The 121,346-nt window shown below is 39.3% G+C and overlaps 1 protein-coding gene across 4 annotated transcripts; it reads left to right on the top strand.

The window, feature by feature from the left end:
• Nucleotides 1–22,392: 22,392 nt before the first annotated feature.
• On the top strand, nt 22,393–109,443 carry EPSTI1 (epithelial stromal interaction 1). 4 transcript variants are annotated; one of them, XM_078070319.1, is made up of 11 exons: nt 22,397–22,695; nt 40,286–40,344; nt 42,154–42,237; nt 45,487–45,560; nt 46,219–46,302; nt 56,832–56,905; nt 74,025–74,118; nt 84,367–84,450; nt 98,403–98,476; nt 102,634–102,733; nt 108,909–109,443. In XM_078070319.1, exons 1-10 carry the CDS (start codon nt 22,517–22,519, stop codon nt 102,707–102,709), a joined length of 882 nt encoding a protein of 293 aa, XP_077926445.1. In that variant the 5' UTR covers nt 22,397–22,516; the 3' UTR covers nt 102,710–102,733; nt 108,909–109,443. The 4 variants fall into 4 exon arrangements, with proteins under 4 accessions (XP_077926446.1, XP_077926445.1, XP_077926447.1 ...); XM_078070321.1 differs by lacking the exon at nt 22,397–22,695 and adding an exon at nt 38,520–38,658; XM_078070320.1 differs by lacking the exon at nt 84,367–84,450 and having other exon boundaries at nt 22,393–22,695.
• The last annotated feature ends 11,903 nt before the right edge of the window (nt 109,444–121,346 follow it).

Genomic DNA, 121,346 nt, shown 5'->3' with positions numbered 1-121,346 from the left:
GAACTTCTTCGTTATGAATTAAAAATTCCCTTTGTTTTAATTTCTCTTTAAGTATTTAAAAAGTATAAAGATGGTATAATGAACCCTCACATTCCAAAATCCAGATTTAACCATTGTCAAGATTCTGCCACAATTCTTCATCTATTTTCCTCTTTTGATGAAGTATTTTCAAGCAAATCAAGATATCATATCATTTCACTCTGATTATTACAGCATGTGTTTCAGTATGGGCATTTTCTATCACACCATTGTGAACCTAACAAAGATTATTGATAAGCTTTTGTGTTGTCAGGGAGGAAGGCCATCCTCTGCCTTTCAAGGTCCTTCTAGCTGGACTTAGAATCAAATTGACATGAGACAGATTAACAGGAGAAAATCAAATTTAATAGGCCTAGATATGGGAAGTCCACACAGACATAAAATTCCAAAGACAATGAGGAAACAGAAAGCTTATATGAGCTAATAAGAGGGATAGAGTCTGAGGATACAAAGGGGAAGAAGGCCATTAGCAGGAAGATGAAAGGAGATGTTTTGAAGCACAAAGTTTGCCCTATCATGCAGGTAAGTATCTTAGGCAAAGGGAAGTCTCTGTTAATAGCTCTCTTCCTGGTATAGGCTCTCCTTTCCAATATAAATTTAGGCAATTGAGGACCAAGAAGAGAGCTTTTCCTGCATTTGCTGGGTTTTGATTACTTTTAACTCAAAATAATGTTCATGCCAATGTGGTCCATCTTGGGGCACTCTGCCCTTGTCTCCTACAGTGTCATCTAATATCCAGTTCTTACCCAAATTTCTGTTACAAAAAAAACTTTTTTCTCTTTTTTTAATTTAAATTGAGTTAATTAACATATAATGTATTATTAGTTTTAGAGGAAGGGTTCAGTGACTCATCAGTCTCATATAATACCCAGTGCTCATTACATTGATGTGGTTTTGGAATATTGGTGAGGTTTGGTGGGGTGAGGTCCAGACCAAGAAAGAATTCTTGAGACATCTTTGGTGCAAAATGGTGGTTTATTAAAGTACGGGGACAGGACCCCGGGGCAGAAAGAGCTGCTGCCCCAGGGTCTTGAGGAGTGGCTGATTATATACTCCAGAGTTGGAGAAGTAAGGAAAAGGGAGGTTTCAAAAGAACTTTCATATGATAAAGAGGACCAACCTACAAGATACCTACAAGATAACCTACAAGATACCCGAGGCCTTGCCATCGTCAAGTTAAGGTTGTTTTCCCCTCTAGCAAGGTATTAACATTAAGACAGTTGGGAGATTCCTGGAAGAATCACACATGTCCCACCCAGGAGTGGGGGGTAAAGGGAGGTTACAGGGTGTCAGCTTATGCTTTGTCTTCTGCTCACTCATCAACATCATGAGCCCTCCTTAATGTCCATCACCCAGTGACTTGTTGGAGAGACTGTCACCCTATTTTTAAACCAGGTTTAGTGGGATTTTCTGTATTTGCCACCAAAGTAGTCTTACTAATCCAAGAGGAGAAATCTAAGGGATGAAGAGATAGTGTCAAGAAGACATGGGGTTAAGCAGATAGAAGGGATAAGGAAAAGGGAAGAATCCAAGAAATCTTAGATTTCTGCCATTGGCAACTACAGAACTAGGAAAAAACATATAGAACAAACAAACAAACAAAAAGATTAGACTCTGTGCACACTGAGACTCAAGAAGTGGATGGAAGAAAGGGGGAAGAAAAGGGAACTACAAATAAGAAGCCAGAGAAGTAAAAGAGGTAGAAGTCAGGAGAGAGTGGGGTCATGGAAAACAGTGAAATTTCAAAAAGGATGAAATAGTGAAAAATGCCAGATACCTGCAGGTAAACCAAGTAAGATGAGGATAAAATGTGCCCATTGAATTTGACAAGTAGGTATGACATATGCAGGCCAGATTTGAGGACCCAGAAGCAGTCCCGCAGGGCCAGCCAAGAGGGTTCTTGGCTTCACACAGGATAGAAACAAATATGAGCCAGAAGGAAGTGAGAGCAGAGTTTACTGAAGATACAAGGAGTGCAGATTCAGATCGAGCGTCTGGAAGACTCTGAGGGGAGGGTGAATCTCTCCTTTGCTTGGGATCTGGGTTTTATTGAGGATTGTGGTCTAGTGTACACGTCCTCTCAGGCATCCAGGAACTGGTTTAAACAAAGACAAGTGTCCAGGTGTCCTCCATAAGTCATTTATGCCCTGGAGCTAGGGGTCTGTCTTGGTGTCAAGGTGTCTGGAGTCAGTGATCCGGAAAACATACATGATAATCTCATATGGTCACTCCTTAGAAGTTACCTACTGTGCTTGAAGATTCCAAAGAAATCATTAACTCCTTGATTCTTACAAAGAGGATATATTATAAGGCATGTGTAGGGCAGGGGCACAGGTCCTAGCAAAAATAGAATCAGGAAAAGGAGCAAGAAAGCAATTCTTCATGGAGTCCCTTTAGTTTCCCTGTCTCAGGTACTCACTGGTGACCTGAGCAATGTAGTTTCATCCATACTGGGAGAAGGGATCACCAACCATCACACATTCTAGAATATTCTAAAAAATATTCTTTTTAAAAAAAGTATAAGGAGAGCAATGTGGAATCCTATTCCCTTGTGCATTGATATCAGATAGTTTACATAGCACAAAGAGAAGGAAAACTAGCTAATTTGGATTCTATCATCCATCAGATGATTAGTTTTTTAAAATGACTGTCATTCTGATGAGGGAGCAGAAGGCTAGCTGAAGACAGAGCATAAACTGACACCCTGTAAACTCCCCCTACCCCCCACTCCTGGGTGGGACACGTGTGACATTCTTCCAGGAATCTCCCAACTGTCTTAATGTTAATACCTTGCTAGAGGGGAAAACAGCCTTAACTTGACAATGGCAAGGCCTCCCGTATCTTGTAGGTTATCTTGTACGTTGGTCCTCTTTAGCATATGAGAGTTCTTTTGAAACCTCCCTTTTCCTTACTTCCCCCAACTCTGTCGGGAGTATATAATCACCACTCCTCAAGACCCTGCAGCAGCTCTTTCTGCCCGGGGGTCCTGTCCCCGTACTTTAATAAACCACCATTTTGCACCAAAGACGTCTCAAGAATTCTTTCTTGGCCGGCGGCTCCGGACCTCACCCCACTGAACCTCACCTATATTCCAAAACCACATCAATTCCATGATTGGATAATTGCTAAAATGTTCATCCCTTGGAACTCAAGTAGGAAAAGAGTGAAATGTTCTGCCTTCTTCCCCTTCCTAATATTCACTGAACTATATACAGCAAAGAAATACAGCTGAGGAGTGGTGTCAGGACTGTATTTCTAATCTTACAGGAGATTTTAAAAACAAAGAAATAAGCCTAAAGGAAGTCACTAGGGGATAAGCCACACAAAAATGCATTTTCATTTTTTAACTTCAACATGTATTTTCAGTTGACTGGCTGCCAATGGCTGGAAAGCTGGTTTTGGCCTATGTCAGAGGCAGTAAAACAAGTGCCCTTCAGGGAGGTGTCCACTCGTGGAAAATGGGGATCTACATGGTGTGGGTTTGTCTCCTGGTCACCCAGAGCGGCGTCTGCTGTGCGGCTGCCTGCTCGAGATAATCCCATGAAACAAAACCTGGCGCCAGCACACATATGTTATTTTCTGGAGCCAATTTACATTTTGTGCTTTTGTCTTTCTGAGCCAGAACAGCATAAACAATGCCAAACCCGGTTTTCTGATTATTTTCAGGCTGATTGAATCTGGCACATGACATGGTTTTATCTAATTAACCCACATGTGGTACAAAACAAAACAAATTTGAAATGGAAAGCTCTTTCTGCCTTTATTGAAAGACTGAGGTGAATATATAATTATTTTGACCTTGTCTCTCAGCCAGATTTCGAGTTGAGAGAGGAGGGCTTTTTCTACCGGATAGCAAAACAAGTTCTTTGTATTACCTGCCTATTATAATTAAAATTTATGGTGTTGTACATTTTCCCAAATCTAGCCCATCCCTTTTCTCTCTCTGTTCCAAAAGAGAAGAAATGTGTGGAAGATGTCTTCCTAATTGTGGTATAATAAGAAATATAGTTGATCTTTGTCCCTGGTTACTGACACAAATCTCCTAAAAACCTCGGAATTTCTTGATTAATAGGAGTGTGTCTTATTATTCATACGGAGCTTTTTTGGAGCAGCCTGAGTTTATGCTAATGAGTGGCTTAGGGTGGGGTCCCTAGATAGCCTCAGGATGGGGCCCATCACAAAAACCAAGTGATTAGAAAGTTGGAACTTTCAACCCCACCCACCAACTTCTGGAAAGGAGAAAGGGGCTGGGGGCTGCGCATTAAACTCCATAAAATAAACTCTGAAACTATGAGATTTGATGAGCTTCCAGGTTGGTGAACTCGGGAGGGCGGTGCACCCCAGTTCTAAGGGGATAGAAACTCCTGTGCTTGGCACTCTTCTGGACTCCATGCTATGTATCTTTTTAGGTAGAGGTTCATCTGTATCCTCTATAATATCCTTTATAGTCAAGTGGTAAACAAATGTAGATGTTTCTTGGGGTGCCTGGGTGGCTCAGTAGTTAAGCGTCTGCCTTCAGCTCAGGTCATGATCCCAGGGTCCTGGGATCGAGCCCCGCGTCGGGCTCCCTGCTCAGCGGAAAGACTGCTTCTCCCTCTCCCACTCCCCCTGCTTGTGTTCCCTCTCTCACTGTGTCTCTCTCTGCCAAATAAATAAATTTTAAAAATCTTTAAAAAAATAAATAAAAAAGTAGATGTTTCTTTGAGTTCTGTAAGTTGTTCTAGTAAATTAATCAAACCTAAGGAGGCAGTCTTGGAAACCCCCCATTTCTAGCCAGTCAGAAGGACGGGTAACAACCTGGACTTGCAATTGGCATCTGAGGTGAGACTGAGGTTGTAGTCCTGTGGGTCTGAGCCCTTAACCTCTGAGATCTAATGCTATCTCCAACCCATGTCAAAATTGAATTATAGAACACCCAGCTGGTGTTGCAGAATTGCCTGGTGTAGGGAAAGAACCCCGCCCCCCCCACACACACACATATACATTTGGTGACCAGGAGTGTCTGAAGTGTTTAGTGTGAGTAGTAAAGGAGAAACACAGGTGTGTTTTTTCCTTTATACTAATAAACACATGGACTGTTTGTTAAAAAAAAATCTCAAAATTGGATGACAGAGTCTATCTTTTGGGATAAAAATGTTAGGCAAAGTAAAAGTTCAGCTATCAATTCAGGGTTGTAATTCTTCCATACTTATATTATAAAATGGTAGTCTGAAAGCAGGCATCATATTCCTCGTTTAGAAGTGCTTCAGAACATCTAACACAGCAGTGAGTACTATGGTACTCAGTCAAGGCTGTTTATGTTGATGGCAGCAATAAAGTTGTTAGAATAGGAAGTGGTACATAACCACCATTTTTTTTTAAAGATTTTTATCTATTTATTTGAGAGAGAGAGAAAGAGAATGCACAAGTGAGGGGAGGGGCAGAGGGACAAGAAGACTTCCCACTGAGCGGGGAACTCTCTGTGGGGCTCGATCCCAGGACCCTGAGATCATGACCTGAGCCAAAGTCAGACTCTTAATCCACTGAACCACCCAGGTGCACCATAACCACCATTTTTTAAAAGAGAAGAACTGTCTCTAAAATGATGCTAAAAAAAATAAAATATACTTAAACAGAAATCCTCTAGAGTGGAGGAGCAGAGCATAGGCCAAGTGTCGTAACTTGGCTGGCATGGCCCCCATGGATGGTAAGGTCTGGGTTTAGTGTGTATAATGGGGTCACGGGTGGTGAGAATTCAACCAGTACAACTCCTATGCTGTGGGGTCAAGGCTGAGTAGATGACCCACAGGTGAAGTGGCTGGTCCACGGGTGAAGCAATTGGTTATATGTAAGGTTATTAAGCAAATAAGTAAATATCTTGAAGATAAGGGGAATTGGTTATTAATTTTTAAAGGTTCAGATATGAAAAAGGGAAAATTAGAAAAAAACTGTGCAGTATTCAGTTAGAATCAGTGTAAATTCAGTTTTATCTTTATAACATTGCCTATCTGTATAAGTTTTCTATTGCTACTATAAAGTTACCACAAATTTAGTGGCTTTATTTTTTTATTTAAATTTTTTATATCTTTATTTTTTATTTTTATTTATTTGACACAGAGAGAGAGAGACAGAGAGACAGCGAGAGAGGGACAACAAGAGAGGGAACACAAGCAGGGGGAGTGGGAGAGAGAGAAGCAGGCTTCCCGCTGATCAGGGAACCGGATGTGGGGCTCGATCCCAGGACCCTGGGATCATGACCTGAGCCGAAGGCAGACGCTTAACAGACTGAGCCACCCAGGCGCCCCAACTTAGTGGCTTTAAACAATATCATTTATTAGCTCAGAGTTCTGTAGGTCAGAAATCCAAGGGGGCTCAGTTGGGTTCTATGCTCAAGGTCTCACAAAACCAAAATCAAGGTGGGGGTTAGGCTAGGTTTTTATCTGGAGGCTCTGGGAAAGAATCTGTTTCAGTCAGGTTGTTGATAGTTATGTTCCTTGCAGTTGTAAGACTGAGGTCCCTGTTTCCTTCTGACTGTCAGACAGGGCCATCCTCAGCTACTTGAGGCCACCTGCATTCTTCAACATATTGTCCCTTCATCTTCAAGCCAGCAACAGCAAGTCAGACCTTCTCGTGCTTCCCATCTCTGACTTCCCTTCTGCTTCCAGCTGGAGAAAACTCTCTGCTTTTAAAGGACTCACCTACCTGAACCATCTTATTTCTAGGTCCAGTGATTTGGAACTTAAATTATTATCTGCAAAATCCCTTCACAGCAGTACCCATGTTAGTGTTTGATTGAATAAATGAGAGAAAAGAATCTTAGGGAAGCTATCTTTAGAATTCTTTTCCCCATATTATCAATGGATTAACAAATATCTGTATGGAAAGATATAGAAATATTTGCGTGTGTGTGTGTTTCCTATACATGTCTTTGGAAAGAGCCTAGAAATAATGATACCCCAGTAAAAATGAGTACACCTTGCACTCAAATGGTTTCTAAATACCATTCCCCACTAAATGGAAATAGGGTTTCTTGGATAATCCTATGGTTGAAGCAGGGAAAGTATGAAAGCCCTTCTTGTAACAGAAAGTAAGGAGTGCTCAAAAAATGATAGGCCATATCAAAAGGATCAGGGGCCAGCATGAAGGGATTCTCATTGGCCAAATGTGACAATTTAAATAATTATAGTAAGGATTATAACCTATCAAATCAAATAGTTATCCATGAGTCCTTATTTGTATAAATGGATACATAAGGGAAAAGAGGAAAGCTCTGCCTTAAAGCAGAATGTCATCTAATAAAGGTTGAAGAGATGATGGAGTTAGAAATTACTGTCTTGCAATCACAAATGATTCAGGCAAAAAATATCAGTGGGTGCTAAAGCCAGTGTGTAAAAGTCTGATGAGGAATGGGATATTTACATAGCCTCAAAATATCTTCCCACAAATTACATACCAATTGCTTACTAATTATGCATTAACTATACAGTGGAGAAATCGAGCATGTACTATCTTCACCAAGTGATAATAGCATGAGCAATAATGGGACAAACTGCCATTGTATGTTGCCCAATATGATGTACTGAGGAAAACGGACTATCCCTATGGTGGTATTTCTGCTGAAATGCATAGCTTTATTTGAATCTTGAGGAAACATCAGACAAACCTCTGCAAAGAATACTGAAGAATTACTAGGCTGTACTCTTCAAAAAATGTCAAGGTCACTAGAGACGAGGAAAAATTGGGAACAGTTCCAGCTTGAAAGAGATCAGAGGTATGACAACTAAGCGGGTCTAGATTGGATCCTGGATCAAGAAGAAAGGGAGGAAAGGGAAGAAGTTTGCTCTTTGTTTGTTTTTGTTATGAAGGATTTTTTGACACAAGTGGCAAAATGTGAATGGAATTTGTGGCCTAGATGGCAGCATGGATCGATGTTAATTTCTTGATTTTTATGTGGATTCTATGGTTATGTAGAAGAGTGTCTCCATTTTTAGGAAATGCACGCCTTAGTATTTAGGAGTAACGGGGCTATGTGTCTATAACTTACGCTCAAATATTTCAGCAAAAATAAGTTTTAAAAACTCTGTCGAAGGTTGAATTGTGCCCCCCAAAAAGATAATGTTGAAGATTTAACCTCATCCCTGTGAATGTGTCCTCATTTGGAAGTGGGATTTTCGCAGATGGAATCAAGGTTAAAATAAGGGTATACCGGATTAGGGTAGGCCCTAAATACAATGACTGATGACCTTATAAGGAGAGAGAGATTGGGAGGCACAGGGATACAAGGAAAAAGGCCATGTGATGGTAGAGGCAGAGGTCGGAGTGATGCAGCTATAAACTAAGGATTTCAAACAAACACCAGAAGCTAGGAGACAAGCGTGGAACAGATTCTCCCTCAGAGCATCCAGAAGGAACCAACTCTGGTCGACACCTTGATTTTGAGCTACCAGCCTCCAGAAGTGTAAGACATTAATTTTCTGTTGCTTCAAGCCACCCAGTTTGTGGTACTTTGTTATGACCCCCCTAGGAAACTAAGACAAACCAAATTGCTTGCTTGTTATTAACACCAGCATCTTATGCATATGATTTTCTGAATATTTTAAAAGAGCAACTGAAAGAGCAATATAGTAATGTACTTCTATGTACACATAAAAAATATTTGTTATTTTTCTATGCGCATAGCTTTTATCCACATACCTATGGGAGTCTTGCATATGATGTCACTGTGTCTGCTATGGTCAGAATATATGTGTTAGGGTCGAAACCATCACCCAAACGTGATGGTATTATTAGGTAGGGGCCTTTGGCAGGCTGTTAGGTCATGTAGGTGTAACCCTCATGAATGGGATTAGTGCTTTTATAAAAGAGGTAGATAGAATTTCCTTAGCTCCTTTTGCCACGTGAGGATACAAAACAAGAAGTCTGTCATCCCCAAGAGGGTCCTCACTTCACCATGCTGGCACCCTGATCTTGGACTTCCAGCCTCTAGAACTGTGAGCAGTACATTTCTGTTTATAAGCCACCCAGTCTGTGGTGTTTTGTTATAGCAGCCCAAATGGACTATGATACCATCTTTTAATTTTTATTTCCTTATTGGATAGTATCTCTTTTAAAATGGCCAATATGATAAAGCAGAGTGAGGCAGTGGAGAGAGTGGTAGAGAATTAGATGAATTAGATCTGAAGCCTGCTTTTGGAACTGACCTGACACAGGTAAAAATGCCTAACAATGTCTGACACACAGTAGCATACATCCAGTAAATGTATATGTAAATGTGTGTGTGTGTGCGTGAGAATTATTATGCAATAATTCTGAGTAGCTTGCTTTAAATTTAAGATCGAGAAACTAACATTCTTCATAGGTTATGTCAGGATAAATAATGAGATAATAAATGTAAAATTTCTTTTTAACCTCTAAACCCTCCTGCAGAGAACATTTACATTATCTATAAAAATGTTACTATCACACTAATACATGCTTACAATTACTATTGCAGATCCAGATGATCGGGTTTGCCATTGTTAACTTCTTAAATAACAACTAGGAAAAAAAAAAAAAAACCTTTATAATTTCCAGTGTGGCATGATCACATTTGGCCCTGACATCATATAAAGCCAATGGGTAGGAGAGGGAAACAGGTTCAGATGAGTCGTGTAATTCATTCAAGGTTATGTAGCTTTTAAGAAGAGACAACATGGGTAACTTCCTTATTTAAAATTCCTAAAATACCGCTGTCAGTCATCTCTTTAGAACACAGCTTAGCCAGAAGTAAACATCTGGTTTGAAGCATAGATTGTTGATGGTACCTGAGAACTAATCCACCTATTACTATTTATAACAGAATACATTTGATTGCTCTTCATTTATTTTCCCAGTGGGTTGAAAATTTGTCTTGGCATTCCATAGTCCAGGAGCATGTTTTTTCTTGGATTTTAAATACACCCTACAAGGGAATAACAGCATGATGATCCAAGGTCATCTGTGTCAGAAAAAGCATTGCTGACAAACACAACAAGGAAATAGAAAACACTGGGGTTTTTTTGTTGTTGTTTGTTTGGGTCTCAACTTTGTTTTTGTGGCAGATTCTGCGTGAATATGTGAGGTTTTGAGACAATGTCTATTGGATTGTTTTAACCTACACCAAGTAGCAAAGAACCTCTATCTAATACTGACAGAGTACAAACTGTACTATTTTGCTTGCATTTTACTTGTTCTTCCTACGTTATAGCTATGAAAATTTATTGAAAGCAAAAGGGACTAAGAGTGATGTGGGCTTACTCTTCAAAATACTTTTATTTTTCACAACACTGTGCCACAAAACTCGTCTCATTGAGGTGATGTCCCCGTACTCCAGCCCCAAGAGCAGGGTGACCTCTTCAGGGTCAGCTGCATGGGGTCCAAGTAGAACCATACTCTGACAAACAGACTTACCAGATGTGTGTTCAGAAGGAGTTTTGAAAGCACTGTCTATACATTTAGAAATTTCTTACATCAATAAACAATTTTTATATCCTTACTTTTTCCTCATTCTCCTAAAAAGTGTCAGGTATTGCATTCACTGCCACAGCCTCTGTTTCAGTACATCTGTGTACATATTTCATTATCCTGTCCAACTGATGATTCTGCTCTACACTTAACAACACCTACTCTATCACAAACTACCAAAAAAAAAAAAAAAAAAAGCCCAAATTAATGTTCTGCTTGCAGCCAACATTTATTTGGTCTAGACCTAATGTTCTGAGAAATGACCTACTAGAAGCAATGTAAAATTTAAGTTCAAGACTTCTCCCTGTACTTTGTCTATTTTTCAGCCTTCTAAGCTGTCATTTTGTTACAGTTTAGTATCTTTGCTCTAATGTCTGTCTGCACAGAAAGGAAACTAAGAGCTGCTCCTAAAAGAGCTGATAATGCTGACTTATTAACTGTAGTGCTTCATCTACAGTGCTGATTCTCAACCTTGGCTGTACACTGGAATCTCCGGCAAGCATGTGAACTCCCTGTGTCCATGTTGTACCCCAGATTGATTAAATCAGATTTCTGGGCTGGGACCCAAGCCTCAGTGATTCTAAAGCTGCCCCAGTGGTTCCAAAGATAGCCAACATTGAGAACCACTGAGCTAGAATATAAAGAGCTGGTTCACCAGCTGCTAGTCAGTCAATAGCTATTCTACCTTGCCGGTGACTGTGTTCCTGATTTGAGTTTTGTTTGTTTGTTCTTATACTCTCAGTGTTGACCCCACACCACCAGAGCATTGGCCTGGCTCACTAATGTCCATCCCTGGATACCTATGCATTCTAAATAACTGGCCAGCTTGAACCTGGAGTGAGAAGGGAGAGAATTCTACTTCTTCTTCAATATGGTTGCTTCTCTTCTTCTGTAGTGATAAAATTGCTTCTATCATTTAAAGCTAGGGAAAAGGACACCCAAATTCTCTTTTCTGTTTAAACTCCCTTCTTGGGTAATCTCATCCAACCACTTGGTTTTAAATACACTCTATAAGTCAATGAGTTCCAAATGTATATCTTCAGTTTGGACATCATCCTTGAACCCACAGTTCTACTTTAATAACTTACTCTACTTGGATGTCTAGTAGGCTCTTAAAACTCAACATGTCCAAAAGTGAGCTCATGACAATACCCTTCCTCACCACCAATACCAGAAACAGCCCCCTCGCAGCCTTCCCCAACTTAGTTGATGGTAACTCCATCTTCCAGCAACTAAAGATGAAAACCTTCAAATCATCCCTGACTCTTTCTCTACAAGTCACATTCAATTTGTTTCTGTTCATCCTTCAGTTAAAATTCTGTTCATTATACTTTTAAAATATATCGAGAATCTGGGCATTTCTCACCACCTCTACTGTGTGTGTGTGTGTGTGTGTGTGTGTGTGTGTGTGTGTGTGTGGTTCAAGCTACTACCATTTCTCATCTGGATTATTCCAACTGCCTCTCAACTTGTCTCCTTGCTTCTATCCTTGCTTTTCTTCAGTCTATTCTCAAAATACCAGCCACAGTGATCTTGTTAAAACATGTTATATCACGTTACTCCCCTGCACCAAATCCTCCAAATGCTTTCCATTTCATGCAGAGTAAAAGCCAAAAGCTTTACTATGACTTAAAGGACCCTATATGGTCTGGCCCCCATGTTATGATTCTGTCCTCGTTTCCTACTACTCTCTTCTTCTGCTCACATCAACCTTTTTGGTGTTTATCCAACAGACATTTTCTTACCTCAGGGCATTTGACTCTATTCCGATTGCTCAAGGCTGAAATTCAGCTGGGTTTCAAAATGAGGCCCTAGGGAATGTTTGTGACTTACATTAGTTTTTATTGGTTTGAGCATATGCTGTGACTGGTCAGGGCCTGTGTCATACTGGTTGTTAAATATTTTGAGTATCAACATGCTTCTACTTGAAATGCTCTTCCTGTGCCCTCTTATCCCTGAGATCCCTAATCAGAGGTCACAAGAAGACATTCTCTGGCTGCCCTAATCTAAAATATCATACAAATTTTACTTCCCATTCTCTTTCCACTTTAATTTTTCTCCTCATACTTGTATGAGTTATCCATTGCTGCATCACATATTACCCCAACATACAGTGGCTTAAAACAATATTAAATATTTATTTTCTCCAGCAGTTTCTGTGAGGCAGGAATTCAGGAGCAGCTTAGCTTCGTGGTTCTTGCTCAGGTTGCAGCAAGATGTCAGCTAGAGTTATAGTCCTCTTGACAGGGGTTGGAGGTTACATCACACAGTCCTATTCAGAGGTGGAGGAAACTACTTAAGGGCAAGAATAGCAGAACACAAGAATCACTGGAGGCCGCCCTGGAGGGCAGCTACCACAGTATGCCCGCTTGTCCCCACAGGCTCACATGCAAACTACACTCAGCTCCTCCCAAACCTCATCCCATTACAGCATCAGCTCAAAATCTAGAATCTTGTTATCTAAATCAAGTCTGGTGCAGGTGAGACTCCACACATGTAGTTACTTAGGTATAGCTCCTCCAGTATGGTTTCTCTTGACCCGAAGACTTACAAAGTAAAGGGTCAAGTTATTGGCCACCAATATAGCCCACATAAAATGGTGGGATATGCATAGGAAAACCAGTATAGGTTTGTTCAAAGGGGGAAATGGGAGGAACATGGGTGTCACTGGGCTATAGTGATTCTGAAATTCAATAAGGTATAGGTTGGCACTTCCTTGGTTAGGACTCAAGGCATGGGAATAATTGTTTGTGGCATTAGATTACATACTGTGGGCTTTCAATTCTGCCCTTTGAGTTATCTTCCCTTTTCCATGAAAGGTAGCCCATGTGTGCAGTTGGTAGTTTTCCCAGCCTGATCCCTGTCAGTACGAGCCTTCATTTCATCATGTGTCTGTCCCTTTCAGTCCAAACTGGTGGCATTTATGAAAATAAAATTCTCTTCAAAAGTCTGAAGCAGGAGGGTGCCTGGCTGGCTCAGTCAGTAGAGCATGCGACTCTTGATCTCGGGGTTGTAAGTTCAAGCCCCACATTGGGTGCAGAGATTATTTCTAAATAAATAAATAAATAAATAAATAAATAAATAAGTCTGAGTGTTTTTTACAAATTTCATTTTGGTTTATCCCATTGGACAAAAATCACACCTTGGCTTTTGTCTACTTTGGGCTTCTGCTAGACTGTTTAAGGACAATATTCTTAAGTTTCTGAAAGTTTTATTATTTGATTGAATGGTTCCTAGAGATATTTATTTCTTAGATCATTCTGATGTCTTAACAAAGGAATTAATAGCCACTTTCTCATGTTCCACTTTAGATCAGACTTTCATGATGGTGCTCTGATTTGAACTCTTCCTGGAGCCATTTCTTAGGAAGCCAAACTAAGCCAAATGTTAGCATAGTTTGTTATTTAGAGAGGTTGGGAACTTCCAAAACCAGCAATTCCTAGCTCCTTTTAGGTTAATAACCCTCTGTTTAGGTTCTCTCTCTCTCTTCCCACACTTTACTATAAGCAGCAAGAATGAAAGAGGCAGGATCTTCCACATTCTGCCTGGATATCTCCTCAGCTGGTTCACTCACTTCATTAGGTACATTTTCTAGTTCCTGCATTATCACAGGTCACAGTGTTGCTATCTACCTTCACACAGTAAAGATCCCTTACAGTGCTCCTCAACTTGGGCTGACATTCTCCCCAGAGTCCTTCCTGCTTCTGCCTTCTGACCAGTTTTGAAGCCAAGCCCATATTTTCAGTTTTTGTTAGACTGCGCCACACTTCCAGGTATTATCATCTATATTAGTTGTTAACTTCTGCATTACAGTTTATCCCAAACTTGGGGTAGGAAGCAAGAATCACTGGAGGCCATCTTGAAATCTGACTACCTCCGTATTTAACAATATCTAACACACTACATATCTTACTTATTTGCTTTGTTAGTTGTCCATCTAGAATGAAAGCATGTGGCAGAGGGATTTTTGATGGGTTTATTCACTACTATATCCCCAGTGCCTGGTTTACAGTAGGTACTCAATATATATATGTGTTAAATGACTGAAGTAAGACCACATTTCTTGGCTTCTCTTGTAACTAGGTGTGGCTATGCAACTAAATTTGACCAGCAAAATGTGAGCAGAAGTAATGAGTGCAATCTCTAGGTTGTGCACTTAAAGGTAAACTTGCCCTGCAGTTTCTTTTACTCCCTCCTTACTGGCTGGATTATTTATGCATTCGATGTGGATAAGAGAAACATCCTAGGGAAGGCAGGGCAACACAGTAGAAGCCTGGACCCCTGACACTGTAATAGATAACACCATCACTGTACTAGCCCTGGCCTGCATATACGGCGATTAGTACCTAAGAGCAAATTTCTAAGCTGTTTAAACCGCAGTTATTTTGAGTCTCTACTATTGCAGCTGAGCCTGTAGTTTAACTAATACGTTACATGAGTGAGAGGGGCTAGATAGAAATACAGTCATGCCTGAAAATAGCCTGAGGAAGTAAAATAAATGGCCATCTAGCACTTAGAGAATGACAAATACAAAACTCCTCATATGTAGGATTACATCGTAGGAATATTCCACCATCTATTATTATTTCTTTTTTTTTTTTAAGACTTTATTTATTTTACACAGAGAGACACAGCGAGAGAGGAAACACAAGCAGGGGAAGTGGGAGTGGGAGAAGCAGGCTTCCCACCGGGCAGGGAGCCTGATGCAGGGCTCGATCCCAGGACCCTGGGATCATGACCTGAGCTGAAGGCAGATGCTTAATGACTGAGCCACCCAGGCACCCCTTTCTATTATTATTTCTTTTCCTTATTTTATTTTTTCCCTAGTTTTAAGATATAATTGATATACATCACTATATAAGTTTAAAGTATACAGCATGATGGTTTGATTTACAATCCATCCATTATTGATAGGTATATAAGTCATTTCTAGTTTTATACTCTTATGAATCATGCTCATTTGAAATTCTTGCACAGGACTTGGTGAACACACGTACAGTGGAATGGCTAGATAAGAAAATATTCAGCCTTGGTGGCGCCTGGGTGGCTCGGTCGTTAAGCGTCTGCCTTCGGCTCAGGTCATGATCCCAGGGTCCTGGGATCGAGCCCCGCATCAGGCTCCCTGCTCCTCGGGAAGCCTGCTTCTCCCTCTCCCACTCCCCCTGCTTGTGTTCCCTCTCTCGCTGTGTCTCTCTCTGTCAAATAAATAAACAAAATTTAAAAAAAGAAGAAGAAAAAGAAAATATTCAGCCTTAGAAGATTCTGCCAATTTTCCAAAAAGGTACTAATTTACAAGCCCACTGGTGGGGCATGAGAATTTTGGTTTCACATCCTTACTCATGGTACTTTTTTCCTTTCATTTTAGTAATTCTGTTGAGCGTATGGAGGTATCTTACTATAATTTTAATTTGCATTTCCCCCATGACAGATGAAGTGGAGCTCCTTTCCATATATTTACTAGCCATTTGGATATCTTTTTTATGTAAAGTGCTTGTTCAAGTATTTTGCCCAGCTCACTTTATTTTTTGAGAATTTGGATAGTATTGATCACTATATTTATTGAGTATACTCTGTTGGATACATGGTACTAAGCACTTTATGCTTACCTTATGTATACAACAATGTTCAGTAGGTCTATAACTCATTTCCGTTTTATGGTTGAAGAAACTGAAGCCCTGAGATGTTCAGTAGTTCACCCAATGTCTTTCAGTTATAAGTGGTAGAGTCAAGATCTAAATACAGGTCGATCTAACAAAGCCTGAAGCTTGCATGACAAACCCATGGTGGATAACATGGGAAACCCTCCCTTTCTTCAGACTGCATGTAACTTCATTATTGTAATCATTTTCATCACCCTCCCTTTGTCAGAGATTGTTTTACTGGAACCCCAGGGAGAAGAGCCATATAGTTGACTGGCTCCTGAGGACTATTCAGGAGAGTCTTGAACTCTAACCTCTATGGTATGCCTGTGGGGAGTCCCACCCCCAAATCACCCTCCTGGAAGGATACAAGGCCAAGGGAATTTTTAATATGACTCCGTTTTACAAGTCAAGTCAAATAGGAGAATCTTAGGTTTTATCCACAGAAATGGAACTCTTGTTGGCTTCCAGAAGGTATTAGGGATGGAACAGTGTCATGAAATGTCTAGGGAGTACTCAGTGCCTTCCAGTTATGCCAACCAAGTTCCACTTCACTGGGGACTGTACTCTTATGCCAGGCATTTATATATTGGTAGGTAAAACTACATACTGCTTTATTTCTATTCTGAAAGGGATTTCAAGATAAAACACACTGAGGATACAGCTCTGTAATGTTTAGCAATTGAGAGCCAAGAGCTGCTGCAACTGAAGTTAAGAACTCTTTGAGGACAAATTTAAGTATTATTAGAAAACATATATAAAGCCCTTGTGCTGACAGCTCAAAAAAAACCCACAACACAACCTTCCATTTATATGGCATCAAGGTGCAATTTAGGAACCACTTTCACATATGTTATCTCATTTGGCCATCACAAACCCCTGAAGGTAGATTGGACAGCTGGTCTTATTATGATTAATATTTCCATTTTACAAACGAAGCAACCAAAACTCAGAGAGTTTCAGTATTTGCCTGAGGTCACAAAATTCTTAAATGGCTCTGCCAAGTCTCAAGTTTGGGTCTTCTGCCCCTACACTACATTTTCTCTTACATATACCTGGCCATATTGACAAAGGATGTGAATACTCAAGGGAGTTGGCTTAGAGTTCAAACATCAGGACAATTAGGAATTCCCTAAGAGAGGGCATTTTTGGAAAAGACATAGAGGTGGGGTTTAAAATGAGCAGTGCTGTGCAAAGTTTCTGTTTGATTCATTCATCACAGCTAAAGAAACCCTTCAGGGGAATTTCTCTCCCATGCCATAGACAGAGTCTTCAGAACTTTCCCCAGTGAAGGGAAATTCCTTTCATCCTTGCAGCCCCAGAGGTCTTGTGACAGCTACTATGCAGTGTTAGAACCCAGAGACAGAAGCCACTACCCTTTCCTCAGATAGGAGTTTACAAACAAAGAAATGCAGCCACCTTCTAGAAGATAGCAAATATTATTGAAAGCTTATTTCTCCTCATTTCCCCAAGTGACAGTTCTCATTGTCATCAGAAAAATAGAGCGAACAAATTTGCCTCTTTCCGTTGCTAAGTAGAATTCTTTATGCTACACTATAAAGCTCACTATTTTAATGCTGTTAAAGAAAAAGGAATTCTAACCCAAATTTAGCATGTTTGCTATTCATGAAAATTTGACAAGTTGTGTAAAGCACTGTCACTATAAAGACTATTTGACCATGTAATTATAGGGATGAATGTTGGAGCGCAATGGTTTTTATTAATGTTGATTCTAATAGGTTTAGAGACTTTGACATAACTGTTTTTGGAAAAAAATACACAGCTGCTCATGGGGAAAATTATAACAAATGAAAAGCATTCCAAATTCTGAATTTTGTCAAAAGATATATATTGTCACAATCATCTTCCAAAATGTGGAAAGCTAGACATGAACGCAGAAGACCTAAATTTAAGTTCTGGTTCTGTGCTAAGTTGTCACACAACACTAGCAAGTCACTTGACTTCTCTGAGTTTCTGTTTCCTCCCATCTAAAATGAGGTGGCTAGATGATCTCAAACATGGAGTTAGCATAACAAGGTTCAGTCTGTTCCCCACTGTAGCTCCTGGGTTTGACAAAGTGAGAAGTTTATGCTTATCATTCAATAAACATCTATTACATGAACTTAAGGTGACTTATAATTGTAGCATTCCATGATTTTATGGCATAAATTTAAAGAATTTCTAAAGAATATGAAATTGCCACAACACAAATCAGCTTATACACACACACACACACACACACACATACACACACTCATGCTTAAAATGAGGAGATGCCTAGTAGTAGGTGAGGTTTACATAGTTCCTTTGTTGAAGAGAGAAATCAAAGCTTTAAAATAACTGCTGTCCTCAATCTATTGGATTAATCTAACTTTTTACTGCAGAATCATATTTAAGGAAGTATGACTTTTTAGAATTTTCAGAAACTAAGATTTTCATTGAGACACTTTCTGACAGGAACCAGCTGAGAATCTCTGTCTCTCTATGTATTTATTCACAATAATGAAAGAGTAATGGAAGGCAACTAATTTTAAAATCAGATATATGTTTTCATTTATTTCCTTGGAAGACAAAGGACATACTTGGACATGTTAGCATTAGCCCAAATTGGTGAAGTTCCTTTTTGATTTCATCTTTTTTTTTTTAATTTGACAGAGAGAGACACAGAGAGAGAGGGAACAAAAGCAGGGGGAGTGGGAGAGGGAGAAGCAGGCTTCCTGCCAGGCAGGGAGCCCGACTCAGGGCTTGATCCCAGGACTCTGGGATCATGACCTGAGCTGAAGGCAGACGCTTAACGACTGAGCTACCCAGGTGCCCCTTATCTTTAATCTTATCCTAGTGCATTGGACTAAAACTGCTCCTTGCTGTCCCGAATTGCCATTTCCTACCAATGTCTCATTTTACAACATTTTCCTATGTACATCCTTTTGAATCCTCCTTTTCTTTCCACTCAGGTTCCCTCTTCCCCAACCAAAATGTCTTTTGCTTAGATTAAACTCCTTTACCTAAAGGAAGGAATAAATGATTATTTCCTGGAGGCTGTTACATTTTAAAAGAAATCCATTTCCTAAAGGAATCTCTAATTGGCCAAATTTCAGGCAATTTAACAATCTCACTGGATTTCAGGGATTCCCCCATAGCCCTTAAAACATACGGGTAATTGTCTAGTACAATGGTTTGTCGAACTTTTAAAGCCATGGAACCCTTGTACAAACAAAATCAGGCAGCAATCTGGTACATGGAAGAAATAAGGGCTCAAATACTCTGGCTGAGGCAGTGGTAGGGATCTCCACTCACCATGCTTCTCTCCACCAGCCATTGCTCAGAGGCACACAACTCTGAGCAACCCTAGTAAAAGGCCAGCCTACATTCTCACACAAATACACATAATGTAAGAGCATACGTGATACACAAGTAGATGACCCACTCTCAAGTATCCTGAAGGAGCCTGTAGATGTCTGTTGCAGTAATAAATCATAGTCACATTTTTTAATACTTTGAGAATGTAGCAAAATGAGAAATGAACAGATTAAGCAATTTAGATTTGGCCTATTATCCTCTATTTCTATCTCATGTTTTTTTTTTTTTTTTTTTTTTTTAAGATTTTATTTATTTATTTGTCAGAGAGAGAGAGCACAAGCAGGGGCAGCAACAGGCAGAGGGAGAAGCAGGTTCCCTGCTGAGCAAGGAGCCTGATACGGGGCTCGATCCCAGGACCCTGGGATCATGATCTGAGATGAAGGCAGACGCTTAACCGACAGAGCCACCCAAGCGTCCCATCTATCTCATGTTTGAAACTTCGGTGTGCTACATGGTTGGGTTATAAAATAAATAACGGTCAACTAAGTGTATTCTTGAAGTCAGCATTACTATTACTAGCTGCTTTAGAAGAACTGGTTTTCCCTTATTCAATCTTTCATTTGAATCCAATCACCAAAACAATTGCTTTCTTCTCTGAAACAAAAGTTCCAGTGGTATTTTTCCTAGCAGATGACATTCTGAAGAAGATGGCCTCAGAAAGACCACCCAGATCCACTTTTTGGTGGGCTCCTGAACTGCCTTTCTCACCCTGCAGGCACCTGCAACCCAGCAGTTTCCAAATCAAAGTCTTTCACCTTTGCCAAAAACCTGTCCCTCCTCCTGGTTAATGATCAATGATTCTGCCTTCTACCCACACACAAAACTAAAACCTTATAGTAACCATCAATCAGCAACCATTAAATCACTGGGACTCTAAGCTAGGCAAATTACGTAGATCAGGATTTTTCAACCTCAGTGCTATTGACTTTTTGGGCAGGGTGATTCTCTGTTCTGGGAGGCTGTCCTGTCCATTACAGGATATTTAGCAGCATCCCTGGCCTCCACCCTCTAGATGCCAGGAGACACACCTCAGTCCTCTTCTAGGCTTCACAATAAAAAGTGTCTCCAGGCATCGCCAAATGTCTGCTGGAGGCAAAATCAACTCCAACTCTATTTGAGAAGCACTGATGTGGATCATCTCTTTATTCCTTGCAGTACCCCACAAGGTAAGTATTGTAACTTCATTCCACATAGTGTAGATCAGGAAACTGGGCCTCTGGGGAAATCAGTGACTTGTCCTTGGTCATGGGGCTGGTATGTGGCAGAGCTGAGTTTCAGAGTACTATAAAAACTGTCTCCCCATCTGTCTTTGCTACCTCTGGAGCTCAGTTCCCTTTTGCATCTAGTTGTGTTTAAGTTTTTTTTTTTTTAATTTTATTTTTTTTAAAGTAATCTCTACACCCAATGTGAGGCTCAAACTCACAACCCCAAGATCAAGAGTCGCATGCTCTTTCCACTGAGCCAGCCAGGCGCCCTGCATCTAGTTTTTTATCTAACCATGTTAACCTTTCATTCAGAATGCCTTGATTTTGCTCCCTGCTTCCTGTTTCACTTGCTATTGCCTTAGTTCAGTCTGTATTTCCTGCCTAGATTATAACAACCAGGCTCTTAATTTATCTCTCAGATTTCAGTCTCTTCATTTTTCAGTCTCCTTTTCACATTGCTGGTAGAACATTCTCAAACATGTTATTACATAACTGCCCTATTGAAAACCCTTCTGTGCCTTCCACATTGCCCACAGCGGCCTTCTCAAAGTCTCAAAGGGTGGTCCAAAGACCAGCAGCATTGGTATCTCCAGGAAACTTGTTAGAAATGCAAATCCTGGGGCATCTGGGTGGCTCAGTCGGTTAAGCATCTGCCTTTGGCACAGGTCATGATCCCAGGGTCCTGAGGATGGAGCCCCGCATTGGGCTCCCTGCTCAGCGGGAAGCCTGCTTCTCTCTCTCCCAACCCTTGCTTGTGCTCCCTCTCTCGCTGTCTTTCTCTCGCTGTCAAATTAATAAATAAAAATCTTAAAAAAAAAAAAAAATGCCAATCCTTGGGCAAGCTGAGCAGTAGGCAGAAATGATTCTCCAGGCAGCCTTGCTAAGTAATTGATCAGACATTCAAGAAATATTGATTACATAGCTGGTCTGTGCAAGACATTCAACTATGGTATAGGGACTTTCTCATATATGGATTTGCAAGACTCTGTATCTGTAGGTCTGGGAGTAAGTCTCAGCATCCATATTTTCAAAAAGCTCCCGTATGATTCTGATGTGCATTGGGTTGATCATGACTGTCATAATGCCGGCTATACAAAAATGAGAGAGGTCTCTCGCCTCCCCAGACCTGCATTGTAGGAGACATGTAAGCAAATGCTAATGCCGCCATGGTAACAGGCGAAATAACAAGGGCTTGCTTCTCCTCTTGTGGGTTTCCTTTGGCTTTTGATTTCACTTTAGTTTCCTTAACTTGAAAGTATTTGCACAACAACCAAACAGCAATCATTACTGATAAAGGCAACATTTGGTTTGGATGATTTTATTTATTCACCTGATCTCTGGCGTCCGAAGGTTAATATATGGTTCACGGTCTCAGATATCCAGCAGTAACCACAAATTAGGGTTACCTGTTCAACAGTCCCTAAAGTATCTTTCAGGATTCTAGGTCCCTTGCGGCTGCTGCTCGCTCACAAGGTGTCGGCGGCTGATGACAGTTCTCTTTACTATGCTCTAAGGTGGTTGTGGGACCTTAAACCGACTCACTGAGAGCGGCCGTGCCAGCTCCACTCCGCACCCGGGGCCGGGGCGGCGCAGCGGGAGCTGTTACCGGGGATAAGGTCAGAGGGCGCCTGAAGAGAGCGTCGATGGGGAAGTCCTTTGGGGCGGGCGCAGCTGCAGCTGGTAGCGGGAAATCGAAACTCAAGCTGTTAAAACCGCTGCCCCTGCCCTTCGGAATCGCATCTCGAGACTCGCTAAGCGTCCCAGCCCGCAACCCTCCCGCAGTGGGCGCCCGGGACCCGTGGACTCAGAGCTATGTTCACCCGCACTCGGGTGGTGGGCTCCGGGCTCGGCGCCTCTCCCGCCCCCCGCCCGGCCCGGGACCCCCCTGAGCGGCGCCCGGAGCCAGGCAGGCTGCAAGGTCCCAGACACGGGGTGGACGCGGCGCCCCAGAGCGCCGCGCAGGAGAGCCCGGGGCTCGCGGGCCAGCGGCTGTAAGTACTTAACAACCTGTTTCGGGGGCGGGAGCCCAGACCTCAAACATACTCACAAGCACTCTCTTGATCACTGGAGTTTGAAACCACAGGGGCCTAGTAAGAGGGTTTTTGAGAGACTGCAGCCTTATTTGCCTACACAAAAAGCCTTCAGGAATTATTACCTTATAAATTGAGCGTGCCAGTCTGCGGGTCTTTACTAAATGTCTGAGCTCCAGTTCCTTGCAAGAACACTGCTTTCTTGATTCTTGTGACTGGCTACAGGATTGAAAAGATGTATGTAGAAATCGCTAAGCTTCTTACTAACTTTCCAGGTATCTCCAGAACTCACACTCTTTAACTAGTATGAAAATTTTTTTTTTCCTTCCTGTTTTAAAAAATCCGGGCCCTAAATGATGCCAGGGTAGGGGCGGAGAGGAATGTGTTAGGGGGTAGAGGATCCAAATGCTGCCTCTGGGAGCACGCTTGCATCTCAACAAAGTTCCCAGATAAACCACCTCTTAGGACCAGAGCCCTGAGGCTGGGTGAGGTCGAGAGTGGCTGCAGGGTTTCCTGTCCTGGCGTGGGTAGGTGCTCTATGCAAGAACCGTTACAGGTAACTTTTATCTTGGTCTTCGGTTCAGGGTCTCCAGTTGGTACCCCGAAACATTTTGCTATGCCTTGTCAGTGATCCTCTTTCTTCCCAACGGAAGGAAATTCTTTAACACAATAGTATGGGGTACACAGTGCTTTGGAAGCCCTGCCTCTGTGAACTGGAATTGTCCTGGTGGTTTCATTTTCATTTCCCCCCTTTCCATCAACTGCTAGTCACACGAAAGACATGCTGGTTGCTAAGGAACCGTATATGACCTTAGGACCGGTAAACAGTAGATTTTCTTTCATCCTTTACTTTTGAAAGAATTCATAAGTACTGGGCTTTTAATATTATCCAGCTTAGGGTTACCTTAGATGGGGTGGGTGACCTGGGTGATTTCAGTTGGAGATTGCTTCATTTCTCTCCTTTGCAGAATGAGAGGTGTCCTGCTACAATAGACATTCATTAATTTCAAGTAATCTACATCTCAGTAAGCTGTAGCATTTAATGTAGTAGAGATCATGGGCATACAGTCTCATGTTGATGATGAACACTCTTTATATGTCTTTTTCTTCTATTAAAGAGCATCTACTTAGATATAACCATTTAGTTGCAAGCTCTTACCAACTCATAAATATTAGTGGTTGCATCTATCTGTTTTTATATGATTGTAAATTACCCCAGAATCTTGCTGGATGAAATTGCTCAGAAAGGGGCAGTTTTCTAATTAATTGTCCAGGCCTCAATACCTGAAGACCTCACTGCATACTATTTTGTGATTTTTAAGATTTGCTAATAGACCATTAGAGAGCACATGGAAGAGTTCAGTTAGTTTTCCTGGAACTGACTTACTTATTTATAAAAGATTTATTTGAGAGAGAGAGAGAGAGAGAGCGAGAAGGGCAGGGAGAGGGAGAGAAAGTCTCAAGCAGATTCCACACTGAGTGTGGAGCCAGATGGGGACTTGATCCCAGAACCCTGAGATCATGAACTGAGCTGAAACTAAAAGTCAAACGCTTAACCAACTAAGCCACCCAGGTGCCCCTATTTATTTATTTTTAAAATTGAACCAGTTGCAATAAGTAGAGCATTATAAGAGACATTCCCTTTTAGGTGTTTATTTTTATTTTTTAAAGATTTTATTTACTGGGCGCCTGGGTGGCTCAGTTGGTTAAGCAACAGCCTTCGGCTCAGGTCATGATCCTGGAGTCCCGGAATCGAGTCCCGCATCGGGCTCCCTGCTCGGCAGGGAGTCTGCTTCTCCCTCTGACCCTCCTCCCTCTCATGCTCTCTGTCTCTCATTCTCTCTCTCTCAAATAAATAAATAAAATCTTTATAAAAAAAAAGATTTTATTTACTTATTTGACAGAGAGAGAGACACCGAGAGAGAGAACACAAACGGGGAGTGGGAGAGGGAGAAGCAGGCTTCCCGCTGAGCAGGGAGCCCGATGCGGGGCTTGATCCCAGGACCCTGGGATCATGACCTGAGCTGAAGGCAGACGCTTGACTGACGCCACCCAGGCGCCCCATCCCTTTTAGGTGTTTAATATATAAGATCCTGTTTGGACCACTCTGAATTCTTACATCTCCATCAATCACTTCTATTTACTGTTTATTCCCACTTGTCTCCTTTAATGGAACTGGAAAACCAAGGAAAATGGTTGCCTGGTAAATAACATCTTAGTAAAATTCACACATACACTAAAGCCATTAAGAAGGGGGTTTAATTTGGGGCACCTGGGTGGCTCAGTTGGTTAAGCATCTGCTTTTGGCTCAGGTCATGATCCCAAGGTCCTGGGAGAGCCCCACGTTGGGCTCCCTGCCCAGCAGGGAGCCTGCTTCTCCCTCTCCTCCCTGCTCATGCTCTTTCTCACTATCTCTGTCTTTCTCTCTCTCAAATAAATAAATAACATCTTAAAAAAAGGGGGGGAATTTAATTTATTCATTTTTTTAATTTTTGGAGCGGAATTACAGCCTTTTCTGATGGGAAATAAAAAGGACGTATTAAGTGCTTAATAAGCTTCATTTGTTCACTTTCAATATGAGCTCATTTATATGATAAAGGATTGAGATTTAACCTTGTATTGTGTGCATTCTTCCATTAATTCATTAGGGAAGCGCCAGTGTAGGCATGGGAGCATGGGCTTTGAGGACAGACGCACTTGGGTCCACATTCTAATTCTGCCATTAATTGCTCTCTGAACGTCAACACGGTGCTTAACTACTTTATGCCCTAGTTTCCTCATTGCTTAAAATGAGATAATACCAACCTCTGAGGGTTTCTTTGTTTTTGCATGTGTGTATGCATAAAATGTAACGTCATGCCTAGCGGAAAGGAAATGTCCAGTAAGTGTTGGGTGCTGAGAGCCTTGAATTCATTTAACAAATGTTTATTGATCAAGTGCCATGCTGTCACCCTGAGGTGGAGTGTTTGTACCTTGTAAAAATACACTGATTTAAAACACCTGCTTACATATAAATATAAATAGAGATTTTAAGGCAATCTTTTACAATTTTAAATGACTTCTGAGAATCTCTAATGGACTCTAAGGCAAGGCTGTGTTCTGACTGTATTTGGATTTAAGTAATTATAAGTGCTAATTCATATCGGCTTTCCCAATTATTTTTAGTTGGTGATTTTTCTCTTCTCCCTAAATATCATAAGCCATCTACACAGATTTAAAGAGAAAAAAGCTCATATATACTTCAAATCCAAAGTAACACTTTCCCTTTCAATATTTTGATTTTTTTTGGTAAATATCTCATACTCACTTCTATAATATCTAGATAAGTATAAGAATAAAGCGTGGGTTTTTCTGGAAGGGGTTTTCACCTGACTTTACCCACTTCTGGGCAATAGGCTCTTATCTGTGATAGCAACACAGGGTTCACTTCATTCAGAGGCTAGCCTATAATCATACCTGGAAGTGGTCCTTTAGCTTGATGCCGTTTAAAGGAAATAAAAAGATATTCTAAAAATGAACCTGTAATGTGGAATTTTGCTATACAGTTTACATCAGATGAACTGAATTTGTATATAAATTAACATATTTGCAGCCTACTGTACACTAAGAACTGAAGAGACGTAAAGATGGGCAATAATAATAGCAAACACATGAAATGCTTAGTATGTGAAAGTGCATTGTATATATTATCTCTTTCAGGCCTCACAAGAACCATATAAGAGGATCTCCAGCTTTGGATATTTAATTAAAAATTTAGGAACAAATAACTACTCAACAGAAGATAAGCCCTTAGGTAGCTTATAGTCTAATTGAAGGGGCAGACAGTGATTAGATAATTACAGGAATGACTCTTCATATACACTATAAAGGAAAACCAGAGTCTGAGCTAGTCTTGGGAGCCTGAGAAGTGTTCCCAAGAAGGGATGTTCGAGCTGCAATCTACAGGATAATTGGGAGTTGTGTGTTTTTTTGCTGACATCATACATTATTCCAACACCAACCAACTTCAATTCAGTTCGGACACTACCCCGAGTTAGCACAGACCCCATGGATTAGGGCCCAGTCTCACAAGACTGCCCCTGTTTCAGACACCAGCCACAAATGGGGTCCCCAAACTACCCACACTTCTGCCTGGCTGACTACAAATGTGGGTGTTTCCATGACCTCTCCTCCCCCAGTTTGATAATTCATTAGAACAAATCACAGAAATCATGGAAACTCCTATATTTACGATTACTGTTTTATTATAAAGGGTACAACTTAGGAATAGCCAAATAGAAGAGAGGCATAGGGCAAGATATGGGGGTGGGGTGTTGCCCAGAACTGCCATACCCTGTCTGGATGGGCCACCCTCTCAGCACTTTGATGTGCTCACCAATCTAGAAGGTCCTCAGTCCTTATTCAAGAATATTTATTCCAGCTTCATTACACAGGCGTAACTGATTAAAGCATTGGCCACTGAGCTCATCACTGAACTCAATCTCTAGCTCCTCTCCCCTCCCCAGAGCTGTCAGAGGGGCAGACCTGAACGTTGTAACCCTCTAAGCATATGGTTGGTTTTCCTGGCAAATAGCTTCCATCCTAAAGCATTCTGGGGTCATCTCATTAGCATACAATCAACACTCTTATCACTTGGAATCCCAAGGATTTTTGGAGTTCTGTGCCAGGAACCAGGGACAAAGACTAAGTTTTTACATTCTGTGATGCCACAGGAGTTTATATAGCCTCTGTGGCAGCCAGGGAAACTTGCTATCCAGATCTCCTTCAAAAGAACTTACTGTGGGAAGCATAGTCCTCTGACAGCCACAGCTGCAACCCCTTTGTCCATTACACCCTTTGTCCTGGGAGCACACTGATTCTGCATTCTTCCAGCCAGTGTCTGAACATTCCAGGGTGCTAGTGTCAGCCTAGTCCTGGCCCAGGTGGGACTCCTCTATTGGGCAACTTCTGCCAGAAGATTCCCGTAGATACACCACACCCCTGATTACAATAGCTTAGACACTACGTCTGTTGAAGTGCTATGTAATTGTACTGGGGAAACCCACTCCTTTTTCTTATTTCCTCCCTTTGGGGCTCCAGTTTCCTTCTTTCCCTACTCAAACTTCAAAACTTTTCCCAGTTTGCTGTGCTCCAGGGAAGGGAATAACCCTGGTAACTGATACTTTTCTTTCCCTTCATCCTCGAAGTCTCAAGGGACAGTGAAGGGAGAATAAAGATGGCTTGGTAAGACCACTTATTAATGGCCAATTCCCAATTTCTCTCTTTTCCTCTTCAAGAACACTGTGTTACATTAGTATTAAGTATTTTATACATAGAAGGTGGGATATAAAGTGGAATATATGATAACATCAGTAAGTTATAGTGTTCAATTTCCGTGAACATCACCATCTAATAATCGTTGAGTATATTCTGAGTCCTGAAGTATAATATCTTATGTCCAAGACAGATCATCAAAAACTTCTTAGGTCATTCTTGATTCACCTCATGTCAATCTGAACTAGCCACATAAAATAGTCTTAAATTAAGTGCAAGTTTTTACAAACTTATGAGAGCCTGTAAGAACTGCTTTCACTATTTCTTTTTCACTGCAATGCCCCAGAGTTCTCTTCTGAATCCTCATATGAGTGTGAGAAAATAAGCTTTTGCCTATAGATGTTAAATGGCATGAAAGCATCGGGCTATCACTCCTCCCTGGGGCTAGTGAGCTGAATAATGACGAATTTCCTTTTAGTGCTATAAAATAATAGTACATAGGAAGAGAAAAATCTATGATTGATTCTGATGAGTAATCTTCTTGACAGCTTAATATAGATGGCTATTCATTAGAGGACTATAACTCAATCTTCAGACAAGGCTCATAAGCATTCAGAAAGTCTGTAGAACAACAGATAGTGTTTAACTCTTAATGATAATTATATGGCTCGATGAGCTTGTTAGGTGTCTCAGTGATTACTATATTCTACTAGCAACCTAATCAGTAGAACTCTGCCTATTTGACTTATTTTTGAAATGAAAAATGTGGCAAAGCATGCCAATACTGTAGTAGCTTAAAGTCAATTACTTGTGACCTAGAATAGTCAAACTGGGTACCCCGAGAGAATAAAACCAAAATAACAATCAATAGCTGGAACTCTTACATCTTGGACTCTTAACCATGTGCTAGACCTTGTACTACACATGTCATATAATTCCTTTTTCTCATCACAATAAACACTTGGCCACTTTACAGTTGAAGGAACTGAATCTTGAGAGATTAAATGATTTCCCAAGGTCTCACGGCTTTTTTTAAATGATAGAACCAGCACTCCAACCTAAGTCTATCTATCAAAGTCTAGATCCTGAAATGAGATGGAGCTGGAGGGAGGAAGTGGCAGTATAGCTGGCTAAGTTCCCATCAATCGTCATTATTTTCACATCAAGAAAATAGAAATTCTATAGGCTAAAGGGAGTGATGCTATAGAAACAGTGATGTGACATTTACAGCTTTAAAATTCTTTGGATAGAGAAGTAGTTTACAAGAGTCTAGTTTCTGTGGGGATTCTCTTGTCTCTGCTGCTTTTCTTAAATGACAGTTTGGCGGGCTTGAACAATTCTCTCACCATCCCCTCACCATCCCTGTTTATGAGCAACCTAAACAACACCCCGCCTCCCGGTGATCTTTCAGACTTCTGACCACAGGCCAGAGTAAGCAATTCATTTGACATTCATGATATTGGACATGTGTGGGTATATATGAGTTTATATATAGCAGAAAAAAAATTCACAACTCTCACCCTTACTGTGTGTGATGCACTCTGACATTTTCTACTCTCATTCATTAAAAATAAACCCATTAAATTGGTTTTATGACCCATTAGTGGGTTACATGTATGGTGTGAAAAAACATAGCTCTGTGCATGGCAGAAGAGATTGCTGGAGTGGATGGAAAGAAAAGACATTTTGGTTTGCTTAGGTCCAATTTATCTTCCTGTTTATACAGGAGGGTAGAAATTATGGTTCTGTTTAGAACGAATTTCCAACTTTTCTGTACTAGATTTCACTCCTCTGTATGGAATGCATTTGCAGTCTGCCAAGTCTTAGGGAGCAATCATTTTTGCTCAAATACAATATCAAAAATGAGTGGGCATTTCTCAAAAAGTCTTTGACAGCTGAAACAGTGAAACAATAAATCAACAGGATGATGAAAGCATGAAAAAACATAATACCTATAATAATCAGTAGAAGCATAGCAGAAATGAGAAAAAAGAAACTTAGTTCAATTACCCAGTAAGGTTATTTAATTCAAAGTCAGTAGAGTGCTGTAAGGTTTTACATATTGTTAAGGTTAATTGCATCTATTCTGAATCTATTTGAATCTGAAACAAAAGCTTAACAGGAAAAAAATCATTAAAGGGAGAAGACTGCATTTGAAGGGTCTGTTCTATATCAGAGAATCAGCTAATGATGATCTTCCTTTGTTCTGTAATGTTTGTAATTCCCCCCCCCAAATATGAACACTTAAAAGGCAATCCATTAAAGTCCTATAGAAAAACTAAAGACATTGATCATCATTAAAACTCAAGGGCTAGTATGGCCCAGTGTTTGTTTTACTGTGGCACCAGAGAGAGTGGAAATCCTGTGCTACCTAATCTTGTAAGAAAATCTGAGCCCCTGCTTGAAGTCTTTATTTTAAATATTTCCTCATTAAAAATCTTCAGAATATTTTCCCCGATTGTAAAAGTAAAGTTATATCTGCTTGTTATAAAAACCCAAACATTACAAAAATAATATAGAAAGTAAAAGTCCCCTGCAATTCTAATCCTTAGAAATAAACACTTCAAATAGTTTGATATGAAGACATCTTTATTTTTAAAGTGTAAATGTGCTCATTGATTCTTTATGCCAAGTAGAAAGTCTTAGAGCCATTACACTTTTTGATTTCTATTGCCAATAGAAGGTGACAGGCAGCAGAAGATATGTTCTTTTTCTAATCTTTATTTTAAAGTGTGATTGCTCGCTACCCTATAGGCAGATACTGTTTTCACATTGGTTTATTATTTAACTGTGCAAGGAAACAACTCTTGTTCTAACAGTGGACTCTTAGATAATATCTTTTATGTAGTACTCTTCCCCAAAATATTTGACCTGAACATCTAATCATGAATAAATCATATTCTCAAATCCAGATTGTGAGGTGTTCTATAAATTCTATAAGACAATTTACCTGGTGGGGCTCCTGGGTGGCTCAGTTGTTAGGCGTCTGCCTTCGGCTCAGGTCATGGTCCCAGGGTCCTGGGATCGAGCCCCGCGTTGGGCTTCCTGCTCCGTGGGAAGCCTGCTTCTCCCTCTCCACTCCCCCTGCTTGTGTTCCCTCTCTCGCTGTCTCTCTCTGTCAAATAAATAAATTCTTTAAAAAAAAAAAAAAAGACAATTTACCTGGTGTATTGGTCAGGGTTCTCCAGAGAAACAGAACTAAGAGATTATATATTTGTATACAGATACAAATATATACAATATATATTTGTATATATATAATCTAATATATAATATATATGCATATATAAAAGTACATATTATAAAGAGATTATTATAATAAATATTATATATAATATTTTAAAATATATATTATAAATCATTTTAGAATTATATAAATATATAATATATAACATATTTTTATATATAAAGAGATTATTATTTCATATATATATATATAAAGAAATTTATTATAAGGCTATAAGGTATTGGCTCACATAATTATGAAGGCTGGGAAGTCCCATGATCTGTCATCTGCAAGCTAGAGACCTAGGAAAGCCAGTGTGTAGCTCCAAAACCTAAAAGCAGGAGAGCCCATGGTGTACATTCCCTTCTAAGTGTGGAGGCCCGAGAACCAGGAGCACCAAGGGCAGAAGATTGATGTGTCAGGTCAGCCAATCAGGTCAACATTGGTTTCAACCTTTCTCTGCCTCCTTTGTTCTGCTGAGGCCGTCATTGGATTGGATGATGCCCACCCACAATGGGAAGGGCCACCTGCTTTACTCAGACCATGGATTCAAATGCTTACATTTTTCAGAAACATCCTCACAGATGCACCCAGAAATCACGTTTAGCCAGGGTACCCTGTTGCCTAGTCAAGCTGACACAGAAATTAACCATCACACCTGGACTCTCCAGAAATGTTAGTTATGAAAGGTAGGAAAAAGTCAAGGAAATGGTCCTGGATCACTGAAGTCTATAGAGACGTGTCAAACAACAGGCATGTGTAATCTGTGATTGGATCCAGGATGCGGTCAGGGTAGGGAAGAATATTCTAAACATTGGAACCATTTAGAAATTTGAATATAGAATAAATATATATTAATATTAATTCCCTTGGGTGTGATAGTTGTTTTTTTTTTAACCTGTAAGTAGGGGAATGTCTTTGTTCTTTTTTTTTTTTTTTAAGATTTTATTTATTTACTTGACAGAGAGAGACACAGCGAGAGAGGGAACAAAAGCAGGGGGAGTGGGAGACGGAGAAGCAGGCTTCCTGCTGAGCAGGGAGCCCAATACAGGGCTCCATCCCAGAACCCTGGGATCATGACCTGAGCCGAAGGCAGACACTTAATGACTGAGCCACCCAGGCGTCCCGGGAATGTCTTTGTTCTTAAGAGATACATGCTGATGTGTTCAGGGTTATGTTACTGACTCTGCAGCTTACTTTCATATGATTCAGAAAAAACAAAGATGAGGAAAGTGAAAGAAGTGTGGCCAACCATTTACCAATTGGTAAATATAGGTAAATAGTATATGGGTTTTCATTTTACTAATATTTTAATTTTGCTTGTAGGCTTAAATTTTAAGATAAAAAATTGGGGAAAAAGTAATTTCAGATCATATTCTAAAGTTCATTGTGCCTCTCTTTTCCTTTATTCTTTTGGAATCTGGAGAATTTAAAAGGAAGTTTGTCATGGAGTTGTATGCTTAAGATTTGTACAGTTTGTCCTAAGTATATTATAGCTCAATAAATAATTTAGGGAAAAAACCTGGGCTCAGAACCATGTTATCTTTTACAGAAGACTATTTGCGAATCTTTAATGAACTATTTATCAACACCACTTTGTTTCATGCAGTGGTTCTTATTACTCCTAAGACACAAATTGAAGAAAAGAATCAGGAACTAGGATATAGATGTTAGAGAACAATGCCAGAACCAGGGTTGTAAAAAGACAATTAGAAAAACTAAATCGCATACATTGTGGAAGAAGATGGAGCAAAGAAATTCAGTCACAGCAGGAAAAAGGAGATGTACTGTGATTTGGGGCTAGGTTTTATTACATATGGTGAAAGAGGTGGCATATATATGTTATACATAATTCTCAAATTACAATTACCTGTAATAGATATCTGCAAATAGGTATCTTAAGCATAGATGGCTTTATTTGTTTCTCACCTATGAAATAAGTCTGAAGGTAGTTAGTCTAGGGATGATGTAGTACAAATAGCAGGCAACCATAACAGAACATTTATTTTCTAGCATTGTTCTAAGGACTTTGTATCTGTACTCTAAGATGTAGATAGCTGTTATCCCCATTTCACAGGTGAAAAAATAGAAAAACTTAGTAAGTTGCTCAAAATTGTAGTTAAAAAATAACAGAATTAAGGTTTAAAACCAGGCAACTTGACAATAGATTACCACTAATGTGGTGGTTTTATAGTCACAGGGCACCAGACGGCTTTTGTCCTTCTGTTCTGCCATTTCTGACACATGTCTTCTGTATTCAAGTTGCCTCATTGACCAAGATAGCTGCTTGAGCACCAGCTACCACTTCAGTCTTCCACGAAGACTGGAAAGCAACAGAAAAGCCTTTCCTCTCTGTCTCCATCTAAAGGAGCTTTCCTAGAAATCCTTCTATATAGCTTCCACCTACATTTCAATTTCCCAAACTTAGTAACACGGTCATACCTAGCTATGGAAAAGGTCATGGACTGTAGTCTTTTTTTTTTTTTTTTTTAAAGATTTTATTTATTTATTTGACAGAGAGATAGACAGAAGAGCACAAGCAGAGGGAGTGGCAGAGGGAGAGGGAGAAGCAGGCTCTGCACTGAGCAGGGAACCCAATGCGGGACTCGATCCCAGGACCCTGAGATCATGACCTGAGCCGAAGGCAGACGCTTAACCATCTGAGCCACCCAGGCGCCCGACTGTAGTCTTTTAATTGGGTACATTGTCAACCTGAATAATATAAAGGTGCCATTAGAAGGAGAAGGTGAAAATGAATGGTTGGGTAGAGTCAGCATCTTTCCTAGTTTCAGAATTGAGGAGAGTCAAACATAAGAGCAGACATTAATCATTCAAACTGTTTCTGGGATTTCAGAAATGCAAATGGGATATCTAAGGAAGAAAAATTTAAATGTAGTCCACACTCCTGTTCAGAGTATTGATTTTAGAGGACTATTAGAGTTATCTTCTGGATAATATTCTACGCAAAGCTTTATTTTTTTGCTTTGTACATCCTGCAGGTTTGTTTATAATAGTGAACAATTGAAACAACTGAAATAGTTAAGTGAGAGGTTATATTATGCTGCATCCATGTTCTGAAGTATTATGTAGCCATTTAATATTAAGCTTGTTACATGAATAGTTGGGAAAACCACTTATAACTGAAGACATAAAATTGGACTTAAGATACAATTGCAGCTGTGTAATAATAGGTACAGAATATAGATTGGACGGAAATTCACTCAAATAAAAGTAATCGTGGGGGTGCCTGGGTGGCTCAGTCGGTGAAGCATCTGCCTTTGGCGCAGGGTCTTGGGATCCAGCCCCGCATCAGGGTCCCTGCTCCGTGGGGAGCCTGCTTCTCCCTCTCCCTCTGCCTGCTGCTTCCCCTGCTTCTGCTCTCTATCAAATAAATAAATAAAATCCTAAAAAAAAAAAAAGTAATTGTGATCTCCGAGGGGTGGGATTATGAGCGACTTTTCAATATTTAAAAAATATATTTTTGTGCATTTTCATCTATAAGCATGTTTCTTTCAAAATCAAAATCAGAAATAAAAGATGAATTTTGCTTTTAAATGTTCTATGCAGAGACTTAGATATAAATCCCTCATGCCTTATATTTCTGGTTTTGTCCTTTAAGTTATAGATAATCTTGAGGAGCAATGCTTAAGACATGTGGACATAATCAGATCTTAGTCTATTAATAATAATAATAGAAAATGGGGACACCTGGATGGCTCAGTCAGTTAAGCATCTGCCTTTGGCTCAGGTCATGATCTCAGGGTCCTGGGATCGAGCCCCACATAGGGCTTCTTGCTCAGTGGGGAGCCTGCTTCTCTCTCTCCCTCTTCCCCTCCCTGCCACTTGTGTATGCTCTCTCTCTCTCTCACAAATAAATAAATAAATAAAATATATATATATATATATACACACACATATATATAAAGAAAATGTACAACCATTGGTAAATATGTGGTTTTTATGCAAATGCAAATTTCCTTGTCACTAAGCTATTCTTAAAAGAATGTTTATCCTGAATATTCTCTTGTTGGAAAAGACAGTCCTGCTTGGGCCTCTGCCAACTTGTATGTCTTGCTGGGTGTGCCAAGACAGCACACCAGACCAATTTTTCATCTGGACTATTCCTCAAGGTTGTGATGTAGCTGGAAACCTTGAGAGATGAGGTAAGCTTTCCCCAGAATGAAGACCAGGCTTGCTTACTACCTGCTGTAATAATAGTGGATTCCTCAGCTGTGTTCCTCACCTGCCATGCAAACATGCTGTGTGTGCAGCATCTATCATGTTACCTCCAAAAGACATGGGGCCAGAGAGAACAGACATAAATATACTGATGCTCATGCTATGTGCTATGCCATGAGTAATAAAGTCTTAGTTTCTGACCCAGGAGTCTCATGGCTTTTGCCAGTATCTATGAAACAGTAACAGGCTCACTATTAGGCTAAGGGTAGCTTGTTAGGTTAAGGTTAGTTTGCAAGTGATAATTTGGAGCTGAAATACATGCCAAACCGTGTGGCCTAGTGTAGGGTGACCTCCACCCGAAAGAAGGGGCACATTTTTCTAATTTGCATAAATTTACCACATCTCACTAAGTCATGAGCCTACATAGGGGTGCTGGGATGGATGGATGTGTTTGTATATACCTCTTTAGACTTTCCATGAAGTTATCCTATGAACAAAGGTACTGATGACCTGTGATCCCTTGTTTATCTTTTCCCCCTGGGTGTCTGTTCAGCCCTCTGGGGATCTATTCAACTGTCCAACAGAAGCTGTGAATTAAAGAACTGACCTGCTTCACATCAGCCTCTTGGATGTGTAGACAATGTTTTGGACTCTGCAGGTTCTGCGACCAAAGAGAATCCATGAGCCCTTCCACACTGGAGTTGTGAAATGCTGGGTCAGAGTTGGTGTAATAGGTTTAGTGCTTAAGGATGATTTGCTCAGCCTGATCTTGTCATTTTTTGTTTTTCTTGGGAATATGGTCTGTTTATAAAAGAACTTTTGGCAACCTGAATGCCTCAAAAGTTTTCACTCATTTTGGCTAAAAGCAGTAGGCTTCAGATGCCCATATTAAGGTCATAAAGCAAAAACCAATATGGAAAGCCATAGCTAGAAAATAAATTTCTATCCAGTGCTTTTGATTAACCCAAAAATCCTTGTTTTTCAAATTCATGCAAGGTTAAGATTTTCTTGAACTATGAAAATCTCAAACTAATTTTTTTTTTTTTTTTTGTAGGATGGTAGACTACATGTCTACTATTCTGCTTGGAAAGATCTATTTGTTACTTAATCTTCTACCTCTTTCTGAATTTTTGCTCTTGACTACATTTCTTTTTCAGTCAAACCACTGTTGTTCCTAATTAGAAATTTAAATTACATCTGCTGCAGTTTGTACACACCAGGGGATATATTTATGTAATACTTTTAGCCAGCCAAGATATTTTTCATAACTTTAGCATAACATTTTTTCATAAAGTGCTTATTGATGAGACGTTGTAAAAATTGTGCAAGAATGGACACGAGAGAAGCAGTTGTGTAGCTCAGGAGAGACCTCACAGGAAAAACATTCCTTAAATATATTTTTCTTTTATATATATATTTATTTTTTATGGTGCAGGAACACATTTTCTTGCGCTATTCTTTATATATTCTCCCTTAGTATGTCTCATGGATGTGTGCTGTTGGAAAATGAAAATAATCTTACAAGTTGTGATATTTCATTAAATTTCAATGAGACAATTAAGGAAACTCATTTTCAAAGATAATACATTTATTTCAGTGACTTGAATGTTGCTTAATCAGGAAATGCCCAGAATACTAAATATAGGTAGGTTGGGCTTGTCTAGATCAGCATCTTTGAGAGTCAGATTGTTGAAAGGGAAGACATGCAGGTTAAAACAGCAGAGGCCCTTGCTGTGGGTGGGAACTAATTGGCTGAAAACATGAATAAATTATACTTGTTATTCATGTCAAGAGCAAGAGAGGAGAGGAGGGACGAATATTTGCATCTACCAACGCCTTATTTCTGCCACATGATTAAAAAAAAAAAAGATCCTTAGATGTAGGCTCCTCTTCCTATGTAGCAAGTCAGAGGAATAGAAGCTCAATTTCTTGCCATGCTTTCTTCTGAATATTATGTTTCAGATTTGGCATGTTCAGCCAAGAAAATGTTACTAAGAAGGTTGCTAAGGAATTCTGTAACATGAAACATTTATTCCTGGGACCTCTGTCCTTGAGCCTGGGGTTATGTTAAAATGCTTTCAATTAAAAGGCTCTGAATTTAGGGTTGGATAGTTCTTTCCCTCTTTTCATGGTCCTGCACTGTGTCTGGGTACTTGTAGGCTACACATATTACAATAGATTGACTGCAGTTCTAGTCCTAAAACTAAAGATTGTGGTATGATGTTATCAGACTTAAACGTCTCCAGATTAGATATTGTAGAGTAAGATCTTTTACAAACGGATTGATGTTTCTTTCCAAATCTTTCACAAAATTTGCATACGGGAGGCCTATGGAACTTGGAAAATTTTCTTTGAAGCAGCTGTTAGTAAAGTCCTACCAAAAAAACACTTCTTGTGCCATTTGGGATCCTGTCTTTTAAACTTCAGCTTGCTATACCTCTCTAAAGATTTCTACGCCCCTGGGGCCTCTGTGACGCTCCCCCACCTTGGATCTCTACTTAACATCATCCTACTTTGACACTTGTTTGGGTATTCTTTTTTTTTTTTTTTAAGGTTTTATTTATTTATTTGACGAGAGAGAGAGCGAGAGAGGGAACACGAGCAGGGGGAGAGTGAGAGGGAGGAGCAGGCTTCCCGCGAGCAGGGAGCCCGATGCGGGGCTCAATCCCAGGACCCTGGGATCATGACCTGAGCTGAAGGCAGATGCTTAACAACTGAGCCACCCAGGCGCCCCTTGTTTGGGTATTCTTGTGGGGTGCTCCTTTGGCTTCATAAATTGTTCCAAACTAAAGCCTAAGCTCCGTTAAAGTGGTTGGGGTCTGTTTTTTCGTATTTCCCCTCACTCTTCAAAAGCCCCTTAACACAAGCCCATAAATAGGTGCTCTAGTTAAGTAGATTACTCTGGAAGTCTATCAAGAGGGCGCGATAAATGACAATCATACCGTATGCTTTCTGTATTGAGCCGAAGAGTTAGCCGCAGATGCGCAATAAGTCTAAGACAAAAGTCCCGGGTTTGAGTCTAAGCACCATCACTTAATTAACCTCGTGACCTTTGGCAGATGATTTAATGTCTATGTCTTTATCAGTGATTTAATCCCTAAATTCCCTTAAGTCCAAGGGTTCGAGGATAACTTGATTGATCCAGAGCAACGGTTCTCACAGTGTGAGAACAGGGACACTCCCCGGGAACAGTTAAAAATGCAAGTTCTCCAACCCCACCTCAGACCTCCTGAATCAGGAACTCTGCGCTTCAATAGACCCTCCAGGTGATTGAGGCATGCTGAAGTTTGAGAACTACTGATCTTTGTAGAGTCAAATCCCTGGTATGGCGAGAAGCTCTGTATCATAATGTTAGCGGACATTGAGGATTATGCAGTCATGTCACGGCTGGCATTTAAGTCCAGTGCCTGTGTTTCATCTTTAAGGCTCTGTACAATGGCTCACCACTGCATCATAGTCAAGTGTGCAGCTATTACCCACAGAATTGCAGCTCCCAAGCTCCTATGAACTGCTGGCAATTGAGGAGTGAAAAATCTTTCTAAGGTGAACAAAGAATATGCAATGGACAAGGGATTAATTTCCAGTAGCAGCCTCCTAATTTTGTATTCATAACGTCGTATGCATGGTGAGGCTACAAATGCAACGTCTGTGTATCAATACATTAGGTAATTGGACATCTTGCAGCCCCATTTGCATGCAAAGGTGGTTGTACACTTCCCATTTACAAGTCTAAAATTAAAGCCCAGTTTGAAGCAGGCTGAAGTCTTGCTGCTAGGAAAATAATGAGATAAGGAAGAAATGACTTCTGTTAATCAGCACTTTGACCTCTACTGTTCAATCTTTGCTAATTTGTCCTTTGAAATTGTACATTCTGTGTTGAAGAGACGGAATTCTAAGAGTATCTGGGTTGTTTTTTTTTTTAAACCCTACATTATAAGCTGATAGTGTTTATCCATAGCATTTCCCCTAAAACTGGACCCACACATATGCTGCAATCTGTTGCTGCCCTAGATTTCTGCTCTGTGAAGTATTTGTACTCTTGTGGGACTACATGCATCACCTCAAAGAAGAGCAACCCTCCCACACACACACAGATTTACAGACTGGGTCTGTGGCATCATTTCATTTTAGTTCAGCCCACATTCATCAAGCAGCTACTTTGTGCTAGGTATCATGCCAGAGGCTGGGTGTGTACAGATCAGTCAAGTTTCTGGGTCCTCAAAAGCTCACAATATTTTCACAGCTTCCTGGTATCTCAGTGTTGCGTATTTTTGCTTAAACGAAGTCTTCCCAGATCCCCACCCCATGAATTAAAATGTTTCAAGGATCCTTCTCTGATTATGTTCTACCTGTGTCCTCAGGAGACAAGGGGACCTAGTGGACCCATGCCTGGAAGAGTCAAAGCCCCAAAGCATAAGATTATGGCCAGAGGGCCACTCAGATGGGTCATGAAGAGAAGGTGGCTGCTTTGCAAATGGCCTATATTTCCAGGTGGCAGGAACAAAGAATGCAGGAGTGTTTTCTGTACCCCCAGTGTGGGTCACAATGGCAGAGAATGCCCATCTAAAGCCCTTTCAAAGGGGCTTGCCCACGAATGCCACCTGGAGGAACAATGGATCCCTACAAAGACAGTTTACCAAGAGCCAACTGTGAGGCAGTCACTGTCCGTCTTCACCAGCTGCTTTATATTTCCATATTTGGCCATGTGCGTTTGTTTTACTTTGTCAACTAGATTGTAAGCTCTCAGAGAACAGAGCTGGGTCTTAAGAAGATTATCTTCCATGGTACCTATTTGGTGGTGACGATCATAAATGTATAAGCAGGAAGACTGTCTGGAGGTTTATATGCATTAGTAGTTTCTCGTGGTAATCAATGTTTTTCTCTTCATTCCAGCCCAGGTGCATACACCGTGATAGCACCAAATGAAAACCGAAGAAATCAGATACAAAGGAGTACGTATATTTATTCAATCAACATTCAGAACTCTTCTCATCTTCTTATAGAGTAGGATTGGTTTACTTAGGTTTGTAGTATTTTTATTTTCTCATTTGTATAGACTAACCAGATCTTATCAAGTTTTTTTTTTCTTTTTTAACTTTAGCTGCTTTAATTATACCTTTTAAAATTATTCTATTGTTGGTGCTTCTAAATTTGTTTCTCTATGTTAATAGCAGAACTCATAGTGCAATTGTAAATCTCAGATTTCCATTGGCCTAAACTTTTTCACATCTATTGTCAATAAATCTATCTAATTCCCAGGAAATTGGGCTGAGTGCAGATATTTTTACAGGACTATGAACACTTGTGGAGCAGATGAATTATATATGAAATAGATCATGACCTAATTTGTCCCTTTCTTGATCTGTCCTGCCCCATCCCTTCTTAATAGAATTTTTCTTTAACTTCTGTGCTCCCGTAATTTTGTAAGTATCAGAGTCTACCCTAAGCTGTTTTTATTTGTGTACCTCAGTTTCCTTGTAAGATTACAAGCTGTTTGAGGGCAGGGACTACACCTTACTCATTTTTGTGTTCCTTGTACCTAGTGGGTGTGTAACATATTTGGCTGAAATTATATGGTAAAATAAATGCTGGCATTTAAAGTTACAGCATTATACCTTAGAGGTGGATGGAGAACTGAAGTTCCACTAGTTCACAAAGAAGTTATGAGGCTTGTTCAAGTCAAACTGTGGGGCTAGCCCTGACGTTCTGTGCTCTCCTTTATTAGATCTTGGTAGGAAGTTTAATATTGTGGCTGAGAATGGACCTACAGCCACAACAGGAAAGCAGGTCTCTAAATTAGAGACTTGGGTCTCCAGCAGACAGGTAGCCCCCTGGGTGGTACACCTCCATCAGTGCTGAATACAATAATCACAACTATGCAGAGTGATTGTGGGTACTGCCGCAGGTGACCAGCGGAATCCTTAAAAGATTTTAAGGATTTTAAGCATTTTACAAGCTTTTGATTTAAATACTTTCCAGGAATTTAAGACTTGGTGTGGTCTGGAATTTTAGACTTGGTGTGGTCTGGAATTTTGGGATGTTTCAGAAGTTTTGTTTTTTTTTTCTAATAGTTAAAAACTGCCATATATGGACATTTGAAACAATCAGGTCTAAGGGGTAGATTCAGACGTGCCCTGGAAGAACGGTATTAGTATTTTTTGGCGCCCCCTGCTGTCACACAGAGGGTATATTTGGGGAAATAGCACCGCTCCACCAAGAGGAGGCTTTCTGCCTGGTGGTATCCAGCGCAAGGAACCCACGAACCCTCACGCCTCCTAGTTGCAGTAAGCTTGGGGGACATTTAAAATACAGTTAATATGGGCATCAGAATTCTCTGGGGATATGTTTACTGTGTGTGAAGAGTTCTTACCGACATAAGAATATTCTCGTTTTGCACACATTCTCTAGAGGAAATTAAAAAAATTAATTTGATGTAGGGTTTTAAAAATGCCAGAATGAGAGGAAAAACTAAACTCCTTTATTTTAGTAGGAGTTCAGGTTTGTTTTTGTTTTTGTTTTTTTTCTCAAATCTGAACCTTCAGTTCATACTCTTGGAGAGAAAGTGCCTCGGGGTGGGGTGGGGGGGCGGCGTGGCGGGCCCAGGGTGACTCCAAGGGGCGGCTTCCTTTCCTGGATATTTTGTCCACTCGTGCTTGCATGTAGTTAATTGCCCTCTGATGTTTGTTCCTTAGGCTTTCAAGGGACCTGTTTCCTTTTCACATTCTAATAATTGATGATTTGACATTTCTCACCTGGCTTAGTTGCTGAGCAAGAGCTACAGAGTCTTGAGAAGTGGAAGGAGCAACATGGAGCGAAGCCCATTAACCTGGCGCCAAGGCGGTTAGGTAACCCAGCGAGTGCCTGAATTGGGGAGCACGGGGCCACCCAGGGAACCTGTTAGTGCCTTGCCTGTACTTGTCTTTGGACGCAAGTAATAGGTTTTTGGGTCACTGTGCTGCTTGGAATGGAATGCATTTAAAACTGAAACTCTTAGGTAGGCAGGTATGTTATTGTTTCTGATCTTCTGCAAGAAGCAAACGTATGATGCCACAGTTATGTGGGAATAAAGTGATGGCTTAATTGCTGAATAATTTAGAGCCTCTTAGATGATCAGCTCTGAAGAAAGCTTACCTGGGGCGCGGCATATGCCTTGTCAGAGCACCAGGCAAGAGGGCAGTAAACGCTAGTACAAGCATATTAATCCTGGCAGTATTAAATGCTAATGGGGAAAAAAAAAATGAATGGCGATTCAATTCTAAAACTAAGATGAGAATGAGCTGGGGACCCGGTGGTGGGTATAAAGAGAACACCACCTGTGTTTTCATTCTACAGACAGAGAGACCTTTGGGCCTCTGGAGTGCATGCTACTGTGATGAATTGTGTGGGCTGCCTTTGCCTGGTGTTTGAATCATTCAACAGGGATGCCACCTAATGGGAATCATTCACGTCCTTTCTTCTCTTTTCTCTTCCAGCAGCATCTGAGAACTGAAAGGTCTGGATACACTGTTCCCACAGATTCAGTTAATACAAATGCCTTAGAGTCAGGGGCTACTTATTGTCGCAATGGTTTTAGAAAAGTAGTTTTTCCAGGATATAGGTTAAAATAAGCTAATTTGGAAATCATTTAATGGGTGAAAGTAATGGTATTATCACCATCATTCCACTGTATTTCATGAAAGGGGTTAATCTCAAGTGTCACCCTTATGCTGAATAAGCCACATTTGAGGGGTATGACCAAGAAATAGCTTTGTCCTTCCTAATGGGCCCCTTCAAACCGGCTACATGGGACTAGTTTTTCCCATGCTCTTTGGATGAAATTAGATCTTTTTGGTCTTTCTCAAATGAAAGCTGTCCAGCTAATTCTAGGTATTAAACAGTGTCATTTAGTAATTAATGTTCAGTCCCAGGTACTAATAAAAACTCTGTTACTAATGGAGACTAAAGCTTCTTCCCTGCTCCAGCCCAGGCCTATTCTGGGTAGAAAACCAGCAAAGGAATTGGGACATGGCTGAATTTTTCTCTATTGACTCCTCTGTTCCCAGATTCTGACCCCTGCTGGGTCAAAGGAGGAGAGAGAGAGAGAAGAGAGGTAGGATCTGTACTGCACAGATCCTGGTTTCTGAAAGTCTTGTTGAATCCTTACTGTGCATTCTCACCCCTGGGGTTCTTGGAGTTGTTCAGAGTCCCCTTGCCTACCATTCATCCCTCACTGGATTTCCCTGACATACTTTCCTGCTGGTGTGCTTGGCTTCACCACTGGCTCTTAACCAGGTAGACATCTTTGTAGGGCTCCATTATTCCTCCAGGTGGCCCACATGGGCAACTCCTTTAAGATGGCTTTAGATTGGTGTTCTCTTTCATGACATCCCAGATTGGGAGCATAGGAGACACTTATGCATCCTTTCTTCCCCCAAACTCTGGGAGTACAGACTCTTTGCCATGCAGCCACCTCTTCTTGATGACCTGAGTAGCCACCTAATAGCAGCCAGGTGCGTGTAGGCTTTGACTTTTCTAGGTACAGGTCCACTAGGTACTTCAGTCTCTTGGGGACGAAGATTGCGTTCTCCAAGTGATTTTCATTAAACCTCTTTTGCTCATCTTGACGTGACTATTCCTCCTTCCCCAAATACACAGAGAAAATGGAATCCACAAAGACCTCTTCCCTCTGATTTCTACCTTCCTTTGACCTATCCAACCTCTTTTATAGGCTGAAGGCGGTTGCTAGTTAAGGTTCCCCAAACTGTTTTTCAGTTCCCCCTCGCAGATCCTGCTGAGGGAGCCGGGCCCCTCACTTTAGAATTTTCAGCAGTTGGTGCCTATTATCTTGGGACCTTAGCCAATATGAGCACGAGTCTCATTGTAGCTTTCTGTTAATGATGTATCTAGGAATGGTCAAGGTTCTATGCATGGGAAGAGGCTGGGGGTAAAAAAGAAAAGTCTAGAATGCATTAAACTTTGAGAAGAGTTTTGAACAAAACCTTCAAATTCGTAGGCATCTGACTTTCTTTATTTCTATTAATTCTCAACTCCTCCCCTATTCCTCTACCCTTTAGAATATTGGAATAGTTCCCGGAGATGCCGACGGTGGCTGTAACAGTAGATAAAAGCTTCAGTAGCCCTCAGTGTTTCTTTCCCATTCCCCAATTCCCCACAACAGAGACTGAAGAGCCCGAACCAAATAGGTCTTACATATCTTTTGGGACTCAGAAATGTCTCTATGGTATTTTTATCAGTTCAATTACAAAAACTACAGTGAATGCAAATTGTTTTAATGCTTCTTCTGTGAGAATGAATCTTGCAGAGAACTGACACTTTTAGTGACCAAAGCACCAGAGAATTATTTCAAAGGAATTTTTATAATACACATACCAAGCTTACATAAACACTGAGAAATCCCTAAGCAGCAATTCTTAGATGATGGTCAAGCTGCAAGGATTTCTGTCCCCAAATTATTAGAGGTTTAGGAGAGAACATGCAGATAATCTAACATCCGTATTTTTCTCTTGAATACCTAAAGAAAGGATAATAAATAGTATGGATTGACAATCAGTTACTAACTAAAATAGACCCATTGTAATTTTAAAAAACTGGGTTATAAAGGCTATGTATTTGTCCGGTGGCAAGACTCCTGAGGATTTCCTGCACTTTGCTACTGGAATATGAGGCAGTAGAGTCCAAAGAAGAAAAACAAAGCATCACTGATCATCATCCTTAGTAGGTTAAGGGATGGTTGTACTCAAGTAGGAGGAATGTTCTAGAATTTCTAAGACAGGCAGTATTATTATTTAGCATGGACCTTCAGGTGTAATTTCAGTCTAAGTAAAGACTTGAATACCTACATAACTGAAAACCTTAGTGGGATTGTCCTCTTCTTTCAGGAATATGGCACCATATTCTGTCCAGCTCTGTTTCTCTTTTAAGAAATTACCATTCTCTAGTGTCTTAGCAAGAAAACTGGTTATATCCTTATTTCCAGGGATATGAAAATGTTAAAGAAATTCACAGTGTAGACTTATCATGTATTAATTAGTCTTTGAAGGCTGACATTTCAGCTTAATATTCATGTTTCACATTTGTGACTTTTTTTTCCATAGGTGGAAGCCAATCAGAGGCTGAAGTCAGGCAGAAACAACAACTCCAACTGATGCAATCTAAATACCAGCAAAAGGTCAGATTCCATCTTTTTTAGTTTAATTTTGGCAAGGAATTTGAGTACCAGCACTTTCAATAACCATGGAATAATACAGTAACTTTACCAAAAACATAAAACCTTTAAATCGATTGCAAAAGGAGACTCTCACAATCAAAGAAATTAGGAAGTGAGAAGTGAAGAGACAGATATCTAGAATTCTTATCCAAGGCGTATGTATCAATCAGGAGGACCCTTGATAAAGGGATTTATTGTTTATAGCTTAACTCTACCATGTTTTGAATGTTTTATTCCAAGAACATGGATTTGTTCACCTAATGCCTGTCATGAAAGTAGTAGAGGAAGATTTAAGATGCCAGTGACTTTTTTTTTAAATAATGAACTCTATGAATTTTATAATAAGGAAATATTATCTGTTCTTTCTCTCCCTGCAACCTGGGCAGGGGGTGGGAAGACAGAGACCAAGGAAAAAACACAAGAGATTAATTTCACGGGCAGGGGATGCAGCCTGACCATCCTCTGTGATCTAAGTAGCTGGAAGTGCCAACCTATAATCATGGTGAGGTGTAGCACAAACAATACTGTAATTTGCCTTTCATCATAATTTTGTGTTCCAGAAGTTCAGACTGAAAAATAGTAACTGTGTTTTGTCCTCTGTAATTTCAATACAATTCAGCTAAAAAGAGAAGAATCTGTAAGAATCAGGAAGGAAGCGGAAGAAGCCAAAATGCAAAAAATGAAGGCAATTCAGAGAGAGAAGGTAAGACGGCAGAAAGGATGATGAGCTGCCGTTTACGGAAGGCTTACTGCGTGCCAGGTTCTCTTCTCCACACTGCCCATGCACAAATTCATTTAATTCTCACAATAACCTCACGAGTATATGTTATTCTTATTACCTAAGTTTACAAATGAGGAAACTGGCAGAGAGGATAGATAACTTGCCCAAGGGCTCATGGCCAGTAAACAGAAGAAGTAGGATTCAAATCCAGGCAGACTGGCCTCCAAGCTAGAGTTCTGAGTGACCACACCGTCTCACCTCCCAGGCAAGCGATCCAAGTGGGGGCTATGTATTTAACCAGAAGGCAAAGTAGTTAGTAACGATAACATTCGGGGCACTGCCGTGTTTATATCCAAATATTGAATTTTCTGGGATGAGTGTACAATAGGTGAACATACCTCTCTTCCTGGTAAAAGAAAAAGTGTGCATTTGCATTTCAGTATTACTGATAGGATCTATGCAAAATCTCAAAGCGAAAGTGATGTTTTTCATTTTGATAACTCTTTCTGGGGCTTGGCCAAAAAAATCTCTTAAAAATGCTTTTCTGCTACAGAAGAAGGAAGAATGTAGTGTTGTTCTATTCCCACCTCTCCTTCCTCCTCCCATTCTCCACAAAGTCCTAAGCTGTAGTAGGTTTTAAGTACTGGAGGTATGGGGGGGCGCCTGGGTGGCTCAGTCGTTAAGCGTCTGCCTTCGGCTCAGGTCATGATCTCAGGGTCCTGGGATCGAGCCCCGCATCAGGCTCCCTGCTCAGTGGGAAGCCTGCTTCTCCCTCTCCCACTCCCCCTGCTGTGTTCCCTCTCTCACTGTCTCTCTCTGTCAAATAAATAAATAAAATCTTTTTTTTAAAGATTTTTTTTTTATTTATTTATTTGAGAGAGAGAATGAGATACAGAGAGCATGGGAGGGGGGAGGGTCAGAAGGAGAAGCAGACTCCCCGCTGAGCAGGGAGCCCGATGCGGGACTCGATCCCGGGACTCCAGGATCATGACCTGAGCCGAAGGCAGTCGCTTAACCAACTGAGCCACCCAGGCGCCCTAAATAAATAAAATCTTTAAAGAAGAAAAAAAAGTACTGGAGGTATGGGGACGTTGGCTCATGATCCTCACCACTGAGCATGGCACTTGCTGCAAGTATAAGTCATGGAAACACCGTTCCTATTCTTGCTGTCTGCCTGCCTGTCTGTTTGCCTCTTTCTCTCTCCCTCCTTCCCTTTCTTTCTTTTTTTCTTTTAAAGACTGAGTATTGGTCAAAATTTAAGCCTGGTTACCGAGCAATAGATTTTTTTTTTTTAATTTTTTTATTGTTATGTTAATCCCCATACATTACATCATTAGTTTTTGATGTAGTGTTCCATGATTCATTGTTTGTGCATAACACCCAGTGCTCCATGCAGAACGTGCCCTCTTTAATACCCATCACCAGGCTAACCCATCCTCCCACCCCCTCCCCTCTAGAACCCTCAGTTTGTTTTTCAGAGTCCATCGTCTCTCACGGTTCTTCTCCCCCTCCGATTTCCCCCCCTTCATTCTTCCCCTCCTGCTACCGAGCAATAGATATTTTTACCAGTTGGAGTTAATGAAGCCAAAATGTGATGGCTTATAAAACACATGCGAGTATATGAGTCTTTTCTGCTGTCCACCTGGCTGGTGAGCAGACCGTCTTTCTTATAAGGTATTTGGTTATGTTGTATGATCTTGGGCAGCTCCCCACCATGCCCCTAAACTAAGCCCCACCTCCTCCTCTTCTCTCGTGGCTGGGAGCATTTGTAGATGGAGATGTGGGCTCTGGCGTGGAGATAAGACTGGACTTCTACATGAGGAACTCTAATGAAATGCTGAAGGTGTAAGACAGAAGAGTATAAGAACTTTTGCTTGCAAAATTTGATTTGGCAGTCTGTTTCCAATTGATCAGCTACTACACCTTCACTGAAGAGATTTTTATTACAATAATTCATTTTTAACCTTTAAAACATTTTTTGTTTGTTTGTTTTTCTACTTCTCTATTCCCTATCCTTTTTCACCCAACTCCCCCCTTTCATTTCTTTTTCTTCAAAGGAATGCTCACACTTTGGTCTTGTGATTGTAGAGAAGGTGTCCCATTTACATAGTCAGTCTGCATTTCAGGGGGAATTAAGAAGATCATCCAGCCATCACCAGGAATTGAATTAAGAGGCTTGCAGATCCTGAAGAATTACTGTGTTGCAACTTCTCCTTCTAAAAGCCATGCATTAGTGGTCATTTAATACCCATAATTGGCTGGCTTATGGGTTATTTATAGCTCATTTCTTCCCCGGGGTCAAATAATGTACACTATTCAGAAATGCTGGTGGCTGAAGTGGCTTTCTTTCACGTTGAGTAAAAGCAACATTTTTCTCCTTCCAAGTTGTACCGTAGCACTAGATGTATCGCAATCATTAACTACAGAAATCTTAATTGGGTTGGCTTTTCTAATGTGATAACTGTAATGATTATTGGTATAATTTTGTCCCAAAGTGAAAGATGGGGAGAGAACGTTGATATGTTGATCCTTCCCATTCAAAATGTGTTCCTTGAAGCAGCAACATTGGCATCACTTGTTAGAAATGCAGAATCTTGGGGCGCCTGGGTGGCTCAGTCGTTAAGTGTCTGCCTTCAGCTCAGGTCATGATCCCAGGGTCCTGGGATCAAGCCCTGCTTCAGGCTCCCTGCTCAGCGGAAAGCCTGCTTCTCTTTCTCCCTCTGCTGCTCCCCCCTTGCTTGTGTGCTTGCTCTCTCTCTCTGTCAGATAAATAAATAAAATCTTTAAAAAAAAAAAGAAAGAAATGCAGAATCTTGAGACCCCACCTGAGACCTTTTGAACCAGGACCTGCATTTTAATAAGCTCCCCAGTTGATTCTTAGTGCATAGAAAAGTTGAGGAGCATTAATGTAAGCTACTGAACAAAATAAGGAGCAGCCTGCCCCTGGTCCTTCCATAGACTTGATTTCTCTGGTTAATTGCCCTGTGCTGCCACCAGGACCTAGCTCTTCCTGTTGGATACACATCTGTGGCTTTTCCTACTAAATGTGAGCCTATTTAGTAGCTTGTGTCAGATAAAAGAAAAATGGATGTTAGCCATCTAGAAATGGCATACTTCACATTGCCAGTGTGGAAATGGCCAAGGGAAGCAATAATGGCGATGCTTATGGAGCATTTATTCTTTAAAATGCACAGCAAACACCCATATGGACAGCAGCCTGCAAAATACCATCCTCCTCTCCAGGCAAATGGCTACTGTCCAGGAACTCTGGGTCAAGTAGAAACCAAGCAGCCTATTGCCACCTGAGAGTCCCTAGCTTGGCCTCTGGTCTTAACCCCCCCTGCCCTTCAGTTCTCCCTCTCCCAGGCGGGGTCACCATGGAACACGGGGTCTCTAATTGGTCACCACCTGTGTGTGAGTGAGGGGAGAGTAAACTATATTCCCTGCTAGCACATGTGAGTGGTCTTTGATTTTTAATAAGCACAAGGGTGTGAAAGGTAGCCAGCTCTTTAGCATCTGGTCATGTCAATGGGTTCAGGGAGAGTTAGTCCTATAGGTGAAGGGGAAATTTGTAAAGGGCACTTGGATACTCCAATCAAACTTTTATTTCTAGGGTATGTTGATGTTATGTGTTCTTCCCCTGGTGTGTACTAGAGCTCCTGGACTTCATCTTGGTAACTTGAAACTGACCATTGTGGGAATATTTTCACCACAGAAATCAGTAAATGCTACAAGTCAACCTTCCCCTCCTCCTCTTTGTTAGAGCTGGTTGCTAAGTTTATCAGCACACCACTGCTTTAGCCCTAAGTGAAAGAGGGCCTCCCTCACCTTCCCCTACCACACACATTCCAAAGCCAAGCCTCTGAGGGCTAAGAAGGGCAAAGATTTCGTGAAGTATCTGGCATATTATATGTCTGATGCTTATTGATATAAAACTAGATTATAACCCATGTAGTAGGCAGAATAATGCCCCATTCCCTGCCCCTCCACATTCTAATCCCTGGAACCTAGGAATATATTATGTTACCTGGCAAAGGGTTGGGGGGGGATTACATTTGCAGGTGGAATTAAGGTTGCTAATCAGCTTACCTTCAAATAGAGAACCTGCATTATCCAGGTGGCTCCAATGTAATCAAACTGAAAGAGGGAGGCGGGAGATTGAGAGCTGAAGAGGTGGCAGCAGGAGAAAGATCCACCTGCCAGTGTTGGCTTTAAGATGGAGGAAGGGGCCATGAGCCTAGGAATGGAGGTGGCCTCTAGAAGCTGGAAAAGGCAAGGAAAGATTCTCCCCTGGAGCCTCCAGAAGAAAAGTAGTCCTTCTGACACCTTGATTTTAACCCAATGACCCCGTCTTGGACTTCCGACCTCCAGAGCTGTAAGATTATTAGAGTAAACTTGCATTGTTTGAAGCCACTAAGTTTTGGCGATTTGTTACAGCAACAATAGGAAATTAATACAACTCATGTGGTTTTATGATAATGTATTCGCTTCTCTTTCTGGAAATCTATAAGACAGAGAAAATATCCCTAAACTATTAGAACATCAGAGTGAAAGAAAATCGTTAAACAAAGGCAGCGTACCAGGTGTAAGTACTTTCTTTGCCAACTGGAACTTGCAGGATAAGTACACAGGTTTTCATAAATCCTCACAACAAGGCCTTTGCCTGAATTTTGTGCTGTGGGAGTAAACCTCCACCATGATTTTCCCTCATAATTACATTGATGGATTAGGTAATAATTTGATTTTTTTCTCCCCCAGGCTTTCATAATACCCACACACTTGAAACATGAAAATCTTCCAATTCCATGTTAAAAACCCTCCCTACCTCCTGGATTCCTCTTCTTCTGCCTTTGATCTACTTATGTTTGAAATGATATTACACAGTGGTATATAGTTTATAAATAATTTCATTTAATACTCAGAACATTTGTGGTCTTATAACCTCAGAAAGGGCAGGAAACCAGCCAGAGATCTGGGTGGTATCTGATGACTCTCCTTCTTCTTTCTAGTAAACTATAAAGTCATAAAGCTGAGAGTTATTTGGAGCACTGGAGGTCACCATTTTTTATGCAGATGCTGAGAAGCATTGTTAGTTTTAAAGTTTTTTTTTAAGATTTTATTTATTTGAGAGAGAGAGAACGAGCAGGGGGAGAAGGAGAAGCAGGTTCCCTGCTGAGCAGGGAGCCCGATGCGGGGCTCAATCCCAGGACCCTGGGATCATGACCTGAGCTGAAGGCAGACGCTTAACCGACTGAGCCACCCCGGTGACCCTGTTAGTTTTAATGCTATAAAGTGAAGTAGGAACTAACCAGTAGAAAATAAGGTATGCATATTAGATGCAGAGATGCTAACGTATACATATTTTTTTAAGGAATCACATTTGTTACTTATTTCTAGGAAGCAAGTAGTAGCAAAGGCTAACAGTTTAAGACAGATTACAGAGTAAAACCACATTGAGGTACTTACTGCAATATTGTTTTTATAAACTAGGAGAAATGTCCATTTCCTTATCTGTAAAATGGGTATAATAAGAATATAATGGAACGGAAGGCTTAAAGGATACAATATGTGGAAAGCCCTTAGTACAATGCCTAGCATATAGTAATCACTGACTTGGGGTGCCCTAACCTAATTAATTATAGATGTAGAGAAGTGCTTTAACACTATCTCATTTGACTTTGTTGTTTCAAGATGGTGCGTGGAAGGCAAAGAATTATTTTACATGTGAATTAGTTCAATTATTTCATTTTTACTAAACCAACATGAATGAGGTTGCTCGAGAAAGCAAACACACATGCTTTTCTGGGTTTTCTTTTTTTGCTCCACCAGATTTGTGGGCTTCCCTCTCAGCTGGGTCTCTAACAATGCCTACCCTGTGGCGCTCCACTCTGTAGGCTTGGCCCACCTCTAATTACCAAGATCTTCCTCCTCTCACTTTCTTCTTCTCCTCTTCTTTCACTTTCAGCTTATGATCTCCTCTCTCACCTTCTGGGAAATAAAGTCCATCAGGCCATAGGGACCTTTATTTTTCTGTTTCTGTACTCTTCCTTTGCTGTTTCTACCCCCACCCCATCTCAGAAGGAATAAAGTGCTTTTCTTTGTTGCTACGATGGATTCTTCTACTTGTGTTTATTATCTCCTCTTCCCTCCCATCTCCTCAGGAACCTTGCTGCTCCATCAGTTAAGCCCCCTTTTTTCTTGTTACTTTCCTGTCCCCCAACCCCCAACCCCTCTGTTTCTTGGGACATAATCCTACTCAGTTCTCTTAAAAACAAAGGGTCTCTCTCTGTTCTGGTTTGCTTTCAACTCCTCCCTGCCAAGTGTCATGGCCCAACTGCTTGAAAGCCTTTCCACCACATTTGGTTCCCAAATGCCAGTCTGTGGACCGACTTCTAGCAATCACCTAAACCAAAGGATCTCTTGCTTTTAAAAATGTCCCTTAGGTGATGCTGAGTACAGCTGGCTTAGGGACCTGCCTTCTTTGAGTTCTCATCTCTATTTGTTCCTTGGTGGGCTGAGTTTGATTTCTGTCTCTAGTACCCCACTGGTACTGATCTAGCTAAGAGCACCAAAGGTGCTCTTAATTTAAAAAACCTAATGGAGACTCTAATTTCTAATTTATTTAAACTCTTTGTAATATTGTAACTATTAAGTACTCTGTCCTTCAAATTCCACCTCTCTGGATTTCCAGATCCTCCCCTCACCCCACATGTTTTTCTATTATTGATGTTCTATCTAGGTCCTATCTGTTGGTCTCTCATCCCTGTACCTATCCAACCACAGTCTTGGGTGAAAGTCCTCACATTTCCACATTTAAGGGTTAGTTATTGCTTGTGCTGGTGATTTCTGAAATCTGTATCTCTAGCCCATATTCCTGAATCCCAGAACCACGCATTCTACTGTATGCTTGATATTTCTCTCTAGATGTGCCACAAGTAGATCTCAAATCCAGTAGGTTCAAAACCAAACTTCTGTTCATTCTGATGCTCTTAATGGCCATCCTCTTGTACTATTCCCCCTTGCCTCACTCATCCTTCATTGATATAGTCTACCTCCTATTATTTCTTTTTTCCCCTCTATTATTTCTGTTCCCTGCATTTTTCTAGAGTTTGCCCATCCTTCTCTGTCCCCGTTGCCTTAATTTAGGACTCATAATTTATGGCCTGGATTATTGTGAGAATCACTCCATTGGTTTTTATATTTGTGGCCCTTCCTGCAGTTTATTCTCCACATTGCTTTCAGAGTGAGCTGCTTACTGTCCTGCTTAAAATAACATAATGGCTCATCATTGCCTTTAATGAAGTCCAAACTCCTTTACTTGGCATATAAATTCCTCTCTAACCACCGTTTCCCATTTCTTCAACCTTATCTTCACTACAAACACATTTCAATTTATCCATGAGCTTCTCAGAGTTCCCTAAACAGGCTTATTCTCTCATGTCTTTGTTTACTGAAAATATTGTAAGTTATGGGAATATCCCTTTCCTATAGGTCCCAACTATAGCCCATCATTGCCTTTGTGCAAATTAGAAGCAGATTCTTCATGCAGGCAGTCAGTTCTGTGGGTGCTCAGGTTGGTGACTGATAGTACTTTTGTGGGACATAGAAAAAGATACCTGTGCTGTGCTGAGACACCCCGTGCTGGGATATAGGGCTTGGTGAGCTGAATGCCAGCCCTCTTTTAGCCTCCCCAACCCCTTTCCTGGCCCCCCTGAGTAGTGAGCAACCTGTGTAATGGAGTGAAGTAGCCCTGCTCCCATCAGCTCCTCCTCCTGGAAAACTTGCTAAGATTGATCTCTGTCTCGAATTTAGACCACGGTTCTTATCCTTTAATTTGGTCATCAGCCCCTTGGTGCATCTGAAGAAAGCTATGGATGAACCCACTCTCTGTAAAAATGAGCATCCTCTTAACATAGAGTTTACTCACGAACCCAAGGTTAGAAACCACATTCTGAATGTTAATCAACTTGGCTCCTGTGCCCAGGATGGGGTCTGCCACTTAGTGGACACTAGATTAATGTTTGTGGAACTGTTGAAAGCACTACTTTATGCTTTTTCTCTGGTCATATTGTTTGCAAACCTCTATCCCCCCACATATTTTATACACTGCCATCATTTCTTTCTTGTCTGTGTTCCCAGCTAGCCTCTGAAATTTTCCAGAGGAGGCACTGCTCTGTTCATATCTGTATTCTCAGCATCTAACATAGTACCAAGCTTATAATAGGCATTTGATAAATGTTTGAACAAATGAGATTCAGTAATATTAAATGATTTGCTTAAGGTTACTCAGTGGTGGTGGATCTGGAGCTGGTTACATAATTTTTTCTTTTAGAACCCATGCTCTTAGATATTTTAATTAATTAATTAATTAGAGTGTGTGTGCATGTGCAAGCAGGGTGGGGACAGGCAGAGGGAGAGAGAGAATCTTAAGCAAATTCGACACCCAGCACGGTGCCCCACGCTCAGTCTCGTGACCCTGAGATCATGACCTAAGCCGAAACCAAGAGTTGAACACCAACAAACTGAGCCACCCAGGTGCTCCTAGACATTTTACATTTATATATATATATATATATATATATATATGTAAAGTATGGTTGGATGACTCCTTAATTCTCTGTTATATGGAAAGAAATAAATAGTATGACTAAATGTAAGTATTCAGATTAGCATAATAAACAGCTTCTACATTGATAGGTATTGAATATAATTTCTTAAATACTCTGGTATTTTGCAAAATACTTCTCCATCGACTTCTGAGGGATAAACAGATCTTTTTGTACAGAATTTAGCTACTGAGTAACTGTTTTCATGAGTTGAATTCAATGATAATCTATTAGTGAAGATATCAAAACTGGGTTTCCAATTTTTGACCTTGCTAAAGGAACCCAGCCCTGGTCTCCAGATGCTTGTGTGGTTTTCTCGCTATTTTCAAAGTAGCATTCCTTACAGTGGTTTAATGAATCCCTACTGCTTGCTTGCTGTCTTTTACTGCCCCCTACTTTTTTCCAGAGATGTAGGGCCTCATCACAATTGATCATGTTGGCCTCATGAATCAGGATTTTGTTTTTCTAGGTTGAGAGCCTGTTGATTTGGTTTCACAATTCTCTATTAGTTTACTTCCTAGAACTTATTTCATGAATAATCCAATTGCTTTGTATTATAATTGATTCCTTTTGTAATAAACCTCCTTTGTTTTTTTCTGAAACTGAAACCTCCATTTTACTTTACTTTTTTTTTTTTTTTAAAGATTTTATTTACTTATTTGACAGAGAGAGAGAGAGAGAGTGAGTGCACTCGTGCACACACAAGCAGGGGGAAGCGGCAGGCAGAGGGAGAAGCAGGCTCCCCGCTGAGCAGAGAGCCTGATGCGGGGCTCGATCCCAACTCTGGGATCATGACCTGAGCCGAAGGCAGACGCCCACCTGACCGAGCCACCCAGGCGCCCCTCCATTTTACTTTTCAAAACGGGACTAGTAAGTGGTTCTGTGTGAATGAAGACTTCCATGGAAATGAACAACATGAACAGTTTTTCCCCTTCTTCAAAAGATGAAGCCAAACTTATGTCAGGGTTTAGAAGTAATGATTTCCATTATTCCCTTTTCACAGGTCTTCCTGCTAGGCAAATCCAGTTCTTTCATTAAAGCAAACCCAGCTGCTTGCTGTCTCCCTTGGATTCATTTAAAACTTCAAGTCTCCCCTGTGTTGTAGCACTTGTTTTAACTCCACATTAAATTTGTTTTCTAGGAACTTCACTTGTTTTTCATAGGCAAGTTTAAAAAAAAAAATGTTATGTCATAGTGAACAAAAAGCTCCAGGGTTATTTAAGTTGGATTAAAATATGCCAGAGCCTTGGTGACAGTAATATCAAATATGAAGTCCTTTGTTTCTAGGTTCGCCAAACAACTAATTAAAAAAACTTTTCCATTCCATTTTTTATGACATCTGCTGTTCAGTCTCTCAACAGCTTTAAGTATCTGATTCTAAATCAGGAGGGAGTTGAGTCGGCTTATTGAAAATCTTTTTCTGAATGCTTTAATGGAATGTGGGTGGGATATCTATCTATCTATCTATATATATAGATATATATATGTATATACAAACACACACACATATATATAATTTTTTATGAACTACTTAACCATTTCTTATAATTTTCATTCAACATACTTGGTGTGGAAATTTCATATTTCCCTTAAACCATCTTGAAAACACTTCTTAAAATATAAATGTTGCCATCATTTGAACTACAGAATAAAAATGTGAATACTGATTCTGTGATTATACCAATCAAGTTGGGAGAGGGGAGCCACGGCAGGAATCTGGGGCTCCTGGCTTTCAGTAAACAGTACCCATGGGTTGAGAGGGCACATCTTGGAAGCCCTGCTAGGTACCATCTTGGACTACTGGGGCCACTTGAACTTAAGGATTTTGGACCTTGGTTAACTTTAACACCATGATTCTGCTTAAAGCTTCCCTAATAGGTGGCATTTTGATATTTGCAATTTCAGAGCAATAAACTAGAGGAGAAAAAAAAACTTCAAGAAAGCCTCAGAAGAGAAGCATTTAGAGAGCACCGGCAATAGTAAGTTTGTATCTTCAGAACTTTGTACCTTTATAGGCATATTGTTCATCTGCTTTTAAGTTCTAGGTGCTGGTAACTGTTTAAGACCTCTGGTATTGGATTATTGGCTGTTACATTAATTATGTAATTAAACTCTGTCATTATGTAAGTGAGGTTCTGAGGTTCACAGAGTATTCTTTAGTAGTTAATCGATTTGAAATAATACTGCTAAATTTGAGAAATTCCCCATTCTAAATAACTAGGAGGGCTGATTCTTTGGTGATCCAAGGTACTTCTGATAATGTCGACTTTCAAAACACTGATATAAAGAAGATGATATTTGAAAAGAAGTACCCAAGCAGAACTGACTAGGGGTTTATCTAATGCACTGGGGACTAGTCACACTTGTATTTTTGTAGACAAAAATTGAGGAATAATTTAGCAATTACTGGCAAAATTCCCAGTTGGTGGTCATCCACCAAGGTACTTTTTCTAGTAGGACTTGTGAATATCAGCAGCTAATATGTATAGGGCAACTACTATGTGCTATATTGTAGGTAATCTACTCTGTTATACAGGCTTTAAAGATAAGCTCCTGTCCTAACTCTAAGTAGCTAGATTACCTGCAAGCTGCTTAAAAGAATAGAAAAAGCCCAAAACCATATTTTTAATTATAACTTAGGAATATATATATATAAAATACATAACCTAGAAATTAACCTAGGTTAATTCCAAATGTGGTAGAATTAAAACCAAGCATATCTGGATTCAAAGTCCTAGCTCCATTTCCCAACTGTGACCTTGGACAGAGTATGAAACCTCATTTTTTTTTTTTTTAAATAGGGATGACAGTATCTCTCCCATAGGCCATTTGTAAGGATTAAATAAAATATTTCACATAAATGGCATGTAAGTGCCTGAATTTTATGGAAATGGAACTGTGTACAGGTGTCTTTGTTGAGTGGATCAGACAACTTCTGTTTTGTAGTGACTATGATGTAGAGATTATTCTGGTCCCACCCAGAACTGGCAATTGGCCTCCACTTTCGGGTGGATTGTTATCTGACTCCCTCCTCTTCTCTCTTCCCGTCGTTATACCTCATTTTCAGAATTTAAGATCATTCTCTTATTGGGGTGAGCATATGTGACACCCTAAAGTATCTTGCGTCCTCTGGTTTTCTCATTCCATGGCAATTATCCTGCCTCTATCCTAAGCAGCTCTTTCTTGCTTTAAGTCTCCGAGGGAGGAGTGGGAAGGAGTTTCTCAATGCTTTACTTTGCCTCTTAGCAAGTGAGGTACTTGGTTGTCTTCTGCTACCTAGGCCAGAAAAATGGGAGATGGAATGGGTTGGGTAGAAGTGCCAATGAGTGACATTATCTTTCTTAAGTTAAAATAGACGTTGCCCTCATTTGAGTCATAGAATCCATAGGCTGTTTTTCCCTGCTGTTCTTCTAAGACTGGTATGGGGCTGAGGGAGCTGGTGGGAATCTAAGGAGAAGCAGTCTTAGAGAGAGAGATGGCAGGAGAGAGGCAGTAGATCAAGGGTGTTAATATATTATTGCCTTTCTGTTCATTGGTATAGGATGGATGAAAGTATTTCTAGGCCAGCCAGAGGAGTTGAAGGAGACAAGGGGATGTGCCATGGGGGTAGTAGTAGGCTAGAGAGACAATAAAGACAAATGTATTTATCCTGTGTCATTCTAGGTTCACTGGAAAAGGAAAGAGCTGCTTACCAATGAAGGGTCTTAGGTATAGGACTAGGAGTTTGAACAAGCCCATTTACTGGAGCCTTTTAAGCATGGTAAGGTGAAGGATGAGAGATTCTCAGAATCTAAAGGACATGGGAGGTTATGTCACCCACGCGCCTTTCTTTCATAGTCTCCAGCTTCTTGAGTTGTGTTTTACTAAATACTAGAGATCAATCACCCTTTTTCTCTGAAAGAAAAAAAAAAAGAGTTTTACCCTCAACCACCTCCTATACCATCAGTGGAGATGAATTCAATTACACGCACATTTCACTCTTGCTCTTTCTTCTACTTATCATGAAAGTCCCAGTTAACCAGGAAAAAGGAGTTGACTAAAAATGAGAAGTATCTCAAATTGATTTTTAAAGTCTATTGAGGAACATAAAATATATGTGAGTTTTTTTAAAGATTATTTTGTTTTGAACTACTTTTGAAATTAAAAGACTAATAGCTCATGAAATGAATGATCATTATATAGCTAGAAATATGAAAGGGACTTCTTGGAAAACATGGATCCTCGGCATAACAAGCCTCTATCATACCTTCTTATAATTGGTTTATGATTCAAAAATTGTCTAGGGGAGCTGTTAGAATTCTAATTGCACAACGATTTCACCAGACCAGCCAGCCTATTCCACATTCCCCAATGCTCCCTTCCTCCACCAAAAGAATTCGATTCTCCTGAAGCTGTCAAACCAAGCAACACAAAATAGAAACACGAGTAAGAAATTCTTTCAAACTAGTCAATACCTCATGTCCTTGCTAGTTTCAGCATGCTGTGAAATGTGGTTCAAATAGCAGACCAGGAATGGTGTTTTGTTTTTGTTTTTTTTTTTTGTACAGAAGTGCATCCATGGACTTGAGCAGACTGTAAATCCAAGCTGCTGGAGAAAAAGCTCATGATAGCGTCCTGGGGCACCACCATGAGAATCTTAATGTGCTCTTTCTTAACACCTTATTCCTGACTTCGTTCATTTGCTTCTGATTATTTTTAGTGTTGTCAATTATTTAGCTAACAGGCAGAAAACTAGGCTTTTATTGACATCCAAAGGGACTCTCCTGAGTGTAATAATGAAGGCAGTTTATTGAATGCCTGTGAGGTTGCTTTCTAATTGTACGCATTAATCTGCCCATGCAAGCTGGCTGGAAATACACAAGCAGATTGTGTGTGCAGATGGAGCACACAGGATGGCTTTTATGAAAAGACCTCTGGAATGTACTTCTGCAGTACTGTCTTTTCCTTAAAAATCGAATGACTGTGACTATTTCAATTGGCAGCTGAGAGCAGACCAGATTAATGGTGCATTAAGTCTGCTACTCTGGCTGGGGACAGATTCATTTCACAATTTAGAATTAGTTCTAGGATTCTTGAGCATGAAAGCAGAGGGTAGAAATAGGCCTCTGACCCTGGTGTAGTTTTCACCATTATTTTTACTCTCTCTACTTACTTATAAAAAGTGAAATGTGGCACTTTTCAGGATGGCCTTTTCTATTAATATTACTGGTGGATTTGGGCATTTGAAATAATAATTAATAAACCTTTGACTGTGCTTTTTAAAAAAAAAATCAAAGGGAGGATGTTGGGATTTAGGTGATTTAAAACACTTGAGTAAAATCTCAGCATTTAGAATTTTGAATGGTAGCTTATTTTGAGGGTTGTAGTCATCTTTCTAATAATGTCTTTTGGATAGATGGAGAGATAGGTTTGAATTCTGAGCCTATTTAATCGGTGGTGGGGGCTCACGTAGGATGGGAGAAAACGGATGCGTTTCTTCCTACCAAGATCTAAATCTTGCCTAGAGTAGGTGAAAGAAAAATTGAGGAAGTGTGTGTGCTTCCTCTGATTTTCAACATATATGAATGCCATCCTCTTCCAGGTCGGACACTGAGTTGGTACCACAGTTAAGCTTACTATAGGGTCCGTGGGCTTTTGTGATCTCTCTGGGCTGTACTCTATTCCTAGATACTGTTTCTAATATTTCTAGGGGAGAAGGGGCTCAATTCTTGAAACCCCAGTTCAAAAAGCTCTTGGAACCATGTTCATTCCAAAACAGGACCTTCCTGTTCCTAAAGTGCCAAGCACCACCTTGAGCTCAGCCTTTCGGTTGCAAGGTTGGGAAGTTTACTTCGTTTCTACCATCAGAGCCATGCATCTCTTTTATTTCCATTTAAATAATAGTATGATTAGTTCCTCGGAGGCACATCTTCATCTATTTTAGTTTCCTAGAGTGGAGGACCCAGGCAGGTCTGCTGAATATGCACACTTAGGCCCCAAGTTTGCCTTCTAATATGCTCACAAAACTTCTAATGCTCTTCATGGGAGCTTCCAAAAGACACTTAAGGGCTAAATCGATCCCTTATCCATATGGTAGGATTAAATCCAACTTCACATTTTATAATCCAAGTAAGGTGAATCCAAAGTCATCCTATTCATAACTTTCTATCTTATGCTAATGAAGTGAACTTATAGATAGAAAAATCCCCATTTTGTTCAGAATAAGACTGAATATTTTATGGGAAATCTGATCTGGGAGAATCCCTGCCTAGTGAATATTAAATCGTGCTGATGGTTAAGACCATATCAAAATCTCTACCCACTATTGATTCTTCCTGCAGATGTCTTGGTGCACGTTAACTCATTTTCATTCCCGCTGCTACCACCTTCATGTAGGTATTTATCACATGCCACCTGCATTATGGCTTCTGTCTCCTTGTCGTCCCCTGTACTACTGGAATGGCTTCATTACCATCTTTGCCCACTGTCTTTTTCTTCTGGTTGCCTTACATGTTTTGTCGATTTCATTTTCTAAAGCACAACTTTAATCATGTCTCTACCCTATTCTAAAACCAATTCAATTCAATTATTTCCCATTTTTTATTAGATGAATTCCAAACTCCTTAACCATACCGTGGGGGAACTGTGGCCACCTTGGTAAGAAGATATCAGACCATGCTAGGATTTGGGTCTGTGTCAGGTGATTGCAGGAGGCTTTGAGGAAGCAGGGCTTTGTTCTGGGTTGAATGGAGGCAGGAGTGATTGTGATTAGGTATCTTAATCTTTTTTTTTTTTTTAAAGATTTTTATTCATTTATTTAACAGAGAGAGAGAGCACAAGCAGGGGGAGCAGGAGAAGGAGAGGGAGAAGCAGGCTCCCCGCTGAGCAAGGAGCTCGGTGTAGGACTCGATCCCAGGACCCTGGGATCATGACCTGAGCCGAAGGCAGATGCGTAACCATCTGAGCCACCCAGGCGCCCCTAGGTATCTTAATCTTATCTGAAAGGAGGGAAGACCTGAGTGATTAATTGTAATGGTAATGTAATTAATAAAGAAGTGGCAGTCACACAAATTAGCTAGGAATTGGGGGTATTTGGTCACTTTGGCTTAGACGAGGTTCTTGTATCTTTGTTCAGACATGTTAACGAGTGGTCTTCTTTTTGTCAGGATCCATCACAGTCACAGGGTGACCTCTTTTGACGTTGATACTGTGTGAAATTGCTTCCAACAGGAGAACACCAAGGCCTAGCTCTGAGTGCCAGGCCAGCTCCTGGATGTCAGGGCCAGCATCTAGCCTTCTCAATACGTAATTAATAATTGGTGAAAGATGAAAGTTGACTAGTGTCTTATTTATAAACTAGTTTACTTAATTATCTTATCATTGGAAGCTGGTCCTGTCAAGTGTTCTCTTCTTGTGAGGGCAGATCTGGGGTCAGACTACTTGGGCTCAAGCTATAATCCGTCTGCTCACTAGCTGAGCATTATTTAACTCCTTGAGCCTCTGTTTCCTCGTGGAGAGCATGGGGTGGGACTAGTAAAAGTTGCTAACTCAAAAGAAGATTAATCAATATAATCCATGTAAGACATCCAGTATTGTGTTTGGAGGGAGAAACTAAACAAAGTCTAAAGTAACTGCAAATGACAGCACAAGAAGAAGTATGAGAGGGACCAGCTGATTCTGGCCTTTGTTCCCAAGAATAGACCCTAAGAATGTCTTTTTGACACATAAGATTTACTAAGGCTATGGGGCCCAGAAAGCGGTTCTGGTAAATATACGGTACCTGGGGGCATATGTGGCCCACCCCCCTCTTGGAGACAGGCTACCTGCTGAGCCAACTTTGTGACTTCCGTGTGAGTTCTAAGATCCTTACTGAAAAAAATTACCACAAAATGAACTCTGGTCAAACAAATAATCCAAGAAAAAGGAAGAGAGAAGATATCAGAATAATTGTGAACAAAGAAGATAGTGACATTTATAGTCAAGTATATGATGGATATTATCTTCTTTTTTTAATTAAGAATCAGCATGATCAAATTAATATCAAGAGGATTTTAGTGCTAGAAAAGGCACAAGGAAGAGAGGGAGATAGGAAGTAACATAAGCATTTTTTTCTTTGCATGAGGAAAGGCTTGTGAATTCTTCATATTGATAGAAGACTAAGTGATACGTGTTTTATGTGTTTAATTATATGTACAAATAGGATAGGATATAGGATAGGATATATAACAGGATTATAAGATACATAACAGGATATGTAGGCTATATAACATAAAAACCTTAGGAGAAAAAAATACAACACTGAAATACAATGAATACAATGAAAATTTGATCATTACAACAGAAGGCAGAAAGGAGGGTGGAAGTTTTATAAACAAGTCAGCAGTGGGGCGCCTGGGTGGCTCAGTCATTAAGCGTCTGCCTTCGGCTCAGGTCATGATCCCGGGGTCCTGGGATCGAGCCTGGCATCAGGTTCCCTGTTCTGCGGGAAGCCTGCTTCTCCCTCTCCCACTCCGCCTGCTTGTGTTCCCTCTCTGGCTGTCTCTCTCTCTGTTAAATAAATAAAATCTTAAAAAAAAAAAATGCAGGAAGCAGCACCAGATATCTGCTGACAACAGCATCAGCTAGCGGTTCTGAGAGGCAGAGGCACTTTCTTCACCTTTTGGTGCGCCTGGGTGGCTCAGTTGGTTAAGCGTCTGCCTTTGGCTCAGGTCATGATCTCAGGGTCGTGGGATCGAGCCCCCTGTCGGGCTCTGCTCAACGGGGAGCCTGCTTCTCCCTCTGCCTGCTTATGCTCTCTCTCTCTCTGTCAAATAAATTAAATCTTAAGTCAGCAATCACAGAAAAGGTATATAGGCCAAATCTCCTTATTAAAAGAAATGCTCTTGGATCACATAAAAAGATGAAACTCTAGCTATACGCTACTACAAGAGACGCTGCAAAACAAAGGAGTTGAAAGTAAAGGCATGGAAAATATAACCATAAATGCTAACAAAAGAAGGCAGATTAATTAATATCACTATTAGTAGGAGACAGAATTGAATTCAAGGTGAAAACCATTCAACAGGATAAAGGTCTTTTCTAGAGATAAAATATGTAACCCAAAAGATAATGTGAATTATAAATATCAATTTGAAACCTATAAAGCAAACTGCTTAAGTCTGTAATATAGATAATGGGTTTGTCAAATTTTCCTTTTAATTTAGCTAATTTTCCGTTGAAATGAATACATCAAGTGAACAAAAAAATAAATATAAGGAATAGAAGATTTGAATAACAATGGCTTAGTATGATTATATAGACAGTTATAAAGTGTTGTACCTAGTTTATGAAAATACGTATTCTTGGGGTGCCTGGATGGCTCAGTTGATTAAGTGTCTGACTCTTGATTTCAGCTCAGGTCTTGATCTCAGAGTCATGAGTTCAAGCCCCATGTTAGGCTCCACACTGGGCACGGAGTCTATTTAAAAAAAAAAAAAAAAATATATATATATATATATATGTATGTGTATGTATATATATATATATATATATTCTTTACAAATATTGACGTAACTACAATTGGCCCTGACTAAGGTTTCAAAGTTTCTCAGAAAATCCCCCAAATACTCCCAAATCCTACAAAGCCAACATTCCTAAGAAAAATCTAATAATGTTAGAAATTAAGCAATAAGAAGCTTTAACATCTATTCACTTAATTTTTTTTTTTTATTTTTTTGAAGATTTTATTTATTTATTTATTTATTTAAGAGAGAGAGACAGCGAGAGAGGGAACACAAGCAGGGGAAGTGGGAGAGGGAGAAACAGGCTTCCCGTGGAGCAGGGAGCCCGATGCGGGGCTCGATCCCAGGACCCTGAGATCATGACCTGAGCTGAAGGCAGATGTTTAATGACTGAGCCACCCAGGCGCCCTTAATTTTTTTTTTTTCTAATCACTTCTCTAAATGACTGTTATGGTACAAATTGAAACCAAAACTCAAATTATAAATTATTTAGGGATAAAAGAATACAAATTCTAAAGTATTTCATGTTAAAATCTACAGAATATGGCTACAAAATTATTTAGAAAATGTAGAGTTTTAAAAGCATTTAGTAAAAATGGAAATAAAAAACCAAAGCATTTTATTAATATAGTATTATAACCATAAAATAAATACAAAGATATGGAAGAGATGGGAGGATAATAACAGAAATTTTTTTTTTTTTTAGTAAGGTAGAAAAGGAATTTATCATCTGTAAATTAACCCCAAAACTGGAGTCTTTAAACTTCTGATAAAATTTCAGACAAATTTTGAACTTGTCTGATTTTATTTTATTTTATTTAAAGATTTTATTTATTTATTTGACACAGAGAGAGAGATAGAGAGCACAAGCAGGGGGAGCGGCAGGCAGAGGGAGAGGGAGAAGCAGGCTCCCCGCTGAGCAAGGAGCCCAACGTGGGGCTCAATCCCAGGACCCTGGGATCATGACCTGAGCCGAAGGCAGCCACTTAACTGACTGAGCCACCCAGGTGCCCCAGAACTTGTCTGATTTTAAAAGAAAAAACAAAAACAAAAACAAAAAAACCTGCAAGGACAAGAAAGGAAGTATAACCAAAATTCTGGAAGAGCAAAATACTATGTCCTACTTCTAATTGTTAAATGAGGAAATCTGGGTGAAAAAAAGTATTTCCAGGGAAAATATATACAGTTAGACTTAATGCCTGAATAGAATAAAAACTATAAATGGAAGAGAAAATGTAGTTTGACTTTTACCTACAAAAGTCCCTAGGCCCAGCTGGGTCTTTTCCAGTGAGTTCTACTAAACCTTCAAGGAAGGTATTAGATTTTGTTTGAAATTCTAGGAAGAAAGCCAGCTTCCCCAGTGAAGTCTGGAACAGGATGATGAGAGTGCTTATTATTACTGACCTGCAACTAGAGACCGTTTCTATTTCTAACAAAGAAATTAAGAGCCTACATATTGGCTCTTTAGAAAGGGGTAAGTGTCTCTGATTGTCCGTCTAAAACATCCCAAAGGGATCAACTAAAAAATTATTAGAACTGGTACAAATAGTTCAACTAACATGAATCGATCTAAATGCAAACATTTGTCTTTCTTAAAAACCATCAAAAGCCCACTATAAAATATAATTGAAAGAAAAATCCCATATAAAATAATCATCCACAATGTAAATCATGTGGTTATAAGTCTAATAAATAGACCCCACATAAATGAAATACCTAAAAGAAGATGAACATAAATATACACCATTTACTATAAGAGGAAAAAATCAATATTATAAAGATATTTCTCCTGAACAGGCCTTTTGTGGAATTTGATAAAGTTTAAAGAGAAAATACTAAAAAAGTAGATAAACTTAAAAATGAAAAATTGAAGGGACTTGGGAGAGGCTTAATGTACCAGGTATCATATATGTAATATAAAAGTATGATAGTAATAAAGTGTTATTGGCATTGTAATAAATAAATCTATTCAATGAAAGAGAGAATTTACAAGTAGGCCCATGAATATATGGGCATTTAGTATTTAGGACTTCAGCTATTGATAAAAGTATCCTTTCAAATCAGTATCAAAAAGACAGTTTGACAAACTGTATTGAACCCACAAAATTAGAATGTAATGAATGTTTTTAGAAATTATAAGTCATGTGCACAACTCAGAAGCTATAAGGAAAAGTACAGACTACAGAAAAAATTTATGATAGGAGACACAGTGAACAACACTACAAGTGAGTCTAGGAGAAAATATTTGCCTCAAGAGTAATGGACAAAGGATTAGTTTCACAAAGAACTCTACAAAGTAATAAGAAAAAGACAACTCTAGAAAAACTGGCAAAGCACTCTACCAGGTTACTAGGTTCTAGGTATGTATTATGAATAAAACGAATATAGCCCCATAACCAAATGTGGAAATTCAGATAATAAACAAGCTAACCAAGAAATATATAGGATAACAGACTATAATTCCTGTGGGAGAACATAGTGGTGAAGATAGCAATCTCTACCAGTGATCAAGAATACTGGGCCTGGGAGGGAGAATCTCCTTAGCATGATCAGGAAGACCTGAATCTCTGAGAAAATGATATTTGAACTGCAGATGAAAGCATGAGAAAGAATGACCTCTGCTGAGAACCAGGAGAGAAGGTCCTAGGCTGAGGGATCAGCACACAGTGTATTCAATAACCTGAAAGGAAGCTGGTATATTGGGATTGAAGTGGGGAATGAGAGATCTTGAATTTGCCCAGATAGGCAGGAGCCAGACAGATCATGCAGGCCATGGCGCAGAATCTGGATTTTATTTTAACTAGAGGGGGCAAGCCTTCAGAAGCTTTTTTATTCTTTTTAAGAAGTGATTACCATTTGCTGTGTCAAGAATAGATTCGAGGAGGCAAGAATGGAAATGGAGAAGCTAGAGACAACATTACTGCCGGAGTCCAGGTAGGAGTTGGTGTTGGCTCAGTTTAGAGTGACGTCAGTGTTCGTGAATTTCAAGTGAAGCCAATTGACCCCACCACTCCTCCATCCTCCTCCATGTCTACCATCCCCAAACACCTGATATATTATTTTTCCCCAAGTTTAATTCACTTGCTCTGGTACACATGCAGATGGTTGACTTTATCTGAGAAAGAGGAGGGAGAGAATTAAAGGCATTTGTAAAGGAAAGTTTGTAAAAATGGACTGTGGACTCTAAGCTGCCCCATAAGTAAAGATGGGTGGGAACTGATGGTGAGAAAGGAGGAAACAAGGGTTTGGAAATCTCAAAGAGGCTAGAAAATTATTATAGTGAGGATGTTTGTGCAAAGAACATGGAATGACAGAAAGTTCTGTCCAAGAGTGAGATCTGTCATTTCATATGTTGGAGGGAGGATATTTGTTAATGATGATAAAATCTAGGGTAGGACTCGAGGAGTGTTGCTGAGGCAGAATGAAGAGCTACTGGAGATGAGGAAATAAAAAAACAAACAACAACAACAACAAAAAACCCCCCAAAACCAGAGCCTAGGGGCTGGATGGAAGGCAGGGAGGAGATCAAGGACTTCCATGTCACTGACACTAGTTGAGATAAGGAGGAAGGCTAGTCGTAATGAATGAGAGCTGGTTGACCAGATGGTTTGGAGTGTAGCAGTAGCAAAGAGGGGAAGAACTTAGGGTATACTGATGTCAGGAGCACTACAGGAACAGACATTCTTTTTTGTAAGTGATGGGGGGAGAAGTAATGGTCTGCAGTAGCACGGGGAGCAAAGAAGATGCCTGTGTCACCACTAGGCACTGAGGACAATGTAGTATGAGAAATAAAATACCTCCATTTAGGGAACTTGGAGGAAAGCACTGTCTTTAAGATACAGTCTTGGTTTCAGGTAAGGAAGAGATCTGAGGGAGATTTTTTTTTTTCTTTTGAAATAATTTTCAGTTTAGAGAAAGTCACAAAAATAGTACAGTGTTTTGCAGTAAGATCTTCTCCTACCTTCCCCTAATGTTAATATCTTATATAAACATAGTACAATTATCAAACTAGGAAATTAACATTGATGTAACACTACAAACTACAGGCTTTATCAGAATTTCACCAGTTTCTCTCCAATGTTCTTTTTCTATTTTAGGATCTGATTCAGGATCACATAATATAATTAGTGGTCATGACTATTTCGTTTCCTCCAATCTGTGACAGTGCCTCATTTTTGCCTTATGTTTCATGACCTTGACACTTTCAGTCAGTACTGGTTAGTTACTTTGTAGAATGTACCTCATATGTGGATTTATCTGATGTTTTCTTATGATCAGATTGAGGTTTTAATTTTCAGAATACTAAGAAGTGATGCTGTGTCCTCAGAGCATCATATCAGAGGATACATGATGTTGATGTCCTCCTTATTGCTGATGTTAACTCTCATTACTTGGTTGTGGTAATCTCCACTGTAAAGTTATTTTCTTCCCTTTGTAATTGGGGGAGATACTTTAGGGCTATTCTAATATCCGGTTACCCTCAAATTTTTCCCTGCTGATTTAGCTCTGAGTGCTTACAAATGTATGAATGGATTTTGTTCACATCCACTTACACGAAACGAACTCAGGCACGGTATCTGTTTAGTTTATCTGATAACCCATATTGCTAAGCACAAAGCAGAGACTAAAGAAATATCTGTTGCCTGCACAAATGCATGTGTAAATGTAAGAATGATTACTTGCTCACCTAACCTTCACGGTGGGGAAGTTCAGGTTTGTGAAGCTATTGTGAAACACAGGAAGAATGTCCTGTTAGGTAGTACTCATATAGAAGGGCTCCTAAGACACACTGAGGTTTTGTTTTCAAATGAGTGTTATAACATGATTTAATCTTAAGTCAGGATCACATGGACCTAAGAGAATTATGCATATTAAATATCCATCTGTACAACTATAATAGTTCTCAAAATCAACAGGGCTGCTTTTGAGAAACGTAGATTCTCAGATCCTACTCCAGGTATGCTGAATTAGAAAGTCCAAGTCTTGAGTACAGTCATTTCCAAGAAGCACCATAGATGATTCTCATGGTTCCAGCCTCACACAGGTCTTCCTATTGGCATTTTGGAAATTATTGTTCAAAGGAACCTAGAATGGCATGTGTAAAGCTTTTCCCCAGTATGCACCACAATGGTGTGTATGCTTTTTGTCTTTTTGAGAAACATTTCAAAATCACAGAAAATATGTATCAACCACTAAAGTCATACCTAAGATTTTGCTTACATGTGGTTCATTTTTTAAAATTTTTTTATTGTTACGTTAATCCCCATACATTACATCATTAGTTTTAGGTATAGTGTTCCATGATTCATTGTTTGTGCATAACACCCAGTGCTCCATGCAGAACGTGCCCTCCACATGTGGTTCATTTTTAAAAAGAAATTTAAATGGCATGGAGATGAATGAACCCTTTCACTGTTTCCCCCATCCCTCTGTCATTCTCCTAGCAGTAACAGCTGTTCTGGGATGTAACATTTGTCAGTGCCCTTCAGCCAAAGACCACCAGGGATACACCGGTAGTTGAACGTGCTGGGTTTATTACTTGTTGCAGATAAAGAAAACACACCATAAGAAATGGAGGGATAGCTCAGTAAGGCTGCTAGGAATAACTGATTAGGATTTAGGTTTTGGTTGGGTAATTTTGGGAAGGGTCTAAAGAAGCAGGGGATTGCTCTGGATTATGTGTTGTCAGCATGTGGGGACAATTCTATGTTTGGCTGTCTCAATAAATCTTACCCATAGGAAGGACAGCCTAGATGAATATAAAGCTGTAATTGGTAAGGAAGTCGCCATTCATTTAGCAAGATGGGGGATATTTGGTAATTTGTGAGATGTACTTATGTGAAGTGGATGCTCTGTGGGATCATTTATGTCCATTAGTAGAACAACATGGCTTAGTCAGATTAGTTTGTAATAACATTGAGGTGTAGATGTGTCAGAACAGTTCCCAGATGCCTTGGGCTGCTTTTCTTTTTCTCATCATGTACATTTTTCCAATTTTATTACATATATATGAAACCACACAACCCCCTCTACTCATATATTCAGACTGTTGTTTGTGTCCTTCAGATATTTTGATCACTGTATCATACTTTCACAACTCTCCTCCTCCCCCCACTGGATACTGTTTTTTGGAATTGAACCATATTGATTCTTGATGTAGATCTAGTTCATTTCCTTCTTCCTTTCCATTCTCATCTCCCCCACCCCTGTCCCACCCCCAGCTCCCTCTATCTTCCTTCTCTCTATCTCTGAGACTCTTACAAATGGTGCTGGATTAAATGACCCTGTTCAGGTGTCTTTAAATACCTATGCAAGAGTTTCTCTAGAGTAGGCACCTAGACATGATACATATATTCAACTCTACTAAGTATTGTCAAATACTCTCTGAAGCGGTAACATCAATTTTCCCTTCCATTAGCAATTTATAAAGGGACCAGTTTTGCAAGACACCCTCCCTAGCATCTGGAAGGTTATCATACTTTTTTATACACTGGGCCTAGGTAGCTTCTAGAACTGACAGGAAGACAAAGCTCAAGGATGAACAGATTCTTCCCCTTTCCCACCTTCCCCTCCCCCGACGAAGGTTCTGAAATACCTAAGCTGCCTAGCTGAATCCTTGAGAATCCTTTTTTTCTCTTCTTCCTCAACTCTTCTTGGCTACCTCTTATAGTTTTGGAATTGATCACCTGAATGGAGAAATGATTCTCTTGTATATATTTCTTTGTGTTGTGTTATGAGGGTACACTAGGTGCTGTAATAGACTTTAAAATATATATATAGATTGAGTAATATGGGGTTTTTTTCTGGCTCATTTAAAGCATGGGTGAACAAGTTCAAGTGGAGGCCCCCTCTACTCATATAGGCAGGCCCCAAGCCAATATAGGCTTCCCTAACTTCAGTATACAACTTTCAAGTTTGTGCTGGGGGTTATCTTTATTCCAGCCAGCGAGAAGGAGAAAAACGTGTGGAGGAGCATGTGTGGGAAGTTTATAATTAGTTCGTCCCGGAAGGGGTATGCATCACTCCCTTTCATGTTCGGGGTCAAGACTCGACCCTGTGGCCAACCTCAACTGCAAGGGAGGCCAGGAAATATAGTCAAGTTGTGTGACTAGAAGAGGAGAACATGAATTTGGACATTTAGCAATTCTCTGCTGCAACTGGGTTATATTGAAGTGAGGTTATCCTGAAGACACCTTTTAGGATAAGCTATAGGAATCACCCTAAAAACAAGCAGGAAGGACGCTTGAAGGTCTTAAGTTGGACATGAGGGAACTAAATCTAAACCAAGTCTGAGTTATTGGTAATCCTTTCATCAGTTCTGTGGAGAATAAAGGAAGGAGTCCTCTATTGACGCTTGGGTTAGAGTGATAAAGCAAAACAGGATCATCCCCTCAATAGGTGGCAAAGTCACAGGATGACAAAGGGCAAGAAACTCCAAGGGAAAAGTGACTCAGTGCTGCAGTCCAGGGTTCTTAGTCTTGTTGGACTTCCCACCAGGAAATTCTCCTACTTTTGCCCTCAAGGAGGTTGTGTATTTTATTTTTATTAAATATGACCACGGTTGCCTACAAGGATCCCAATTCAGTTTAGCCAATATATGGAAACTAGAGTATATACCTAGGCACTGTACTAATAGTAGAGAAATACCAGTTAGTTTAGTAGCTTGGAACTTGGCTTGTTTGTGTACTTAATCTTGGGGAATAATCCGCATTCTGCACAGACCCGTACTTGTATTCCTGTGACCGTCGTTATGATTTAGTCCTGTGGCGTAAGTGGGGCAGTGGTCATTGGCAGAAGGGCCGTGGCTAGTGGCTGGCTCCACAGTTAAGAAAGCAACCGTCAGCACACAGTGCAGGGCTGCCAGTCAACTTGGCCTGAAGTTCCTTCCTTGTTTTATCATGGTGTTTCTTTTTCACTGCGTTTCCTATGTCTGAACTCAGCTAAGGATATTCAGGAATCTCATCCCAACTTCTGGCAACTCTCTTCTTTTAACACTTTTGACTGATGACTTCATAAAGCCCCAGACAGTGGGGCAGCTTCCAGCTCTGCGACTTCATTAGTCTCCTTGTCTACTCTGGGCAAGATAAGCAATCCTAGACAAATGGAGAGGCTGTTTGTCTCAACTGCTGAAGCCTTATGTTTCTCAGGGTTATGTACATCGCTTAACTTTTTGCTCTTCCTTTCCTAACTCAAGCTTCTGACCTTGTTCAAACGCCATGTTCTATCTAAGTAATTATTTGAAGTGATGTGGGCATCTCTGTTTAATTTTGAATTCCTTGTTTTGATTTTACCTCCACTGGATACCATTTATTTTTACCAGACCAGTTGCGTTTCCTTTGATGCCCACATCCTAAGTGCTTGATGAATTGGATCCTAGCAGTAGGACTAAAATATTAGGGGGGAGAAGAGGGATAACTGAGGGAAGGAGGCAGGCAGAGAGCAGGCTGCAAGGAGCTGATGCGATATAAATTAGGCCTCCATGAGGTATTTGGTTGTGAATGTGAAATAAAGTGGTAAAAATCCCACAAATTACAAGAGGAAAGGACAAAGGAATAGAGATCAATGGTAGGCAGCATGGGAAAGTCATTGAAGTAAGGGCTAGGAAACAATGCTAGTGTGCTCTGCTTGACATAGAGGAGAGGAGAAATTGGGGTGATTGTTTGGGTTTTTTTTCTTTTTAAAAAATATTTATTTTTTGAGAGAGAGAGACAGAGGGCATGGGGAGGGAGAAAGGGAGAGGGACAGAGAGAATCTCAAGCAGACTCCCTGCTGAGTGTAGAGCCCGACTCAGGGATCGATCTCATGACCCTAAGATCATGACCTGAGCCAAAACCGAGTCAGACGCTTAACTGACTGAGCCACCCAGGCACCCCCAGTGGTTTGAGTTTTTAAGGGAAAATCAAAGAACTTCTTATTAGAACTGAGGATATTTCTAGGCCAATCTTTCTGAGCTAAAAAGAGGTGTCAGAAATGCAGGCCAGACCAGCAGCACTTCTTAACTCCCATGGAAGGTACAAATCAAATGCAAAGGTGTGTGGGTCTGTCTGTCTGTGTGGAGAGAGAGGGCCCATTGCTGCTTTTAGAATCCCAAAGGGGAGGTGGTCCATGATCCATATGTGATAAAGAATTACTGCATTGGAGGGGCTATGTATCCTGAGAGCAGTCAAAGCCATGAGGGAAATGAGAGGAGAAAGTAAGTGAAGGGCCATGTGAAACCAGTGTGGAATGACAGTCACAGGGGACCCAGTGTAACACAGTTCTGTCGTGAAGTCTGAGTGTCAAGCTTTAAATGCTCAAAAGGGAAGTTAGGACCCCACACTGTGGAATCTGAGAGAGCATTTATCTCCATGTCAAACTACACAAAGTAGAAAATATGAAATCATAGGTTCACATTCCACAAACAATTTTATATTTTTCAGACTAATGTTCTTCAAGAATGTGGTCTTGCAATAGCATTTTGTTTTGGTCTTCTACGCTACCTTGTTCTCAACTCACCTTTTGTTCTACTCAGGAGATTTTCAGTCATCACCCAATAAAAGTCTAGGCTAGTATCCAAAGGCACAATAAATAATATTTCTATTTTCATGAAGGCACTAACATGTATTTGTGTTCCTGCTAGCAAAACTGCTGAGTTCCTGAGCAGACTGGAAGCAGAGTTGCCAGACAGAAGTACCCGTCAAATTGCTCTTCGTGACCCACAGTCTTCAACTTGGGTAAGTGGAATGCCATGCAGGGTTGCCATCTGGTACTTTATAAAGAGGCATTTAGTGAATGAAGACTAAGGGCATAGAGTGTCCTTATATTGTAGATTGTTGGGACTAAAGGCAGATGATCTGATCTGAAACTTTGACTTCAACTGTTGCTTCCTTCAGCTATAAAATAATGCTGTACTTGTTATCTACATTATGGGCACCTTTCAGCCTCTGAAAAGCCTTTGATCTCACCTAGTCATCCATCTATTTTTCTATCCTTCAAATTTTTATGTTTACATAAGGTCTATCAAGTGCATACAGTTTCTGCCTGGAAGGACTTTAGTTAAGTGAAGGAGATAAACCATAGCTATAAAGTCAACAGGTGAGTATAGAGCATAAAACAATTAGAAAGTTAAAGCTTAAAGGATGAGTCAGTAACATGAAGAGTCATTCTGGGTGTCAGGAATTAGAACATAGAAGCAAGAATTAAGGTATAATGGCAAGAAAATGCACAGCTTATGTTAGGGAACAAAAGTTGTGTAGCTCACTCTTCTAGAGAAGGCTAGAGAAGGATGCAAGAACCATGAGGGGCAATTTGGGTGGGGTAGTTCAGGTGGCAATTTGGGTGGGGTAGTTCATTGTGTAGGCTGTCTTGGGTTCTGCAGGATGCTTAGCAACCCTGACCCCTGGGCACAAAATGCTGGTAGCATCCCCCAGACATCAAGACTTCCAGAAATGCATCACACGTGGAGCTTGTAGTGCTCCCAGCAGAACACTGCAGAAATTTGTATGATGATTGGAGAACTTGGACCTCATTCTGTGAGTGCTGAAGGTACTAAAAATTTTTAGGGAAGGTTCAAGGTCAGATTTGTATTTTAGCAGAATCACACTGGTAACCATGTGAAGGATGGCTCTAAAGGAATAGAGAGGCAGAGAGGCCTCTAAGAGGCTCTGTGTTAGTCCAGGTGAGGAATGATGAAAGCATGAAGTAGGGCAGTGGGTAGGAGGGTGGAAATGAGAGCACAGGTCAGAGAACCACTTAGAAGGTGAAATTGGCAGGGCCTTGGTTATTGACTAGCTAACTGGGGACAAGAAAGTAAGTGTAATTAAGGATGCCTGTGGGAAAGGGTTGTAGTTGAAAGAAAAGATGGGTTTTAGTTTTCAAGAGTGTTCACTTTTCCAGAGTTTGGGTAGGTAAATAAGATATTACAGAAACCTGATCTTCATTTCCTTCATCCCCCTTTCTCTTTAGTGACCATGTTTTAAAATGTCAAGAACACGTTATGACACTCCTTGGGAAAAGGTCCTTATGCTCTTACAAAATTTTAAAAGTTCCTTATTTTTTTGGTCCACTTCTAATGTGTTCCAAAGTCTAGATTTGCCACAGGTCCTGTCATATCTGTTATCTCTTCCCTCACTGCAGGGCACTAGAGGAATGAGAAACTGTAGGTAGTAGAGCTAAATCCTGTGTAGGGACAGTACTTGACGTCTATCCAGATCCCCTGTGGCTGTGAGGGAGGGGAGGAAAGACAGGAATTGGATAGCGTTATCAACTGGGTGCTTGGCTGCCAGGATAGGCTTGATTTTGCTTGAGGGCTTCCTGAATCCTATGGTCTGAAACACCTGGCAGAACTGTGTGTGCCTGCTCAATTGATTTTTGGCTCGTTTCTTTAATTTAACAAGATCATCCTGAATTTTAATATTGTTGTCCAAAACATGAGTCATTTCTCCCAGAGCTGTGTTTTCTGTGGATTGATTATTGCATTAGTCACACGATCCTCAGAGCTATTAATAGAAAATAAGGGGCAGCATTGCACCCAGGATGGTTCTTGATGAGCTGCGTTCAATAGCTGCTCCCCTTTCAACACCAAACTTATTAATAATTTGTTGGTGTTCAATATACTTAAGTGACTTTTTTTTTTTTTTACCCATATTGTACTCTTCTCATTCTGTCTAATCCATATGCATAGAATGGCTCTGAGAATGCTCTGCAGAACCATTTCTGATGCTTTAGGAACGTCCCACATATACAGGGCACTTTTTGTGATGTGGAAAGAAGACACGAGCAGTTTGCCTCAATTATTATCAACGTATGGAATGTGAACACTGTGTGGTACCCATTTATATGGGGTGTGATGAGCTGCAAGGTTTCAAGTTAAAAAAAAAAAACAATTTTAACATAATGCAACTTTTCTGAGAAAATTGTTCTTATCACACTTATTTAAATGTGGATTTTCCATGGGCAGATGGGAATTTAATAAATACTATGCAATTCCATCAAGACTACAAGAAAATTCCTTTAAGTGATACATAAGAGAACTTCAGACAAAAGATGCAGTGTTTACTTACACATGGATTGATACAGTTCTCTGTAGTGTGTGTGTGTGTGTGTGTGTGTGTGTGTAGTCAGAAGTCCCAGCATCATCATGCCTTCCCTAATCATTAACATTGAATATTTCTGGTTATACACTAAATGGTTTCCAGTCCACTTTGTTGCCTCTTGCCTCCTCTTCTACAGAGAAGAATAATGTAAAAAATCTCATTCTGTGGTTCCACTGCCCAGTGGCTCCCTGTATCTTCAAAGATAAAGTCAAAATGCTTTAGCTTAAGCACAAAGCCCTTTCGGCCCTCTGCCCTCCTCCCTCCCTGCATGATACCTTTCTCTACATAGACTCTAGGTCTCTGCCACTCCAAGTATGGGGTCTGTGGACCAGTAGTACGGGCATCACCTGGGAGCCTATAGAGGTATAGACGAATCTCAGGCTCCACTCCAGACCTGAATAGGAAGCTGCATTTTAACACAGTCTGTGGTGACTTGTGTACACATTAATGTTTGGGGGGCGCTGCTCCATGGCTCATGCCTTTCCAGCCATTTCCTCTCACTTCTGCTCCTTAGAAGCCCTAGTGCAGTTTGGTTTAACTTTTATCCATGTGCCACATGTTTTTAAAAAGTCAACAGGGTGATGGGTATTAAGGAGGGCACGTGTTGTGATGTGCACTGGGTGTTATGGGAATCATTGAACACTATATCAAAAACTAATGATGTACTAGACAGTGGCTAACTGAACATAATAAAAAAAGTCAGCACTTAAAGAAATACCTGTGTCCCTTGCACCCTTTCCACCTCTTTCCCACTCCCAATATTTTAAACTCCTTGCATTAATTTCTCATTACTTATAAAATAAGTCCTGGGGATGTAAGGCCCAGCATGTGACTCTAGTTAACAACACTGGACTGTGTATTTGAAAGTTGCTAAGAGAGATCTTAAAAGTTCTAGTCACAAGGAAAACATTTTGTAACTATGTATGGTGACAGATATTAACTAGGCTTATTGAGGTGATCATTTTGCAATATACACAAACATTGAATCGTTATGTTGTACACGTGAAACTAATATAATGTTATGTCAGTTATGCCTCTATAAAAAAACTTCCCGTTGCTGCTGTAACAAATTACTGCGAACTTAGTGGCTTAAGATGCACAGATTTGTTCCATTACAGATGTGGAGGTCAGAAGTCAGCATTGAGTATGAAGGGGCTAAAATCAGGGTGTCAGCTGGGCTGGCTTCTCCTGGAGGCTCAAGGTGGGGGGTGGGGGGATCCGTTCCTTGCCTCTTCTAGCTTCCCTTTGGCTGCCAACACTCTGGCCCCCCAGCGTGTGGCTGCATCTACCCTCTGCTTTCATCCTCACATCACTTCCCTTTGACTTTCTTGCCTTCCATCTGTAAGGACCCTTGTGATTACATTGGGCTCACCTGGATCATCCAGGATCCTCTTCTATCTCAGAATCCTCAATTTCAGCAAAGTCCCTTTTGCTATGTAAGGTGACATTCACAGCTTCCAGGCATTGAGACGTGGACATCTTTGGGGGGCCATTATTCTTCCCACCACACTCTCCTAGCTGTTTGTTATTTGGATTCATCTACCCAATGTATATATTGCTATTGCTTGACTAATCAAGTTTAGATTTTGTTAATTTATTCCTTCCTCTCCATTCTCCTAATATAAAACTATTCAGTATTTCATGCTTTCTCTTACTATGACTACATAAATTTTTTCTCACTGCCAAGCCAGTTAGTATACTTTACATTTTCTTTCTTTTACAACTTTTCAAAAATTTTGCTAACATTGGCTTAGTTTCCTCTGAACATTTATTTGAATGCCTTCCTTCAGATTTTGTGACTGTTCCACCAAGTGTCTCTGATGCAAATTTCCACAAAATTTTCCATTTTGTGCCTGTGAGAAAGCTTGTCAGTTTCGGGTTCCTTTCCCTCCTGGAAACAGCCCTCTTGCAGCAGTCTTCTGCCTTAACTGGGGCTGGTTGTTCATTTGGCCTCCTACACAGCTGTTATTCTGGGAGTTTCCTTTCACTGAATGGTTCTCAACCTCACCTACACATGGGAATCACCTGGGGGGTTTTAAAATTCACTGATGCCTGGGTCTTCCCCTCAGAGATCCTGTTGTATTGTGGCCTGGGCTTCAGGGCTTTTAAAACTCCCCAGGTAATTCTAATGTGCAGCCTAGGATGAGGCTCGCTGTTTTAAGGTCATCTGGGGAATTGCTCTTATTTGTTTTCCTATGTTGGGTCCCCTGATTTTTGGGTCTCCTATCTTCTATGTTCTTGTTTTATTTCTTTGTTTTGATGGAGCGTATTATTTAGTGGCTTCCCAAGAGAAGATGCATGCTCAGGTCATTGCATGTCTGAAACTATCTTTATTGAGCCCTCACACTTAGCTTGTAATTTTCTAATAAGTATTCCAAATTAGAAATAATTTTCCTTCAGAATTCTGAAGGCATTGCTATTCTACCTTTGAGTGTTGGTTCCTGAGAAATCCAAAGCAATCTGAATTTCATTCCTTATACATAAGGGCTTTATCCCGCTTCCCCTGAAAATGTTTTAATATCTTTTTTTCCCCCTGGTATTCTGTAATTTTGTAGTGATGTACCCTAGTATGAGGGTCATTTATATTCATTTTCAGTCTGGAAACTCATTTCTGGTTCTAGGTGATTTTCTTGTGTTATTTCTTTGATTTATTTCCCTTCATTTTCTCTAAGGAATTCTTATTATTGAAATCCTAGGCCTCCTGGATTTATTTTCTTCTTTGTGGAAAAAAAATATTTTTCTCCTTTAATTTATCTTTGACCTTTTTTTCTCCTTCTTGGTGTATTGGGTTAGACAAATCTCCTGTCCTTTCCCTCCTGAGTGTCTCCTTTCCTGTCTTGTGACTACACACACACACTTCTGACAACAGATGTGTGGGAACTTTCCTTACACCAACCAAGTCTGTGACATCAGCTGGGGGTCCCAGAGTTTAACTCAGTTCAGACATTACCTACCTGGAGGTTCCCACAGGGGTTAAGGGCTCAGTTCCACAACACTGCCCTCCCTTCAGATGCCAAATTGCAAGTAGGTCCCCAGGTTACCCATAACTTCTGTCAAACATGGCTACAAATCGGGGGTTCCCATGGCTCCTTTCCTGGGTTCCCTTACTTTGGTAGAGTGGCTCACAGAACTCAGGGAAACATTTATGTTTACCAGTTTATTAAAGGATATGATAAAGGATACAGATGAGCAGCCAGATGAAGAAATACATACAGTGAGGTCTGGGAGTGTCCTGAGTGCAGGTGCTTCTGTCCCTGTGGGTTGGGATAGGGTCAAACTCCCAGTGTGGATGAGTTCATCTCCCTGGAAATTCCCAGAACCCTCATACTTCTGGGATTTTATGAAGGCTTCCTCATGTAGGCATGATCAATAATTAACTCCATATCCAGCCCCTCTCCCCTCTCTGGAGGGTTGGAGGGGACTGGTCGGGAAATTCCAAGCTTCTAATCATGGCTTGGTCTTTCTGGTGACCAGTTCCCATCCTGGAGCCCATCCAGCAAGCCTCATTAGAACAAAGATGCTGTAATGCTCTTAACACTTAGGAATTTATATGGGTTTAGGAGCCCTGTGTGAGGGATGGGGTCAAAGACAAATATGAAACCAAGAGATGCTCCTAATGCTCTTATCACTTAGGAAATACTTAGGAAACTACAAAGGTTTTAGGATGTCTGTGCCAGGAACGGGGGCAGAGATGCACACGTGTGTGTGTGTGTATGTGTGTGTGTGTATGTACACATATTTTTTCTGTTATCTCACATGTTTTCTTGACTATCTTCTAAATATTTTATGGGCAGCCTTTTTGTGGGGGGAGGGAAGATATTTTTATTTTTCAAGACCTTCTTTCTTCTTTGTTGCTTCTTAAAAATAGCAGCCTGTGGGGCGCCTGGGTGGCTCAGTCGTTAAGCGTCTGCCTTCGGCTCAGGTCACGATCCCGGGGTCTTGGGATCGAGCCCCGCATCGGGCTCCCTGCTCGGCGGGAAGCCTGCTTCTCCCTCTCCCACTCCCCCTGCTTGTGTTCCCTCTCTTGCTGTGTCTCTCTCTGTTAAATAAACAAATAAAATCTTAAAAAAAAATAAAAATAGCAGCCTGTTCTTGTTTCATGGATAAAATATCACCTTCTAGCCCTCAGAGGACCCGGTGCAGGGAGCAGAGGAAAACTTCAAAGAAGGGGGCCCAGAGGCTCACTACTCAGTATGCAGGATTTTATACAGTCCTTTCACTCTCCAACTGGGATTTGACCACCGTGACCTTCCGTGCTAGGTGTGCCTGGTTTAGTTTATCCAGAGAATACATTTCTGATTTACTGTCAGTGTTGGGAGAATTAGTGGCTGAATTTTCAGGGTGGGAGCAGGAATAGCCACTTTCCCATCTTCCATCTGTCGTCCTCGACAGCTGTCGCGTCCTTCTTGGGCCCTCACGTTGCTCTGTGGAGAAAGCCAGCTTCTTGCGGGTATCTTGGTTTCTGAATGTAGAGTTTGATTCATTTTCTCCTCTGTGCAGGGTAATTTCTGAGAGAAGGATGGCACAGAAACATTTTTACTCCACCATCTTGAAATGGGAACTTAATTGCTCATCACAGGTTGAATTGTGGTCTCCACGCCCACCTCAGAATTCATTTGTTGAAGTCCCCACCCTCTGTACCTCAGGGTGTGACTGTATTGAAGATTGGGTCTTTATAGAGAGAATAATAAAACGAGGTCATTAGGGTGGGCTGTAATCTAACAGGACAGGTGTCCTTATAAAAAGGGGAAATCTGGACACAGAGACAGACATATCTACAAGGAAGATGATGTGAAGAGACAGGGAGAAAATGGCCATCTACAAGCCAAGGAGATCCTAGATCCTTCCCTCACAGACCTCGGAAGGAATCAACATTACAGATACCTTATTTTTGAACTTCTAGTCTCTAGAACTGTGAGACAATAAATTTCTGTGTGTTTAAGGCCCCCAGACTGTGGTACTTTGTTATGGGAGCCCTAACAAACTAATGCCATGCTATTTTTCATTTGTTCACACAGTGCCCTTCCCCCTGCTTAGTCTGATTCATGCTTACTCTCTAAAACGCAACTTAGTGTCAACCCATTTTGAGAAGGTGTTCTTTTTTTTTAAAGATTTTATTTATTGATTTATTTGACACAGAGAGAGAGAGAGAGAGAGAAAGGGAACACAAGCAGGAGGAGTGGGAGAGGGAGAAGCAGACTCCCTGCTGAGCAGGGAGCCCGATGTGGGTTTCAATCCCAGGACCCCAGGATCATGACCTGAGCTGAAGGCAGATGCTTAAGCGACTGAGCCACTCAGACACCCCAAGAAGGTGTTCTGATCCAGTTTAATTAAATGTGCTTTTTAGCTTTTTCTGTCCATAATACCCATCATGCTGTACTGTAATCATCAGTCATCTTGTCTGACTTCCACACTAGGCTATGAGGCACTTGCGGTCTGAGATCATGTCTTACAAAGTGCTTGCACATAGAGGCTTAAATATTATTTATTGAATGTATGTATTATAAGCATAACTTTTGGGGCAGGGTGAGTAAAAATGTATATTTTGGTTGAATAACAAAAATTTAGTATTAATATTATATTCATATTTAGTGATAGAAAAATCATGTGAATACAGTGACAGAAATTGCTGGGATTTAGAACTAAGAAAAATCGTGATCAAAAGTCCCCCCCCCCCCATTATTTTTGAACAGAAACTTCCTGTCCTGCCTGGGAATCACAGCTGGGTAAGCAAGAATTAGGATTGCGAGTAACTTTGAACTCTTCATAGTTGAGGAGCCATGTGACTTCCCAGTTTCCATGGCCTTTTTAAAATGACACTTTGTGTCTAATCACTGTGTTTTTTTCTGAGTAAAAAACTAGGACCCGTATTCTGATAAAAGACCAATAAGGTGGTTAGGTTTAAAAGGAAGTTATACAAATAGAATTTAGGTTTCTCACTCAATCATCATATCTGCTTTAACTAAATATTTTATTACTCCTTTTAATCTCTTGAGTAGAAGATGTGTGCCCCTGGTCCATTTCCTTCTTTCAGGTCTTATATGGAATACTTGTGATAAAGACTAGCCTTCTCTAATGTAAAAAGAAGGGGTCATTAGAGAACAACTCTTCACCTTCAGTGTCTTATCACAGTTCTCTTGTGTTTAGGATTTAGATAAGAGAAAATCCTAGGATATTTTTGCCCGTTTAATGAAGCAGGATTTGAATATGTGAGCGCTTTCTGAACACATCTGGAGTTCCACTATTCCAATTAGTAGTGCTGTAGATGATACCATTCCAAAGGCCTCTCTCCCTTCCTGGCAAGAGCTTATTATTTGATGGAATGTGGGTTTTTATAGTGACAGAAATGGGGGAATGAATTAAGAAGTGCTTGAGAAAAATTATAGTAAGGAAAGGCGGGGGGGGGGGGGACCAGCCTTCATAAGCTTTATGGGTTATTAGTCCAAAGAACTAGGCCTGAAATATGTAGTGTCCTGCCATGATGCTGCTGGTAGTTTTATGGGAACAATGGCATTTCCTACATATTAGCTTATCAGGCTGCCCTCTCTGCCTCACAGAGGGTAGGCTACAAATCACTGTGAACAGGGAAAGTGTATGACAAATGAACAGACAAAATACTTGAAACCTCATAAATTCCAGAAGGCGTGGTCACTATGCCAGTGTGTGAAACCCTGTCGTGCTGGGTCAGTGGGACTGGAGGGCATCCTACTGTGTGTGCTGGTTCTCCTAACGCTGCCCCTTGAGGCTCTAATTCAGCCAGAAGTAATGACTCTTGTGTTCCTGAACAGCCTTTGTTTTCCTTCTCAGAAATAAAAATGAGCTTCAGGTACCAATGAAGGATGCAAAGACTTAGAAAGAAATGCATCTCTGGAATTCTGCGGTATCAGTCACCAGTTGACAGGCTATTTAATAGGATACCATTAATGAGCAGTAGTTTAGTAGATGGTATATCAGTGCTTCTAAAGTCACCGTCTCTATTGCTTGTCTCTGAGATTAACTGATCAGCTACTTAGAGTCTATATAATTTACAGAAGAATATAGCTTTATTTGAGAGCAATATCTTTCCTAGGCAGGAAAAATTTCCAGAATTTACATGTGTAAGCCATTAGTTGAGTTCCGTATATGTTGAATTCCATATGTGTTGAATATGACAGCATTTTAGCTGAGCAGCAAAGGAGTAGGAAGTGTTGAAGGAGGGATATTCCAGGCAAGGAGGAGAATGGTAGATTCAGGGCTTCGGAGTCTGATCACCTGGAATTGGAGATCCATTCTGGCCTTGTGGTCCAATCAAGTTATTTCACATACCCAAGTCCATTTCCTTATTCACAAAATGAGGATAATATCTACTTCATAGAATTTAAGGGTTAAATAAAGTAATAGCAATAAATGCCTGGCAACTTAATGCATTGATGCTATTGTAAATGAGGTAAAAACTATAGATTTTCCTCCTCCTTGATGGGCTTATTCTTAGTCCAGTTTCATCTCCATTCTCTCTCCTTACCTGAGTCTAGTTAGAACTGCTGTTAGTTAGTTGGAATATACTTGGAATAGAGGAAAGTTAAATATGGTTTTCAAATCCTTATCACTAGAAGAATAAACTATGTTGATTATCTCTGAGGGGATATTTTTAAGCTTAATTAAACAAACATTTAGATCATCCTTTAAAATGTGCTGGATGATTATGCTTATACTAGCCTTGTTTTTATATATCCCCAGGGACATCTTCAGACATATGCATAAATCACTCAGTAAGCGAGTGTGTATGGAGAGCTTACTGTATGCTTGATACAGAGGTTGAGTTATTAGAACCAGTCCCGTGGCAGGCAGACTAGTATATTGTGCTGATGCTTTTTCCTATGATTTTTTTTTTTTCCTATACATTTATAGGCCAGAAGCCAGGCTTATAAGGATTCTCTAAAGGAAGAAGAAAATAAAAAATTGCAAAAGAAGAAGGAGGAACAACATCAGAAGGTATTCACAAGATCCTATTAGTCACTGCTAATTATTTGCTTGTAGGACTAGATAATTTTGAAGGTTTTCTGAACAAAAATATTTACATACATGAAAATTATGAAAAAACAAGCATTAAAAATAAAAAGTGAGATCCGGGTGTATTTTAAGAGTATGATGGGGTGTGGTCAAAACTTCTGTTCAAAACTCTCATGGTACTTAGCTTCATAGAGGGGATATAGTGTATCTGCTGTAGGTGGGCCAGTAATTCAGAAGATAACAGAACACTCGTGAACTTCTGATCTACAATATATATCAATGTCACTGTCATTTTTCAAACCAAAGATATATGAAATTATAAATAGTGTTCAGAGAATACTATAATGCATAACAAATAGCCATAAAAAGTTATGAAACTAGCTTAACTATTCACCTAAAAATGCACATATAAAATGAGGATACTCTACACATGTATACAAATATGTGAGGTATTCCAAATGTTTTGAGAATGGAAATCAGTGCAATGAATGCAGAACCTCCTAAGAACAGTGCTTAAAGGGTAATTCTCGTTAGAATATAAAATTTCTGGCATGATAACCGAAAACATTCAATGTTGTGACTTGATGGTCATACTTGCCTTTTCTACATATGATCAGATGGGGCCAGAAGCTCCTCAGCATGGGATGAGAATGAAGACCAGTGGTTTGCTCCAAGGTGTCTCTTCATTCCGGATCTTTTAAAGAACAAAATAAATTATTTAGCTAGTTGGACACCATTATCTTCCCCATCATTCTCCTTTTCCAACTTCTCCTCTTGCCATATTGGTGGTTGATAAATCCTGTCATTTCTTCCAGAATATCTCTCAAATCTATTCCTTTATTATACAATTAACTTGAATTCTAACTCTCATTTGATTTCCTTGAGTTAACTGGTTTCAATTTTTTCTTTATGTCTTTGCTGCACAACATAATTTATTATGGCAATTGTGTGTAAAATCACTTTATGAAATAGACTGTATGTACTGATTGTCACTGCTATAATTTGATCCTTTTGAGTGCTATCCTCCTTCCAACAATGGTCAACCCCTTACTGGTCATTTCCATCAGCATACAGCATAGATGACTGTGTCACTCAACTGCTTTGTGCATCGTAGGTAATAATTAAATCATTGGAAGAAATAATGTAAGTTGTACATTTAGTTATTGAGCCACTATGTAAATAATGAAGAAACCAAAAAACATTTTTATTCCTTTGTGCTTTTTAAAAAACATCTTTTTCTTTTGACAAAGGCCTCATACTGAAATCCTCAATTAAATAATTAATATTATAGTAAGATTCTGTAGTAATTAGCATGTAGCAGCTAAGTCTGATGTACACTTGTGTTGTATTTTCAATAATGTCTGTCAAGTGACATGTAAATGTTGGTCTATTTCTATGACCTTTTAACTTAATATCAAGTCCTGAGGTACTTAGATACTGAGGAGAATGTTGTGAAGTCAGTGTTAAGATATGATTTATATAAAAATAACTTCTAGTGAATTTTAAATAGTACTTTATAAAGTTTGGTGGAATACTTGCAACATGAAAACCATTAAAAGTAGAACATTTCACAAAGAGAATGCTCAACAGATTAGAAAATCAGATCTGGGATTTAATTTTCAGGTTGAGCAGTTATTTTAAACAGTGAAAATTAAGCTTTTTATTTCTTAATCTTATTTTTCTTCTAGAGTTAGACAAATATTGATACATATTTTCTGGTTATTGATTGAGCATATTTTTCTTTTGCATAAATTATTTCCCTTTACTTACTGTAGCTTTTAGTAAAATGACTAACTTTGGCATATACATAATCCCATCATTAGAGTTTTCAATAACAGTAGGATAGAGAAGGATATTTACCTTATTTTTATTTCTCTTCCTTTTTGTTCAATCTGTTGTTTACATGTCCATGAAGGCATTTCCTGATTGGTAGAATCTCTCATTCTGTATCACTTCTAGGATTTAGCTTAAGAAAACAAGGATCATGTTTATGATAAGAAGATAAAGAAAAAAACCCCAGACGTATAATATCCCATCTGTTCATGTGTTTATTCATTTCATTCATTCAACAAATATTTAGTGAACACCCACGATGAAGTGATTCATGAGCAGCTAATCTAAGTTAAGTTGAGGTGATAGTACATTTATTTTCTCTGTGTGTCTTTTTCACATTCTTTCATTACTCTGATCTCTGGACACAGTAGGTTCTTCCTTAAGGTTAACCTTTCAATATTTTACATTTAATTCAGTTCCCTCTTCTTACATAAATTTATTTAATTCCCCTTTTCCCCTATATACTCAATATATTCTTCTCATTTGACTGCTTTTTTTGGGGAACAAGTACACTCACTCTTGAATTTCTAAAGTAACCCCTTCCCTTGATTCTGCTATCCTTAGAGACACTATCTCTTCTGCTTCTACTGGGAAAAAAAAAAAAAGACAAAGGTAATTTTACTATAATCACATCTTTATTGTCCATTTTGCCCTTCGTTCCTTATGTTCTGACTTATATTTAGAAATACTTGTACCAAAACCTCTCCAAAGGTAAATTCCTTCAATTCAGTGGTCATTTTGCAATCCCTGTCTCCCTGTAACTCTGTAACAGTATTTAATACCACTTTGAAGCTTTCCTTTTCTAGCTTTTTTTTTTTTCCTGGTGGATCTATCTCAGAGTAATCTATCCCAGTATCTGTCCATCCATCCATCCATCCATCCATCCATCCATCCATCCATCCATCCTATCAACAAACATGTATTGAACTCCTATTATATTTGGAGGCTTCTGCAAGATGCTAGAGCTTCAATGAAGAACAGGATAGACAAGATCCCTGACTTCCCAAAGTTTGCTTCTATTTTTTTTTTTTAAGATTTTATTTATTTATTTAACAGAGAGACAGCAAGAGAGGGGGAACACAAGCAGGGGGAGTGGGAGAGGGAGAAGCATGCTTCCCGCTGAGCAGGGAGCCCGATATGGGGCTTGATCCCAGGACCCCGGGATCATGACCTGAGCCGAAGGCAGATGCTTAAGGACTGAGCCACCCAGGTGCCCCCCCCAAAGTTTGCTTCTCAGTGGAGGAGATAGACAATTAAAAGGAGACAAAGAAATAAAACACTGCATGTTTTAATTTATGGTGATCAGTCACTTTGTAGTATATGGTGATGTAGTCACTTTGTAGTCCTTCTTTCTTGCAAAAGAAGGAAATTGTGTATTGTGATAACTTCAGGGTGGTGTATTGAATACTATTGATTGCCTACCTTTGTCCTAAAACCCTGATTTTTTTTCCTCAGGTATACATCCTATTTGGCATAGCCCATCTTTCAGAGAAGGCAGGCACATCCAAGTCCCAGGGATCTAATCCCAAAGGGTCTAACTGCTCCTGGGAATTCCAGTCTCATCAACTGTGATTGATTTAGCTATGGACATGGGAAATTGTTCCAACCAATGAAACTTAAGGGAAGCCTGTCTTTCAATACAGATTTTTATCAATATGAAATATACTAGTCTTCCCATTTAATGATTTTCAGCTTGATTCCTTTTTTTGCCTTTTTTTATCTGATTCTAATATTTTCTCTTCACTTTTTTGTTAGAATTTATATGGCAATTTCTTTTTCCATCATTTAATTTTTAACCTCTCTGTGTCATTTGGTTTAAATTATATTTCTAGTGACAAAAAGTAGCTGTTTTTCCTTTTACCCAGTATCATGATCTCTTTTTTTTTCTCCAGATTTTATTTATTTATTTGACAGAGAGAGCAAGAGAGCACAAGCAGGGGGAACAGTAGAGGGAGAGGGAGAAACAGGCTCCCTGCCAAGCAGGGACCCCGATGCAGGGCTTGATTCCAGCACGCTGGGATCATGACCTGAGCTGAAAGCAGACGCTTAACCATCTGAGCCACCCAGGCACCCCAATCATGATTTCTTTCAATATATTCTCATTTATTGTGATTACTTGTGCATTTGTACATATTCTTGCTATGTAATTTGCTTTATAGCTATATTTTCTTTCTTGTTTTCCATTCTCTATTTTTTTGACTCTCTGAATTTTTTCTGTTCCATTTATTTTCCTTTCCTCCTTTCTCTCCTCTCTTCTCTTTACCTCTCCCCTCCCCTCCCTAGTGGTAATAAATTTCAGTGTTTTTGTTTTTGATCTTGTATGACCTTTGGTCTATTTAATCTCAAAATATATGTTTCACTTTAGGGAAATTTCTAATTCTTTTATGTTTCTTCTCCTATTTTGTCTCTGTTATTTATTTCTGGGATATGTATCAAATGGATTTTGGAAATCTGAGACCTATTCTTTATATCTCTTAATTGTTTTCCTCATACTTTCTATCTGTTTGGCCTTTTTCGTTGCATTCTGGGAGAATTCTTTAATTAGATCATCCTGCTTACTAATTTATTTCATAAGTTTCCATTTTGCTTACTTGGCACATGTATTGAATTTATTTACCAAGATTGCTGACTTTTTCATAGCAATATTATGCTTTATAAGCACCATACTCTTTCTGATCTCTTCACTGATGGTAATTACACAAACATTAAGGTTTTCTATTTACTACTTTAACTGTATTTTTTCCTTTCCATTTTAAGTTTTTTTTTTTATCTCCTGTGTTCTTCTTTCTCAATTGTATGATTCTTGGTCATCTTGTTTCTTTGGGCATGTTGCCAAGTGAGGTAGTTAGGAGCTTGTCTTCTGGAAGTAGTAGCCTCTTTTTCTCCTATAGTCAGTAGGTACCTGGGATGTTGTCCTGTTTCTCTGAGCCCAGACACCCCTCCTCCATTCACTGGTTACCCAGTGGCCCATGTCAGTGCTGTCTGCTGTGTAGTGCAAGTGTGGGAGGGAAAAGGGCCCGCTGCCAAGCTGCTCTCCATGAACTTCTCCATCTCATCCTCTTAGTGACTACCTCAGTATTCCGCCTTGGAGCTCTTTCAGAGGTACAGCTAACTCAGCTCAGCTTATCCTGCACGTTTGGTTCCCTGTGTAATTTATCCTGTCTCCTTTCTACCATTCGGGAACTTAAACAGATATCCAATAGGCCAGTTGCACTTACTGATTTTGCATGTTTATTGATTTTATATAGTCATTTGGAAAGTAAAAACAAGCCAAAAAAATAAGAAAATACTGAAATAATTGGGTGACAGAGAAAATTCTTTTAGAATATATAAAAAATTATGAGAGCATTTTATGGGGAATGCCATGCAAAGTTATATTCTCAGATGTTGTACTCAGAAACGAAAAATCATAACTTTTAAATCCAATCAGTACTAAAAAAGAAATGAATTAAACATCCAATCTAAGAATTTAGAACACGAACAATAAAGGATACTGAAGGCAGTAATTAAGATAAGAACAGAAATTAATAACAACTTCAAGAAACAGCTGTTATAAAAATCCAACAGCTTGTTTTCTAATAAGGTCAACAAAATGAACAAATCTATGGCAAGACTAATCAAGAAGAGATTAGTAAAAATGCAAATACACAACATTAGAAAGGAGGAGCCAGAACCATAGATTTGGAAAAGATTAAGCTTATATTACTGTAGATAAGACTATGCTAATAAATCAAATATGTGGATTAAGTGAATGATTTTACAGGGAAATATAAAACTCTAAAATGATTCAGAGTTAAAACACATAAAGACAAATGAAAATGCAAGTGATTTCTAAAGTTTTCTGAGAATTACTCTCCCCTAACAAGCTAAACTTGGAAAATTTTACCAGCAGGTTCATTGGAATTTTCAAGGAACACATTTTTTTCTCATGCTTTAGGAACAACTTCTTTAAAGTTGTTTCAGAGCAAGGAAAAAGGTGAAGTAATTTAGAATTAATACTGAACTGTAATCCCCATGATGTCACAGCCTGAGAAAGAGAAACACACACACATAGAAACTTGTAGAGGTTAACTTTGAAAGAAAATTCTAGTTATTTTTTCTCTTACTTAATTTACCAAGGCAAAGTAAGGTTTATTCTAGGAATGTGAAGTGACTGACTATATATTATAACTTTTTATATCTTTTCACTACAGGATAGGTCATGAAAAAAATCCATTGGACCACCTCTTTAGCTATAGAAAAAAAAAAGAGGCATTGATAAATTTTAATCTCTTTTACTAATTTAAAAACAACAAAAACAAATATGGTGAACTAGAAATTTAAAAGATTGTCTTAACATACATATAGTCTTCCAAACCAATAACCAACATTAACTCAATGGTGAAATATTAGAGCAGTGAACAATATCAGGACATCTTCAACCCCTACTACCACCAATCAGTATCCGCACCCGAAATTCTAACCTAGTGCTTTGTAAAGTTATTTGATGGAAAACATTTTTTCTTTAAACTGAAAACTCTTAATATAGCATGGAACAAGGTTTGGGAATTATTTTAAGCAACTTGATAAGACAAAAATAAAAAAGGAGCCTTTCTAATTATTGAAAATAAGTACAGTTATTTTTGGATGAGCGCAATTTGCCTGTACAACCTAAGAGAATCAACTGAAAAATGATTAGAACAAATGGAATTAAATTAAAGAGTTATAAAATACATACAGGAATCAAAAACTTTCTCAAATATTAGCAAACATCAATTAGAAAATAAAATGGAATAAAAAGACCTTATCAAAAAACAACTATGTAAACACATTGCTCAATTAAAAAAAAAAAAAGCCAAAAAACTCCCAAACTCTCCTATGACCTGTAAGTGTCAGTTTGAATAATGTAGAGATGGATGATGCTCCTGAATGGTAAAATTCAATATTGTAATCATTGTAGTTCTATCCAAATTAGTGAGGTGTGTGCAATTCCAATAAAGCTTTCAGTGTGGAATGAGGTGGTTTGAAAAACTATTTCTACATTTCAACCGTGAGAATAATCACAAGATTAAATAAGAAGCTTTACAAAAATATGGATAATAATTTGTGTGTTTGCTGGGGCAAGGAGAGTGTACAGAATTAGCTATTAAAAAATACCTCAAACTCCCTTGTACTGCAGCTCGTAAGAGGTGAACCGAAGGGCTCTTTGACAACATCAAATTAGAGTTTCCAAAATGTGAAATTATTAGATATAAAAGGTGTAAGTTTGTTTTGCAGAAATAATCAGAGATCAGAGATGTATACAAGATGTACATACAACATTTTTTTTTTAAATATTACTGGAAGGTTTGAAATAATTTGTTCAGTGATAGAGGATTTGAGGATTTTGAAGTTTGGAATACCATGCAGCAAGTGTTACTGTGTTTTAATGATATGGGGAATATGATCACCTATATAAAAATGAAAAAAAAATTATAAAATAGACTCTGGGCTTTTGAAACCTGCCTCTTCTTATTGTGCTTTGTGCAAATTATCTCATCCCTCTAAGCTTTATTATGTATGATAGTTATTTACTTTGTGATACTGTTTCTAGGATCAAATGAGAGAAAAGCTTGTGGAAAGTTTATCTTAATGCCTGGCAAGTGGTAAGCCTACAAATGTGACCTGAGCTGCTGATAAGAAGTTATAATCTGTGTGTATAAATCAAGATATGAAGGAAACTGACATGTTATCCCTGGGTAGAGAGATTTTATGGGTGATTATTATGTCTTCCTTTACTTTATTTTTTATTTTTAAAAAAGATTTTATTTATTCGAGAGAGAGAAAGTGAGGGCATGAGCAGGGGGAGGGGCAGTGAGAGAGACAGGGAGAAGCAGACTCCCCACTGAGCAGGGAGCCCGAAGACACAGGGCTCCATCCCAGGATCCTGGGATCAGGACCTGAGCCGAAAGGTAGATGTTTGACTGACTGAGCCACCCAGGCACCTCTCTGTCTTCCTTTATAGTTTCTGCACTTTCTACACTTTCCACAATGAATAAGTAACTTTTATGAGAAATATTTTTTAAAAGAAGAACGTTGATAGGATATATTTCTGGGTTGGGAGATAAGAGAGCTGGTGATTCAATGCTTATTATAGCAGGAAGTCCATTTCTCTTTATATTAAAGTGGTAGAACTAACAATAATTAGTGAAAGGAGAATACACATTATTAATGCATTTTTGACTCCCCTACTTTACCCATTAATATTTACTTCTTTTGATTTGGTTGTCTCCTCTTAATTTTTTGAAGTGGTTTCCACTTTTTTTCCTTAGTGAAGGCCATCTTTGTCCTTCTGGGCAAAGGTATTGCTGTGAGGAGCCCCCAAACCAGGACCTCTCTAAACTGTCCCCTCCCCATACAGCTCCTCTCTTGTATTAAAAAACATTCAAAAGAAGGGGTTCTTTAACATCCGTGGCATCAACTCTCCTGCTTCCACTATCCTTTTCCTCTTGAGTTGAGAGAACACCCTCTCCTGGGAGAAGTTTGTCCTGGCCAGGCGACGGCACTTTAATGTTTACATGAAGCGGTCAAGCTGAACCATGTCGGAACATGCCTCACTGGGATTCAGACATGATTTCAAGAGGACCCTATTTTACTCTTCAGTGACTGCACGATAGCCTTGCTCTGGGGCATCCCTTTCACTCTGGCCACATCAGGTTTCTCCAGTGTCCTGCTTGCACACACTGGGCTGTCGTGTGGTTGACCCTTTGATACACTGGACCACAGAGGAGCGACTTCTACCTCCTCTAGCAGGACATGGTGAACCCTCTACTTTCTGTTGTTCGCTTGGGCCCCAGGCTGATCCTTGGCACTTTCTGTAGCTCCCCGGCCAAGCAGTCTGTCCCCCAACGAGAGCAGCCCCACCAGAGGGCTGAGCAAAGGCAGAGGCATGGTTTGCTGTGTTGTCTGCATTTACCTACCCCACTCTGGCCAATGTTTACAGCAGGTTCTGCTCGTAGCATCTCCAAGATGTTATTTTATTTATCCTGTTACTTCAGTGCCCTCTTTGTATGCAGCTCTGTCTGAATGTAGCGAGATGTGGAAAGCAATGAGAAGACACGCTCTCTTTCCTCTGGGAGCCTTCATGACCCACGTACATTGTTGAACAACATCCAGCAGTATTTGCTCCTTGTTTCTCTGCACCCGTTGCTTTGTAGCCCCATGTCCTGTTGCTTGAACTGGTGTTCCGCAACACATCTCTTTGTGTTTCGTCTCACAGTTGTTTCTGGCCTGTCTCCCTCGTTACACTGTGGTTTCCTTCAGGGTGGAGCTGTGTCTATTTGCATCTGTACCTTCAGCATGAATCCAGGTGTCTGGAAAACAATTGGTGCTTAACAAACGTGTATTGAGTGGGACAGGCTTGATGGTTTCTCAGCCGCTGTGTGTCATATTCCTCCTGCTTAAAAATGTTTTGATGTCCTTAATGTCCAAAGCTCAGTCCTTGGAACAAGAACAACTTATTTTTATCTGTCCAACTAGATATTGCACTTCTGGATGAGAAACCAGTAAATGAACCAAGGATATGCTCATAAGGCATGCGGATGCATCTGCAATGGCTGTCAATTCAGCAGAACAAATTAATTAGTTGAAATTGTCCTTCGTGGTACCAAAGGAAAGCCAGCCTGTCTCTAGTAAATACGCTTTGCTAGATATAGAATAATAATCCTGAGTGCAGCTTTCCCAGAGCCTCCCCTCTGCCATCTGGAGCGATGTTCCTGCGTGGTGATGCCTCAGCAGCTCTGTCCCGGTTTCCCTCCCGCTCTGTGTTTTCTCCTCTCCCTGTCCTTGCTCTGTCATAGGAGGATGCGTGTTACTTCTCTTCCTGCCCTCTTTTCTTCCTCCCTGGCAGTTCTTGGCTTCAGAATGTAGTGTTTTGCTTTTTAACATCTTTACATATAAAAAACTGTGTATTCATTAGGATTTTTAAATAGAGGAAAATATAAAGGACCAGAAATGGCCTCCCATGCAGATAAATCTCTGTTGATAGTATGAGGAAGTAATGTACGCACATGGATCAAAAGTTAGAAAGCAAAAATTATATGTGATGTTAAAGCTCCTTACCCTGCCTATCCACCTTCCATGCTTCTCTCCCCAGTGATAATTACAGTTAACATTTTGGTGTATGTTTTTTATAAAATTATTTTAAATATGATACACATCTGTATATAAAAGTTGAAATGGATGTACATGTATCTTTTCTATTTATATGGAATAGTCCCAAGAAAACTGCTCTGAACCTATCTTTTTCCCCCTCTATTTATTTTATTTATTTGTCTCATGAGAAAAAGTTTTTTGAGTATTTGACACAGAATGTTACACTAGTTTCAGGTGTACAACTTAGTGAATTAACAAGTTTATACCTATGCTAGGTTCACCACAAGCGTGGCTACCATCTGTCCCAATACATCACTTTTACAATATCATTGACTGTATTCCTTATTCTATGTCTTTTATTCCTGTGACTTATTCATTCCATTACTGGAAGCTTTCACCCATTTTGCCCAACCCCCACCTCCCTCCCCTCTGGCAACCATCAGTTTGTTCTCTGAACCTATCTCTTATTACTTAATATATCTTAGAGATCCCTCTATAAGTGCCTCCCCTTCTCTCTCATCTACCTTATTCTTTGTATCTCCTGCATGGTATTCCATTGTGTAAATTGTTTAACTTACTGGTCCAGTTCCTTATTAATGGGCACTAAAACTTTCTCTTGAACTTTTACTTTTCAATACTACAACTGTGACTATCCCTGTATGTGTATCTTTGAACAATTCTGCAAAGGAGGTGTGCATTTTACCTGTTGATGGTTGTTGCCAAATTGTCCAAAAACTAAAGCAGTTTTCACTAATTTAGATATGTCACCAAAGTGCTTGACTATACTTGTTTTTCTGTTGATCTTTTCTAGTTTTTTTCAGTATGATAGAAAAATTTTATCTCATTGTTCTGATTTATATTTCTTTGTGTGTGAAGATGATGACCATTTTGAATTTACAAGCAATCTGTACTTTGTGAATTTTCCCTTCCTATCCTTTGGCCCTTTCTCTGTTTGGTTGTTGTTTTTTCTCATTAGTTTATATGAGGCCACCTCCTCAGGCCTCCCTTGAGCCTTGATCTAAAATAGTAACTGAGCTTCACATCAGTGTGTTTAATCCTCCACATAGGATTACAACTGGATATATTTCTCACTTGTTTATGGGTTTTCTTTTTTCTAGAGTAGAAGCTCTTAAGGAGCAAAATTCTCCTCTAACTTGTTCATTATTGTATCCCTGTCACATAGATCCAAGCCTGGCTCATAATAAGCGCTCAGATGTTGTTGAATGAATGAAAGAATAATTGAATTAGTTTATATGTGTTATAAAAATTTTTTTAAGTTTGTTTTCTAATTTTGTTTATGCTACTTTTTCCGATGGAAGCTTTGAATTTTTATGCAGCCAAATTTACCAATCATTTTCCTTTATGATGTCTGAACCTTCCTTGCTCTACACCTATAAATAAATTTACCCAAGCCTTCTGTGAAAACCTCCTATGGTTCCATCTTTTAAGGTCAAATCTTAGACCTCAATAAAATTTTTCTATTTAAAAAATGTAGTTTTAATTTTTCTCGGAATAGTTAGCTAGTTCTTCATCATTCATTGAATTGTCTCTCCTGCATGCATTTAGCATACAACTTTGTGGTAAACTACATTTCCGTGGATTCCTGAACTCAATCAAATTGTTTAAATTGCTGTAATTTCATGATAGGTTTTAATATTTGGAGAATCTGATTCTCCCTCATTTCTTCTCTTTTTTTTCATGGCTATGATTGCATATTTTTTCCAGATGAACTACAGGATCATTTTTGCCAAGGCTGAAAAAAATAGTTTGAAGAAATACGTAATAATATTCATGTATAGCCAGTGTATATACCTTTTATAGTTTTTGTCTTTGTCTTATGTCTAGAACTGATGAGAATTTAATTTGTTCAGAGTTCATGTTATTTGACTTAGGATGGGCTGGATATCAGAAGTTGCTCCTTGGAGAAATGGGTTAGTGCATGTGAGAAGAATTAGCATCCTTTGACAAGAGAGTTTTTTATTTAAGCTAGATATGTTCTGCTAGAACTTTTGAGTTTAAATGGGGGCTATATTCTGGCATTTACACTTGAGTATGATGAACTACTGACAAGTTATTCTTAATCTTAACTGCCTATTTTGGATGCATCTTTCAGGAGATTAGATAAAAAAAAGTCTGAGCTTTAGTCTTTATTTTGCGACTAATGAGCCATTTAGCTCTTGATAAGTTACTTAAGCTGAGTTTCTGATCTTGTTCCCTCATCTGTAAAATAAGCGTAATCTTCACTCATCAATTAATACTTTATTTACCTGCCTATCTTTGGGAATTATTGTAAGGATCAAATAACAGAATTCTGGTAAAATTTTTGTTGGAAAATGTTAAGTTCTGGTTAAACATTGTACCTTTAAAATATTTCATTTGCTTATCTCTAGTCTCTCTCTCCCTAAAGCCCATTGAAAAGATGATAAAGGGAAAAATTTTTTTTTAAGATTTATTTATTTTAGGGAGAGAGAGAACACCTTTGCACCGCCCCCCCCCCAAAAATTTTTTTTCAAAGCCATAAGCCAGTAAGAGCAAAAGAACAGGTTGGAGACTGCAGTAAAGAAAAGGAACCAGCAGAATTTTGGAAGCTAAAACATAGAGCAGGAAAAGCCAGAACTCATTTGTAAGAAGTCATAAGGTGTATGTTTTTTCAAAGTTAAGAAATAGAAGAATATGCATACTATTAAGAAGGAGGTAATTGGAAAATAAACCACACACAGGAATTGAAAGTGATTTGGAGGTTAATGGGGGAGGACAGCAGCTTCTTTTATTTTAGTATAAGGCTTGGTAGTACTAATAATAAGTAGCTCTCTTACTTGGTAGACTTTTAACTATGTTCATACATTACAGTGACAAAAAATGAAATGAAATAAATGACTTTATGCCATTTGGACTTTATGTCATTGCAGGAAAGTGAGTCTCTAGCACAAGGCTTGGCATCTAGTGCATAAATGCCTGTAGAATGGTTGAGTGAATATTGTTCAATTATTTAGAAAACTCTTCGATTTTTTTCTCTTGGTGGTGGTGCTGGATAGCAATTAGAATTAAATATGTGCTTTAAGGATTGATGAGTAATATATTTGGGATATCACAGTATATGAAACCAGTCTCTTTGTTTTGGGGATGGTGGAATGTTAGAAGGCCTTTGAATAAAGTTAAAAAAGTAAAATGTCAACCTGAACTTTGAATTTATTTTATATTTTGCATCCAGGACATTTTGTGGTTAAAAATATCCCCTTGCCTTTTCCTGTCTTTGAAAAGTGGTTAAAAATCAGTCAGCCTCAAGGAAGACACTTGAATACTAGAGAAATCCTGGCACCTAGTTCTTTGGCTTAATACCATAAGCAGAGTAACTAAGTTTGGAAGTTACCTCTTCTAGGAAAATAATCAGAATAAGCAGAGATTTAGTTGTAGTAACATGATCTCCTACCCGAAGCAAAGTATCCCCTCTAGGGAGTCCAAAGTTCTGCTGGTATTAGAAATAACTAGTCAATAATAGGTAAGTTGATTATTCTCCAGGATGGAGAACGTTTTCCTAATGGAATTGCACTACAGAATTGAGTCCAACATTTATTTGTAAGCTGCTATAAATTTGTTGGGAAAGAAATGTTAGAGAAATACCAGGAAGTAGTATTGTGTGACATTTCTTGAACAACTGATGTGATTTTTCTTTGGAAGACACAGGTGAGTTTGACTCATATTGTATTTTCCTCTGTGTATATTGTACCTATTAGTGTAATATCTTGAGCATGCACATTGGCGTTTTAATCTTACAGTTTTATACTCCCAGAGCTATTGTTTGACTCAGGCACAATTATTTTTGCTACCTAATTATATAAGAAAATAATTTCACATGGAAATGGTACTTAAGTAGAAGTTTCAAAAATGAACTATTATACCAGCTCAGGCTAAATATGTAATTGATTTGGGTATCTTCCGTACAACCATGTTAATTGAAAGCCATATTTTAAAACTTTTATTGTTCTTAGAGTGAATTACTGGAATTTAACCGACAGCAACAGGAGGAAGAAAGAACCAAAACCCACCAAGCTGAACACAGGAGGTATAAATGGCTAATAAGATAAGCATCCTTGATTAAAATAACTACCTATAAAGTTTTTGCAATGTTTTAAGAAAACACTATAGTCATATTGAATATGGTTTTGGAATCTATATTCCCTTTTCAATCTTTATATTATTGGGGTATGGTATGTATCTGAGGATGCCAACTGCTACCTACATACACACATACACATACAATATCTGATTTTTCATACATACACATACAATATCCAATTTTTCTGGATAGGTGGCATAAATTCACACTAGAAAACGGAATCATGCTGTCAAGCTATTTGTTTATTTAGGAGATACTTAATTTGCCTCCCATGGGACAAAGAATCTTACTACTTTGAGATGATCTTTTACTATTTGTAGACAACTTTAGAATAATTGAACTCGTATAGATGGTGAGATACTCATACTTGAATATGAAAGGTCAGACAAGAACTGTTTTATATTGACTAACATATTAGGAAAAATATCTTAAAATAGAACCATTAAACAATTTTTAACATTGTAAGTAAGTACTCTCTTATCCCTAATATCAGACACTGAGAATACCCAGTAAAATATCATATTGATGTTGGGCCAGTGCTAATTACCTCCATATCTATCATTATTCTAGGATTTTCCTGGGGGCGCTTGGGTTATCTGAGTTTATTGCAGTGTGCTTGAGGATCTCAGAAGAATTTAATGTAAAGGCTTTCCTGATCTAAAAGAGCAAATTCTTTTGAAGCTGAGTGGTTTCACTTATACTTTTAACCTTCCCACTATTGCTAATGTGTATTTTTTAGTTGTGGTGGTTTCATTTTGTAATTGAGACTTTAAAGTGTTAATGGAAGCTCCCAATTCTGCTGGACCTGTGAACTATGGATGGGTACTCATATTTTTTTTCTTTTTTTGCTGGATTATTCTGCTTCCATAGTCCAGTCAAAATAGTTTTAAAATGTCAAGTTTATGTGGTTTTCTCTGACTAAAAGACATCAAAATTCTGATACACTGGTAAGGCTATTTTTTTTGGGTAAGTGGTAACAGTTACTGCTACCTATTTTTTTTTTTTTTAAATAAAGTAGGATATAAAATAGTTTAGTCTCTTACTGATTTTTCTCATTTTCTCTTTAAAATTATTTCTACTAAAAAACCTGATAGTGCATTTCTTTAACACTGGTTGTTAGTAAGTAGCCAGTTATTTCTCTGGATTTCTGAGGATTGATTAGATTGTAAAGCTTTAAGCATCTTAAAGATAGTGAGATATGTTACATTAATAGGCCCTCTTGCTAAGAAATTCATGTTCAGTGGGCATCCAATAAAAATGAAAGTTATTTGATTAGAGGGGGAAAGGATTAATTTCTTGTTGTAGGAAACTTGACCCTCATTCTTTATTTCCATAATACTGGATACCTAAATATTGGTGGGGCCATTTATTTTCTACACCTTATTTTCTCTTTTTATTGATTCTAGTTAAATATAGATGCAAATTTAATCTAAGAGGAAATCTCTCCTCTTAGATTAAATTAAATCTCCTCTACTAATAACCTCAGTAACCAGTTTTGAGGTAACTGATCAAGTTTTTGAACACATATTTTATGTTCTCACTCAGTTTTTGAGGAGAGCATATGTTTGTATTGTCCTTTAGAGTTTACAGTGAGCTTTCGCATGTTAAATGAAAATACTCATTCAGTAGTCTCTTAATGAATAAAATCACTGTGACTGTTCCTGCTGAGGGCAATAGCATTAGCTGTGTGTGTGTGTGTGTGTGGGTTTGTGGATGTGTTATGTGTAGAGGCCATAAGTGAGGTTTTCTCCAGGGACATAATTTTATTAGAGTCAAAAAGACAACATGCTTTCTACTATTTAGAAGTTGACATAGCAGACAATTCAACTCTGTGTTTTATAATAGAAAGCTTGTGGAATTCCTCACAAGCTTTTCCAATGCATCCTATATTGATTGAGCCCGGCTGCACCTGAACCTGACCCATGGTAACTTTCCAAGTAAGAGAAGACAGTTGAAACCTCAAAGAGAAAAGACAAAGCATGGGGGTCAAGGACTTGAAAAGATCTGCTCTATGAGCTGAAAACTGGAGTGAACTGAATTGATTTATTGAAACTTGAACCATCCTTAAATAGTAGTTTTTATCCATATTAACCCTTAGAAGAAAATCCAGAGCAGTGGTTTGACAGCAATAAAATGTATGCACTTTCTAACACTAGTAAACAAATCTATAAACTGGTACTCTTTCTTCTCTTTGAATTCTCAATAGGAATTGAGAAAAAACAATCTCTTTACCACCTATGATCTCTTGTTGACCCACTGTGCTGTCCTCTTAGTAACTGATGCTCAAAAGCGAATCATACCACCTGCGTACATGACAAGCCATCAGTCTTCACAGTGTGTGAACAAACTGAGAGCTGTGGACATTGGGCTGTTTTGCAGCCTATACTCACCACCATTGGTGGTTTCATTATGCAGTCACAGAAGTAGGCAGATGTGGGGACCATACACCTGGATGATTCATTTATTCACTTTTTACCTATCAGGACACACTCCATGAAGGATTTGTTCTAGGCACTGCGAATAGGCATAAAATAGCAGAGAACATCCCTGACTGCATAGAAATTACAATCTGGAGAAAAGAAATAGAAGTCAACAAGTTAACAGCAGGAGTATTTCAGACAATGATATGTATGTGAGTAGAGAGACTGGAGGTGACAGTTCCTCCATGAAGAGGTAACATCAAAGGACAAGAGCCAGTCATATAGAGATTGGGGTCCAAAACATACACTTAGATGTCCCCTATTATTAGGTATATAGGAAAAAAATGCAAAGGCCCTCAAGTGGGAATGAGTTTGGACTTTTTGAGTCTCAAGCGGTTGGATTATAGATGGTGAGGAAGAGAATAAGATGAAATGAGGTTGGCAGGAGCCAGAAAATACAAGATTTTGTAAGCCAGTGATTTTATTCTAAGGCTAATGGGAAATCGTAAGAGACTCTTAACTCTAGGAAACAAACTGAAGGTTGCTGGAGGGAAGGGGGTGGGGGAATGGGGTAACTGGATGATGGGCATTAAGGAGGGCACATGATGGAATGAGCACTGGTGGTTATATGCAACTGATGAATCACGAAATTCTACCTCTGAAACTAATACGCTATATGTTAATTAAGTTGAATTTAAATAAATTAAAAAGACTAATGGAAAATCATAGGAGGGTTTTAAACAAAAGGAAGGCATGATCCCTTTTATAATTTAGTAAGGTGGTTGTGTGGAGAATGAATTACAGAGGGTGGGAGTGGAAGCAAAAGCAACATGAGAGAGGATAGTGATTTAGACTAGAATGGTGGCCATGGGAAGTTTTTTTTTTATATATATAATCTATAACACACAGGAAAATCCATGAAACAAGTATTTAGAATGATTAATTACAGAGTGAACATCCAAGTAGCCAGCTCCAGAAATAGAATATAACCACCACCCTACAGTTAACCCTTTTTCTGACCTCTATGATAATCATTTTCTTGCCTTTCCTTAAGGTTTTACCTTCTATGTGTTAACCTTAATTTCTGAAATTGATTGCTGCAAGTATGACCAAACATGGGGAAAAGATATACCCATTCTTTCTTTTAAAAGTTTGAGTTTCCCTTTTCTGATATTTCCCATTTCTTATACTCTCTTCCTATTTTCTTTCTACTTTACACTTATGGGATTTACTTTAGCAAGACTGGCAGAGGGGTACAGGGCATATGGGAGGGACGTTTCCGTTGCAACAATAGTGCCACAGAGCTATTTTGGGTTCCCTTCATATTTCAGGTCTTGCTGAAGCTTCCACCCCTCCTCAGCCTCTAGAGTTCACACCTGGCATGGCCTGGAGGGTTATGGTTGCTGGGCAATAAGACTCTTGCTGAACTGGTAGAAGATGAAGGACTGAAGCTCTGAAGTTCAGAATTGTGCCCCCTCCGGCTGGAGCCATAACTGGCCCCAGTTCCAGCAAAGGGCTGTTAACAGCATGTCAGGTGGCTAATGTGAAGTTTTCTATAGATAACTTCTAAGCTGAGGGGGGAAAGCAATCCTCACAGTCAGTTCATACAGCATGTTAGGTTCTCAAAAATTTCTCAGCCCTGTAGCAAGCTTTCCACTTACACACATTTTTCATTGTTTAAAGGGTAAATAATGTTTTTCTGGACCGGCTCCAAGGCAAAAGTCAACCAGGTGGCTTCGAGCACTTTGGAGGCCATTGAAATATGAATAGCGGTGACAGCTGGGTGAGTTTTTTCTTTTCTCTTAAAAAAAAAACTTTCCAAGTTGAAGAGTAAAAACAATGAGAATTTTAAAAATATGTTGTGGCTTTCTCCCAAGATACTATTTTTTTGGTGTGCTGTTCAGCTGTGTGATGGGCAGTCAGCCAGGGTGATTACTGTAAGTTCCACAATAGTTTCTAGAGAGAAGGAGAAAGTCCTGGTTTCAGGGCTGGCCAATCAAAATAAAAATGACACCTGCCCTTTGTTCTCAGTGTGATTGCCTGGACTGTAAAGATTTTTTATCACCCCTTGCCCAGACCTACAACAAAAACAAATGAATTTTTTTTTTCAAGAGGATTTTAAGTGCAATATGGTTATAAAAATAGTAAGCATTCTCTAGTAATATGTTCTTTCAGTGAAACTAGCACATCAAAGAAGCCAGTATTTAATTTTTCACTACAAAATGATTTAAAAAAAAACCCTACAGCAAAAGGCACTTTTTGGAAATGAAATGTCCTTATGGATTTGTGAAGAAAACCTTGCAACTGTGTTGTAATATGTGTTTAATGTGTTTTGTGGGCACAATATATCATTGAACCAGCACCGAATCTTTGGAATGTGTATGACTGCAGGCTTTGCAATGTGTATAGAATCAAAACTACACTGGGTTTTATAATTTAATTGAAGCCCAAGTGCATATGTACCTACTAAAAAAATGGAGCAGATAGAAATCTTTAAACTGGTAAAATACAACAAAATAATCAAGTGCTTGCTGGAAACTCTACAGATCACGCTTTAATAAATACTTGATGGACAAAAGATAATTTTTGAGAAGACAATCTGTTGGAAATCTTATGCATGTTTTCTTGAAAGGCATTTAGTAGTTAAAATTGATGAATAGATTTCACAAATATATATATTCAACTATCTTCTATATATATACATATAGAAGATAATTGAATGTAGGCAAATTTGCAAGGAATGATACTGGATGTGTATCCATAATGTATGTTCATGTGTATAACTATGGCATTCAGAATAGGGACAACATGGAAGAGAGAGAAAAGAAAACACAGTATTTTTGTATCAGGAGTTACAATTTATGAATTACTGACTTATTCATAAGAATATATGAGTAGGAGTCCTGTAGAAAATGGGGCATTGTGACTGAAGACCTTATCCAAGCTCATGGAATTTATAAGTTGTGAGACATGATTGAAACTTGGATTTTGGACAAGACTTGGAAACTTCACATTTTCTCCTCTACTTACCAACTCTCGAAATTTAGAAAGTACTTAGAAAAATACCTGGAATTGAGGGGAAGATGATGGGAGAGAGTAAATGAATACCACGTGGGCTGCTGTTAAGGGAATGAGGATTTGGAAATCTAGTTCACCACTGACTAATGGTAGGCTTTATGGAAGTGAGCTATAAATCTCTGCTTAGATTTTTCATGGATAAAAAGAAAAGATCATCATTTTCTTTTGATATGTGTGAAGGTTATTAAAGTTTCCTTAGTAGGACAGTCTTGGTCGAGTCCAAGATGGTTATCAGCTCTTCCCTTACTTGAAAGAAGCAGTGACAGAAAGGCGAGAGCTTCCTCAGGGCCCCACCTCCACCTCCCTACAGACATCCTTACCTCTATGTCTGTTTCTCCTTGGGGACCAGATTCTTTCTCATCCACCTACCAGGGGACTTTATTCTAATGATACTCCCCTCTCTCCTGAAAATTCAAATGTTCCTCTGAACTAGAAAATTCCCATCAGCATAAAATAGAAATATAAATTATATTGATACCCTTCTCCCTCTTGCTACTGTCCTGTTTCTTCATTCCCCTTTCAAGCAAAACTTCAAGAGGTATCTATCCTTTAGCTGTCTGTAATTTCTTTCTTCCCATTTCTCTTAAACTCATTTAAATCATGATTTAGACTTTATCAGCCCAACCATAATGCTCTTGTCATGGTCACTAATGATGTCCACATTACAAAGTCCAGTGGTTATTTTTCAGTCTTCCTCTTTTGACCTACTGGCATCATTTGTCATGGTGAATCATTCCTTCCTCTCTGAAGCCCTTTACTTGGCTTCTGGGGCATTATACTCTCCTGGGTTTCCACCAATCCTAGTGGCTACTCCTTTTCATTCTCCTTTGCTGAATCCCCTGCATCTTGCTGTCCTCTCAACATTGGAGCACCTCAGAATTCCACCTTGGATCACCTTCTGAACTTTATGTTCACTTAACACCTTGGGGGCCTCATTCATTCTCATGAATTTAAATACCATTTATATGTTTATTACTCCCACATTTCTAATTCCAGCCTTGACCTCTTGACTCCAGACTTGCATATCCATTTATCCACTCAACATCTCTACTTGCATCTCTAATGGACATTTCAACCTTAACATGTCTAAAAGTTAACCTTTGATTCCTTCTACCTGAGTGCTCCATCTGCACTTTTTCCTTTTATATATTGGTACAACCCATCTCACATCACTCACAATTGATCCGTCAGCAAATCCTCTTGACTTCTCCTCCAAATATGTATAAACCAGCAGCTTCTCACTACCACTATCATCCTACTTCTAACCTCCGTTAGTGCTCAGCTAGAATCTTGAAATAGTCTCCTAGATGGTTTCCTTGCTTCCACACTTAGCCACATACAACTTATTCTCAATATGAGTTATCCCTTTGAAACAGAAGCCAGATCCTGTCACTTCCCTCCTTAAAATCTTTCAGTGGCTCCCATGACTCTCCAAATCACATGGAGTAAAAGCCAAAGTCCGTACAGTAGCCTACCAGGTGCTTCCTGATCTAGACCCCACTTTATCCCTCTGGTGCTCTCCTACCACTGCCCTTCCCTTCTTCCTCATTCCTCCCAGCCACACTAGCTTTCTTGTTGCTCTTTGAAAATTTAAGGAGCTGACGGCTTTCACCTTATGGCCTTTGCACTGGCTGTTCCCTCTCTACTCTTCTCCATATGATTTGTTCTCCAAGTCTTTTCTTGAATCCCACCTCTGTGAGGTTTCCTTGGCCATCTATTTAATGCTGCCACTTGTGCCCTTACGCCTGGCTCTAGCCATCCTTTTTCTGGGCTTTACTTTTTTTTTTTATGGCACTCTGCAACTTCTAACATTCCTTTCTAACATTATTTACTTATATGTATTATCTACTGTTTACTCTTAGTCTCTCTCTGAGGTAATGTATGTTCCATATTGCATCAATCAGGGCCCTTTGTTTTGTTCACTGATTTATCCCAAGCATAGGACAGTGATTGGAACTTAGCACAGGCACAAGGAAACAGGTGGCTGTGATTGAGGGTTGGCAAAACAACAAAGATTTAGAACCAAATGATTTGATATACTGAAATGCTGAGATACTAAATTTAAAATAGCTATGTATAAAACATTTGATGGAACAAATATTAGATTTGAAACAATGAGCAAAAACAAGAGACAGACAACCAAGAAGATTTGAAAAAGAACAAAATAGAACTTCTAGGAATAAAGAAACATAATCTTTGGAATTAAAGCACTCAATGAATTCATCACAATAAAAGGAACACAAATTAAGAACTAAATCAAAATACCATTTCTCATCGACTGTTTTGGCAAAAGAACAAAAGATTGGCAATATACTCTTTTGGCAAGACTGTGGGGAGAAGGGTTCATTCACACATCGTTGGTGGGAATTCAAAATGATACAAACACTATCTAATTTGTCACTGTCTTTGCATAGAATAAAAACCAGGCCTAGACATATTGCAGAAAAGCTCTACTAAATATTCAAAAAACAGATTATTCCAAAAGTCTAGAAAGTTTTCCAGATAAATAAGAGAAAATAATCTCCAAAGAATTAAGCAAGTGAATATAACTTGAATCAAGATCACACACAGACTATACAGAAAAAAAAAAAATGACTATAGGCTCACTCATAAACACAGATTTAAAAAAATCACAAACAAAATTTTGACAGATTCAATAATAAATTTATTTAAAAAGCATAATATATCCTTATCAAATTGGATTTATCCCAGATGCAAGCTTGATTTATCACAAATGAATAAACAAAACAAAACAGAAAAACTGAGATGATTTACCTCATAAATTATAGGAGAAACACCATATGATCATCTTAGTAGATACAGAGAAAACATTTGATATATTTCAATACTCGTTTGTGGTAAAAGCTGCTAGGAAATTTCTTTAGCTAATAAAGGGAGCAAAAATCTATAATAGAAATACATCAAAAGCATTTCCTTTAAATCATATGCAAGGGTTGAAAGGAAAAGAAACATTTATAAATCACAGATGATATAATTATCTACTCAGAAAATCCAAAAGAATTGATATTTAAGTTATTAAAATAAATAAGAGCACAACAATGTTGGTAGGTGTAGGATCAATCTATAAAAACTTCATTTCTGTAAATTGCAAATAAACGAAAATTTAATAAAAAGACAAAACCAAAAATGGACATAACCTTTAAAAAATTATTATAGAAAGATCTTAAGGGATAAATGAAGGAAGTTATACCTTGTTAATAGACAGGAATAGGAAGGAGCTCTCAAATAATCTATAGATTTAATTAAATTATAATCAAAGCAAAGAGCCAAGAATAACCAATTCACTACTAAAAATAAAAAGTATGCATGGAGACCTGATTAAACATTTAATACAGTCTGGAATTGGCACAGGCAGACGCAGCCGTTTTTGGAATTCTGACATATGACAGAAGGCAAAGTACAGCATTGGGGGAAAGTGTACTCTTCAACAAATACTATTGGGACAGTTGAATACCCACATAGATTGGTGGATTAAGGTGGATTAAGGCTTATAAGTAGAAAAGAAGACTTTTCAAATTTTAGAAGAAAATAGACTATTTATAAAATTGACCTAGGGCAGATTTTGTAAGATCCAAAGTATAAACCAAAAAGAAATGATAAATATACATTAAAATGAAACATCTGTTCATCAAAGGACACCATACAAAAGAAAGAGGAGAAGCCATATATGAAGATTTTTATCCTGGACATGTTTTGTAAATAACAAGTGGACAAAAGTTTAGTATACAGAATGTATTTAGACTGTGTCATTTATTTAGAAGTTGATAGATAACACCTGAGCTTCCCCAGGAATGAGAGAGAAGAGTTCACAGATGGGGCTTGGAAGAACTACTGGAATCAATAAAAAGCTGAGGAAGAAGAAAAGGAGGAGGGCAGAAAATACAACAAAACAATGATGAAAGCCAAAGAGAGAAAAACTTGTTTCTTGGAACATCATATGAACACTTAAGTAGTAGGTCTTTGATAAGTGTATTTTGGGTAAACAAATTAGATTGATCTTTATTTTTCAATCTTTTTAAATTTAAATCACATTAGTCTCATATTCCTTTATATCTATCTATAGATAGATATATCTTTGAAAATTTAAAATTACTTTTACATTAAAAATTTTTTGGTTTTCTAGACTCCTCTACTACTTTTCATGATGTAACTAGGGTAGGACTTTGAAAGAATCACTTCAAGTTCTGTTTTCTCTGATACCAGTAGGTGTAACTCTTTGAAATGCTATAGAAACTCTAAATCCTGTGTCTTCAAGGGCAGTTGCACGTTTGCCATGACCTATGAGGAAACCTGAGATTTTAGTTTCCCAGAATGTTAGAACAGCAATAGTCTGAATCCCAAGTGTAACATTGCCCAGCATTCTGGGAGGCTTGATGGAGACTTCTTGACCCTTTGCACAGGGTGGGGGGGTGGAGGGGACTCATTTAGTCTAGCTCCCTTCCTGGAGGTCCCCTTAGAAGTCAACTTTCTGCTGCATAATACGATGCCATTCTACTCCATACATTTCCATTTAAATTGCTCCGCTTCACACTGTGTTCGTCCTGTCCTTGCCGTAACTATGGAGGTGGGTATTTGTGAACACTATTATTTGTGACCTACGTTAACCTATCTCTAAGAACACAGCTGATGAGCTGTCACTCAAGAAGCCATTACATTGTTGATAGAGACTATTTTGTGAATCAAATGCAATGGGACTTGAAAATTAAAACATGTCACTGGGACAAATCATTAAATAAAAAATAGGCATTTAAGCCCAATATAGTAAAGAGTGTTCTTTGAGGGAACTTCATTTTGTACTTACAGAGGCTCTGAATTTTGTTTTGCTGCTTATATTCATTTTTGTTTTCTTTTTCTTCCAGGATGTATGAGAAATACTTACTTACATCTGTCCTTTGTCAACTGACCTGAAGAACCTCACTTGATGATTTTCCTTAATGCTCCTTTGTTTATCCTCACGGGTTTTATCTTGACTTCAATTGCCCACCCACTTCTCTGAACAACTGGGGATGGCCAGTTTTTCCCTGTCATTATTTACACATGTTTGTAGGAGCTGATTGCTGAGCTCATATTTAATTTCTATTGCCATTGGAATGTTACACTATTTCTCTCATTGGTTTCACATCTTATTGGAAGCCTAATTGCAGCAATGTTAGTAAGATGAGAAAGGAGGGAGTCATTTGATACTTTCAGGTTTGCAAGAGCTATGGGTGCTGCATGCTTGTCTCTCAAAGCAGCTAATTCTTATGTAATTCTCAGATCACATTTGGGGAAGCTTTGGCATTTTTTAGATTTTAAGCTCTACTTAATCTGGGGTACAAACTTGAGCAAAAGAAAAAATCTTTTATACTCTTTTAAACACATTTATGAATAAATTTTGAAATACTTCTGTATAAATGGTATTTATTTATTTATTTATTTATTTTTAAAGATTTTATTTATTTATTTGACAGAGAGAGTGAGAGAGCACAAGCAGGGGGAGCAGAAGAAGGGAGAAGCAGGCTCCCCGCTGAGCAGGGAGCCCGATGCGGGGCTTGATCCCAGGACTCTGGGATCATGACCTGAGCCGAAGGCAGACGCTTAACCATCTGAGCCACCCAGGTGCCCCGAGTTTGTTTTTATTTTTAATGAAAAGCACTTAAGTTTTTCTCTCTTGATGGGTCTCATTTTTATATTCATTATAGTCCATGTAGATCAAATGTAGGACTGCAGTCACTATTGCATCAGCCTTTGGTATTGATTTACTTACTAATGCTGTTCCTCTGGTTTTTCACAGTGGGCCAGTTAATTGCCTGAAAGGCCATTGTTTATATAAAAATCAACTAGATACAAATATGGATACAATGTGTGGTTTTTAGGTGTTTTGGAAACTTGTCTTTTCTCTATACAATAGAGAAAAATGTTCTATAGCTAATTCAGTAGGCTTTCCTGTTCTACTTTTATGCCTTTAACCAGGTTATAGACCTTAGAGTGCAAGAATATTGGTTTTCCATGCTTTATGCTCTAGTCCCAACTCCATGTTATATAGGAGAGCATTGCATTTAGTCTTAGAATGAAGGTTGGAAGAGCAAATAGTTTTTGCAGCTGGGAAACTAATACTATTTTTTTAATGACATGTAATTGACATGCAATGTTATATTAGTTTCAGGTGTATAATATAGTGATTTGACATTTGTATACATTGCAAACTGATCACCACTATTAAGTCTAGTTACCATCTATCACCTTGCAAAGTTAATATAATATTATTTGGTATATTCCCCATGCTGTACATTATATCCCCATAACTTGCTCATTTTATAACTGGAAGTTTATGTTTCTTCATCCCCTTCACCCAGTCCCCTACTTCTCTAAAACCTCTCTGGCAACTACTAATTTGTTTTCTGTATTTGTGTGCTTGGGTTTTGTTTGTTTTGTTTTAGATTCCACATATAAGTGAAACCATGCAGTATTGGTCTTTCTCTGTCTGACTTATTTCTCTTAGAACATTACCCTCAAGTTCCATCCATGTTATCACAAATGATGAGATTTCATTCTTTTTTGTGGCTGAGTAGTATTCCATATAAGGATTATTTGTTTTCTGTGAAAAATTCCATTGGGATTTCTATAGGGATTGCACTGAATCTGTAGATTGCTTTGGGTAGTATGACATTTTAATAATATTAATTCTTCTAAGCCCTGAGCACAGAATATCTTTCTAATTATTTGTATTACCTTCAATTTCTTTCATCAATATCTTATAGTTTTCAGTGTACAGGTCTTTCACTTCCTTGGTTAAATTTATACCTAGGTATTTTATTCTTTTTGATGTGATTGTAAACAGAATTGCTTTTTTCTTTTTTTTTCAGAATTGCTTTTTTTGATTTCTCTTTCTTATAGTTCATTATTAATATACAGAAATGCAACAGATTTTTATATATTAATTTTATATCCTGCAACTTTACTGAATTAATTTATACTAATAGTTTTTTTGGTAACATCTTTAGGGTTTTCCATTTATAGTATCAAATCATCTGCAAATAGTAACAGTTTTACTTTTTCCTTTGCAATTTGGATGCCTTTTGTTTCTTTTTCTTGCCTAGTTGCTCTGGCTAGGACTTCAATATTATGTTGAATAAAAGTGGGGAGAGTGAGCATCCTTTTCCTGTTCTAGGTCTTAGAGAAAAAGCTTTAAGCTTTTCACCATTGAGTATGATATTAACTGTGGATTTTGTATGTTCCCTCTATCCCCACTTTAATGAGTTTTTATCATGAATGGATGTTGAATTGCACCAAATGCTTTGTCTGCATCTACTGAGATGATCATATTTTAATCTTACATTTTATTAATGTGGTATATTGCAATTGATTTGTGGATGTTGAGCCATCCTTGTATGCTGCAATAAGTCCCAGTTAATCATGTATGATCCTTTTAATGTATTGTTGGATTCGGTTTGCTAATATTTTGTTGATAATTTTTACATATGTGTTCATCAGGGATGTTGGCCTGTAATTTTGCTTTTTTGTGGTGTCCTTGTCTGGTTTGTGTATCAGGGTAATGCTGGCTCATAAAATGAGTTTGGAAGTATTCTCTCCAATTTTTTTTGGAAGCCTGTCCCTCAGGCTGAAGCCCCAGGTTAAGTAAATAAACCTTGTCCCAGGAAGACTGCAGTTGTGTTTTTGTCTTCTGTCTATACAGTGCCCTGGGGTTGGTGGCCTTCCAAGAACTGTCTTTCTGATTGTTACATTCCTGTGGAGCTCACAAATGCTAGCCCCCTTGCCTACCAGAGCCAGGTGATTAAGGGGCATTCCTGTGTGTCCCCACTGGCTTTAGCTAGGCAGAAAGTGTAGGGGTTAGGGCACACTCTCTGGCTTCAGAAAGGCAGCAGGAAAATATCTTGACTGAATGTGCCCAGGGGCTTCAAAAATGCAGCAGCAGAATGTACTAGCTTTATGTTGGGAGTGGAAGAATGCCATGACCGCTACATTTGCTAGCCATAGCCAGGGAATGGGGGAGTGCTGCAGCCTTCCACACTTCATGGACTTTAGCTAGGGAGCAGGAGAATGCTGCCACCGTTGAAGTTTGCCTGCCCAAGAAGTAGGGGAATGCTACAGCCACCTGGGCTGCTGGCCTCAGCGAGGCAGCAAGACGGAGCTGCTGCCATTGGCCCCTGCCTGTCTTAGCAAAGTGGTGGGAGGGCTGTGTGTCCAGGCGCTCCCACCTGTGCTAGCAGGTTAGATGGAGTGTCCAAAAATGGCACGGCTAGTACCTCCATCTCTGGGATGGGGGCGGAGTTTCAGCTGTCCCCTCCCCCTCTAGCTGATGCTTTTAGATTAGTAAATGAATCTCTTTCACATACAGTTTAGGTGCTTCTCAAACTGCTGCTTTTCTGCTGGGTCTTGGGACAAATGAGGCTGTATCAAGTCCTTTGAAAGGGGAGTCTCAGTTTCCTACAGCACTTTGGGTCCCTTGGGTGGCAGCCCTGTTGACTTTCTAAGTTGGATGTCCGGGAGGCTCATCACTCTGGTGCAGGTCCCAGGGGTTGGGGTGACTACGTGGGCACCAACCCCTCTCTCCAGCAGAAGCGCCAGACTGGTGAGATTCCAGTTGTGTGTCCCAGGCTGGGGGTGGGGTTTTGGGTGAGATTGTGCCTCTACTTCTACCCGTCTCAATATTGGTCTTTTAATCCCTTGTTGTGGAGAAGCAGTTCATCTAGATCTCAGATCTTTTTCAGAGAAAAACGATCCATATGTAGGTGTGTCCTTGGGAGGAAGTGAGTTCGGGATTTTCCTATGCTACCATCTTGTGGAAATCTCCCCCAAACTAATAATACTTTGCAGCATTAAGAGATCTTCTGTGTTACCAGTCATTCTGTTGAAATGAACTTTCCAAGCGTGTATTCAGGGAAGCCTTGGGACTTTAGGTTCTGGGGCCGAGACTGAGGGGGCTCACAGAAGCAGGACAAAGCTGTAGTATAGATAGGGCTGCATTGGGTGGGGGTGGGTGGCTGAGAACGGATGGCACTCAGCCAGCTTCTCTGGAGTAAATAATGCCAATACGCTTGGTTTTCCTCTCTTCTGCCAGCTGAAGCTACCTTAGTGCTGCTGACGCTAACATAAAATGTTTGGTCCATTGGAAATCTTTGTCGTTGCCTAATATGGGGAAAACGAAATCCCTCCACCCGGATTGGAAACATCACCGAAATGACTGTAAATGTGTGAATGTTGCAGGCATTTTACTGCTGTGGCATGCAGCCATTTCAGCCTTACACCTGCCAGCCTAGCTACCTAGGAAGTCCACAGTCGTGTTCTGGTTGTTGTGTCTAGGCTCAGCATTCCTCACTTGCTGCTATTTCCCGGTGTGTAATCAGGAGCTGATATAGGGGAAAGGGATGCCTTTTTACATTAGTGGATCTCAGGACAGTTGGCATTAATTTCCTTCCAACTGCCTGCCGTATCCTGCCTCCCCAAAACAAAGATTTTGTTCAGGTACCTGGTCTCATTAAAAAAGGAAAAAAATCATTGTGCAGGTATGGAAAATTGTGACTTCATGGTCAAAATTATCTAGAATATGTATGGTGTTGTAAACATCGTTCTTGAACAATTCTCTATGTAGGTGGAAGTAAGCAGAAAAGAAGCAAGAGTTGCTGTGTAAGGGAGCCTACTGTTTGCTTTTCACATTTAATCTGCCCTGTTGAATCAATTGGAATACAATTTTGACTTGTGGATAACTTTGGATAGGAATCTCAAAGTTTCCATCACAACTTCTATGCTTTTGAAGTGCTTTTTTTCTTCTGAAAAAGAGAATAAAAATGAGACAAATTGTTACAAAATAGGTCTTTATTATAGAAACTTTAGACATACAGATGAGTAATAAAAAGGAAAAAAACAGTGATTTTTCAGGTGTTATTCATAGACAGCCACAGTTATTATTTTGGTATGCACCCTTCCAGATATTTCTCTATCTGTATGTATATCAAAATCCCTGCAATAGAAATCCTTACAGTTACTTGTCTAATGATTGGATAAGGACAAACACCTTGAATTAGAATTTATAGAGGTTTTAATATATATAGTCAAATTACTTTCCCAAAAGGTGGCACAAATATTTATTACCACTAGAAGCATGCCCTATCCTTAATACTGTCTGTGGTTTGTAAATCACTGTTTATATGCTGAGCAAAAAGTGTCATTTGAGAGCTTAACCCTTCTTTTTTCCATAGATTTACTGGTCATTCTTTATCTTCGTGTGTGTGTGTGTTTATGTGTGTGTGTGTGTGTGTGTGTGTGTACAGCTGATTTATAAAAGGTCTATGTAAAGATATTATGTTGTAAGTAATATAATTTTTATATATCTTTTAATACAGTATTATTTAACTTAGTATTGAGTTTTAAATATTTATGTATTTGGATCTCAATCTTTGTCCTTTGTGGTTTCCTCTCGGTATTATGTTGATAGATTTTTTACTTTTAAAAATGTAACTTAATTTTTATTTGAGTGTAGTTGACACACGATGTTACATTAGTTTCAGGTGTACAACTTAGTGATTTGACAAGTTTATATATTATGCTGTGTTCACAGGTGTAGCTACCATCTGTCTCATTATAATGCTCTTACAGTATCATTGACTGTGTTCCTCATGCTCTGCTTTTTATACCCGGTGACTTACTCTTTTATAACTAGAGGCCTATATCTCTTTCTCTCCTTCACCCATTTGCCCAACTCCATACCCCTACCCTTTGGCAACCATCAGTTTGTTCTCTATATTTATAGTTTTGATTCTGCTTCTTGTTTATTCACTTTTTAAACAAGATTTATTTATTTATTGAGAGAGAGAGAGAGAGAGTGAGGAGGGGGAGGGGCAGAGGGAGAGGGAGAGGGAGAGAAGCAGACTCCCCCACTGAGCATGAAGTCAGACATGGGGTTTGAACCCACGACCCCGAGACCATGACCTGAGGTGAAATCAAGAGTCGGACACCCAACTGACTGAGCCACATAGGCACCCCATTCACTTTTTTTTTTTTTTTAGATTCCATTTATGAGTAGAATCATATGGTATCTGTCTTTCTCAGTCTGAGTTATTTCACTTAGCATAATACCCTCTAGGTATATCCTTGCTGTCTCAGATGGCATGATCTCATTCTTTTTTATAGCTGTGTAATATCCCATAGTGTGTGTGTGAGTGTGTGTGTGTGTGTGTGTGTGTGTGTGTGTGTGGCATCTTTGATTTTGGTATTGGAGTAAAGCTGGCCTCATAGAATGTATTTGGAAACTTTCCCTCTTCTTCTACTTTCTAGAATAGTTCGGGAAGAATAGGTATTAATTTTTCTTTAAATGCCTGGTAGAATTCACTTGTGAATCCATCTAGTCCTAGATTTTTATTTTTTGGTAGTTCTTTTAATTACCAGTTCAATTTTGTTACTTGTAATCAGTCTGTTCAGATTTTATATTTCTTCCTGGTTCAGTTTTGGAAGAAGATGGTATGTTTCTAGGAATTTATCCATTTCTTCTAGGTTGTCCAGTTTGTTGGCATGTAATTTTTCATAGTATTCTCATAATCCTTTGTATTTCTGTGGTATCAGTTGTTACTTCTCCTCTCTCATTTCAGATTTTATTTATTTGGATCCTTTCTCCTTTCCTTGATTGGTCTGGCTAACGGTTTGTCAGTTTTATCTTTTCAAAGAACCAGTTCTTGGTTTCATTGATTTTTTTTTTTCTGTTGTGTTTTTAGTCTCTACATCATTTATTTCTGCTCTGATTTTTATTATTTCTTCTTCTCACCTTGGGATTTGTTCTTATTTTTCTAGTTCCTTTAGGGGTAGGTTAGATTGTTTAAGTTTTTCTTGTTTCTTGAAGGAGGCCTGTATTACTATATACTTCCCTCTTAGGATAGCTTTTGCTCTGTTCCAGAGATTTTGAACCACTGTATTTTCATTCTCATTTGTCTCCATGTATTTTTTTTCTTCTTCTTTGATTGTTTCATTGACCCACTGGTTGTTTAGTATCATGTTGTTTAGTCTCCACGTGTTTGTGTTTTTTCTAGTTTTTTTCCTTGTGATTTATTTCTAGTTTCATACTGTTGTTGTTGGAAAAGATGCATGGCATGATCTCAATCTTCTTAAATTTATTGAAGTATGTTTTATGGCATAATATGTGATCTATTCTGGAAAATATTCCATTTTGAAAAGAATCTATATTTGGTCATTTTTGGATGGAAAGTTCTGTATATATCTGTTATGTCCCTCTGGACCATTGTGTCAATCAAAGACATTGTTTCCTTATTGATTTTCTGTCTGGATGATCTATCTATTGATATAAGAGGAGTGTTAAAGTCCCCTACTATTATTGTATTATCATCAATTTCTCTCTTTATGTCTGTTAATAATTGCTTTATGTGCTTTGAATTTAGGTGCTCCAGTGTTGGGTGCATAGATTTTACAACTGTTATAATTTCTTGTTGGCTTGATCCCTTTATCATTATGTAATGCCTTTCTTTGACTCTTATTACAGTCTTTGTTTTAAAGTCTATTTTGTCTAATATAAGTATTGCTACCCTGCCTTTTTCTTTTTTCTAATATCTGCTTGCATGGTAAATGTTTTTCTATCCCTTCACTTTCAGGCTATATGCATCTTTAGGTCTGAGGTAAGTCTCTTGTAGGTACCATTTAGATGGGTCTTTTTTTTTTTTTTTTAATCCATTCTGCCACTCTATGTCTTTTGATTGGAGCATTTAGGCCATTTACATTTAAAGTAATTATTGATAGGTATGTACTTACTGCCATTTAAAAAATTCGTTTTCTGTTTTTATAATTCTTTGTTCCTTTCTTATTCTCTTTCTGTCTTTCTTTGTGATAGATGAGTATCTATAGTGTTTTGTTTGGCTTTCTTTGGTTTTTTTTTGTGTCTCTATCACAGGTTTTGGGTTTGTGGTTACCATTTATATATAACATCCTAAGTAAATAGTAGTCCATATTAATTTGATGGTTATTTAAATTCAAACACATTCAAAAAAGAAAAAAAAAGTAAAAATAAAGTAAAAAATCTTTTTTCTTTTCCCCTTCTCTTCCCTTTTTACTCCCTTCTTCACATTTTATGTAATATGTTGTCATATTTTACATCCTTTTCCTGAATTTTCTTATGTATAATTATGGCCATTTCTTTTCCACTTAAAGAAGTCCCTTTAGGGGTGACTGGCTGGCTCGTCGTTAAGCGTCTGCCTTCAGCTCAGGTCATCATCTCAGGGTCCTGGGATCGAGCCCCGCATCGGGCACCCTGCTCTGCGGGAAGCCTGCTTCTCCCTCTCCCACTCCCCCTGCTTGTGTTCCCTCTCTCACTGTAGCTCTCTCTGTCAAATAAAAACATTTCTTGTAAGACTGGTTTAGTGGTGATAAACTCCTATATCTTTTGTTTGTCTGGGAAACTTTTCTCTCCTTCAAATCTGAATGATAACCTTGCCAGGTATTCTTGGTTGTAGGTTTTTTTCCTTTCAGCACTGTGATATACACCACTTGTTCTGGTTTGCAAAGATTCTGCTGAAAAAACAGCTGATAGTCTTATAGGTTTTTCCTAGTAGGTAACTTTTTCTTTCTCTCTTGCTGCTTTTAAGATTTTCTTTTTATCTTTAACCTTTGACATTTTAATTATTATGTGCCATGGTGTGGACCTCCTTGGGTTCATCTTGTTTGGAACTCTGTGATTTTTGGACTTGGATGTCTATTTCCTTCCCTAGGTTGGGAGTTTTCAGCTATTATTTCTTCAAATAAGTTTTCTACACCATTCTCTTCTTTTTCTGGGACCCCTATAATGTGAATGTTCACTTGATGTTGTCCAAGAGATCTTTTATTTTATTTATTTATTTAAAATATTTATTTGAGAGAGAGAGAGAGCACAAGCAGGGGGAGTGGCAGAGGGAGAGGGAGAGGGAGAAGCAGGCTCCCTGCTGAGCAGGGAGCCCAATGTGGGGCTTGATTCCAGGACTCTGGGATCATGACCTGAGCCAAAGGCAGACGATTAACTGACTGAGCCACCCAGGTGCCCGTCCAAGAGATCTTTTAATCTGTCCTCAATTTTTAGTGTTCCTCTTTTTCCTCTTTCCTCTTTTTTCTGTTCAGCTTGTGTGCCTTCCAATTCCCTGTCTTCCAGATCACTGACACATTCTTCTGCATCCTCTAATCTACTGCTGGTTCTTTCTAGTGTTTTTTTTTTTTCTTTTTAAATTTCTGTTATTGTATTCAATTCTGATTGGTTCTTTTAAATGTTTTCTACCTCTTTACTGAAGGTCTCACTGAGTTCTTCCACTCTTTTCTCCAGTCCAGTATCTTTATGATTATGTTTCATTTAGTTCCTTTTCTGAGGTTTTTTCCTTATTCTTTCTTTTGGAGTATATTACCCTGCCTCTTATTTTGCTCCACTTTCTGTATTTGGTTCTATGGACTAGGCAAAATGGCTACTTCTAATGGTGAAGGAGTGGTGTTGTGTGTGATGTCCCCTGTGCAGACTGTGTGTGCTTTGTGATTTTTGCTGGCTGGCTGGCTGGCAGGAGCTGTGGCTGTATATGCTATTTACTCCTTTAAACTGTGGCTTTTTACAGAAATAATAAAGAAAAAATAATAACAGAAAAAAAAGAAAGAAAGAAAAACAACGAAAAAGAGAACAAGAACAAAACCAAAAAAACAAACAAACAAAAAAAACCCACCCAAACAATAAGACAAACTTTAAAAAGTAAAATAACGTAAGGTAAAAATTTAAAAACCCCACAAAATCGCTGCTTGTTTTTTTGTGCCCTGGCATCACAGGGAGGCTGGTGTGGGCTTGTGGACCCTGGGCACGCTGAGGTCCCAAGCTCACAATGAGCTGGACCCTGCTCTGGCCTGGGCCTCTAAGGCTGGAGAGAATATTCCCACAGTTCTTCAGTCCTTTTAAACTCCGGCTTTTTTTCTAAGTTCCAGTACAACTGGAGCTTGGTATGGGCTTGAAGACCCCGTGCTTGCTGAGGTCGCCAAGCTCCCCGTGACTACCAGACCCCCTAATGATGGCATCTGAACCCGCCCTTTATGGTGGTCACACCCGGCTCCAGTCTGGGCTTTTAAGGTGGGGGAGGGGAGCACTGCTGCACTTCCTTGGCCCTTTTACACACTGGCCTTTTTTCCTGTGCCACAGCACAATCGGGCTGTGTGGGCCCGCACACTTTGGACTTACTGAAGGCTGCAAGTTTTTTGTCAGCTCTGACCCGCCAGTTATGGCGTCAGGACCCACTAATCATGGCGTCAGAGCCCGCCCCTTACAGTATCCAGACGCTGCTTGGGTCTGGGCTTTTAAGGTGGAGGGGGAGAGAGCGTTCCAGCAGCTCCTGAGCCCTTTTAAACCCCGCCTTCTTTTTCTGTGCCCGGCGTGACTCGGCTGCGGTGGGCTTCTGACCCCGGGCGCAGCGAAGTCACAAGCTCACCGAAAGGCCCGGCCTTCCGTTGTGGTGTCCCCGACCCTGCTCCCGTCTGGCCTTGTAAGGTAGGACGGGAATGTAAACGGTGTCCTTCTCCAGACCCTCTGACCTGGAGAGCTTTCCTGGGGCTCCTCCACTGCTTGGCACAGATCTAGCTTTGTCTCTTTTCTCTGCTAGTTCTTTCAAACCCCAGCTTTTTCTTTTCCTGATCCCACCCGTACTTTCCCTCCGCACTGCCGAGCGGGGATGGGGGTTCCCTTCCTTACCGTGTCTGCATCTCTCCTGCTGTGCTCTCTGTGGTTGTTCAGTAGCTGTTCAGTCGGCTCTTAGTTCCGCTTCAGGACCGATTGTTCTGTCCGTAGGTGTAACTTGGTGTGCTCCGTGGCGGAGGTGAGTTCAGAGCCCTCCTAGCCGCCATCTTGAACCAGAACCTAGAAGCAGGTGTCTGTGTGGATAGATTTTAAAATGTGCAGAGCAGCAGCCCATCTGGTGACTCATCATGAGAAAATGAAAAACTGCCTGGAGTGGTTGTGGACAATATGGGGCAGGTGATCTTATTCCATTCCTAATATAGAGCCGAGCACCCACATTCGTTTTATGTGTTTTTACACTAGAGAAATTTTTCCTGTGTTTCCTGAACACTTTAAGTTGAAAAAAACAAAACAAAACACTTTTTTTCCTTCGGATTGATTTTGTTAGATGTTATCAAAATTCTGTAAGCTTATTTTTAAGTTGAAGATTTGGTTGTCTTTCAGAAAGCATCTTTGGGAAATTAATTGTACGTACAGTAAATGTGGACGTATATTCCTCCAAAATAAAATTCTTGGCGTTTATAAAACAATGAAGACGTTAAGTTAAAATCCAAAGTTTTAGTAACTAACTGAAAATTTGTAATTGACTTTAGTTAAACCAGTAGTCACAGTGACAGCACCTACAGGTTTAATTTTAACTTTCAGGATATCAAACAGATGATTAGCTGGACCTATGAAAGAGACTGCCAGAGGAGATGGCAGGCATTGTGTTTGAACTGTAATAGGTAGAAGGAAATCTTAAAGAGGCTGTGGATTTTTTCTTTTTAACCCTGTGAACTAGTGCATATAATAGCTAGCTCTGTGCCGATGTGCATGAAATAAGATTGGGTTGATGTATAATACATTTACACGAGGAAGAAAAATTATGCCTTTCACGTTATTACAAGGATTACAGGGAGAATAAGTACATGTTAGGCATTTCTTTCAGGAGGAAGCTCTGTGTGGGAATCCTTTTCTTTTTGAATAGTCCACCGTTTTAACAGTGGAGCTTAAAAGGGATCAAAGAAAGATATTTTTTTCCCTCACAGAATTATATGCTCAAAAGTGAGAGTTTTAAAGGCATATAAGGGCAGGGGCGCCTGGTGGCTCAGTCGTTAAGCGTCTGCTTTTGGCTCAGGTCATGATCCCAGAGTCCTGGGATGGAGCCCTGCATCGGGCTCCCTGCTCAGCGGGGAGTCTGCTTCTCCTTCTCCCGCTCCCCCTGCTTGTGCTCGTTCTCTCTCTCGCTGTACCTCTCTCTGTCAAATAAATAAATAAAATCTTAAAAAAAAAAGGCATATAAGGGCAAATGGAGGAACATTTTTATTACATTTATTGCCTGGTCATTGTGCCAATTTCTGGAGCAGAGGATACAGGGAGACTGGCGCTGCAACACTCACGTTCCCTAGCAAGCTGCTTACCACCCCTTTGCTTTGCCACTCAGAGCTGCGTGCATTTAATTTTTATATTTTAGAAACCATAATGGTACTAAAGCAGAAATTGTGCTTTAGTATTGAGACAGCAGAAACAGATAAGAGGAAATTTTGAAATTGAACATTACGAATTAGGAAAAATCTGAAATCAACTTAAA

This window comes from Halichoerus grypus, chromosome 4 (genome assembly GCF_964656455.1).
Source record: "Halichoerus grypus chromosome 4, mHalGry1.hap1.1, whole genome shotgun sequence".
NCBI lineage: Eukaryota > Metazoa > Chordata > Mammalia > Carnivora > Phocidae > Halichoerus > Halichoerus grypus.
The sequence above is the reverse complement of the archived record's forward strand: the minus strand, read 5'-3'. Positions and strand labels throughout refer to the sequence as shown.

Bases quoted from the DNA above. Each gene is read 5' to 3' on its own strand.
- EPSTI1 (XM_078070319.1), top strand. From the start codon at position 22,517: ATGTTCACCCGCACTCGGGTGGTGGGCTCCGGGCTCGGCGCCTCTCCC. The intron at 40,345-42,153 runs GTACGTATATTT...CACCTGGCTTAG, and splicing joins AAGAAATCAGATACAAAGGA to TTGCTGAGCAAGAGCTACAG. The intron at 56,906-74,024 runs GTAAGTTTGTAT...TGTTCCTGCTAG, and splicing joins TTTAGAGAGCACCGGCAATA to CAAAACTGCTGAGTTCCTGA.